This window comes from Monodon monoceros, unplaced genomic scaffold, assembly GCF_005190385.1.
Source record: "Monodon monoceros isolate NGI ecotype Baffin Bay Population unplaced genomic scaffold, NGI_Narwhal_1 Super_Scaffold_18, whole genome shotgun sequence".
Classification (NCBI taxonomy): Eukaryota; Metazoa; Chordata; class Mammalia; order Artiodactyla; family Monodontidae; genus Monodon; species Monodon monoceros.
Genome location: NW_021703774.1, coordinates 92,449,912 through 92,594,090, shown reverse-complemented (window position 1 = coordinate 92,594,090; position 144,179 = coordinate 92,449,912). Strand labels below are relative to the sequence as shown.

General features: G+C 36.6%; 2 protein-coding genes and 1 non-coding gene across 9 annotated transcripts; 1 reads left to right on the top strand and 2 right to left on the bottom strand.

Moving 5' to 3' along the window:
* Positions 1 to 48,792: 48,792 nt before the first annotated feature.
* Positions 48,793 to 64,514, bottom strand: EXTL2 (exostosin like glycosyltransferase 2). 5 transcript variants are annotated; one of them, XM_029230594.1, is made up of 6 exons: positions 64,338 to 64,464; positions 63,953 to 64,119; positions 61,666 to 61,745; positions 54,379 to 54,806; positions 53,442 to 53,512; positions 48,798 to 50,879 (listed from the first exon to the last, which is right to left on the bottom strand). In XM_029230594.1, exons 3-6 carry the CDS (start codon positions 61,668 to 61,670, stop codon positions 50,391 to 50,393), a joined length of 993 nt encoding a protein of 330 aa, XP_029086427.1. In that variant the 5' UTR covers positions 61,671 to 61,745; positions 63,953 to 64,119; positions 64,338 to 64,464; the 3' UTR covers positions 48,798 to 50,390. The 5 variants fall into 5 exon arrangements, with proteins under 5 accessions (XP_029086426.1, XP_029086427.1, XP_029086430.1 ...); XM_029230593.1 differs by having other exon boundaries at positions 48,793 to 50,879; positions 63,953 to 64,514; XM_029230597.1 differs by lacking the exons at positions 61,666 to 61,745; positions 64,338 to 64,464 and having other exon boundaries at positions 63,953 to 64,222.
* A 716-nt stretch (positions 64,515 to 65,230) lies between these two features.
* On the top strand, positions 65,231 to 142,301 carry SLC30A7 (solute carrier family 30 member 7). Of its 3 annotated transcripts, none has more exons than XM_029230739.1 (11): positions 65,231 to 65,485; positions 65,705 to 65,806; positions 78,693 to 78,806; positions 83,116 to 83,203; positions 83,854 to 83,980; positions 92,764 to 92,907; positions 96,901 to 96,951; positions 100,205 to 100,340; positions 125,620 to 125,710; positions 131,873 to 132,022; positions 140,972 to 142,301. In XM_029230739.1, exons 1-11 carry the CDS (start codon positions 65,406 to 65,408, stop codon positions 141,017 to 141,019), a joined length of 1,131 nt encoding a protein of 376 aa, XP_029086572.1. In that variant the 5' UTR covers positions 65,231 to 65,405; the 3' UTR covers positions 141,020 to 142,301. The 3 variants fall into 3 exon arrangements, 2 of the variants coding, with proteins under 2 accessions (XP_029086572.1, XP_029086573.1); XM_029230740.1 differs by lacking the exons at positions 65,231 to 65,485; positions 65,705 to 65,806 and adding exons at positions 76,574 to 77,161; positions 78,047 to 78,113; XR_003794641.1 differs by lacking the exon at positions 125,620 to 125,710 and having other exon boundaries at positions 65,253 to 65,485.
* On the bottom strand, positions 129,980 to 130,085 carry LOC114900088. Its single transcript, XR_003794714.1, has one exon. It is a non-coding gene; the product is annotated as a U6 spliceosomal RNA (small nuclear RNA).
* Positions 142,302 to 144,179: the final 1,878 nt, after the last annotated feature.

Here is a 144,179-nt window from a genome sequence, read left to right as displayed (position 1 = left end):
AAATTTTACTAGGTGATCAAGTGTTCCTGGGAAATATTCCAGGGGCATAAAAATTCTGTCAATGACTTCCTGTAGAAAAACTCTGAAGTCTTTGTCTTCTATCCTCTAGAGTGGCTGGCACACACCAAAAAAAAAAAAAAAAAAAAAAGAAGAAAATGTAAAACAGATAAAAAGAAACAAAATAAAAGTTGATGAATGATTATTCAAATTAGTGAGAGTTATTAGTATAATATTAAAAACACTAAAAAGGTTTTTTTGGGGCCTAGTATCCCCTCGTGACTGAGTGCAGAAGATCAAGTTTGCAATCGGGTGGCAGATATGTGATACAGTTTATGGATAAAAAAGTAAAGAGACATTCCATAAGTTTTATGTCATATCCTAAGATAAAATGGATATAATGTCTAACATGGCTGGGCAGGTAAAAATCAGTTTTAAAACAGCTATTTAAATATAGATAAGTAATAGTATACTGATATTTTCTGATAATTAAACAAATAAAGTGTAATTAGATTGAATGTTTTTAAAAAATTTTTCTTTTTATTTTATTTATTTTTTTATACAGCAGATCCTTTTTTTGTTTGTTTGTCTTGCGGTACGCGGGCCTCTCACTGTTGTGGCCTCTCCCGTTGCGGAGCACAGGCTCTGGACATGCAGGCTCAGTAGCCATGGCTCACAGGCCCAGCCGCTCTGCGGCATGTGGGATCTTCCCAGACTGGGGCACGAACCCGTGTCCCCTGCATCGGCAGGCGGACTCTCAACCACTGCGCTACAAGGGAAGCCCAGCATGTTCTTATTAGTTATCCATTTTATACATATTAGTGTATACATGTCAATCCCAATCTCCCAATTCATCACACCACCACCACCACCACCACTTTCCCCCCTTGGTGTCCATACGATTCTTCTCTATATCTGTGTCTCTATTCCTGCCCTGAAAACAAGTTCATCTGTACCATTTTTCTAGGTTCAACATATATGTGTCATACATATATGTATGACAGTCTCTAGATTCATCCACATCTCTACAAATGACCCAATTTCATTCCTTTTTATGGCCAACTAATATTCCATTGTATATATGTACCACAACTTCTTTATGCATTTGTCTGTCGATGGGCATTTAGGTTGCTTCCATGACCTGGCTATTGTAAATAGTGCTGCAGTGAACATTGGGGTGCATGTGTCTTGTTGAATTATGGTTTTCTCTGAGTATATGCCCAGTAGTGGGATTGCTGGGTCATATGGTAATTCTATTTTTAGTTTTTTAAGGAACCTCCGTACTGTTCTCCATAGTGGCTGTAGCAATTTACATTCCCACCAACAATGCAAGACGGTTCCATTTTCTCCACACCGACTCCAGCATTTGTTGTTTTTAGATTTCTGATGATAGCCATTCTAACTGGTGTCAGGTGATACCTCATTGTAGCTTTGATTTGCATTTCTCTAATAATTAGTGATGTTGAGCAGCTTTTCATGTGCTTCTTGGCCATCTGTACGTCTTTGGAGAAATATCTATTTAAGTCTTCTGCCCATTTCTGGTTTGAGTTGTTTGTTTTTTTAATATTGAGCTGCATGAGCTGTTTATATATTTTGGAGATTAATCCTTTGTCCGTTGATTCATTTGCAAATATTTTCTCCTATTCAGAGGGATGTCTTTTTGTTTTGTTTGTAGTTTCCTTTGCTTTGCAAAAGCTTTTAAGTTTCATTAGGTCCCATTTCTTTATTTTTGCTTTTATTTCCATTTCTCTAGGAGGTGGATCAAAAAATATCTTGCTGTGATTTATGTCACACACTGTTCTTCCTATGTTTTCCTCTAAGAGTTTTATAGTGTGCAGTCTTACATTTAGGTCTCTAATCCATTTTGAGTTTATTTTTGTGTATGGTGTTAGGGAGTGCTCTAATTTCATTCTTTACATGTAGCTGTCCGGTTTTCCCAGCACCACTTATTAAGGAGACTGCCTTTTCTCCATTGTATATCCTTGCCTCCTTTGTCATAAATTAGTTGACCATAGGTTCATGGGTTTATCCCTGGGATTTCCATTTTGTTCCACTGATCTATATTTCTGTGTTTGTGCCAGTACCATATTGTCTTGATTACTGTAGCTTTGTAGTATAGTCTGAAGTCAGGCAGTCTGATGCCTCCAGCTCCATTTTTTTTCCCTCAAGACTGCTTTGGCTATTTGGGGTCTTTTGTATCTCCATACAAATTTTAAGATTTTTGTTCTAGTTCTTTAAATAATGCCATTGGTAATTTGATAGGGATTGCATTGAATCTGTAGATTCCTTTGGGTGGTATAGTTATTTTCACAATGTTGATTTTTCCAATCCAAGAACATGGTATATCTCTCCATCTTTTTGTATCAACTTTCATTTCTTTCATCAGTATCTTATAGTTTTCTGCATACAGGTCTTTTGTCTCCCTAGTTAGGTTTATTCCTAGGTATTTTATTCTTTTTGTTGCATTGGTAAATGGGAGTGTTTCCTTAATTTCTCTTTCAGATTTTTCATCATTAGTATATAGGAATGAAAGAGATTTCTGTGCATTCATTTTGTATCCTGCAATTTTACCAAATTCATTGATTACCTCTACTAGTTTTCTGGTGGCATCCTTAAGATTCTCTATGTTTAGTATCATGTCATCTGCAAACAGTGACAGTTTCACTTCTTTTCCAATATGTATTCCTTTTATTTCTTTTCCTTCTCTGATTGCCATGGCTGGGACTTCCAAAACTATGTTGCATAATAGTGATGGGAGTGGAAACCCTTGTCCTGTTCTTGATCTTAGAGGAAATGCTTTCAGTTTTTCACCATTGAGACGATGTTTGCTGTGGGTGTGTCGTATATGGCCTTTATTATGTTGAAGTAGGTTCCCTCTATGTCCACTTTCTGTAGAGTTTTTATCATAAATGGGTGTTGAATTTTGTCAAAAGCTTTTTCTGCATCTATTAAGGTGATCATATGGTTTTTCTTCTTCAATTTGTTACTATGGTGTATCACATTGATTGATTTGTGTATATTGAAGAATCCTTGCATCCCTGAGATAAATCCCACTTGATCATGGTGTATGATCCTTTTAATGTGCTGTTGGATTCTGTTTGCTAGTATTTTGTTGAGGATTTTTACATCTATGTTCATCAGTGATATTGGTCTGTAATTTTCTTTTTTTGTAGTATCTTTGTCTGGTTTTGGTATCAGGGTGATGTGGTCTCATAGAATGAGTTTGGGATTTTTCCTTCCTCTGCAATGTTTTGGAAGAGTTTGAGAAGGATGGGTGTTAGCTGTTCTCTAAATGTTTTATAGAATTCACCTGTGAAGCCATCTGGTCCTTGACTTTTGTTTGTTGGAAGATTTTTAATCACAGTTTCAATTTCATTACTTGTGATTGGTCTGTTTATATTTTCTATTTCTTCCTGGTTCAGTCTTGGAAGGTTATACCTTTCTAAGAATTTGTCCATTTCTTCCAGGTTGTCCATTTTATTGGCATAGTGTTGCTTGTAGTAGTCTCTCAGGATGCTTTATATTTCTGCAGTGTCTGTTGTAACTTCTCCTTTTTCATTTCTACTTTTATTGATTTGAGTCCTCTCCCTCTTTTTCTTGATGCATCTGGCTAATGGTTTATCAATTTTGTTTGTCTTCTCAAAGAACCAGCTTTTAGTTTTATTGATCTATGCTATTGTTTTCTTTGTTTCTATTTAATTTATTTTTGCTCTGATCTTTGTGATTTCTTTCTTTCTGCTAACCTTGGGTTTTGTTTGTTCTTCTTTCTCTAGTTCCTTTAGGTGTAAGGTTAGATTGATTATTTGAGATTTTTCCTGTTTCTTGAGGTAGGCTTGTACTGCTAAGAACTTCCCTCTTAGAACTGCTTTTGCTGCATCCCATAGGTTTTGGATCATCTTGTTTTCATTGTCATTTGCCTCTAGGTATTTTTTGATTTCTTCAGTGATGTCTTGGTTATTTAGTAACGTATTGTTTAGCCTCCATGTGTTTGTGATTTTTACTTTTTTTTCCCTGTAAATGATTTCTAATCTCATAGAATTGTGGTCAGAAAAGATGCTTGATACGATTTCTATTTTCTTAAATTTACTGAGGCTTGATTTGTGACCCAGGATGTGATCTATCCTGGAGAATGTTCTGTGTGCACTTGAAAAGATAGTGTAATCTGCTGTTTTTGGATGGAATGTACTATTAATATCAATTAAATCTATCTTGTCTATTGTGTCATTTAAAGCTTCTCTTTCCTTACTACTTTTCTGTTCTATGATCTGTCCATTGGTGTAAATGAGGTGTTAAAGTCTCCCACTATTATTGTGTTACTGTTGATTTCCTCTTTTATAACTGTTAGCAGTCTCCTTATGTATTGAGGTGCTCCTATGTTGAGTGCATATATATTTATAATTGTTATATCTTCTTCCTGGATTGATCCCTTGATCATTATGTAGTGTCCTTCATTGTGTCTTGTAACATTCTTTATTTTAAAGTCTATTTTATCTGATATGAGTATTGTTACTCCAGCTTTCTTTTGATTGCCATTTTCATTTAATATTTTTTTCCATCCCCTCACTTTCAGTCTGTTGTGTCCCTAGGTCTGAAGTGGGTCTCTTGTACACAGCATATATATGGGTCTTGTTTTTGTGTCCATTCAGCGAGCCTGTGTCTTTTGGTTGGAACATTTAATCCATTCATGTTTAAGGTATTAATTGATATGTATGTTCCTATTACCATTTTTTTAATTGTTATGGGCTTGTTTTTATAGGTCCTTTACTTCTCTTGTGTTTCCCACTTAGAGGAATTCCTTCAGCCTTTGTTGTAGAGCTGGTTTGGTGATGCTGAGTTCTCTTAGCTTTTGCTTGTCTGTAAAGCTTTTGATTTCTCTGTCGAATCTGAATGAGATCCTTGCCTGGTAGAGTAATCTTGGTTTTAGGTTCTTCCCTTTCATCACTTTAAGTCTATCATGCCACTCCCTTCTGGCTTGTAGAGTTTCTGCTGAGAAATCAGCTGTTAACCTTATGGGAGTTCTCTTGTATGTTATTTGTTGTTTTTCCCTAGTTGCTTTCAATAATTTTTCTTTAATTTTTGCCAATTTGATTACTATGTGTCTCGGCATATTTCTCCTTAGGTTTATCCTGTATGGGACTCTCTGCACTTCCTGGACTTGGGTGGCTATTTCCGTTCCAACATTAGGTAAGTTTTCGACTATAATCTCTTCAAATATTTTCTCGGGACCTTTCTCTCTCTCTTCTCCTTCTGGGACCCTCTCTTCATTTCTTTTCATTCTTTTTTCTTTATTCTGTTCTGCAGCAGTGAATTCCACCATTCTGTCTTCCAGGTCACTTATCCGTTCTTCTGTCTCAGTTATTCTGCTATTGATTCCTTCTAGTGTAGTTTTCATTTCACTTATTGTATTGTTCATCTCTGTTTGTTTGTTGTTTAATTCTTCTAGGTCTTTGTTAAACGTTTCTTGCAGCTTTTGATCTTTGTCTCCATTCTTTTATAAAAGGTCCTGGATCATGTTCTCTATCGTTATTCTGAATTATTTTTCTGGAAGGTTGCCTATCTCCACTTCATTTAGTTATTTTTCTGGGCTTTTATCTTGTACCTTCATCTGCTACATAGCCCTCTGCCTTTTCATCTTCTCTATCTTTCTGTGAAGGTGGATTTTGTTCCACAGGCTGCAGGATTGTAGTTCTTTTTGCTTCTGCTGTCTGCCCTCTGGTCGATAAGGCTATCTAAGAGGCTTGTGCAAGCTTCCTGATGGGAGAGACTGGTGGTGGGTAGAGCTGGATGTTGCTCTGGTGGGCAGAGCTCAGTAAATCTTTAATCTGCTTTTCTGCTGATGGGTGGGGTTGGGTTCTCTCCTTGTTGGTTGTTTGGCCTGAGGTGACCCAACACTGGAACCTACCCGTGGTCTTTGGTGGTACTCGTGGTGGACTCTGGGAGGGCTCACACAAGGGGTACTTCCCAGAACTTCTGCTGCCAGTGTCCTTGTCCCCATGGTGAGACAAAGCCACACCTCTCCTCTGCAGGAGACCCTCCAACAGTAGGAGGTACACACTATTTTGTGTTTGCCCTCCAAGAGTTGAGTCTCTGTTTCCTCCAGTCCTGTCGAAGTCTTGTAATCAAATCCGCTAGCCTTCAAAGTCTGATTCTCTAGGAATTCCTCCTCCCTTTGCCGGACCCCCAGGTTGGGAAGCCTGACGTGGAGCTCAGAACCTTCACTCCAGTGGGTGGACTTCCGCGGTATAAGTGTTCTCCAGTTTGTGAGTCACCCACCAACAGTTATGGGATTTGACTTTATTGTGATTGTGCCCCTCCTACCATCTCATTGTGGCTTCCCTTTGTCTTTGGATGTGGGGTATTTTTTTTGCTGAGTTCCAGTGTTTTCCTGTTGTTGATTGTTCAGCAGTTAGATTCTGGTGCTCTCTCAAGAGGGAGAGCACATCTGTGTACTCCACCATCTTGAACCAATCTCCTAGTTTTAATTTTAAAAATCTGTTCCTTGAGGAAAAGTCACTGTAAATTGTGATAAGCAGATAAATAATTGTGGATATTCTGAAGGGGACATTTAGATGTTTTTAAGGCCTAAATATATTGTTTGCTGTTGTTTTTGTTTCGATTATGTTTAAGGTCATATCAAAACTTGTTACTTTCAATGTTTTTGATACAGGAAAGTACTTCTTAAATATCTGTGAGAAATACATAACCAATGCTGCATTCCCTGGGCTTCAAGCTCACATGAGTATCCTTTCCCTGACTGTGGATCTACCTACTCTAGAGACTGGATCCTTCCAGATGACATGGAGTTAATGCTGATGAGCATGAGGCTCTAGAGTCAGACAGACCTCTGTTTAATTCCCAACTCAACCAGTTACTAGTTGTATGACACCCAAATTACTTGGTTACACTAAATCTTTATTTTATTATCTGTAGAAAATAATCTGTGAATAATAATTTGACCTATCTAAGAGGATTATTGTGGAGATTAAATGAGATAACACAAATTATATGCCTTATATGCAGTAAGTCTCAATAAATAGGAGCAATCATTATTGACATGGTTGATGGCATCAGGCTCCTGATGTGTAGAGCTGAAGCCAACAGCTTGCTTCAAATATCAGAGAACTTTGTGTAACCAGTCTGGCCTTGAGCATTGATTATCAGGAAAGGGCATCATAAGCCCATTCCTACAGCCTGATTCCTCAGACCATACCCTCTACACAATTACACACACACACACACAAATGCATTCCAACAGCACTGAAATAGGAAATAGATAATTCTCCATGCAAAAGAATAGAGCCATGGATAAATAAATGGATAGACCTTGATGCAGTGTTAAGAAATAATGAGATGGTGACCCTGTTTTCTATCTTCCTGCTCACTCAGGAGAGCTGAGATCTTGCTCTCTCATTGATGATGTCAACCTGCCCCTCCATGGAGCAAAGGAGAAGAGCATGGATCTAGGTAGGTGCTAAGCCTCAATGGCACCTAGCTAGCAGGTCCAGCCACCAACCAAGTAGACATGAAAAAGTCTGGAAAAAGAAGATGAAGACAATATCACTAGATGCAGTGTTGGCAGGAAAGGAAGAGAAGTTGCAGCAGTTGTTGTTCAGGAAATTAAAATCCTGGCCCTAGTGGCATTTGTACATAAGAGGCAAGCCTGATTCCAATATTCATTAATTAGGAATTCTTGCAAGGACACACTGAAGCAATGTAGCACGTACTTAATGGGCTTATACCAGCAGAGGGATCCTAAGAGAAGAGTGGTCAAAGGAGTCAGTATTGGTTACTGGTGAGAAAGAGAAGATTTGAGCAGAGAATTTTCCTTCAAATCAATTTGTTGATGCTTCACTCATAAGCCTTTGGTAAAGGTCAAGGGCGTCTACCTTCCGAAAACCGCACATACACACACGTTATTTTGCTTGTCATTTCAGAGGATATATAGAATTTCAGACTCCCTCTCCACCAGTGGATCAGGGTCGGATGCTGAAACCCTGCTCTTCTGGGATATAAAATGACTTAGGTTTAGTAATTGCTCCCTGAAAACTCACTGTTTCTCATCTTTATTTACTTTATTTTTTCCCATCTCTATTCTCTGCTTAAGAGCTAAATTTTGCCCAAGGTTTCCTTAATTGTAGTAATAAACCAATAAGAGAACATAAGAAAAACCATTTTTCTGGCTTACTGTGCACGGTCTTCCAGCGGTACATTAGCCAGTGGTAATAATAGCTCAGTACTCTCCTAGTTGGGACTGGCTTTTATCTTAAAACTAATTACCACATTACAAAGGAATAGGTGAATATAAGAACCAAGACAGCAGACACGCTGAGAGCCATCAAACCGTGTGCAAGGAAGTGCACAGACGTGAACAGAGAGAATTGCTAAAGATAAAGCTTTAAATTTAACAATAAGATGTGGAAAAGGTTTTTACCATGTTCATTAAGGTAAAAGATTTAATACCAACTTGTTATGATTTCTCATATTAAAAATGTGATTCATCACCAGTCGTGATATGCGTTTGCTAAGAATAAACTAATAATTAAACTATTAAACTAAAAACATAATAATAACTCAAGCCAGTCACAGCATGACATGGCTAATCTTCCATGTGTTAGGGCTTGTGCTGTGTTTGTTTGGGTGGGCTAGCTGATTATTCAAAGAAATGTACGCTCATACATTACTGATAGCGGAAGGCTATAGATTAGATGTCAGATTACCTGGGAATAATATTTTAAACATACATAGTTGTTTGGGTTCCCCTACTCCAATTAAGTTAGAATGACTGCGGGGGTGGGGGTGGGGGTGCACCTGGCAATGTTTATTGACAGTTCCTCAGGCGATTCTAAAGAGTAGTCAGTTATCTACATACAAGTATCTATTCTTTTTCAAGATCTTTTCCCATTTAAGTTATTACAGGTATTGACCAGAGTTCCCTGTGCTATACAGTAGGTCCTTGTTGGTTATCCCTTTTAAATATAGCTGTGTGTACATGTCAATCCCAAACTCCCAACCTGTCCCTCCCTGATACCTTTCCGCGCTGGTAACCATAATAAGTTCGTTCTCTAAGTCTGTGAGTCTGTTTCTGTTTTGTAAATAAGTTCATTTGTATTATTTTTTTTAGATTCCACATATAGGCAATATCATATATTTGTCTTTTTCTGTCTGAGTTAATTCACTCTTTGCTGTACACCTGAAATTAACACAACATTGTTAATCAACTATACTCCAATGTAAAATAAAAATTAAAAAAATAAATTTTTAAAAAAGAAATAAAAAAGAAATAATTGTGATTAACTATGGCAGTAGTGGAAATTAGCCTGTAGTTTATTTATTTATTTAGTATCTTTATTGGAGTATAACTGCTTTAAAATGTGTCAGTTTCTGCTGTACAACAAAGCAAATCAGCTATATGTATACATATATCCCCCATCCCCTCCCTCTTGAGCCTCCCTCCCACCCTCCCTATCCCACCCTTCTAGATCGTCACAAAGCATCGAGCTGATCTTCCTGTGCTATGTAGCTGCTTCCCATTAGCTATTTTACATTTGGTAGTGTATATATGTCAGTGCTACTCTCTCACTTTGTCCCACCTTCCCCTTTTCCCCTGAGTCCTCAAGTTTGTTCTCTACGTCTACATCTTTATTCCTGTCCTGCCACTAGGTTCATCAGTATCGTTTTTTTAGATTCCATATATGTGCATTAGCATACGGTATTTGTTTTTCTCTTTCTGACTTACTTCACTCTGTATGACAGACTCTAGGTCCATCCACCTCATTACAAATAATTTTGTTCCTTTTTATTAGCTTGTAGTCTAAATGGTGTTATTTAACTGTAAAGTAATTATATTGAATTATAATGATTTTCAATTAAATGTAAACATAAACATCTCCAAAAATAGCATAGCCTTACTATTCAGCAAACATTTCATTTATTACAAAGTAGATAACTTCCTGGTTTTTTTTTTTTTACACTTATGATGACTTAGCTGCCAAGAAAATATTTTAAGTGGTAATAATTGGAAGTTTTAAAGTATAGATTAAAATTGACTGTACATAACTAAAAAAAAAAAAAAAAAAGAGTAGACAGAGTTGAGACCCTGCTGTAGACTCTCTGCATTAACTTTGGATTTAAAGGCAGTCATTTTAATGGTCTCTCTGACTGGAGCCAGTTGTTTGCCCTTTAGGGAAAATGGTGAAAGTTAAGTCTAAACACCCCTTGTTTTCACAATAATTTCAAGATAGATTAGTGTGGGTCATCTTATAAATATGTCCTGTTATTAAAGGCTATTTTTAAACAGAGTGTAGTTGAGAGCCCGTATGCAAAAATCAGTCTATTTACCAATAAACAAAGTTTAATCTACTTGAGACAGGTCTCAAACCCTATCTGCATAGGGCTGGATTTTGCAGTGAGAAATAACCTGTAAATTAGTTGATATGCAAACAACTCTTGACTTTCTCTAGTTTTCTCCTCCTGCTTTGATTCTATCTACACCCTAGTATATTCTCACTATAGGATTTCTTTCCTACCATTTTTCATGACACACATTTAGAAAAAAAAATTGTGCTCAATCTTTAGTCAGTATTTAGTATCTATTTCCCTTAATTTCTTTTTTCCTGTTAGTCTTTCACCTGTTTTCCATCTGAACTTATGTCAACTGACATTGTTTGAGTTTTTCTTTATAGATTCTGCCTTGAAAACATCCCATGGGTTAGGGTTAAGCATTCGTCTTGCATACTTGATGTCTAATACAATTAATGGAAAAGTTATTTTTGTTAAAAGTGTGAAGAACAAAGGAGTTTATGCTTTAGAGATGTTCAATGACATATTCAAATGAAAAATAAAGTTTTAAATTAGAAATAAGCTATTATTCTCCAGAGTAGCAGTCACTGAATGAGCCAGTAGTTTCCAGTGAACTAAGTTTTACAGCCTGAGATCGATGACATTGATAATAGGTATAAATGAAGTGTCTGCATCACTAAGGAGAGGCATTGTGATGCGAAAAGCATGAGACTGGCAGTTGTGTGATTTGATTTGAAATTCCAGTCTATTGCTTGCTAGTTGTGTGACCCTGGGCAAATTCTTAACCTTTCTGGGTGCAATTGTGAAAGAGTGAATGGAAATAGCTCTCCAGTTGAAGGCAGGAAATCTGGGCTTAAGCCATATCTCTTCTTGCAGGCTTTGTGACTTAGGTCAAATCATTTAACTTCTCTGAGCCAATTGAGGATAATACCAATCTAACCTCGCTGGGTTGTTGTAAAAAAAACTAAATGAGATAATGAAGAATGGAGCAGGAACTTAGTAAATGTTTGGGGTTATTTTAAAGCATATAGCTTTGTGGCAAACACGGAATCAAAAAAAACTAGTTTTGGAGTCAAGCAGAACTGAAACAGCTGTGTGACTTCTAGTAAGTCACGTAACCTCTGAATCTGTCATGAGGATTAAATAAAAGTATTATGTATATAGACTATTATCCTTGGTCTCACTGGTATGTGAGAATGAATGAGGTCAAATTAAGAGTATATTTCACAAGCTTTTGCCCTCACCTGTTTGTTTCTTACAGCATCCACCCTTTATGGTTCCCCAATATTGCCTACGTGCTGTTAGGCAAGGCTATAGGACTTCTTCTCAACGCTGGCTTGTAAACAGAAGTGACACATTTGTTATGACCATTTAGCCTTTCCTGGAATACACTCACTTTTTGGCCTCCAAACTTTCTGGAAATAATAGTGAATTTCCAGAAGTGCTACTGAATATATCCAGTCAGTTATCGTGGGACATCCATCAGATTCCACTGCCCTTCTTAAGCATTTGCTACCTCTCCCCAAAGGGCTCTATAGTCACCTGCTACACACTTCTCCCTCAATGTGCTAAAACTATTTGTTGGATTGTGATAAATAAGGGACATGTCTCTCTCCCTCATTTATGTTACACTGTATTAGAGGAGTACCAATACTTCAGGGTTTTAGTAGAAATGCTCTTTTAGAGCACATTCTCTCTCACTCTCACCTGACTCTCTCTCCCTGACCCAGACAGGGTCCATGAGCAAGGTGTAAATCCAAGTGACACAAAAGTCGCTTGAGAAATGGGTGAACTCTCCTCTCTCCTCTTTTCTGATGACTAAGACTTGATATTGGGTTAGGCATGTGATATCGGATTCTTTGTTTAAGGTTAGTCATTTTCCAGGGGGATCCTCAGCACCTTCATGAAAATAGATTTGCCCAAATCTATCAACGCAACTGAACTGCTTAAGTAGATGCACTTACCCTCAAGCTGAGCTATCCATCCATGCATGTAAAGTATAATGTACGTAAAATATTCAGTGGAATATTGGGAAACAGAAATTTAATAAATGATAGTGCCACTGGTGGCGAAGGTAGTCAAAAGCATCCTGCACAGTAAAACTACTTTTCTTGTTTCTAAGTTTTAGAAGCTTCTTTTCCTCTTCTTCACCTTCTTTACTTTTCATTCTTTTTTTTTTTCCTTTTCATTCTTTAGTTTCATTACTGTCAGAGAGTTTAATTAGCTTTCATTTTTATGCAGAGAAGTGCAGCCCTTCCTGTCTACTGGTTTGTTTTTATTTTTATGTCTGATAGCAATCAGGTCAAAGAAGATGATCTCAGAATGTCTCACATCCGGTCCAATTCACTCACTAAGATTTTAATTCTGTTCTTTTAAAATATTGCTAAACACAATTGTTAGGGGATTTTCTTTCAGTTTTCATCAGATCCAGTTCTTTAGACTTTTTGAATTTCAGGAATCAGGGGAACTTCCCAAGAAAATTGGGAGTTTTTGATGCTACAAGGATTTTGCAACAGTTTTAATCTTTCTTTCAAGGTGCTCATCAATGGGTGTGGTGTGTAGAACTTTCACTTAACTGATTTATTGCTATTAGAAATTAATTGTTTCATTTCCTTTAAACAGTATGAAAAGTATTTTTTTTCTGCCTCTTTTAAGTGATAAAAATCTAAAGACAATATGTCCAAATATAATAGGCATTTGGATGTTACTTTTTCCCTGGTTAAGAGAATAAACAACTCCATTAACAAGGTGCTATTAAATCAAACTATTAACACCAATGAAATTTGAAACTCAATAATAATAATAATTGAAATAATGTTACATTTCCTGGTACTTTTCTGGGCTTTTTTGGTGATTGGAAATTTTATTGCAGAATGAAAGCCTGAATAATAGAATTTTAAAATAGAATAAAATTTATTTGACCAAAACACATTATATACAAAAGAATAAGCTGAAACCCAGAGAGTTTACATTATTTACCCAAAGACACAAAGCTAGTTTATGAAAGACCTGATTTCATAGTTTCTTTTTAATAGAATAAAAATGGCTATTTACAGTCAGCATTGGCTTCTGTTGTAAATATTTATGTTCAGGCAAAACATAAGAAAGCATTTTGCAAACATTGCACCCATTACTATGAATAGGTACTAAGCCCAGTCTACTTTTTTTGTCACCATTTTGTTATAGCTCCCAAATCCTCTCCTGTTGCTAAAGATAAGTTAAGAAATGAAAAGAGAGGTGAGAATTATAAAGCAAATACAGTGTTAAATCCTGCATTTAAAAGACAAGTGCCGGGAATCTGTCCAGAAAACAAAACAGGCATCCTATTTGTAGAGACTCTAAAAGGTCCCATGCTGTTGATCTGATAGATTTGGTGTTTCACACTATCAAACGAGGAGCATTTGAATTCATTCCACCTTCACATCAACAAGTTGCACTTTTTATAGCAGCAGAAGCATTGGTCTCCTTACCAAAGATGGATATTCAATTAAAACCCAAAAGAATCCAAGACTAAGGTAAGTAACAAACTATGATGATAAAAATGGAATGTTACAATGACTATAACAAGCGTGATGACATTTATTGGAGGACATTGTTCTCCAGGGATAGAGATCCATGAATCCTTCCCTTGATATGCCCTCCCCCAATTGAATTGAGTAGTTCCCTAGCGTCCAATGCATTTTTTTTTTTTTTTTTTTTGCAGTACGCGGGCCTCTCACTGTTGTGGCCTCTCCCGTTGCAGAGCACAGGCTCCGGACGCGCAGGCTCAGCGGCCATGGCTCACGGGCCCAGCCACTCCCCGGCATGTGGGATCTTTCCGGACCGGGGCATGAACCCGTGTCCCCTGCATCAGCAGGCAGACTCTCAACCACTGCGCCACCAGGGAAGCTCCAATGCATATTTTTTGATTATAGAATGCGGTGTCAGACACCTCTTGTGTGCCACTTCAAATCCTTTCACAGCCGCACCTCTTACTCCTGCCGCTGCTGTCGCTACCTGTCCAATAGCTGCTTCAGCCAGTTTTGTACAGGAGGAAACAGTTTTTCTCTGTGTGCCTCTTACTTTCTGCCTTGCCTGGAGCTTCTCAGGTGAGGAAACTTGCTCAATACTTGTATCACTCAGAGTTCAGTCAGAGAAGCAGAGCCATTAGGAGGTTTTATAGATACTTATATTTGTTCCAAGGATTTGACCTTACATGATGGTAGACGCTGGTTGTGCCGTCATTGTAAGGCTGTTGTCCTCAAGTCAGTGGTGTTGTTCTACTGTTCTCTTTCTTCCTTACTAGGCTGTAGGCTCAACAAAGGCAAGATCTTCATCATACTTTTGATATATTCATTAATGTACCCCCCACCAAGAAAGGTGTCTGATAAATATACAGTTGTTAATTAAATACATTAAAATGTTTGAATTGATAAACTGTTCTAAAGATCACAACTTAGAGTAGAAATAAACTCTAACTTAAAAAGTGTATAAACAGTGGTTTTTACAAAGATAAAAGCTGGAAATGCTCTCCCTTGTCATTTTAGGATAAAAATGTTAAGGCTGTGTATGCAAGAAAATCAGCCCTGTTTTTCCACAGGGACAGATGCCAGATGGTGCAATAGAGAAAAATAGTCCAGATATAAAGGATCACTGACCATCAGGGAGGGACACAGAGTTGATCTAGACTGTCCAAACAGACATCATTCTAGTGTATTTTTCTTCCAGAAAGGCAAAATGAATGCTAAACTTGGTTAGGAAGGAAGTAGGAAACCATGATGTCCTTGATAGGTTACTTGAATTGTTCTGCTTTCTCTCCAGAACAAAAGCTTAGTCACTGAGTAGTGGGCTACTAGGTACAATTTTCCAGGCCTTGTGGTGCCCTCAGCAGAGAGGTGTGCTTGGCCAGAGAATATGTCTTCAGATATGGACAGACCTGATTATTGCAGTCTCTTCCATCATCTGTATGCTGGCTCAACCTCTCTGGGTGATGATCATATATAGTATCTCATTTATGATGTATTTGAAGCAACTTTACCTTGAATTAGGGTGGTCAGGAAAGAGCCTTACAGTTTTCTGTATCAGATATGAATTTGGCCTTTGGGCATAGACATGACCACTGGCTGAAAATTGCCTAGGTGATGACGAAGAAGAAAGAGAAAGAGAATATGGAGGAGGAAGAGGAGGGGGAGGGGAAGGAGAAATTTTACATTTATTCAGTTCTTTCTAGGTGCCAGGAACTATGCTAAAAACTTAACATTTATTATTTCATATTGTTCTCTATGAAGTGAATATGGTATTCTACCCAGTTTACAGATGCGGGAGGTAGAGCTTGGAGGGCTAAAGAAACTTGCCTAAGGTGACTCACTGATAATTAAGGATCAGAGATTCAAGCACAAGCAGTCTTATTCCAAAACCTCTTTTCTTCAACATTGATCTTTTTTAATATTAAAAGTTTAAAAATTAAATTAAAATATATATTGGTAAAGCAGATGCCTATATGCCACCCCCCACAGTGAATATGTATTAGTTCATCACATTTGGAAAATTTTAGGCTTCTCTTTCATCAGATATATTTTGTGTCCCTCCCTTTCTGGGACACCAATTACACACATGTAAGACCATCTGATATTAGCTCACAATTCCTGATACTTTGTTCATTTTCTAAAATCACTTTACCTCTCTTCTTCAGTCTAGATAATTTCTATTAACTTTTTTTTTAATTCACTAATTTTTTTCTGCAGTGATCTATTTGCTGTTAAACATGTCCAATGAAATTTTAATTTCAAATGTTACACTTTTCAGTTCTAGAAATTCCAGGGATTTGTTTTTGTTTTGAAGTTCACTTGTGATTAGTCCAACTTACATCCTCCCGTGCCTCTCTCTGTCTTTTTTTTTTTTTTTTGCGGCACGTGGGCCTCTCACTGTTGTGGTCTCTCCCGTTGCGGAGCACAGGCTCCGGACACGCAGGCTCAGCGGCCATGGCGCATGGGCCCAGCTGCTCCGCGGCATGTGGGATCCTCCCGGACCGGGGCATGAACCCATGTACCCTGCATCGGCAGGCGGACTCTCAACCACTGCGCCACCAGGGAAGCCCTGTCTTTTTTATTTTATTGGTAGTTGAGCTGGCAGTCAATGGTGCTGAATTTTAAGATATATTTGGTTCACTTTTTGGACATAATTGAGCAGATCCCTGGAATCTAATTACCACAAGAATGCCAAGGACTACACTTTCACCCCCTCAACACCCACTGTGTTCTCAGCCCAAATTCAGAGCGGGGTTATAGAGAACTGTAAGACCTAGCAATTTGCTTTGGATATGGGGCTTTTCCAGATGTCATTGTTTCATTAGTGCATTCATTTAAGGTAAAGGCTGAGCTGATTTATCCTTATTCATGCTGTTTCTCCACCTATGACAAGCCAGCTCTTCCATCCATCTGGACACAGAACAGGCACCTCCTCCACCACCCAGGTATGGAGGCAGCCACAGCTCCGTGACCACACAGGTGTGGCCCATATTGCTCTGTAACTTAGTTCTTAAAGGCTTCCTTATGCCCCTCTTTCTTGTCTAGCCCCATAAAAAAGTGTGAGTTTCTAATTTTGCTTGGGTTTTTTCCTTGTTGTTTCTGTAGGATTGGAGTTCTTTCACATCTACCTATAGTCTAACTGGAAGTGGAAATCTCCATAGAAAGTTTCCTAACACTACATTCTCAGCAGCTACTACAGATTGCTCTTGGCTGGAGCTTGAGATTAAATCCATTTGCCGTCTCAGACACCTGTGTGAGAATTGGGACTATAATTCAGAACACTTCCAAGGCACTGATATCAGTAGGTACTGAAAACTTCTCACATAAATTTTTTATCCTATGAACTAATTGAGGCATCTGACTGTTTATTTGTATATATTCAATCTTGTTTCAGAAAGTATATAAGATATTAACATAGTAATAATAATTGCTCCCATTTACTGAATGTGTCAGGCACTTCAACAAGTTTCTTTATAAATTTTTAAGTTTATGTAATCCTTATAACAATTGTTAGAAAAAAATATATAACTATAATATAAAATATATTATGTTATTTTATATTATTATAGTATTATTATAACCATTTTTTACAGATGAGAAAAAATTTTAATAGATTTCAATGAACTTCTGTAGGCCACACAGAACTCAGATTTTAACTTCCATCTGTTTTCATCACCATGATATTTTAACTCCTAAAACTTTGGAGATTACAGTTGTGTTTTTCCCAGATCACTTCTTCAGGGCTTAAACACCCATCCTCCAGCTGCTGGAACCATCAGCTACTGATGCCTCATAACTGCATCTCTCCCTGGATACTGTCTTGCTCAGGAGTATGTCCCTGAGGGAGCAACCAACAGCCAATGACTACCCCTTTGCCTTAGTTCACTATATCTCTGAAGGTCTATCCCAGCTCCACATCTCCTTGCCAGATAGGTTGAGGTCTCAGTTGCAACCTCACTCCTGGTCAGTTTCTGCTTCTGCCCAGTTCTGACTTTTCATTTTCTTATATCTTCTGAGAACATTCCTCAGTAAACCCTCTGCACAGAGTCTGATATAGATGGAATGTTTGTCTCTCCTCAAAATTCATATGTTGAAGCCCTAACCCCCAATGTGATAGTATTTGGAGATGGGGACTTTGGGAGATAATTAGGTTTAGACAAGGTCATGAAGGTGGGGCCCTCATAATGGGATTAGTGTCCTTATATAACAAGGCACCAGAGAGCTCACTCTCTCTCTCTCTCTCTCCGCCGTGTAGAAGGTGGCCATCTGCCAGCCAGGAAGAGAGCTCTCACCGGAAGCTAACATGCTGTCACCCTGATCTTGAACTGCTAGACTCCAGAACTGTGAGAAAATAAATTTCATGCCCTGCCCTCTTGGTCCTTTTTAAAAATCACTGACATCCTCTTTCTCCCTTCATTAAAAAAACCCCCAAAACTTTATGATGTAATATTCGATATGTACAAAAGAAATTATGTCACTCTTACTTATATTGTAAAGCAAAATAATGAAACAAGCATCTATCAATCCATTACCCAAGCTCATAAGCTCAATATCACTGATGTCATTGAAGCTACCTGTTTGTTCCTTCTTGATCCTATTGCTCTGACTCTTCCTTCCTTATAGTCAACCACCATGGTGAGGCTTCTGGTTACTTATAGGCTTTTTATGGTTTCGCCTCAAAATAAACAATGTCTATTTTTGTTTTTGAAGTTCATAAAAGTAAACTCTTGTTCACAGATTCGTATCACACTATATGAATCACTATCAGCATATCTTCACTAGAATGTTGTCTCTCCACAAGAGCAAGGACTTTCACCTGTCTTGTTCAACATTGTATCCGAAGTGGTGACAGCAGGGTCTGGCACCTGGGAGAAGCTCAGCAAATATGTGTAAACTGACTGAATGAAAATCTGAGACTTCTCAATAGTTTTTGTCCTTCTCTTCATATCTGAAGTTTGGCAGTTAAGTGTAGCTGCTTAATTGATTGAGGGCTGATTGTCAGGTGCTATTATTTGTAGCTTTCTAGCCTACCTGATATAGATATTTCATGGGCCTAGGCATGAACTAAGCTATTGTAAATAAACCCATTACAGTAAGTATGGATTTCCTTCCTGCTTATCTCCACTGTCTCCTTATAACCATCCCAGGCCAGAAATAATTCTGCAATACAATGACTTTTGCCCCAGTCATAAAAGTCCTAGGATAAGACAAAAAAGTGGATTTCCTTCCTTCTGCTGCTAAATCTCAGATTATTCTATGCAAGAATGCCTATTTAACCCAACATCTTAGTTGTTCACAGGTCTCACCAGTTACTAGAATTATTATGGTCTTGTAATATATATGCTGTTTTTCTCTGTACCATCATTGGTATACTTTATACATCTTTTATGTTTACACTGCATCATTTCCTTGAATCAAATGTTTTGCGTACACAGCGAGCTCCTTCAGAGATCATTTATTTATTTTTTACTAATGTGTGCTTTGTGTTTACTATTTCCTTAGTTGTTTATTATACATATATCTTTTCTTCTCTATTCTTGGCATAGAATCTTTGTTAGAGGTCCTGTGTGATTAAACTTCCAAGATAGGGAATGTTACTAACATTTGCTAAAATGTTTAGTTCTAAAGACATTTGGATGCAATGCAAAGTTTTTTCATGGGAGGAAGAGTTGTACAGTGGAGGAGAAAAAGCTGTTTTGTGATTACAGTGGTTTCTTGACTGAAATAGGAGAGAGAATCGCTGGTGTTTCTGCAGTGTTGCCATGGATTTCTATTCACTGACAAGGCATTCCTCCACATTCTGTTTTGCAAAACTGGAAATCCCCTGAGAAATCTCCAAGAAAGATGAGTGCCATATGAAAGAAAAGAAAACTGAAACCAGGGAGCATACTATATGGGGCAAGAACTCAACAAAGTAGAACTGTGCCATTTTCTAAAGGTTAGCATGAATTTGAGACATATCACAATGTTCACTGTGGACATATACATACATATTGTTTTTTTGTCCTCAGTGTTGCTTTTTCTTAGTCTATAATCAATGAGCAAGTATCTACTGAATACCCATATACACTTAGCATGGCTTAGGACACTGCTGGGTTTCTGAAGAATAATCTATAGAGTCCCTGCCCTTCAAGAGCCTACAGTTGAGTAGGAGGAATAATATTAACACACTTAAGCCACAAGGCAAAGCAAGATGGTATTTAATTACTATAAGCACTAAATTATGAGTTACAGACTATTAGTACTGTAAAATTGATTGAGAAGGGACACATAGGAGCAGGGGTGAGCCCCCAGGGTTCCAGAATGTTCTATGTCCCATCTGAGTGGTGGCAACCTGGGTGTTCTCTTTATAACCATGTGTAAAACTGTACACATAAGTTTATCTCCTTTTGTTTAGAGTTCACAATAAAAATAATAGAGGAGAGAGAGGGAAGGAGATGAATAAAGACTGAAATATTTAGGACAAAAATCTGTGGGGGAAATAGGACTTAAGGGTGGGCTACAGAACTGGCCCAGAGGAGAGAGGAGATCATACACATGCAAATGTAGCATGGTTGTGAGTGGGTGGGGATGCAGGTGGGCTTCAGGGAGAAAGGGTGCCGACAAGAGTGGACCTGGAGTTGGAAGGGAGGTGGGTAGATGGGGGGTGCAGCAGCTAAAATAAAGCTGGACAGTTTGAGGGATTAGAGGAATTGAAGAAGTACCTTGAAATGGAGGCACAATTTAGCTTCTGATGCAGTAGAACATCAACACATTGTAAGTTTTAAGCTAGGTGATATACTGATAACAGAGGATTTTAAGGAAGATTAGTATGGCTGTGGTCTACCTTTTGGATTAAAATGGGATAGAAGCTGGAGTAAGAAAGGGAAGCAGAAATCGAATCACGTGGCCAGTGAAGGCCATTTGTCAGCATCACTGGAGAGGAAGAAGTAGACGTGAGAAACACTACAGAGGAGAAATGTGCATGACTGGGTAGCTGACCAGATAGGGGGAATGAGCAGGATAAATTAAGCCCATATTTTATAAGCCTGTGGGAATAACGGTGTCAATGATAGAGCAATTGGTAGAAGAAGTTGGTTAAGAAAAGAAGGGAATTTTCATCTTTCAAATGTAGGATTTGAGGTGACAATGACAACTAAGCAGTAGCAATATGGGGACAGAGCAAAAGCACATAGAGAAATGTTAATGAACATTTTCTAATATAAGATCACAACCAGAAATGAATCGTCATCTCATGCTGTATGACATATATCATAAAGTACCTAAGCAATGCTTCTCTCACAACAAGGACAAGGCTAAAACTCGAGGCAATTTCCCATCCTTAAATGTAGTAGCAAAACCTACCACTATTCCTGCCCTATTCCATTTCTGACATTTCTGTGAATACGTTAGTTCTTAAGCAAGACCTGTGTATTTTATTAGAGGAAAAAGCAGACATTCCAGTTGATGGTGATTTCTGTGCAAGATAAACCATCTTACCACTTTTTAAATCTTTTTGATTTTGTGTCTTTTTAACAAATTTGGAGAATTATACTATAGAAATGCAAATCTATAAAACTCCAAAGGGCAGATGAAACCAAGGAGGTAGATTTTGATTCAGTTTAAAAAAGCACTTTCTAAAAATATGAACTACCCATAAATGGAAAAAGCTAATTATATTCCTTCTTTGGGAAATATTTTAGCAAAAGCTTGACTCTCTGTAGAGATTCTATATATAGGATTTTTACTTTGAGTCAGTGATTGGACTAAAAGACCTCTACAACACTTTTTATACTTATTCTCTTCCTGTCATGTAATGAGGGTAGGTGAGGAAAGGTTGGAATAATATCAGTGAATTTGTTCATTTATTCATTCAAGCAGTTTTTGTACTTTTCCAACGAGCTAGGTACTGGGTCAGGCACTGGGGACACAACAGTGAAATAGACACTGACCCTGACCTCAGTGAGCTTGTAGTCTAATAAGGGATATAGTGAACAGAGTGTTAAATGCTATCATAGAATAAGTACCTGGAATTCTGGAAAGGCAGGGCTCACTCTTAGGGGTCAAAGAAGACTTTAGGAAGTAAAGAACATATTATTTGAAGCATCGCATATTATACCAAACCAGATTATTGAAGATGGAAGAGGCTTATGTTACTTCGATGAGTTTACTTGCCCAATATTCACTGAACACAAAAATTTTATAGTAAAGTCTACTGACAGAAAATAAAGCCTAAAAGAATGAAATTCAATATGCCAGCATGAACTGCTGTCTCAGAAATGTACTTTGGGTTTCCAGAAAACCCAGATCCAATGGAGATTGAAGTATTTTAAAATATAAATAAAATCCCTGTCATGCAGTGAAGTATTCCCTCTACCTGAACCTCCCCTATCCAGGTCATTAGACTGGATTGTTCCATTGTCCCAAGAAACAGGGTGAGGAAGAAGGGAAGGGGAGGAAGTTGCAACACAAACCAAAAAATAAAGATATCAAGTTCTTGGCTTTGCAATTAAAAATGCCCAGTTATATGACACAAGGATTAAATCAAGTATTTCCTGGGCATTTTCCCTTTCCAGAGGAAACAGTTTAAATTTTTTTCTGAGGTAAGGAAAGAAAGTGTTTGAATGGGGGTGGGAAACAAGATTGTTAAGACCTTGGTGAAGATCTCTAGGAAGGGTTCCCGGACCCTACTTCCTCTTACCTTCCTCAAAATAATTAGCTCCTTAGGGAGGGAAAAGCAATCGAACCCTTAGATAGGTCAGGGTCCTGAGGGCAAGTTGAAACTCTGTCTTGTATCTCAGGGATGAGTGCTTTGCAAATTTTAATGTGTATATGAATCACCTGGAGATTTTGTGAAAATGAACTTCTGATTGAGTAGTTCTAGAATGGGGTCCAAGATTCTGCATTTCTAACAAGTTCCCAAGTGATCCCGATGCTACTGGTCTACAGTCCACACTTTGAGTAGCAAGATCATAGAGGATTCTTGAAGGTGACATTGTCCCCAGGAATCCTTTCTACTGTCATGGAGCATGTTCAGTAGCAGAGGTTGTTGTGGAAATGGATGGGGGCAGTTAGAGCCTGAGATGGTCCTATGGAGCTTCCTGAAGCCCAATAGCAATGTAGGAGAGGAGATAATTTTCTTATGCCCTAGAAAAGGGTGCAGAAACTAGCCAGGAAATTGGTGAGGAATTCACAGTCATAATGAAGAGGATTTGTAATGAGAGGAAAGCAGCTGGGATCACACCACTATGGTACAGGAGGGAGCAGTGACATCTCCGTGGATGCCAACATGGAGGGCTGTGCATGGCTCAAAGGGCTATTGCAACTCCATGGAAGCCAATATGAATGACAGCTGTCAATCATGGGCCAGATACCCTTCAACCATCCCCATCTGCTCCCACAATATCATGAGCCTCCGGAAATCAAATTCTACATCAGAGAAAAGATAATGGAGAAAAGACCCTAACTGGACTGGTTTACTCAGAATTGACAAGATTATTTTATTGGCTACTGAGAAAAAAGGGGATTTTTGAGACAGAAACTAAGTTGTTTCAGAAAAATATTTTCTTAAATTGTCAGATTTGTGACCTGAGAACTTCATAGCCACTACTTGATATATATAAGAAATGTGATGGTTAATGCTCCCAAATAGTAATTTACATGAAGGTTATAAATTACAGGTTTGTTTTGAGGGGAAAACTGATGTGTTGTAGAGTTTTATATTCTATTTAGGGCCTAGAACAGTCCTTAAAGGAAGCAGGAGAATTCAAAACTATATCAAGTTCTTTTGGAAAACAAAAATGCAAAATGCTGTGAAAAAAATGGGTCAAAGTCAATTAGAGTTTTCTTTCAATCCTTTAAAGAAATAAAGTAATGCAGAAAAATGCAAAATGAGGGAAATCAGTTCATGGAGAGAAGGAACTAGAGTAACATATTTTGATCACTTACTATGTGCCAGGCATTATAATGGGAACACAGCATATAACTTCCCTAATCCTCTCAACGACCCTGTAAGGTAGATTAAAGACCTTTTTGCAGATGAGCAAATAAAGCCTGAGGAGATCAAGTGGTAGAGCCAAGGTTTAAATTCAGGTTTATATGATTACAGAGTCAAGTTTTTCTTGTAAATGAACATGAAAGATCCAGAGAATAATAGATGTCTTGAGATCAAAGTTGTGGGGTTAGCAAATGCCAAAAAGTTATTCATAATACAATAACAAGAATAGCAGTTGTCAGAAAGAGACATGAGGCGAAGGACATGGTATAGGTCAGGGGAATTATTTATTTTGGACTTATTCAATATGATCTTATAAAAAGAATCATGCTAATTACAATAAATGGTTAAACGTTTACCCATACTTACAAGTAAACATATTAACAAATAGACACTTGAAAAATAATATTTTCTAAATATTATAAAATAATAGCAAAGAAAACAATGAGGATGTAACCAGATTCACCAGTCTAACTGCTCTTAATGATAATATATTAAGGGACTTTGGGTACATATAAACTAATCCATTTAAAATGAATTTTGAAGAATCTCTGAGAACTGGGGATAATGCAGATGACTAGAAAAAGTAGTACAGCTTCCTAAAAAAGAAAGAAGACATCCTTGGTTATTACTATTCTTCCATGGAAGATATTGTGTTTGGGATACATCATTGAAAACAAAAACAAATTTAAGCAGCTAACTGGGATGGAAAACATGAACAACACAAGCAAAGTATATCTCTTAAAGCACGGGTCAAAGGATGATCTAATGGCCTCAGTGTTTTCCCAAAAAAGAGAAAGGGAAATCCTTTTCTGTTACTGAGTGGAGAAGAAATAAACAGAAGGCTTGAGTAGAAAAATGAAGCTACTGGACAATTTCCAAAGAAAAAAAGAGTAAGACAGCTAATTCTAGCTTCAGTAAGAAATAATTTGGTAAGCAGTGCTGAGCAAGCTTACAAAACATAGACTTACAGAGGGGACGACTGTATGATTGGGAACATTTTTCCTTTAGAATTTAGCTGCCTGAATAGAATAGCAGCAGAAATATTTTTTAAGGTTTCCAAGTTTGGGGCTTTTTCAGGTAGGGTGGGTTTATGGTAAAGAGGCAGAGGAGTTGCATGAGCTATTAAGACTATATTTTAAATAATAATGATAGACTGAGTATGAGAGATCAAGAGAAAATGGGTAGAATGCAATAAAATTGGGGGAGCCTTAAAGACCTGGAAGATGCTAAGAAGTCAAACAATAATTCTCTTACCTTTTATTCTTTTCACAGATCAAACATAGAGGTCAAATGAGTTTCCTCTAGTACAAAAACTCACCAATGCTTTTCGATATCAAAGCAAATTCCTGCTACAAATTACCATAATTTGTAATGGATGCTAAATGAGCTTATCAAAATGGGAATTTATATACAATTAAATAAAACCTTTGATACATAGAGTATCCAGCAAAGTTACAGAAATGAGTTGTTTAAGGTTCCCATATAAAAAGTACCTGTGGGTTGGGGGGCGGGGGGGAAGTGGGAAAATAAAAAAAACTGTGAAAGAGAGAATTTCTCTAATTATGAATAAAAGTGTCTCAGTATGCCATTCCCTACCCTCTCACCCATATCTGGCAGAAAAAGGCTGATCCTTAAAGTCAAATAGAACTCATCTTAAGTTCCCATAACATTCTGTGCTGGAAGCTGTGACCATCAGCCAGTTTCTTCACTTCTTTAAGCATAAGTAACCTTAGAGGAGTATACAAAGCAATGTTTGTAGAGCATTTTATCTAGTGCCTGTCATATGTTAAGCTCAATAAATATTTTACTTGACTTTATTCCTACTTTAACCTGGTAAAGGAAACGATCATAAACTATTCTAGTCACTAAAAAATAAATAAATCACAAGTCCTTCTACACAATTAACAATTTTTTTATTTTAAAATTATGAATTACAAGATAAAAGAATGGAGGAGATGCTGATCACCAAACTTAGTAATAAAATAGTGCCTCTTAAGACTTCTCTTGCATAGTCTGCATGAATATGGATATAAGAAAATAAAGCCATTCCAGTGGCAGGCTTAGTAAATGGGATATTTTAAGGACAAAACTCAGATATTAAAGTCCAATTTTCTTTCTTTTTCAGTTCCTTCATTCTGCCAGGTGATAAAAGAATAGATTAGTCAGAGCCAAGCAAACTTAGACATTTTGGGTTTAAATTCAAACAACTTATTGTCATTTGCTTTTCCAAATATTCCTTGGGATAATATCAAATTTCTGAGAAAAAAAATGTAGAAGCTATACCTCCTTTAATCTATTCTTCTGATGACTAACATTCTAGAATTTTCTAAAGTTATGTATCTCAGCCTTTTATTCATGAGACAATCCAACTTAATCATGATGTATCTAAATCTACATTCATAAGTAAAATTGGCGAGTAATTTTTTTCCTCATATAATCCTTGTCTGGTTGTTATCATGGTTATTATTGGACTCACAGAATACGGTAGGGAACGTTCCCTCTTTTTTTCTATTTTTCTGAAAGAGTTTGCAAAAGATTAGAATAAACTTCTCCTTGCAAATTTTGTAGAACACATAAATAAAACCATCTGAGATTGGTGTTTTCTTTATAGGAAGATGTTTAACTACTTTGTCAGTGTTTTTAAGAGTTGTTGAACTCCTTTTAAAAGTTTGTATATTTTTTCCAAATTTATTGGCATAAAATTAACCAAAGTATTATTTTATTATGTTTTATAAATTTTGTTGGTTATGAAGTTATTTTCCTTTTCCACTGCTAATATTATTTATTTGTGCCATCTCTACCTTTCTTTCTTTCTTTTTTTTTTTTTTAACATCTTTATTGGGGTATAATTGCTTTACAATGGTGTGTTAGTCTCTGCTTTATAACAAAGTGAATCAGTTATGCATATACATATGTTCCCATATCTCTTCCCTCTTGCTTCTCCCTCCCTCCCACTCTCCCTATCCCACCCCTCCAGGCGGTCACAAAGCACCGAGCCGATATCCCTGTGCCATGCGGCTGCTTCCCACTAGCTATCTACCTGACGTTTGTTAGTGTGTATATGTCCATGACTCTCTCTCGCCCTGTCACAGCTCACCCTTCCCCCTCCCCATATCCTCAAGTCCATTCTCCAGTAGGTCTGTGTCTTTATTCCTGTCTTGCCCCTACGTTCTTCATGACATTTTTTTTTTCTTCTTAAATTCCATATATATGTGTTAGCATATGGTATTGTCTTTTTCTTTCTGACTTACTTCACTCTGTATGACAGACTCTAGGCCTATCCACCTCATTACAAATAGCTCAATTTCGTTTCTTTTTATGGCTGAGTAATATTCCATTGTATATATCTGCCACATCTTCTTTATCCATTCATCCAATGATGGGCACTTAGGTTGTTTCCATCTCTGGGCTATTGTAAATAGAGCTGCAATGAACATTTTGGTACATGACTCTTTTTGGATTTTGGTTTTCTCAGGGTATATGCCCAGTAGTGGGATTGCTGGGTCATATGGTAGTTCTATTTGTAGTTTTTTAAGGAACCTCCATACTGTTCTCCATAGTGGCTGAACCAATTCACATTCCCACCAGCAGTGCAAGAGTGTTCCCTTTTCTCCACACCCTCTCCAGCATTTATTGTTTCTAGATTTTTTGATGATGGCCATTCTGACTGGTGTGAGATGATATCTCATTGTAGTTTTGATTTGCATTTCTCTAATGATTAATGATGTTGAGCATTCTTTCATGTGTTTTTTGGCAGTCTGTATATCTTCTTTGGAGAAATGTCTATTTAGGTCTTCTGCCCATTTTTGGATTGGGTTGTTTGTTTTTTTGTTATTGAGCTGCATGAGCTGCTTGTAAGTTCTGGAGATTAATCCTTTGTCAGTTGCTTCATTTGCAAATATTTTCTCCCATTCTGAGGGTTGTCTTTTGGTCTTGTTTATGGTTTCCTTTGCTGTGCAAAAGCTTTGAAGTTTCATTAGGTCCCATTTGTTTATTTTTGTTTTTATTTCCATTACTCTAGGAGGTGGGTCAGAAAGGATCTTGCTGTGATTTATGTCATAGAGTGTTCTGCCTATGTTTTCCTCTAAGAGTTTGATAATTTCTGACCTTACATTTAGGTCTTTAATCCATTTTCAGCTTATTTTTGTGTATGGTGTTAGGGAGTGATCTAATCTCATACTTCTACATGTATCTGTCCAGTTTTCCCAGCACCACTTATTGAAGAGGCTGTCCTTTCTCCACTGTACATTCCTGCCACCTTTATCAAAGATAAGTCGTCCATATGTGCGTGGGTTTATCTCTGGGCTTTCTATCCTGTTCCATTGATCTATCTTTCTGTTTTTGTGCCAGTACCATACTGTCTTGATGACTGTAGCTTTGTAGTATAGTCTGAAGTCAAGGAGCCTGATTCCTCCAGCTCCTTTTTTCATTCTCAAGATTGCTTTGGCTATTTGGGGTCTTTTGTGTTTCCATACAAATTGTGAAATTTTTTGTTCTAGTTCTGTGAAAAATGCCAGTGGTAGTTTGATAGGGATTGCATTGAATCTATAGATTGCTTTGGGTAGTAGAGTCATTTTCACAATGTTGATTCTCCCAATCCAAGAACATGGTATATCTCTCCATCTATTTGTATCATCTTTAATTTCTTTCATCAGTGTCTTATAATATTCTGCATACAGGTCTTTTGTCTCCTTAGGTAGGTTTATTCCTAGATATTTTATTCTTTTTGTTGCAATGGTAAATGGGAGTGTTTTCTTGATTTCAATTTCAGATTTTTCATCATTAGTATATAGGAATGCCAGAGATTTCTGTGCATTAATTTTGTTTCCTGCTACTTTACCAAATTCATTGATTAGATCTAGTAATTTTCTGGTAGCATCTTTAGGATTCTCTATGTATAGTATCATGCCATCTGCAAACAGTGACAGCTTTACTTCTTCTTTTCCGATTTGGATTCCTTTTATTTCCTTTTCTTCTCTGATTGCTGTGGCTAAAAGTTCCAAAACTATGTTGAATAAGAGTGGTGAGAGTGGGCAACCTTGTCTTGTTCCTGATCTTAGTGGAAATGCTTTCAGTTTTTCACCATTGAGGATGATGTTGGCTGTGGGTTTGTCATATATGGCCTTTATTATGTTGAGGAAAGTTCCCTCTATGCCTACTTTCTTCAGGGTTTTTATCATAAATGGGTGTTGAATTTTGTCAAAAGCTTTCTCTGCATCTATTGAGATGATCATATGGTTTTTCTCCTTCAATTTGTTAATATGGTTTATCACATTGATAGATTTGCGTATATTGAAGAATCCTTGCATTCCTGGAATAAACCCCACTTAATCATGGTGTATGATCCTTTTAATGTGCTGTTGGACTCTGTTTGCTAGTATTTTGTTGAGGATTTTTGCATCTATGTACATCAGTGATATTGGCCTGTAGTTTTCTTTCTTTGTGACATCCTTGTCTGGTTTTGGTATCAAGGTGATGGTGGCCTTGTAGAAGGAATTTGGGAGTGTTCCTCCCTCTGCTATATTTTGGAAGAGTTTCAGAAGGATAGGTGTTAACTCTTCTCTAAATGTTTGATAGAATTCACCTGTGAAGCCACCTGGTCCTGAGCTTTTGTTTGTTGGAAGATTTTTAATCACAGTTTCAATTTCAGTGCTTGTGATTGGTCTGTTCATATTTTCTATTTCTTCCTGATTCAGTCTTGGCAGGTTGTGCATTTCTAAGAATTTGTCTATTTCTTCCAGATTGTCCATTTTATTGGCATAGAGTTGCTTGTAGTAATCTCTCATGATCTTTTTTATTTCTGCAGTGTCCGTTGTTACTTCTCCTTTTTCATTTCTAATTCTATTGATTTGAGTCTTCTCCCTTTTTTTCTTGTTGAGTCTGGCTAGTGGTTTATCTATTTTGTTTATCTTCTCAAAGAACCAGCTTTTAGTTTTAGTGATCTTTGCTATTGTTTCCTTCATTTCTTTTTCATTTATTTCTGATCTGATTTTTATGATGTCTTTCCTTCTGCTAGTTTTGGGGTATTTTTGTTCTTCTTTCTCTAATTGCTTGAGGTGCAAGGTTAGGTTGTTTATTCGAGATGTTTCCTGCTTCTTAAGGTGGGCTTGTATTGCTATAAACTTCCCCCTTAGAACTGCTTTTGTTGCATCCCATAAGTTTTGGTTCGTTGTGTCTCCATTGTCATTTGTTTCTAGGTATTTTTTTATTTCCTCTTTGATTTCTTCAGTGATCACTTCATTATTAAGTAGTGTATTGTTTAGCCTCCACGTGTTTGTATTTTTTACAGATCTTTTCCTGTAATTGATATCTTGTCTCATGGCGTTGTGGTTGGAAAAGATACTTGATACAATTTCAATTTTCTTAAATTTACCAAGGCTTGATTTGTGACCCAAGATATGATCTATCCTGGAGAATGTTCCATGAGCACTTGAGAAAAATGTGTATTCTGTTGTTTTTGGATGGAGTGTCCTATAAATATCAATTAAGTCCATCTTGTTTAATGTATAATTTAAAGCTTGTGTTTCCTTATTTATTTTCATTTTGGATGATGTGTCCATGGGTGAAAGTGGGGTGTTAAAGTCCCCTACTATGAATGTGTTACTGTCAATTTCCCCTTTTATGGCTGTTAGTATTTGCCTTATGTATTGAGGTGCTCCTATGTTGGGTGCATAAATATTTACAATTGTTATATCTTCTTCTTGGATTGATCCCTTGATCATTATGCAGTGTCCTTCTTTGTCTCTTCTAATAGTCCTTATTTTAAAGTCTATTTTGTCTGATACGAGAATTGCTACTCCAGCTTTCTTTTGGTTTCCATTTGCATGGAATATCTTTTTCCATCCCCTTACTTTCAGTCTGTATGTGTCCCTAGGTCTGAAGTGGGTCTCTTGTAGACAGCATATATAAGGGTCTTGTTTTTGTATCCATTCAGCCAATCTGTGTCTTTTGGTGGGAGCATTTAGTCCATTTACATTTAAGGTAATTATCGATATATATGTTCCTATTCCCATTTTCTAAATTGTTTTGGGTTCGTTATTATAGGTCTTTTCCTTCTCTTGTGTTTCTTGCATAGAGAAGTTCCTTTAGCAGTTGTTGTAGAGCTGGTTTGGTGATGCTGAACTCTCTCAGCTTTTGCTTGTCTGTAAAGGTTTTAATTTCTCTGTCAAATCTGAATGAGATCCTTGCTGGGTAGAGTAATCTTGGTTGCAGGTTTTTCTCCTTCATCACTTTCAATATGTCCTGCCACTCCCTTCTGGCTTGCAGAGTTTCTGCTGAAAGATCAGCTGTTAACCTTATGGGGATTCCCTTGTGTGTTATTTGTTGTTTTTCCCTTGCTGCTTTTAATATGCTTTCTTTGTATTTAATTTTTGACAGTTTGATTAATATGTGTCTTGGCGTATTTCTCCTTGGATTTATCCTGTATGGGACTCTCTGTGCTTCCTGGACTTGATTAACTATTTCCTTTCCCATATTAGGGAAGTTTTCAACTATAATCTCTTCAAATATTTTCTCGGTCCCTTTCTTTTTCTCTTCTTCTTCTGGAACCCCTGTAATTCGAATGTTGGCGCATTTAGTGTTGTCCCAGAGGTCTCTGAGACTGTCCTCAGTTCTTTTCATTCTTTTTTCTTTATTCTGCTCTGCAGTAGTTATTTCCACTACTTTATCTTCCAGGTCACTTATCCGTTCTTCTGCCTCAGTTATTCTGCTATTGATCCTATCTAGAGTACTTTTAATTTCATTTACTGTGTTGTTCATAGTTGCTTGTTTCATCTTTATTTCTTCTGGGTCCTTGTTAACTGTTTCTTGCATTTTGTCCATTCTATTTCCACAATTTCAGATCATCCTTACTATCATTATTCTGAATTCTTTTTCAGGTAGACTGCCTATTTCCTCTTCATCTGTTAGGTCTGGTGCATTTTTATCTTGCTCCTTTATCTGCTGTGTGTTTTTCTGTCTTTTCATTTTGCTTATCTTACTGTGTTTGGGGTCTCCTTTTTGCAGGCTGCAGGTTCATAGTTCCCACTGTTTTTGATGTCTGTCTCCAGTGGCTAAGGTTTGTTCAGTGGGTTATGTAGGCTTCCTGGTGGAGGGGACTAGTGCCTGTGTTGTGGTGGATGAGGCTGGATGTTGTCTCTCTAGTGGGCAGGTTCACATCTGGTGGTGTGTTTTGGGGTGTCTGTGGCCTTATTATGATTTTAGGCAGCCTCTCTGCTAATGGGTGGGGTTGTGTTCCTGTTTTGCTAGTTGTTTGGCATAGGTTGTCCAGCACTGTGGCTTGCTGGTCGTTGAGTGAAGCTGGGTGCTGGTGTTAAGAAGGAGGTCTCTGGGAGATTTTTGCAGTTTGATATTATGTGGAGCTGGGAGGCCTCTTTTTGACCAGTGTCCTGAAGTTGGCTCTCCTACCTCAGAGGCAGAGCCCTGACTCCTGGCTGGAGCACCAAGAGCCTTTCATCCACACGGCTCAGAATAAAAGGGAGAAAAAGTAGAGAGAATTAGTAGAATTATGAAGAAAGAAAGAAAGGAGGGAAGGAAGGAAGAAAGAAAGAAAGAAAGAAAAAAGGTAAAGTATAATAAAGTTATTAAAATTAATTATTAAGAAAAAAATTTAAAAATAAAACCATGGATGGATAGAACCCTAGGACAAATGGTGGAAGCAAAACTATACAGACAAGATCTCATACAGAAGCATACACATTCACAAAAAGAGGAAAAGGGGAAAAAATCATAGATCTTGCTCTCAAAGCCCACCTCCTCAATTTGGGATGACTCGTTGTCTATTCATGTATTCCACAGATGCAGGGTACATCAAGTTGATTGTGGAGCTTTAATCCGCTGCTTTTGAGGCTGCTGGGAGAGATTTCCCTTTCTCTTCTTTGTTCTCACAGCTCACAGGGGCTCAGCTTTGGATTTGGCCCTGCCTCTGCGTGTAGGTCGCTGGAGGGCGTCTGTTTTTTGCTCAGACAGGACGGGGTTAAAGGAGCCACTGATTCGGGGGCTCTGGCGCACTCAGGCCGGGGGGGAGGGAGGGGCACTGCGTGCGGGGCGGACCTGTGGCGGCAGAGGCCGGCGTGACGTTGCACCAACCTGAGGCGCGCCGTGCGTTCTCCCGGGGAAGTTGTCCCTGGATCCCGGGAACCTGGCAGTGGCGGGCTGCACAGGCTCCGCGGAAGAGGGGTGTGGAGAGTGACCTGTGCTCGCACACAGGCCTCTTGGTGGTGGCAGCAGCAGCCTTAGCGTCTCCCGCCCGTCCCTGGGGTCCGTGCTTTTAGCCGCGGCTCGCGCCGTCTCTGGGGTTCACGCTTTTAGCCACGGCTCACGCCCGTCTCTGGAGTTCCTTTAAGCAGTGCTCTTAAACCCTCTCCTCGCGCACCAGGAAACAAAGAGGGAAGAAAAAGTCTCTTGCCTCTTCGGCAGGTGCAGACTTTTCCCCGGACTCCCTCCCAGCTTGCCGTGGTGCACTAACCCCTTCAGGCTATGTTCAAGCTGCCAACCCCAGTCTCTCTCTGCGCTCCGACTGAAACCGAAACCCGAGCCTCAGCTCGCAGCCCTGCCCGCCCCGGCGTGCGAGCAGACAAGCCTCTCGGGCTGGTGAGTGCTGGTCGGCACTGATCCTCTATGCGGGAATCTCCCTGTTTTATCCTCCGCACCCCTGTTGCTGTGCACTCCTCCGCGGCCCCGAAGCTCCCCCCTCCACCTCCCGCGGTCTCCGCCCGCGAAGGGGCTTCCTAGTGTGTGGAAACCTTTCCTCCTTCACAGCTCCCTCCCACTGGTGCAGGTGCCGTCCCTATTCTTTTGTCTCTGTTTTTCTTTTGCCCTACCCAGGTACGTGGGGAGTTTCTTGCCTTTTGGGAGGTCTGAGGTCTTCTGCCAGCCTTCAGTAGGTGTTCTGTAGGAGTTGTTCCACGTGTAGATGTATTTCTGGTGTATCTGTGGGGAGGAAGGTGATCTCCGCGTCTTACTCTTCCGCAATCTTCAAGGTCCCCCCCATCTCTACCTTTCTTTATCAATCTTGCTAGTGGTTTGTCTCTTAATAGTCTTTTCAAAGAACCAACTTTTGATTTTATAGATCCTATTTATTATATTTTCTATTTTCTAAACCATTAATTTTGCTTTTAACTTATTCTTAATTTTTTTCTGTTTTTCTAATTTTTTAGGTCGCAGGTACAGCTCATTTATTCTTTTCTAAAACAAGCATTGAAGGCTATATACTTTTTTCTAAAAACTCCTTTTGCTGGTCCCCTCACGTTTCGATATGTAATATTTTAAATATTTTTGGTTATAAATATTTGTACTATACAATTTAATTTCTCCTTTCCAAGTATATAAGAAGTTTTCTGCTTGTCTTTTATTGTTGACTTTTAATTTTAAGTTGTGTTTAGAGAACATGTTTTGTGTGAGAACAGTTGGAAATTTGTCAAGCTTTGTTTCAAGGCCCAGATTGTAGTCAGTTTTTGTAAATAAGCATTGATAAGTATTTAAACAGATATGTTCAGCAAAGTATAGACTTTTTATATAAAAGTTAATGTTACTTAACCTTCTAGTGAAGGAAGACAGAGCTAGATAAAATAGACAGGTAAAATATATGGTATAGCAGATACCAGTGTCCTAAGCAGAAATATAAAGCAGAGTAAGGGAACAGCAGGATGAAGGATAGCTTCACTGGTAAGATAAACTGAGCAAAGAAAGGATGCCAGCTGTGCCAGTATCTGGGGGAAGAAGGGCCTTCCAGGGAGAGGAAAGAGCCAGGGTCGGAGATAAGAGTCTGCTTGGTGTGTTCAAAGGACAGCCCAGATCCTGTGTGGCTGCAGCAGGGTGAGTGAGGCATGGAGGGGTAGGCCATGAGGTCAGGGAGGGAGGGTGGGATCAGGTTATTTTTGGACTTGTAGGTTGCTCTGAGGACTTTGCCTTTTATTTTGAGTGAGCCAGGAAACCACTGGAGAGCTGTGAGAAGAATTGTGATATGACTGATTTAACTTTTTAAAAGCTCCCTCTGTTAAGGTCATGGTCAGAGATTTGATGAAACAAAAGTGAGAATGCTGCATTTAGTTCATTTAGTTTCATTTGTTGAATTTAGTAAGTGATTATTAGGTGTTAGGAACTGTGCTAGCTATTGTGCACTCATTATTTCATTTAACTTTCAACTGGCTCTATAAGGCGGATATAATAATAATAATAATGATAGTTAACATTTATTGACCAGTTACAATGTACCAGGCACTATTCTATGCTCTTTAATCATTTAATCCACTCCAAAACCAATGAGATACAAGATATTATTGTCCCCATTTTACAAGTGAAGGAAACTGAAAGAGTTTGCAGAAGATTAAGATAATCTTTTCCTTGTAAATCTGAGAGATTAAATAATTTGCCCAAGGTCACCTGGTTGAATCCAGGCAGCCTAGCTGCAAACCTTCACCTCTTAGGCACTTCACAACATTGCCTCCCTTGCAATAAGCTTTATTTTGAGGATAAAGAAATTTGGGTTCAATGAGGTTAAAAAACTTGCCAAGTTCACATCTTACTCAGTGATAGATATGTAATGTGAACGAGATCTATCTGACTCCAGAGCCCAGGTCTTCTGGTGGCTGATGGTACCAGCCGATATTCTCTCTCCAGAGCCCTGTTGGTCATGAGGGGTCAGAGTGAGAAATGGCCAGTGGCTTCATCTTAGGACAGAAAGGCCAGAACCTTATGTAGGTTGTGTGCTTCTTCCCTTTGTTCCACTCTACCCTTCAGATGAAGCTATTTTACCCTCTGTAACCCTTGATATACTTGTCCCTTTCCGTTCCTTGAGAATAAGGACCATTTCTTACCCTTCTTTGTATCTCAAGCACCTAACATGGTGCTAGGTAGTAGGTGATTAATCAATGTTTGTGGAATGCTAAATGATTGCTTAAACTCTTTCCTGGAGAGGAAGAACCAAATACATCAGGGCTTAACCTAGTGCATGTATAAGAGAGATGTTAACTCGCCTAGTGTCATGTAGGGTGCTCCGTCCTAGCCGACATGTTTCATCATGACTGATAAAGTGAGAAAGTATGTGATCAAAATATACCAATTGCTTGAAACAAGGCTAAGAGAAAAAATAAATAAATGCTGAGTTTTAACTGATCTTTCATAAGTATTTAAACAAAAGTGTCAAAAATGTTATTTTTTAGAAACAACTTTTTGATAATAGGGCAACGTTAGCATGGTTAATGGCAAGTGGTAGGTAAATATGACTGAAACAGAGAGAATAAACCCAACTTTTCATTGGATATACATTTATATCAATAATGCTATATGCAAATTCATCAGATCTAGCAACTGTCCAGTTCTGTCCTCGTCCCCTCTTCATCCACTGCAGAAAAAGACAAAAAACAAAAGAAAACCACAGGCCCTAAAATATTTTAATTGTTGGAGGGAGGGAAATAAAGAGTATGGTTGACAGCTTTTTAAAATGAGGGAAACAATGGGGCATTTTGCGTTGGTGGTTCTGACTGAAAGGACCTGTCATATTTTGCATTTAATCTGTTAACTGCAGTCATGTCAGGAGCCACATCACTGCTAAGAATGTGTAGTGAGTTGGGTGTGCAGCAGGAGTCAAATTACAAAGGAAAATCTCCATTCTCTTCAGAGAATCTCTTGAGGTTTCAGATAACCTCTTTCTCAACCCTCATGTCTCCATTTCAACCAAAGGTGGAGGCACGGGGGAACATGGGATGTTTCCTTGGTAGAAGTCAGTTTAGTCCCTTTTCAGAACTCAAGACTGTCCCACGGGGGGTTGGAGGCTGAGGGCAAATCACACCCTGTGCCCTGTTCCCTCTCCAGTTTCTTGTTCCCTCTCCACAGGCTGTCCTGAGCCCATTTGGATAAACAGGACAATTGGATTTAAGTAAGCCTTAAGAAGAATCCTGAAAGAGAAAAATCACAGCAGAGTTTATAATTAGAGCATCAATTATATGCATTTTTAATGAACATCAGGTGATTTTTTTCAGCACTACCTCCATTTAGCCCCATCCTTCCTCTTTGAGTTCCTAGCATCTTTGGCCTTCTCAAAACGTAGGGAAGTTACAAAGCCCTGCTCAGGGCAGTGGTTTTCATTAACCATAGCCTGAGTAGGATATAAAATACTAGTGAAGAATGTGAGCTTTGGAGTCGATGGACCCAGTTTTCAATCCTGTTCTTATACTGTGTGGCCTTGAACAAATCACTTAATCTCCCTGAGCTATAGTTTCTTTATCAGTAAATTAAATGGCCTATCTCACAGGGTTGTTTGAGAGTATTAAATAAAAGTATTCTGGGACTTCCCTGGTGGCACAGTGGTTAAGAATCCGCCTGCCAGTGCAGGGGACACGGGTTGAAGCCCTGGTCCAGGAAGATCCCACATGCCACAGAGCAGCTAAGCCCGTGCGCCACAACTACTGAGCCTGTGCTCTAGATCCCATGAGCCACAACTACTGAGCTCACGTGCCACAACTACTGAAGCCCGCTCGCCTAGAACCCATGCTCTGCAACAAGAGATGCCACCGCAATGAGAAGTCCGCACACTGCAACGAAGAGTAGCCCCCGCTCGCTGCAACTAGAGAAAGCCCACTCCCAGCAACAAAGACCCAATGTAGCCATAAATAAATAAATAAATAAAAGAGTATTCTGCAAAGGCTGATCCATGCTACATTATAAACGATCAAGAAATTGTAGATGTTGATGTTATTATTACTATGACACTTTATTCATTCAATAAAAGTTATTAATTATTTTAATCCAGAAGCTATACTGACTAGACTCATTTTAAATTTGTAACTACAAATCTCAGATGGCTCATAACACTATCTGAGAATTCTATCTCATTTCCGTGGTGACTTCAATCTCCCTCTCTGCAAGTTAGCTGTCTCATAACATCCTCCCTTCTCAAATCTCCAGTATCTCTCTCTCCCCCGCCCCCCGCACACATTCACACTCACACTCAGACCTCAGTTCATAAAGATGATAAATTCAGTCAGATGGGAGCTACTCTTCTTCCCGCTACCAAATCCACTCAGCTGCCTATATACCTATCCATGAACTTTACCTCCCCTCCTTTTCCAGTGGAAGAAGTATTGCTACTCCTCAGCTGACCCTCCCCTCAGTTTGGAGCACATCCTCTCTGGCCTTCCCAAAGACCTCATTCTTGTCTCATGTGTTGGCTACTTTTCCTCTAACAGGACTTCCAATGCTGGAGTGTCCAAGGGCTCCGCCTGGCCCTCTTTTCTTCTCTATATTACCCACCTGAATGATTTCTTCCAGTCTTATGGCTTTAAATGTCATCTATGCTCTAATAACTAATCCCCAGTCTTCTTCATCTCAGTAAATATTACCAACATCCACCTCATTGCACAGGCCCCATACTTAAAGAGCCCACATCCAATCTGTCTACAAATCCTGTACAGCTTACTGCCTACCTCCAAATATATCTTAAGTCTAAGTACTTCTTAAAACCTCCATTGCTACCACCTGGGTCAAACCACCACCATTTCTAAATCAGAGTTTCTCAACCTTGACACTACTGACATTTTGCCCCCAAAATTCTTTGTCATGGGGACTGTCCTGTGCATTGTAGGCTGTTTAACAGCATCCCTGACCTCTACCCACTACATGCCAGTAGCACTCCCACTCCGCAGTTGTGAGAAACCAAAAATCTCTCCAGACATTGCCAGATGTCCTCTGGGGGTTTAGGGAGTACAAAATCACCCCCCACTGAGACCTTTGGTCTATAATTGACATCAATCTCTTCTTTAGTCTTCCAGTTCCACCAGTGTCCTTCTAAAATCTACACCCCACACAGCAGCCAGAGTGATATTATTAAGGACATAAATCATATCATCTCCAGCCCTGGTTTAAAACATTTCAGTGACTTCCTTTGCACTTAGAAATCAGCTCAAGCTCCTGACATCATTTCCTTCTGCTCTCACCATCAGTCACTGCCTTATAGTCACTCTGGCATTCTTATTGCCCCTCAAACTTGCCAAGTTAATTCCCATCTCAGGGTCTTTGCCTTTGATATTTCCTGCTTGAAACTCTCTTCTTATAGATCATACATTGGTTACATCTCATCATTCAAGCCACATCTCATATGTCTCCTCCAGCTTTCCCTGAACCCCCCAGCCAAAGAAGTCCCCTAAAGCTGCTCTCCACAAAATTACTCCACTTTATCTTCTTTATCAGTACCAAAATTATACTATTTATTTTTACCTATTTATTGACTTCCTGCTAAAATGTCAATTACATGAGAGAAGAAACTTTCTTTGGTCTTGTTCACCACTGTGTCCTTAATTTCTTGAAAAGTGACTGATCAAAATAAGCTTTCGGAAAATATTAACTAACAAATTGTTAACTGACTAATTGGCTGATTAAATACATATGTGATCCAGGTACTGGGTTTTGGGCTGTGGCTAGAAAAATGAATAATGAGTCACAGTTCCTGCCCTCAAGGAGCTTGGTCCAATGGAGGTGTCAGAGAAGCAAAAAAGTAATTGCAATACAAAATGTAAATGCTATAACAGGAAGAAGCTCAAAGGCTGTAATAGTATTAATGTCAAAGACCTTTAACTCAGAACTGGGGCAGCCAGAGAAGACTTTTCAGAGAGGGTGGCATGAAAAAATGAGTTGAAAGGGGTGAGTCAAAATTAGCTCTGTGAGTGGGTGTTATGGACTGAATTGTGTCCTCCCTGAAATTCATATGGTGAAACCTTAACCCCTAGTAGCTCTGAATGTGATTGTATTTGGAGTTAGGGCCTTTAAAGAGGTAATCAAGTTAAAATGAGGCCACTTGGTTAAGCCTTAATCCAATCTGACTGATGTCCTTGCAAGAAAGAAGAGAAAATTTGGACACTCAGAGAGACACCAGGGAGGCACTTGCACAGAGGGAAGATCATGTGAGAACACAGTGAGAAGATGGCCATCTGCAAGCCAAGGAGAGAAGCTTCAGAAGAAACAACCCTGCCAACACCTTGACCTCTGACTTCTAGCCTCTGGAACTGTGATAAAATATATTTCTGTTGTTCAAGCCACCCGGTCTGCAGTACTTTGTTATGGCTGCCTAAACAAACTGTTACTATGAGGTGGAAGAGTGAAGTGCGCCTATATGGGAAGAAAAACATCTGAGTGTGGAGCGCAAGCTGGGTGGCCACAAGAGAAGAGGCTGGAGACATAAGCTGGGGTGAGCTCCTGGAACCCAGCTGAGGATTTTGAGCTTTATGGGGAAGGGTCCTGGGAACACTGAACAGTATAGGCAGCAGAATAAGGTGATCAAATTTGCTTCTGAGAGAGAGAACTTTGGCGATACCATAATGGAGTTTCGAAGGGCAATCATGAAGACCCTAAGAGCAACAAGAAGGCATATGGCTTTGGAGTCCAACAGACCAATGCTCTGATCCTGGGTCTGCCATTGAAAAGCCTTGTGACCTTGGGCAAGTTCGTCCTCTCCCTTTGCTTCTATTTCCTCGTTTGTAATTTTAGGCATAATCATTCTTACCCTGAGGGGCGATACGAGGATTAACTAAAACAGCTATGTAAAACACTTGACAGAGTACCTGATCCATCATAAACAATGAATAGTTGGTAGCTATTAAAATGTCTAAGGCAATAATAGTAAAACTGGGAAAAAGTGATGAGCTTGAGCAATCTTAAAGATAGATACTCTGGAAAATTCAGCAGTTATTGATATTTTTATGTCTGGGGATAAGGGAGAAGACGAAATCAAAAAGAGCTTCCAGACCTTTGATTCGGGAAGCTTTGGATTGTAGTGTCATTCACCCAAATGGGGAACATAAGAGAAGAAGCAGAGAGGGGAAGAGAATAAATTTAATTTGGGATATATTGAGTTTGCGGGATCCCTGGCATATTTAAGAAGAGTTGTGGCATAGATAGTTGAATATAGGGACTTAAGATCAGGAAAGAGTCTTGGGCTAGAGACGTAAACTAGATTGACAAGAGACTATCCAGAGAAAGCATGCAGAGTGAGAGAAAAGTATAGGGTAGGTAGAACTCCAGGGACCCATCCAAAGGCAGAAGAGGAAATAGGATAGGAGGCCGAAAAGGAACCAAAGAGATATAAGAAAAAGAAAGAGACCAAGGAGGAAAGAAGTTTTAAAAAGAGAGTAGTCAACAGTACAAAAGCCAAAGAGAAATCAAACAAGGTAAGGACCGAGACACACTCATTGGTTAATGTCCTGCCTGGACAGAAGGCACGACTTGGGAAAGGATGGTTTCATGGAATGACAGGGGTAAAAACACTACTGTAATGAGGCAAAGAACAGATGAGAGGCTAGGGAGTGAATAATATGAGCTTTCTTAAGGAAAAGAGAGAGAGAAGACTACCTGTAGAAGGAAACTCCTTTTGCTCCCTCTTCCTGTATAATTACCTATCTTCCATTATGCCAACTTCCCTTTTATCCAGAGGTTCTCAACCTTGGGTCCATAGACCCTGTCAAGTGGTTCATGAATAGAATTTAAGGGGTCTATGAATTTAGAAAGGAGAAAAAAATTACAGCTCGAATTTTACTAGCCTGAAATTTAGCATTTTCATCAACTTTGCCTACTTTATGAATGTAGGTAAAAACTGCAAAAGAATAGCAGTGCCTGTGACTGTCAAAAATATATTTTCATATCGTATTACAGTTGTCACAGATTTCTCAAAACATCATTTACACTCATCGCTTTTATGAAATTATGGTAGTTATCAAACTGACTGCTAAATCTTAATAAATTGTTTAAACCTATTTTGAAAACTGTATTTATATGTAATTAATTTTCTTTGTAATCATATGTATTTTATTTTATGTTCTTTAAAAACACTTTTCTAAGAAGGGATCTGTAGGCTTCCCCAGATGTCAAAGAATTTTTGGTACTAAACAGTTAGGACTTCCTGCTAGTCCATTACATAAGCCATGTACTACTCTATTATCCCCAATTTTTGTTTTTTATATGCTGCTGCCCTTATTTCAATAAGCCACAATTGTCCTAAACATTCCTCCAGGGAAAATAGCCATGTGCTTTTCTATTGATCTGACTGCATATTGGTCCTTTCACTTTTCACCTGGTTGTTGAAAAACCACATGCCTGGAAATGGCAAAATCCATTCAAGTATTCGTTCACTTATTTGCTTACCATCAACAAACGTTATTGAGCACAAGGTTCTATGTTACAACTTGGAGATGCAGCCCTGGTACCTCCTAGGAATTTATAATTTGGGGAGTGGTCAAAAGAGAAGAGAGACAGACATACACAAACAGTTATAAGACAATGTGGAGGCTGCTTTACATAGAACATAGAACATTTTATGGTATATGAGATACCAGAGGAAGGCTTCATGCAAGAGGTGCCATTGAGAATAAACAGAATGCCATTAAAGGACTGAGTTTGCCGAAACTAGGCAAGTAATGTTCATGAAGCTGTTACTCTGTTTTCTAAAAACCTTTGAAACGTTAAACATAATGGAATAAGAGAGATTTCTATCTTGATATATAGATTTAATTACCATCCTTGATTAGAACTAAGAAAAAAAATGAGGAAAAGATTGAATATTTCAAACATCCTCCTGCCTTTAAGCATTTATATAGAGAAACAATGTTCATAATCATTACAGATGAAAATATTAGGCAAATATTAAGAAAGCATTTTGATAGAAAGAGTTGTCAGTTTTTCATAGATGAGTGCATGACACCTGCTGGCCAAATTATATAATTTCCCTCTCCAATGGAATGGTGAGTAAATAAAGCTGATGTTATTAATACTGTTCTCCTACCTAGGAATTATATATTAGATTTCCTTTAATCACCTTTAATCAGCAGGAGGGAGATTTTTTGGAATGGTAAATCTGGTCCTTTTTTTTGTTTTTGTTTTTTTGGCTTGAGAAGTTCAAGAAGGTTTAAATAATTTAGATATTTAATGCAATTTCTTTAACAGTACCTTAACTGAGATTTGGAGAGAAGTAATTCTCATTCAGGATCACACACAAGTGGGTTGGCCAGCTAACACTAGTACCCTGGTTTCTCCTACATTCCCAGACGAGGCTAAGTATTCCAAGGCAAGATTCAGGCTGTTAACTTCTCTATCGCTTGTTATTTGACTCAACAATTCATAAATTTTTATGGAATTATTAATACTTTGTGTCCAATGTCTTTCAATTTTTTAAAAAGTCTGGTTTACTGAGGTAAAATTTACATAAAATAAAAGTCACCAATTTTAACTTTGTAGTTTTATGAGTTTTGATAAACGTATATAGTCACATTAACACCACCACAATCAAGATCTAGAATATTTTTATCATCCCCCAAATTTCCTTCAGGCTCTTTTGTAGAAAGAGCCACTGATTTGTTTTGTCTCTATGGTTTTGCCTTTTCCAGAATGTTATACACATGGAATCATATGGTATGTAGCCTTGTGTCTGTCTTCTTTTACTTGGCTTAATGATTTGACATTCTGCCATGGTGTTGCATGTATCAGTGGTTGGTTCCCATTTATTGCTGAGTAGCATTCTATTGCATGGATAAACCACAATATATTTATCCTTTAACTAGATGATGGAAATTTGAGTTGTTTTCGGTTTTTGATGATTATGAATAAAGTTTTGATAAACATTTTTTATGCATGTCTTCGTGTGGATATATATATTTTCACATTTCTTGGGTAAATGTCCAGGCATGAAATTGCTAGGTTAGATGGTAAGTGCACATTTAATTTTATTTAAAAAACTGGCTTTTGCTTTTTAAAAGTGGTTTTACACATATCTCTTTATTTTTCCTTATTTTAGCCTAATTCTAGTTGTGTCCCATACCATTGTTGTAGAAATCTTTTGTACAAAATATAGCTTGAACTCCAAGTGTGACAAAAAAAATGCAACAAGAGGCCTCTTTAATACAGGGTCATGAAATAGCAGTTTTAGAGGAGCAGAATATTGCATAAAGGAAAGAATATAGCCTTGGAACCATCTGAGTTCTGTCACTTTGACTTTCTGCATAACTTTTCTTTATTAGGCAAATTACCTAACCTCTCTGAACATCAGTTATTGAATCCTCAAAGGTGGGTGATACAAGTATCTACGTTGTAGGCTGTTACAAATTCCCCACATCATAGACGTTGCTGTTACTGCCATCAGATTAACAACTTTTGCTACAAGCAAAGGCTACATTCTAGAAGACAGATGGTATCACACTCTAGATATTTTAGGGATTCATTAGGAATTATTGTGTTTCTTCAGGGACTGTAAATATGTCACCCAGAGACAAATGAGTTTCCTTTGGCTCTAGTGTCTATGATGTGTGAGTTTTTAAAATACTGTTATTCTTACACTTTACCCCAGATTAGCATTTTGTACTTAATTAAGGTCATGTCTTTTATATGTCACTGAGAAATGCTATTGTCACATAAATTATGACGATAATAACAATGTGTTATAACTTATGTAATATGATTTACCTAGGCAAGGGCCCGTTTTAACTTAATAACTTCTGAAGGATTGATTTTTTTCTATAGCTCCACTTAAGAAGATATTCTTAATCAAACACATTGACAGTAGATTTTTTAACTGCTATTTTAAGACTGTTTTCACTCAGTTTACTGGCAGGTATTTAATCTGCTTTAAAAAAAAAAAAAGTGTTACTCAGTTAATTAGGTTGCACTGACATCTGCTGGTAAGATAGAAAATTCCATTAAAATCATGTTTTATAAATTTCAATAGAATCAAATAGTTTAGTTCAGTCTTTAAAACTTGTACTTGCATTCTGGGTTTAACAAATTAGTGGCTTTACCTAATGATTTCTGATTCATAGTTCAATTTGATTCAAGTGGTTTGTTAGCCTGTTGCAACTTTTTTGGGGATCTTCCTAAAGGCCAGTGGCAACAGATGCTTGGTTAAGAAGTAAAACATCTTTTATTTTTTAATTAAAAAAATTTTTTTTATGTTGGAGAATAACTGATTAACAATGTTGTGATAGTTTCAGGTACACAGCAAAGTGACTCAGCCATACATACACATATATCCATTCTCCCCCAGACTCCCCTCCCATCCAGGCTGCCACATAACACTGAGCAGAGTTCCCTGTACTATATAGTAGGTCCTTGTTGGTTATCCTTTTTAAATTTAGCAATGTGTACATGTCAATCCCAAACTCCCTAACTATCCCTTTCCTTCACCCTTCCCTCCCTGGTAACCATAAGTTCATTCTCTAAGTCTGTGAGTCTGTTTCTGTAAAACATCTTTTAAATCATAACCTCTTCTAGTCAGTTTAACACTGAACGATGACATCATCAACTTCTTTTTTATCCCATCATCATGATTATGTCTTTTGGTCCTAAAGCAGTACAACGGTAGTGATGTTTATTAAGTTAGTTTTCACTTTGAGAAAGGATTCCTGGAAAGATAGGCTTAGGGTGTAGGGAAGGTTGTAAGCTCCAGCAGAGCTAAACTCTAGGGAATATTTTTTTTCTTGTCAGGAAGTATAACATGGCTCCTTTAAAACCTACCAATTCAACACTGATTTAGGGTCACAGAATTTTACAAATGGAAAGAAAGTTACTAATCATTTAGTTTACCCCTGTCCTTTGTAGATGTGGAAACTGAGACCTAGATAAACTTACAGAACTCATTGCCTAGCTGATACAAGAAAAATGTCTCTTAATTCTCTCATTCCAGGATTCTTTCCTATATAAATTGTCTTCACTAGCTGTTTATTAAGTTTATTGTTTAAACCAAAAATACTTGACCATACATAAATATGATTATTTGAAAATTTGTACTTAGTTTACTTTAACTTAACCATCCTGACTTTCTCTAACTAGAGATGTGTTATGAAAATACACACTATATTATGTAATATTGCTCTGTAGTTCTTCAGAAATATATGTTTATTCATAGGTCCTTCCCAGAAACTGAAGCTCTATTGTCTATTTCTTCAGATGTGAAAACAGAAAAAGACAAGTGGATCAGAAAAAAAAAAAGTCAGAAATAAACCTTAACCAGGGAAATTTCTGGCTCCTTGATCAGATTTTGGGTCACAGAATTATGCACCAGATGTCTTAATAGTAATATAAACATGTTTCCCCCCCCCAACTTAATTTTGTTCCAATAGGCACTGTTATATAAGATAAAACTTTAGGAATGCAACTGGCAGTGTCATAAAGTGTTAGTTATATAGGTAAATTACCAATCAAATATTCTATAATATATCATGCACGTTTTTTCTCAGCTTCAGCACTATTGACATTTTGGGACAGTTAATTGGGAGCGGCAGTGCTGCAGCATCCTCCCTGTATGCCAGTAGACTGCTCCCATTTGTAACAACCAAATGTGTCTTCAGACATTGCTAATGACCCCTGGGAGGAAAATCAGCCCAAGTGAAGAACCACTGCTGTAAATTAAAGCTGCTTCCTTCAGATTTATTTATTTATTTATTTTGTGGTACGCAGGCCTCTCACTGTTGTGGCCTCTTCCGTTGCAGAGCACAGGCTCAGGACGCGCAGGCTCAGTGGCCATGGCTCACGGGCCTAGCTGCTCTGCGGCACGTGGGATCTTCCCGGACTGGGGCACGAACCCGTGTCCCCTGCATCGGCAGGTGGACTCTCTACCACTGCGCCACCAGGGAAGCCCCAGATTTATTTTTTTTAATCTACTTAAGTATTCTGACCAAAAATTTTGTCCTTTTTCTTTTTAAATAAAATAAATATTGACATATGAAAAGAGAAAGAGCCTTGAGTCATCTCTAGTTTAAATACTTCATTTAAATATTTCATTCTGAGCCAGAGCTAATAAAGTGGGTTCCTTAAATTGTTTTCGGTACTTGCATATTTATTTTCACTTCTTTTTATGTGCTAAGGTATAATTTTGACACAGCTACTAATTCACAACCAAGTTTTTCTCACTCTCAGCTGAGCTGCTCTTTATTTGTAATGGCTTTTAAAAAATTCTTTCATTTTCCTGATACTGTAAAGTTCTTCCTACACATTGTGCCCTTTGAAACCAAAAACAACCAGTGAAATTTTAGGGCAGGTATTTTCAACCCCACTCAGCAGATGAGGAAATTTAGTGGAGCCAGGACTCAGTGCATGTTTCCAATGAATCAAATGCTCTTTGCGTTTCATCCACAATAAGTATATTTTTGAAAATATTTGGGTTTTATATTGAGAGAGCCTTCATGAATGGAGAGGAGGTGGAAGGGGAGAGAGAGAGAAAGTTGGAGGAAACTAGCAGAAAAATAAATACTGGCTTATGAAATAGCATGCGGTAGAGGATGATCAGATCTCACCATTTATGTCCTCGTAGCTACCAATGAGATTAGCACCTCTGTCTTCCTCTTCCATCACAGCATTGTCCTCCACTCCATCCTCTTCCTTCCCACTCCCTCTACCTCCTACCCTCCCCACTGTCACCACACGTGCACGTAGGTGTGCACATACACACACACATTCACTAATCCACTCCTGACTTTGTGGTTAAAGCCCTAGGTCTTTTTCAGGGGAACCATTGTGAGCATTTTTTGTTGCTTCCAAGTTCTTTTTTCCTGGGACCAGCAAAGAGCCAACAATTCATTGCCTATACTCAAGCCTGGGAGCAAAGAATTTCTGGAAGCATTTCAGGATTCCTGAAGCTTACACTGTCCTGGAATCTTTCATTTGACAGTTGATTGCCTGCTTTTTCAGTCTTCTCAACATGGAGCTCTTAACACAGCCATAGTCCTTCCAAATTCTGCAGCGTTTGTGTATGGCAAAAGAAATTAAGAAAATTTAAAATAATACGCAATGTTGGGAATCTGATGAGAAACAGGTGCTCTCAGATGTGGTAATACTATAGCTATGGCAATGTTTCTTGGGGATATATAGCAATATGTATTAAAACCCCTAAAAATACGAAGACTAGATAGATCCAGGCATTAGACTTGCTGGACTTGATTTTAAAGAAATCATTATAGGTAGGCTCAAAGAGATCTGTTCATGGCAAGGACACTTACCCAAATGTTGTTACAATAATAAGAAATTATCAAACAGAATAGCAATATGATTGATTATATAAACTATGGTTTACCCATCCAATGAAATACCAAACAAATCATGCTTTTAAAATATATGCCTAGAAAAGTCAGGAGGAATAGACACAAAAATGTTTAGCCATCATTAATGCGGTTGGGGGCTTTTCATTTCTTCTTTATACTGGTCTGAATATGCCAAAATTGCTAGAATGAATATGTACTGTTTTAACTAGAAAAAGGGCATTTGAAATAAAGAAAATGAGATGAAAATTGCCACGATTATGCAGAAACACTGTTACGTAGAAACATTTGTTACGTAGAAACAATTTCCCAAATATCGCACCTGGTGGGTCCGGGGGCCTTTCTGATGCTTGAGAGGTGAGTTGAGTAGAATGAACTGCCTTTACTGTCAATGACACACCCCAACATCTTTCCTTTACTGACCATTTAAAATGGGCAAGGCACTGTTCATACTTACACAAGCTATCTCCTTTATTCCTTAAAACAAACCCCTACGTAGATATTATTCTCATTTTTGCAGACGAGGAAGTTGAAGCTCCAAGAGGTGAAGTATACATGAGATGCAGGAAGGATTTGAGCCCAAGGACTCCACTGGCACATTTAACCCCTAAACTATATTGCTTTTCTGATGTAGCTTTAAGCCTGAGCATCCTCTCTTCTCCAGATCATTTGGAGCAAGAATAAGAGGGTGCAGGGAAAAAGAGTTTTAGTATATGTCTAGCCTCAATCAATGCAAGAGTTTTTGTAACACAGACTGAACTTCACTTTGCTTTCATATTTGCTCTATAAGGTCTGAAAAATATATGAGCAACTTAAGTGATGCTGAAGATAAGTTTGAGAATGCAAGATGAGAAATAAAACCTGAGAATATTTTCCCACTGGAAAATTTTCCCACAGGCAATGTAGCTAATACCTCTAATCTTACTCGGAACAAAATATGAGAATATTTGAAAATCTGTGTAAATACCGACCACGAAAGCATGAGTCTGCTTAATTAACATAGAACATCTGGATGGTAAAAGTTTATTTTATTTATCTGCCAATCTCAAGAGGCAAAATGTCACTACCAAGGTTGGACAAAGCAGATAATTAACACTATAAATTTTTAGTGAGGCTGCGAGTTCTACTGGCTTTCTCTGATGGCATTAAGATACATACACATGCCCACGTAAAGGAACAATATACACTGAGCTAATTGCACAGAGACCTCATTGTTGGAACATTAACCATGATTATTTTCATAGCTTTGCAATTTTGAGAATATAACAGCATAATGGGAGCAGGAGGGGGCATAGGAAGAGGAGGAGGTGGCAGAAAGAGGCCTGAGTATTCCTTTCCACCAATAGTGAACGAGGACCAAACACAGACACCGTGTGGAAAAGATACTAATTCACATAACAGGAAGTGGGCAACTTAACAATCAGCTGGTGCAGACTCCCTGTGGAATTCCTCTACTATGACTCAGGTCTCTTATTTTTTCCTGTATCTACGTAATTGAAATGATCTCTGGATCTTTTGCTGTGTGGAGGGAAGAAGTTCTGAATGCAAGAGTTTGACTTAGTGCGTAATACACACGTTTTAGTATCCAGGAGATAAACCTACGCTTTTATAACAATAAAGATCATTTGATAGTAAGGGTTGTAATTTCTGCCAGTTCCTACTTAAACATTCTTTCAAAAGAGTTATTTTATACATGTTTCTTAAACAATACATACTTTGTGTAAAATCTAAGAGTTAATGTGCAATCTCAAAGTCAGATTCAGTGACAAAATGCACGACCTGAATCTAGTAACACATTTACTCCTCACTGCATATAAGTTGCATGTAAGAAACAGAGGCTGCACTTGTGATCCATGCAGTAAATGTTCACAAAAATCAAGTGAACAACTAGACATCCTTTAGCTACTAAAATTAACCCTCCCAGTCACAACAGATATCCACAGAAATAAAAGCACTGATGGTTACACCAAAATCATGCTGGGATAAGTTAGTCCTGGAAAGGGCTGGTTGGAAGGACCACAAGGGAAGTACTGATAGTCACAAAATTTCCACTCGTTTTTGTATGGGATTGAGACTATTCTCTCCTCACATGGCTTTTCCCTATACCACAGGCTTTTGTTGAAGAGGCATTTCAGGCTTCAAATGAAAATAATCATCCTTTAATGAAAAAGCTAAGAAATACTTGTCCTGAGTTTTTGATCCTGGAAACAGCTTGCTAAAGGTCCTTAAGGCAAGTGCCAGGAGTCAAAAAAATTGTAGAACATTATCACAACGCTGTAAATCAACTATACTTCAATTAAAAAAATTTTTTTTAATTGTAGAACGGTCTCAGGATGTAAACAATAAAATTGTTGACCAAGGAATCATATCTGTGGATGAAAACTTCTCATAGGAAGACCTATCTGGGTAATAGCAGCTTCTTGGGTTTTGAAGTGCCTGTAAATTTTATATGCTAGAAGCCCTAAGCACTTTTTCCCCCTTGTAGAGACTTCTGGAGTAGAAAAAAGTTCATGATGTGCTTAAAAATAAATAAATAAACTGACCATAGCATGAAGAAGCTACTCAAATACCAAGCAGTTTTGAGGTTTGTTTTTGTTTGTTTTACTTTCACATTTTACTTTTGTGGTTGGCATATGGAAAACCAAACTGAGAAATCATAATGTTGGAGTATTTTAAGGGCATGCTGTCATAGATGTTAACAAGCTTATTTATACAATAAGACCTCTGCAGAAAGTGCTCAGCTCGATGCCACATTCCAGAATAGCCACCATTGGTTTCTTTTTCTAAATTGTCTATGTTTACAGGTTTCACAAATACCCCCGAAGTCTTCCCAGTGTGCTTGGCAATGATAAAATTCATGGCAATATCATCACAGTTTTGCGTTTCATCTAACAAAGCATGGACAGCTGCAGGTTGCCTCTGAAAGAGTTCAAGGTATTTGCTATGGAAGAATGAGGCTCCAATCAGCACCAGAGAGTAATGGTCACCATTTCCAAACCCTGGTGTTTGCAGTTCAAAACCTCCGTAACTGTAGACACCAGAGGAAGTAGACACATGCTTTCTTGGGACAAATCCTACAATTTGATCAGGAAATTGCTGAAAAGATGGAAAAAGAACAATTAAGTGTGGCATTTCTTTAAAGCTGACATGGTGAAAGGCAATGATTTACTACAGAAAGAATTAAACTGATTTGTCAATGTTATTTTATTCCTGGCTTCTACATCTCAATTTCCTTTAACTCCAGACAAATTCATAAATCTATGTACTGATAAGTTTAAAGGTCAATTCATCATAACCAAATCTCTAACAAAATTTCTAACCTCACAAATATTCTCCTAATTTACACATTATCCAATATTAATAAATTCGAGTTACCAAAGAGTCTGGTTTTTCAGAGTTTGCTATAAGAGAAGTTGACTGTATGAATGATATTTATTACAGGAGATAAGAAGATATAATGTGATTATTTTGAAAAATTGTTTTAATCTCTTAGGCGTATATAAAATTATGGATTTACATGTATCATTTTACTGTTTTTCCATGTTGATTTCAATGTTTTTGAAAGTCGCCATTGATTTTAAACGATGTTTATTTTTATCTCTTTTCAGCTTGGGTGTCTCTTTTTTAAAAACATAAGAAAAAATATATATATACACACATATATACACAACACACACATATACAGTTGAGCCTTAAACAATGCAGGGGTTAGGGGCACTGACCCCCCGAGCGTAGTAGAAAACTCGTCTATAACTTTACAGTCAGCCCTCCGTATCCACAGATTTGCATCTCTAGATTCAGCCAACCACCGATCATGTAGTACTGTGGTTTGTATTTATTGAAAAAATCTGAGTATAAATGTACCTGTACAGTTCAAATCCATGTTGCTCAAAGATATATATATATATAGATAGATAGATGGAGAGATAGATAGATATAGACATATATATATATATATGAGATGTGTCAGGATCTTTGAAGGATAGTATTGAAACAATAATAGTAGGATGAGAGTGACTAAAAATAAAACAAAAATCAGCAAAGAAAAGCAGAGAATCATGGAAAAGAAACATGAACTTACAGAATTAAAAGGTTTAGTTCAATCTCACAAATAACTTGAGTTTCATTCATTTACAGAACAGACACTAAACTAGGGACACACGCACACAAGTCAGGGTGGGTTAAATCCCGTTTCAAAGAACGCATAGTCTAGAGAGGGTATGATACAGATATGTGAACCAGGAATTACCACACTGTGAAAAAGCTGTAAATGCAGCTGTGCAATTCTCAGGGGGGCACCGAGGACAGCATGACAACTGTGCTGCTGGGAAGCAAAGGGGAATGTCAAGGGTTGGGTGTAAAGGCTGGGAGACTTCAGAGAAGATGTGCCACTTAATCTATGCGATGAAAGAGATTTCACGGATGAACGGAGGTGGAAAAGGTAAAGCACTGCAAGTGGAGGTGATGGGTGAGTGCAAAGGCACAGATACCTGTCTGCTCTAATCTTGCTTCTCTCTAGGCCCCAAGTCACTACACTATGCAGGGCACTGATGGGACAGAACTTTAGGAGTCAAATTATCTTGTGCAATGGATTGAAACTGTTCTTGATGGTTTTATGAATAAAACCTAAAGTCATATTTATCCATCTTTAATTATGATTTACTTGTTCTAATTAACTGCAGTTCTCATATTTCCCCCCACCCTGATATTTTCAGGAAATTGATTTTTTACCTGAAATAGAAATCTCACAGCTGGAGTATTACATTAGAACTTTTCGCCTAGGGAGCTTTTATTTATAGGGCTGGAAAAACTGCTGATATGGAAAAAATCTGTTGATCAGTACACTAGGCATGAAGCTGAAAACTGAAGTTTTGAGAATGATGATATCTGCAGAGTACTGTGACCCCTTACCATTAATACCTAATGTTCTTACATCCCAAGTCGCTAATTAAGGAGAGTTACTATAGTGCAAATTAGACCATTTATTGGGTAGCACAGTGTTTAATTATTGGACAGGGCTTCAAAGTATTTGTATGCAGTTCTGGTTTCAGGTACTTGTAGTGCAACTTGTAAAAGCTGTCTACTATTAACACATATTCAGTAGGAAAAAGGAGTTTTTATAGATACCAGGTAATTTATGCCTGTTTACCCCAGCTTGGAATTTAAGGGGGTGGGGGTGGGGGAAACTGCCACCACAGTGGTCCATGCAGAATTATTATCAGTATTATTAGTTTTTAAACAATGGTCTCAGAATCAGACTTAAATTTTATGGATATAATAAATTGTCTCTTTCAAAGGAAGTTCTGTGCAATATTAATACAGAAATACACTTCTCATTTGAGATACAGGCGAAACTGCCTCTGGATTTTAGTCTTTGCTCTATCATATACCAGATCGTTTCCTCATTGTTCTTTGGAAGTCAGTTCTAGCTCTGCTTTCCAATATACCAAATATAAATCAAATACAGATAAAAGATACTGTAACTTTCAGATTAGCTTAACTGAGCTCAGGAAATCTGATTATGACAAATTCATCTATCTTTTAGATAAATACTGTCTACGCTGGTTTGGGTGACTCTCACATTAAACCATGCTGCTCTGGTTAAACACTAGATCAGACTTTATACTGATGATTTCATAAAGGATGTAGCAACATTACCTGCCACACGGAGAAAGCAAAAACAAGGTCTTGGGTGCTAATTAGCATGTCATCATCTACCATTAACACCGCTGAAATGAAAGGAAAAAAATTTAAATCAAACAGTTTGGAAATGAAAAAAAAGTTATAAGATACAGTGGGTTTTTTTTGTTTATTTTTTTGTGGTACGCGGGCCTCTCACTGTTGTGGCCTCTCCCGTTGCGGAGCACAGGCTCCGGACGCGCAGGCTCAGCGGCCATGGCGCACGGGCACAGCCGCTCCGTGGCATGTGGGATCTTCCCGGACCGGGGCACGAACCCATGTCCCCTGCATCGGCAGGCGGACTCTCAACCACTGCGCCACCAGGGAAGCCCCAGTGGTGTTTTTATAAGTCATTCAAATGAAGTATTTTCTGAATGAAATTCAGTAAATAAAAAATGTATTCTTGGAGAGATTTGTCTAGCAGAAAAAGTTTTTACTTGAAATGTAATTGATTTTTATAATTTCCTGAGGGGGAAATTATCATGTATTTATCATCCATTATCCTAGAAACTAATGAACCTATAAATAAATAAAACCAAGGTTCTTTTAAGCAAATTACAATCTCATGTAACTGCTGAGTGGGAGGAAAAGGAGGCGGCAAAAAATACATTAAGCATAAGTTAAATGGCATTTTACTAACTTCTGTGATGCAGTAATATGTAATCATAGCATATCTTCTTTCACAATATTAACCTCTTTGTCATTGTTGCAAGATAATATGCGATTTCTTCCCCAGGAGACTGCTTCTTGACATCTTGGAAACTGCCCCTTAAGTTTTCCAAAATGCTTTCTTATGATTAAATTTCTCTATTTTCTCCAGACAATTAAGACAAGTAGAAGGCCCAAAAGCCACTTACCCACCCCCAGCTCTGGTTAGCTGCAGCCCTGCCAGACTAAGAACCCAGCTGCAACTCACCATTGGTTTCTAGTTCAGGAAAGACCTGGAGTCGATTTCTCATCCTGTTTGTTGTCTGTACTTTGAAGATCACAGGGACAGGGTGAGGCCCTAGAGAGTTCCATAACTCATCTGGTCCCTTCTCCCCAACATTGTTCCACACCACAATCACTTTGTGCAGATATGGTACTGCCTGATAATGATTTAAAAGTCTCAGCAAGAGATCTGTTCTGTTGTACGTCTGCATTATGAGAGTAAAGGAATCCTGGGTGGACTTGCCCTGGGATTTTATTTCCCTACGCAAAGGGAGCATCTTATCTTCTTTGATATTAGGAAGTAAAGCGGTCAAAGCCCCAGCTACCAGCAGTAACACAAGGATTACCACCAAAGAGAAACGAAGTACTCGAATCCCCATCACTCTTCCAGGGAGTTTGCAGATGTGGCAACACCTGGAGTAGAAATGGAAATAAAATGCAGAATCTTAGCATTCTTACTAGTTACCATGTTTTTGTTTTTGCTTTTTTGAGGAGAAAGGTTAATCATCTTTTAGCTGACTCAAGTTCAGTTCACCCTGCCTCTTTGATAAGGTGATTTGGCCTTAGATGAAAAGTACAGTGAATAAACCTTTCCTTCTGGGCCTGCTCACTTTGCAGCTGCAGACAAAGGGTTATATACACACCGAACAGGAAGAATTAAGCAGTGCATTTTAAAATTTGCCCTCATTTCACTACTAAACATTTGGAACTGAGATTATTTTTTTCAGATGGGATTATATTTTTCTTGGTAGTATACTAATTCCTTAAGCAGCTTTATTGAGATATCGTTGACACATAAAAGTTGTATATATGTAAGGTGTACAACTTGATGTTCTGATATATGTATATTTCAGTACACTAACTTTAAACTTACATTTTGGTAGCAAACTTCTTTCCAAGTGAAATCATATGCAGAACCCTAATATATGAAATAATAGTAATAGCAGCAGAAGCAAACAATTATAGTGGGTTTATTACATTCTAGGCCCTGTACTATGTGCTTTGTGTGTCATAGTACGTGCTTACTCAGTAAATTAAACAAATAACCACTGAGCACTTACTGTACCATGCACTGTTTTAGATTCTGTGACTATAGCAATGAATAAGATAGACAAAGTCTCTGCTGCTAGTAGCAGAGGAAATAGTAGGGCCAAACAGGTAACAAAGTAAATAAACTCAAAGCTAATTCAGCATGATGGTAACGAAGAGAATAAATCAGAATGACATGATAAGCAAGGGCCAGATTATGGGGGATCTTGTTGGCCTGAGTAAGGAGTATGGATTTTATTCTAAGTGAGATGGGAAGCCATTGGAGGGTTTTGATCAGGGGAGCAACAGAATCCTGTTTATATCTTACTATTATTATTATTCCCATTTAACAGTATTTGGATGCTTACAGAGGTTAAATAACTTTCTCAAGGTTACTAAACAACTGAAGTAATGGATCTAGGACTTTTATCCAGGAAAAAAACTCCTGCCAGAGCCCAGGCTTTTTCATCATCGTGGGCTGGGGAGTGTACTGCCAGTTTCAAATGTGGGATGTGCTGAGGTAGGGCTCTTGAGCTTCCAAAGCAACCTCTGTCACAGAACATGAGGATCACCAGGTATTGTCATCAGCTCTGGACTCTCGTATTCCTCACTATACCTACAGGATCTGCCTGAGATGGCTACAGAAGAGTAGGTGAACAAAAACCAAGGGATGTGGCCTGGAGATTTATTGGTCAAAATTTTTTGTCTGATCAAAACTCAGTCACAAATGTAAGGAAAGGTTAAATCTCATACTGTTTTACAGATACCCAGAACTCTGATTTCTTGGCTTCCAATACAGTTTCATTATCACCCCTACTGCCTCGTTTTGGAGCACTGCTGGCTTTCAATTGCTGCTGTTGTTTGATTCTTCTGCTCTTTATGCTTTTGATTTACTTACTTTACTTACTCCTCCACAAGCCTCCACAAGGTTTTGAGGGATGGCCTCATTTTCTATGCTGGCAGCTGAGCCTTCAAATACATCTCAGCACTTTTCCTAGATCTATTCTACTACTCTACTCAAGTACAAAAGCCTGAAATGAGGAAAAAGAAAGCTTAAAGAAATTTACTTATAAAAAGACTGAAAACAAAAATCAACCAGGAGTTTCTAGACATATAAAACATATCTTTAAGAAAAAAAAAAAAATAGATCTCTCAGAACCAGAAAGAATGAGGTATTATTATTCTTGATGACTTTAATTGACCCATGGTCTATCCACTCTTACTACTTTTAATACCATTTTTCCTCTCAGTCTATACAATAAACAGATACCCTTATCTATTCCTTATTACAAATAAATAATATCAAGTTGGAAAAGACTTCTCACTGCTAACTCACACCTGTGGTGTGCTAACTGTACAAGCCATTGTCACTGTTCTTCCTTGTATAACACTGCTTCTGTACAGTTTATTTTGGTTTCCTTCATGAAAAAGTGCACTGTGTCTGTATGTAAGCTCTTGATTTTGCACCTTGTGGTTTCAGTTGGGCATCTGCAGCTAGGCCACCATTCTACAGACAATCCTAAGACTAGTCTAAATCTTCCTGTCTAACAGATTAGGTTCCAAACGAAATCTCACTTGGCTATCCAAATGATGTCCGATCAGTCTTCTGTTTTTCATCGAGGAAACTTGGCAGTGGTGGAGCTAAAGTGACAGTCACGTTCCCCTGATGTTGTTTCACATTGTGAGGTGTGTTTTCTAACTGTAGCAACAGTTTTTCTCTATACAGGTCAGCAAGGACATAGAGAGGCCATATAGACCATGCCTTTAACATCTCTCTTTAAAGTTCACAGAAGTGGGGACTGGAGAATTGCAAGGCTTACAGGGGAACACACCCCATGATGTGATAATGCGCTGAGGCCTGTGCAAGCAAAGGAAGAACTTATTCATAAGGACAAGGGAATGGTCATTGTCATTCAGCAACTCTCACTTTTCAAAAGTCCAGATTTGAAAAGAAATGTTCCCTTGCAGTAATCTTTTTGGAGAGTTTTCAAGGATATTCTCTCCTGGACTTTCTCTGCAGCCTGTTCTGTTAAGAAAAGAAATTTTTTGTTTCTCCTTTTATCATAGCTTCACTCTAAGATACGAACAAAATGAATTATTTTTGAAGTAACTTCAGCTTTACCATGATTACTTTTCAAGGATGGTGATTTAAGGTTTGAGAGCACAAATTTTTTCACTGTATACACCCTTTTACTAAAACAACATATACTGTTAATGTGGTAAACCAAAGAGAAACCATTATGAATTAATAATCTTGGTTCAAAGGCCTTGATAATCCTTCTAATACTGACTCAAAAGCAGGTCTCATAAAACATATTTTCAGTTCTGCATAAAAATGGCTGGTTATAAGCACTCAGAGTTAAGAATCCTGACAACTGCATTAAAGTATACCCTGATTAAGATCTTTATATTCATTTTCTTCAGCTGAGTAGGAGTAACATACTATAAAACTTACATAGCAGTGTCTCTAGTCTCTAAAACAGACATTAATAGCTACCTGGCAGTTTTAGTGGAGAAAAAGTAATGAAGATTCATCTCTATAGCCTACTATAAATATACATTGTCAAAGATAATCGTGAACGACTGTTTCACTTTTATCTATACTTTAAAGTGGGAGTTACCCCACTTTATCTGTCATAGAAATTTCCTCTTTCAGATAGCTTCTAATCCCCTATTTTACTTGTATCAAAAATGTTTTGAGAGATATAATTTATATCTTTGGAAAGACAATGTAAATATTTCATGTAGTGTTTATTAAATGATATCGCCTGATAAAATTATGTTACATTTGTAGTCTACATAGAAAAGGAAGAACAAAGACTTTATAGACTGCAGTGCAAGTGGCATCTCTGTACTTTGAGAATAGCTGAAGTCTGGAACTTTATTGTAGGCCTACTGGAAACAGCCTTAGAACAGTATGGAGAGTGATGATGACTTCATAGCTATCTGGATTTCAGTTTATAGCTTTCTTCTGTCCTTTGTCCAGAGAAGAATCTATCACCTAAATCACAGCTTTGAGTTTTGAATGGGGGGGGATATGAAAATGAATACATCTGGATAACCTATGTCTTACTTAGAAAGAACCAAGAATTAAAATTATTTAATTTAAAATTATATCTATTGATATATATATTTCCTGGCACCCTGCCTCATTCCAAAAGGGATCTGACAGTTCTTAGTCTATCCCCTTTCTGCCCTTCTTCCATCTATGCCTATAGTAAACTAAATGTGACTTTGATAAACACAGTAAATGTCAGCAAAACAAACATCCTTCTTTTTCTCCTAATCATGTGCAAAATCAAAGATCCCCAGATGATATCTTTTGCACATATGTTAACTTATTTAGTTCCTCATGAGTAGAGAGCACATCCTTTTAGTTATTTTGATATGGTTACATAGCATCTCCTAGACCAGCAGTTTTCAACCAGGGACGATTTTGCTCTCTAGGGGACATGGGGCAAAGTCGGGAGACATTTTTGATTGCTGTGACCGGGACTAGGAGATGCTATTGCTCTCTGGTGGGCAGATGGCAGTGCTGCTGCTAAACATCCTACAATGGACAGGACAGGCCCCACAGCAAGGAATTATCCAGGCCTAACATGCCAGTGATGCCAAGGTGGAGAAGCCCTGCTCTACATATATTTTACCTTGCACACGAACACTGCTAGCCAGGTGGCCCCTGAAATCCCTACTGCTATGTATTACGCTCAATGAAGGATAAAGCAATGTCTCCAAAACTGCCCCAGTATCTATATGCCTTATGATACAAACACATCATAAACTCAGAAAACTGAAAGAGACCTCAGAGCCCTCCTAAGCCAGCTTCCTTGTTTCATAGATAAAGAACCCAAGGTCCAGGCATAAGGAATTTGCCTGAACTGATGCAGATGCACATATACTGTCAATAGAAAATCACTTTAACAACATATACATGATCATCAGTAGCCAATCTAAGTCCTGTCATTTAGAAAGCTTAGGACTATAGACTACATTTTGAGTCTATAGTTCTGAAACAGAGGTGCTAAAACATATTGATAAATAGCTGAATTTCCTACAGTATCGCATTTGAAAAACAGAAGTTGCTGCAACAGGTCATTTCTCACTTCAAGCTGTTAAAGAAAGAATTTCTGCACTGGTCGCATTAAATTAGAGCAAGTTCTTCTCCTGGCAGCAAGACTGAGTGAGCCATTCCCTTACAGGTAAATCAGGTTCAAATAAACACCGAAGACACCATTTAAAACAGACGGCAGACACTAAGTACCTGTGTCTCCACCTCCCTCCCTAATCTCACCCTGTTATCAGTAGCAAAGGCTGCCTGTCAGTCCTGGCGTTTTGTTTTTCCCTCCTAAGCATCCTGTACAAAGCATCAAATTGCTTCTCAATACTTCTTCAGGCAGCTACTACCAATTAATTAGATTTGCTTTCTCATCATTGATTTAAGAGGAAATAACATAAATATTATGTATAAAGGCTTCTTAAAGCACTGTGTCCTTCAATCCAGCTATTTGTTACTGAGGCAGTGAGGCCTTCTCTACCCTCAAAGTGCACAGGTCTGAATTATGCTAGATGAAAGTTCCTTCTCGTCTTGCATCTTTCTCCAGGAATTGACAATTCATTGTATGATAATGATGATGGTGGTGTTTGGAGATGACCAAACTTATGGGCATATATCAGGGCAGGAGAAGGAGTGGCCTTATTCTTAAGAGGAACATCCACGACTTATAAGGATCCAAGGAGTCAATGCATCCTAAGAAGAAAGCCTAGAAATAGAAAAACATTTTTAGCTCAGTACAGTGCCATGCAAAATCAGTTCCAGAAATGGGTCAAAAAGAAGCCAAGTACATCTGCAAATACATTACTTTTACCATTCCAGGACACTGAAGCTTTTCACTTGAACTTCTCTCTGTTTTAGTCACAGGAAGATGGAGGGGAGGCAAGATTGTTGGGCAACAGAAACCTGGAATATTCTATGGAACCCTCTTCCTTTTATACAACACTGGTTTTCAGCAATAAACTCACACTGCAAAATCGTTTCTCTAAGAGAAACAGATTTCATACACATGAATTATGATTTGTAAATAGCTTTAGATATTAAACCTAACAAAGACGTAATCTTAATTCATATGAGCTTCCTAACTTTATTAGAGGAAGGTCAGAATATCCATAGTAGTTATGTCAGTCCATAAACATTCCTAGGTGCTTACCATGCACGAGCCCAGCACTGTCAGGCACTAGGGATGGTAATGAGCAAGGCCATCAATTCCTGCCCTCACAGAGCTTAGCAATAGTAATGGAAGTTGTCAGACCTCTTCCCTCTTTACGTTACCTAACAACTCAAATCAGTAATGTTTCAAACCTTCAGAGACACGGGAATTAAAATATATCCACCCCATCTTGTAGATGGGCTAGCTGAGACTGAGAATATTAAATGATGTTTCCTGAGCCACAGAAAGAGTGGTGGGTCCAAACAAACTCCCGACTCTCACACTTGACCTACATTGTATTTTTAGTGTCTTTCAAGTAGTCTCTGTTTTCAGCTTTGTTCTAGTCCACAAGAATATTTCAACTTTGTAGGTATTGACTTTATACTATAACCTGGAATACTATTTCAACGGATAAGATCTAAAACAGGCAATACAGTATTTTCTAACAGACCCTGGCTCAAGTAAAAACTCTTATTTCCAAGGAAACAAAAAACCTCTATAGGAAACAATTTTTCTCAGATAAAATTACTGGTATTTCACTTATGTCCATAGCAGCATTATTCACAATAGTCAAAAAATGGAAGCAACCCAAATGTCCATTGACAGATGAATGGATAAACAAAACGTGGTATAGACATACAATGGAATATTATTCAGGCTTTAAAAGGAAGGAAATTCTGACACATGCTACAACATGGATGAACCTTCAGGACATCATGCTCAGTGAAATAAGCCAGCACAAAAGGACAAATACTCTATGATTTCACTTACATGAGGAATATAGAGTAGTCAAATTCATAGAAACAGAAAGTAGAATGGTGGTTGCAATGGGCCCGGGGAACAGAGAAATGGAGAGTTGTTGTTTAATGGTTATAGAATTTCAGTTTTGCAGGCTAAAAAAGTTCTTGAGATTGGCTGCTCAACAATGTCAATACACTTAACACTATTGAGCTGTACACTTAAAAATGGTTAAGATGGCAAATATTATGTGTATTTTACCACAATTTTTAAAAAGTAAAAAAAAAAATATTGGTACTTACCTCATTATGGTAAAGTTTTAATTTTTAAAAAAAATTTTCCTTATGGCTTCAGTAATTGATAGGAACAGGCTCTCTTGGCACTATTAAGGGAAATCAAAGAATTTTCTGTGATGTTTTTGTCAATCACCAGGAAATTAAAAAAAAATGCTTTTTAATGCTATCGTCCATAGGCTTTGAATTATTTTTAGAAATTAAAATTTGCTATACTGTGTTCTAAAAACTACATTTAGGCAATTAGGTAGGTGCTACCTCTCAGGTTGGTGCTAACATTGCTATATTTTTTGTTTTCATCTTTCTCTTAGGTATCCAGAAGCAGAATAAACTCACATCATGCTGATGATCTAATGTGTTTACACTTTTGAAACCAGAACATATATGCCATGGAACAAGACCTCTGAATGCATTAGCAACCTGCACTTGTATTCAATTTCTAGATTTTTAAGTATCTGTAGCTTTATCTACCATCAAAACTCCTTTTTTCACTAAAGGTTCATAAGGCATTCAATTTGAAGTACTAAAAAAACTCAGGGTCTAAAATAGGGTTGCAGGTAAATGTCAGCGTTGATTACTGAGGAATGACAGATGGCATCCTTCCTATTCCTTACTATTGCCCAAAAGGAGCTGGAACCTTGGCTGGAGATGAGCTTCTGCCCCTTAATCTTCTTGGCTTTCATTTCTCACAGTCCTTAATCACATGTCTAAGAAGTTAGGGATTTTTCCCCCATATAGTCTGCACAGTTAACCTAATGCAATTAATTAGTAGATGATCTAAACAAATATTTAAAAGTTCAGGGTAGAAATCCATTTATTGGTTTAAAATGTTCATTAATATATCTACCTATTTTATCATCTTATAAATCCATAACATATGAAGGAATTCAGAACTGATTGGAGACCAGCAAGATACTGCATCTGTAATGACCACCTAAATAGACCTGAAGAATCATTTTTGATTTTCCAAACTTATATTCTTTCACGATTCAAGTTACTGAAGGGGTAAAGGGATGGCTTAGCATGTATCTGGACTCATCAGGTGACAGTTGTTCCTCCTCACTACACCAAAAGCACCTCTTGTGCACATCTTAAATATCATTTAGTTCTAAAATCCTGAACTGATTTGCCCTCTCCTCACATCCCGCTTCTTCGTCCCATAAAATTCCTCCAGGGAAAGAACTTTATCAGGCTTTTTAACCTACCTCCCTTCCCCCACCCCGTGCCCAGCACAGAGCTTAGCACATAGTAGACACTCATTAAATGATTGTTGAATGAATGAAACTAACTTTAATTTTGATATGACAACATATACTGGTTAACATATATGGGACAAACATTATTTCAAGATGACAAATCACGTGAGACATGTCAAACATTTTCCACTCATAGCACTTTTCCTGATTTAGTGTCCAATTTATATTTCTAATAAAATATTTAGTATTGAAGTTGGTAATTATGTCGTCTACGAATGAAAGATGTGAAGTGGCATTGCCACTTTTTGAAAGAAGGCCCTCACCGGAATAGCTATCTTATATTCTGGGGAGTGAGCAGTGGGGAATTTAGGAGTTCCAGGACCACTGTAACTGAAATTAAACTTCAATTTCTCCAACTTATTTCAAAACTATTTGAAAAAGGGTATTGCAGATTTCTCCATAACCCAGGTGAACAATTTCTCATCTGCAGCAATATAGGGCAAAATGTAGAATTTATTTTCAAAGGCAGAATACAAAAACACAGGCTCAGATTGCAGCTGACCTGGATGAGTTAAGAGAACGCTGGAAACCAGTTGCTGAAATTTAGTTATTTCCATATATACACACCCCACCCCCACTCCCAGTTACATCATACTGAAATAAAGCAGCTTTGGAGAAACACTCAATCACTGTGGAAATATTTATCTTCAACCTAGTTTGTACCCACTTAACGTTTCCCCAGCAGTGCAGTACAGTAAAACTCAGTCTATGGCTAATATAAAAGCTTCCTAAAAATATAAGTAAATGTTACGAATTGAAAATATTTCTATGTTCAAATTAAAGTAATGAAATATACGCCAAGAAAGACAAAGACAAAATACTCTTTCCAGAACTTAATTTCTGAAATCTAGCTGTTTTTACACAGCAGTTTAATTAACACGAACATTTAAAAAAAAATTGTAGAATAAATTTTATTTTCAAAAATAAAACCACAGAATCACTACCCCACACACTCACAAAGTTCCAAGAAGGAGTGCAAAACACATATATTCTCACTGCAAAAAGATTTTTAACACGAGAGCATTTTCCTATTTCCTTACCTCGAGTGCAGAAGACTGCAGTGGGACCTAGCCGATTTATTTGCTTCCAGCTTGGTTACGATGAAGCGAAAGGGGGGTCTCGCTTGCTCATTTTTCATTTTTTTTCCAAACCCATCAGCGTGCATTCACCCGGCATTACTCGCTGGATTGATAACCTGGATGAAACGCTGCCCACAAAGAGAGAGCCTGAAGAAGAGGGCAGTCCCGGGTGGCCGCCCCTCCCTTTCGGTGACGCTCCACTTCCTGTTAGACTAAAAAGCCGTTCCCAAGAAGCTCGGTTTTGTAGTTTCTAGCCCACCTCCAAAAGCCGGTCCTCCTTTGCCCCATTTCTCCCCCACAGGGTAACAACTTTTAATCATTCAGGTGATGGACCACCTGACCTTACCCAAACAATTTCCCAGAGAGGCGCTGGAAGAGGAGTTCCAACCACCGTGGGCGCCCAGCACTGGCCCGCCGGGCTCGCCTTTGGCGCTCCGCAAGCCCTCACGTCCCACCAACGAGTCAGTTTTCCCTGCACTTCCCTGAAACTGGTTATGGGGTTCTCACGAGAATTAGAGCCACGGCGGCGGCCTCCGGGATGACCTGGAAGTGAAGGGGACGTGTAGGAACTCGAGTTTTGGGTTCTGAACGGATTGAGATTGTCGGGGACGCAATGCCTTAACCAAACCTCAATTTCAACACGGTCTCGTAGGATCTCCTTTTAAAAGGCTCTTTTAAATACCTTTAACATTCTTTCGGAAGACATTTATTGATTGCCTCCTGCGTGGCAGTACAGAAAGGTCAGGCACTGTTTTCGGGGGCGGGACGGGGTGGATTACTAGGATTTGGGCGCCTATGGAGTTCATCCAGCAAAACCATTCTTTGCGCTTCCTGCGGACTGGCGGCGAGAGAATATGTCGCCGCCTGGATTCTTAAGCACTGCTCTCTAATGCACCAGGATTTAATGCTAATAGGGGCAATGGCGAAAGGGCAGGCGCTGGACGCCAGCGCATCCGGGAACAAGAATGGTAGGCAGTCGGAGTGGGCGTGAGTGGGCTCACAACCTCCCAGCCAGCCTGGTCTGTGGGTGGCCATCTCAGGATTTTCTTCCTGAGTCCAGGTGGCGGGACTCCACTCCAAGTCGGCCCTTTAGACCACTTAATAGTTGCCAACTCTTTTTGCCCCCAGCAAAACTCGCGCAACCCGACCCTTGTCATAAGCCCCGCCCCACTGCGCACGCCCCGCCCTCGGCCCCGCCTTCCCCCTTTCCCGTCCCAGGACGCGTTGCGCGGCTCGGGCCGGAAGTCGGCGGGTTCTCTGGTGTGTGTCTGAGTCTGTCTGTCTCGAAGCCGCGCGCGGCCCGGGGCAAGCGGGATTCCCAGATTCCCATCTGAGGCGTCACCACTGTCACTACCATCACCCACGGAGCCACTACTAGAGGGGAGTAGACCCGGCCCTTCGCCGGGCAGAGAAGATGTTGCCCCTGTCCATCAAGGACGATGAATACAAACCACCTAAGTTCAATCTGTTCGGCAAGATCTCAGGCTGGTTTAGGTGCGGGGTGCCGTATTTGCGGGAATGGGGTGTCCGGCAGAAGGGGAAAAGGCCCAGACTTAAGGATGGCCTGAGGTCCAGGGAGGGAGCGTCAGGGACACCATCGTTCGTGTGAGGACAGGAACGGGTGGACTGGGAGGGTCCTGAAAGGGGAACCCAACCTCCTGGTCCGGCACTCCTCTGACTTTCCCGGCTATTCCCTACTTGTGTCATGCTTAGGTCTATCCTGTCGGACAAGACGTCTCGGAACCTGTTTTTCTTCCTGTGCCTGAACCTCTCTTTCGCTTTTGTTGAACTACTGTACGGCATCTGGAGCAACTGGTAACCAAAGGGGAAAAGGGTTGGGGCGGAAGCAGCGGGTGGGGGAGACGAAGCACTGTTTGCTTAATGCCACGTAGCTCCTCACCAGGAGGTTCAGCTCTTGCCTTTGCCACCACCTCTGCTGCTGAGTTGCTTTCTCATATCCACACCAATCTGGCACGGTTACATTTATTAAGAGCCGAGGCCATCACGTGCAGCAGTTAAGATTTAGGTCCCCTCTTCCTTTTCCCACTTCCCCCCACTCCGTCAAACCGGAGTGACAAGTCCCCTCCTCATTTTGACAGATGGAGAGAGTCTTTTGTCCTTACACACCTTAGCTTTGTCCACTTTCTTGGAATTGGGAGAAACGCGTTTCCTGCCACTCTGTGGGGGAGTGGCATTTGGGATTCACCCATAAAATTCCGAGAGGGAATATCTGAGATGTTCTACTTAATTTGTTATTAGGTCTTGAAACCAGGAAGAGGTTTATAAAGGGGATATCCAAAGAAACATGTTTTCATTCTCTTTTAATTTTATGCTGAAACTGTATCATGATTTTCCTTTGGTCTTGACTGCGGTAGAAGATCCCATATAGTTTTCTAAAAGCCTTACATCTCTTGAGTTGATGGTTTTTGGTGTCACCTTTGGTTGTTTTTGTTTTTGTTTTTAACTGCAATGGAAAGAGGTCTATCCAGTGTAACTGTGAAGATGCAGTACTGTTATCCAGGTGTTTGCTGTTGAATAACTTAAGGTCTTATAAAATTGTTCAGCAACGATAAGATCATCTCACTTGTAGGTGTACTGATTCCTCTTTAAATATCATACTCATTTGAGAATCTCATAATAGCCAACACTTCAAAATTTTATATAAAACTTAAGTTTTTTCTTGGGTTTCTTGAAATAGGTCTTGGACCCCAAAATAAGAACCTATACCATCTATGCTTTATTTCCTATTAATTAAATAGACTTAGTCTCTGTCCTTTAAGGTCCATTTTCAGAGAGAATTGCTGTTCTTGATTTTTATCTCTATTGAGATTGAACAATGACGTTAGGTGATACCACCAGTTTTTGTGACATGTATACTTTCATATGAAAACGTGGACTTTTAAATTCAAATTTAAATTAAATTCAGTTTTATCAAAAATACTCAGCAGATTATGACGGTTATTGGTTTAGTCACCACTTAAGTGTAAAAGGCATACTGAAACATAATAAAATGTCAATATATGTAATAACCATTTTTAATCCTCTGGGAATCCGATATATGTGTCCTGTAATATTAACACCCTTCAATATATTACATGTTAATATACATGTTAATATACATGTTAAAAGCACTCTACTGTCTTAACTTGTATTGAAATAATCATACTTTATTATAAATATGCGATATTTATATTATATTTTATATTTTCTTCTTCCTAAATTATGCCATATTGTGGTATATGTGCTGGCTGTATCTTGGTTTGCCTACATACAGTTTTGCTACAATTACTTTATATTACAATACATTATATTTCACTATGGCTTTCCATTGCATAAATTACTATGTGAAATGTCTTGTTCAAGGGATTCATATTTGAAGTGCCTAAACCATCTCTTTATGGAAAGTAATTCTTTTGATCTGTAGAGATCCCTTGAGGAAATTACTAAAACCATTGTTTTCTAAGCCATTAGTCAATATTCATCAGTACGTAAGGAAAACATCAGTGATGCATGACTTGTTCTGCCCTCAGGTAGCTTGTTCTTTTAATTTTAGGCCTTTTCTCCTCCAGTTTACTCCCTTTGTGTTATATCTTACAGATTTGCAGTCTAGCTCTGAACCACTGTCTGTCATGCCTAGATTAATTAGCAGGTATACATTTTTATGTTAACCTCCACATCCACAGTCACTTTTCCCCCAATATTAATTTTTATCAGCTAATTGGGAGTACAAATGTGTTCTCGTTGAAGCCTTGGCAGACTTGGAAATTGCTTGGGCCTTTTCATAATCTGGCTTTTTGTCTTATTTAGACACAACAAATTTTGAGCCCCTTTGTTGACTGATCAACGATTTCTTTATATGACTAGATTATCTCTGTTCCTGAAGGTTCAATTAGATTTTAAGTTCCTTGAGTAATTTTGTTACCAAAACTTGCTTTTTGTTTTTGTCATAGTCATTTCTGTGTTCTTTTGCATTATGTAAAAGTTAAGGTTCAAGATGTTATGAAATGTCAAGAGTTTTTTTCCATTATGGAATTAAAAGATAGATAAAACATTCTTTCTCTTCATGAATGAAGGTTCTTAGAAACATTTGATCTAGTTGCAACAAATGTTAAATAGTTTTGGTTCTTATTCAACACCTTCATTTTAAATAAGAGCTTAATTATACTTGGTTTATATTTTTGTTGGTGAAAATGTGTCATCAGTGGAGAATAGCTAAGCTCTTTGTATATTTTCCCTCATTAAATATCCAGTGCCTTTTACCTTTCTACTAGAATGTAAACTTTATTAAAATGGGATCTCTTCTGTCTTATTCAGGCACCTTAGTACTTGGTGCATAGTATGCTTAATACATGTTTACAGAATGAAATAATGAAGGAATAATGAATATATGGAATTAACCTCCCTAAACTAACCATGCTAACTACCCCATTTGGGGCAGGGTGAGGGGGACATTAAACCCTTCCTATTCTTAGTAGGAAAATGGTAGGAATACCATATGTGATCTTTCCTTCTAGGGTTCTTTTCCTTCTAGCATTTATTTTCATTTGCTTATTTATCATTGAGTAACTAATCTCATGGTAGAATGGTATATGTAAACAATGTGTTTTGTACCATCTAGGATTAAGTTCTTTCTCAAGTTTTAGAAAAACCCCAAATTAGTGATTGCCTAAACAAGATAAAACTTTATTTCCAAAGTGGCTATTAGAGTTCCAGCCATCCCTAGCAGCAGAATGTCCAGAATGAAAAAGTATGTAAAGTGTCTTTTAAGAAGATTTATCTGGACGCTAACACACAACAGTTTTCACTGATATTTCAGTGGCTCAACCTTTGTCACATGTTCATGTCCAGTTGCAAATGCCATATTTGCTCCAGTCAACCAGGTATTCTGCTGAAAGTCAAGGATTTTTCACTAATGAAGAAAGGGAATATGTAGGCTCATGAAGTGGGACTAGAAAGAGAAATAAGCCAGTCGGACCTCTTCTACAGGTGGAAAAGTATAGGAGGCCCAGGGAGTTTTTTACTTTCCAGAGTAGCAGAAGAGCCTAGAAGTACCTGTTATCCAAGTATTTTCTACTACACGGTGATTCTTTCCCTAGTATCTTAATATAGTTTGCTTTCTTTGTTTTTATGCTCTTCTATTTTATGTTTACTTCACTGTCTTAAAATTCTTAATTTCAGTGATACTTTCTACCAAAGCTGTTACAACCATTTTCCCCCTTAGACATAGAGGAAACTCATTTAACTCTAAAGGCAAATGTCTTTGTATTAGCAAAGTAATTATGTGTTAAAGAAATGTTTTAGGCCATACCAGTCACTCATTTGGTCCTACTTCTTATAAAGTATGTCATAGCATATGTTTGTAAAGTACTTCCTTGGTTAAGAAAAAGGCTTCCATTAGTTACGTATTTTTCTATAGCATTAAAAATTTTCAATGTCTTAGACTTTTATCAACTTTTCCCTTCTCTTCCCAAAAGACATTACTTACCAGGTTATGGTGATGACTTTTGCTTTTCTATAGTGTTTTTTTCTACTTTAAAAATGTAGATTTCGATTCCATTGTGCTGAGAGTTTTTCTTTACAGTAAAGGGTTATATGGAATGTAGTGGAGTTGTGGGTTTTTCACTGTAACTCTCATTAGTTTAACAACTTATACAAATATCAGGATTCTAAGGATTTTCTAATTCTTGCTAATTAATCGATAGTTGATAGTTTCTTTTCCCCTTTCTATCTCATGGAACTCAAGTTGATGATTCCCTTTCTTTGATTTTGAATTAATGTCTAACAACCACTGTAAATATGCTGTTAGCTTAGTTACCAGTAGACCTTTAAAAATTTTTTTATTGTGGAAAATGTATATAAAAGTAGAGAGTTTAGTGGACTTCATGTATCCATCACCCAGCTTTAATGTTTATTAACATGTGGCCTATTTTGTTTCATCTGTTACACTTGTCACCATTGAATTGTTTTAATGCAGATACCAGATATAGTATAATTTCTTCCATAACTACTTCAGTTGAGTCTAAAACATAAAAGCCCCCCTTTTCAACATAATCTGATGTCATTGTGACCTATAAAAATAAATAATTTATTAATATCAAATGTCCAGTGAGTGTTCACATGTCCCTTATTAAATAAATTCTTTTTAAAGTTGGTTTTACAAATCAGAATTTAAACAAGATCAATGGTATTTGGTTGATATGTCTCATACCTCTTAATTTACAGGTTCTTTCTCCCTTTCTTTGTTTTTTCCTTCAATAGACCTTAAATAAAATCCATTTCATAAGTTTCTTTTGCCAAATGTTCTGTTCACATTTATTATATTTTGCTTCAGTGATCAGGTTTCTTTTTTATATCCTAAGAAGTTTTCTTTATAAAAATGTCCTTAGAAAGTGGTCACTTAAAAAAAAATGTTTAAAAATACATTTTAGTATTTAGTGTTTAAAGATAGGAGCCTAAAACGAGGAGGCTGCTTTTAGCAACTAATTTTTTTAATCAAGTCACATTTGATGTGTAAATCATATAACCTTAAATATTCTCTATGCTACCTTTATTTTCTAAGGAATTTTATGCCATGTAGTTTAAGTGATAATTCATAATCAGAAACATTTACTGATATTGAAGATGAGCAGCAAAATTGACATTCCTCATGAACACTATTTTGACATATAATAGGTGAGCAGAGAACTAGAAGTAGACTTTTTTCACGTGAGTTTGCCTACATAGTTGTAACTAAGTAATTTTCCAATTGTGATACCAGGTTTAGGTGAAAAGATCTCATATCACAATGCTTTAAGAGAACATGATGTTCTACCGCCTCAGAAGAGGAAGTATTATTTCAGGTAGAATCATGTTTTATGTTATGCTAAAAATAAAATAACACTTTAATGACAATTAAATTTACTTAAAGTTTAAATGAAATCAAAATCTCATTTTGATGAGTATTAAAATTGCCATGCTATATCTAAGCCTCTTTAAAAGGGAACTTGATTGCTCTAGTATACAGTAGAGGTTTACCCTTTTCTTGCACTAATATATGTAGATCAATAAATCAGTAAATTTTAAAATTTATATTTATTTAGCATGAATACTTGCCTTCTTCTACAACTAATTTACAGTTATTTAGAATAAAAGTCATATATATAATAAAACCCTCCAATTAAGAAATAAAAACTTTAAAAACCACATATACAGAGAAAAAAATAAACCTATTAAATATGTAGCCTAATGTCGTTCCTGAAATTGACTTTTAAATTCGGTTATAAAATCTCATGAAATCAAGGCAGGGTGGGTAAAGATTCTCATTGTCAGGTTTTACTGCAACACCACAACAATATTTTATCAGAATAGAGACAGAGTTTTCTGAAACAAAATTTTAAAAATAGCTTACCATATCAGTCCTTTATCAGAGCATAGAAAAAATCATAAACAATGTTTTTATTGGTTTTATAACACCTTACAGAGATATTCTTCAAATGGGTCTTTCATACCTCAAAATATAATTAAATTATTATTTTCAGTGTTACAAAACTATTAAGGTCCAAGTGTGTAGTTTTACGGTGATCTAACTATCCAAGGAAAATCTTAAAATAACTAAATCTGAGAGGATTGCTTGGATAGCAAGAACCTTACCTTGTTCTCAGGTTTTGATTTTCTCACTCAGCCTTTTCATTTATTCACTATTTCTTATTCTGCTTTGAGTTGGGTATCAGATAAGTATAGACGATACTTAAACTATCTTATGCATCTATATATAGTTGAATAAATTATACAAGGTTCATGATAAAACTTAAGACATTTTCAAAATACTTTATAATGATTTTTGAGAAATTTATAAATTTTTGTTCCTTTATGTGTGGGTGAGTAATGTGCTTTACTTGTTTCTAATTTTATAATTATCCTAAATTATAAGGAAATGTAAAAACTGCTTTTTCAACTTCTATGAAGAATGTTTTTGACTTTTAGTTTGTAGCACTTACAGTTGAAGAAAGCTGTAGCATATAACCAAATATTGAGAGCTATAGATCATACTGGGAATACTAGATATTATAAGGTATTCATATTAATAATAATAGTAATAATGGGAATATCAATGTGGCTTTAATGTGACAAGCACTGTGATAAGTGTTTCACGTATATTAATTCAGTTATAACGTTTATGACATTTTTTACTGTTACCTGTTTAAATGATGGCTAAAAAATTGAGGTCCAAAGTAGTTAAACAACTTCACAGTCACAGAATTAGTAAATGGTAGAGCTGGGGTTTGAACCCAGATACTCTGACTTCAGAAGTAGTGCTCTTAACCATTCTGATGCTTCTTGCTTTTTAAAGATTGAGCTGCCGATATGCTTGCTTTCAGAAGTTGACCTAGCCTAAAGTTTCCTGATTTCTTTCCTCAGCTCTGTCCAGTCTGCTGATAAGCCAAGTGGAAGAATTCTTCATCTCTGATGCCTTTTTTGTTTCTAGCATTTCCATTTAATCTTTTTTTTTTTTGTACTTCCCATTTCTCTGCTGAAATTTCGCATTGATTCATGCATTTTTCCCCACCTTTTCCATAGATCCTTTAATGTATTAATTATAGTTCTGATAGTTCCAGTATCTGGGCCAGCATCTTGGTCTGGTTCTGTTGACTGCTTTATCTCTTCACAATGAGTTATTTTGCTTGCTATTTTTTGTGTTTCTTGAAATTTTTGATCAAAGCCTTGACATTGTGAGTAGAGATCAGTAGATATTGAGGTAGTAGTATTTATGACTAGGGATAGGCATGACAGGCGATTAGGCCTTTTGTTTCCAGTATTCTTCATATGCATGTGTCACAGAAGTTCTCTCTTCATGCTCAATGCACCCTCCCCCTGCCGAGCTATAGACTGCTGTTGATTGTTACTCAGTGTGAGGTTTGTGGTGAGGGCAGAGGGGCATTCATTAACTTGACCAAGCCTCAGTCTTAGGCAGGCCCTGTGAGTCTGGGCCTCAAGGGTATGTTTTTTGGTTTGTTTTTCTTTTGTTTGTTTGTTTGTTTTTAACATTTTTTCCTTCCTTTGGTGACAGCTAAAGTCTGTCACATTTATGTAGATGGTCTTGGGTGAGAGTGAGTTTCCTGCTCCTTCTTTGGTCAGAGCAAAACATCTGCTTTGTGTTGGTACAGGATCCTCTGCCCAATAGGATTTCTGGCCCCACCCCCCCAGTAGCTTTTTTTTAAAGCATGTATAATACAAATCTTTAACATCACAAATAATATGTTGCTTCATGTATCTTGTAAGAACTTTATAATAATACACTTCCATTTCCTTCTATCCTGTATGCTATTATTATTATTAATTTTTTTTTTTTTTTTTTTGGCTGTGTTGGGTCTTCGTTGCTGTGCGTGGGCTTCTTATTGCAGTGGCTTCTCCCGTTGCGGAACACGGGCTCTAGGTGTGTGAGCTTCAGTAGTTGTGGCGCACGGGCTTAGTTGCTCTGCGGCATGTGGGATCCTCCCGGACCAGGGATCAAACCCATGTCCCCTGCATTGGCAGGTGGACTCCCAACCACTGTGCCACCAGCGAAGTCCCTGCGTGCTATTATTGTCATACACTTCACGTTTACGTAAACCCTACAATACAGTGTTCCTATTTTGGCTTTATACTGGAGGTTAGCAAACCTTTTCTGTTGACAGCAGATAATAAATATTTTAGGCTTTAAGGGTCATAAGATCTCTGTTACAGTTTCTCCATTCTACTGTTACAGCACAGAAGCAGCCATAGACAGTGTATAAGCAGATGAGCATAACTGTGTTTCAGTAAAACTTTATTTACAAAAATGAATGGTGGTCCAGATTTGGCTTGTGGGCCATAGATTGCTCACCCTGCCTTAGACTGTCAGATATGGTTTTTTAAAACAGCTTTATTGAGATATAATTCAGATACCTTAAAATTCTTCCATTTATAGTCTACTATTGAATGGCTTTTAGTATAGTATTCACAGAGTTGTAAAACCATCACAACAGTCCATATTGGAACACTTTTATTACTACAAAAGGAAACCTTGCACCCCTAGCCATCACCCTCCAATTCTCTCATCTCCTGATCTGCCCCAGTTCTAGGCAATCACTAATCTATTTTATATCTCTATATATTTGCCTATTCTGAACATTTCATATAAATGGAATCATTTGCATATGATCTTAATGGTTTCAAGGGTTATCCATGTTCTACATGTATCAGTAGTTCATTTATTTTTATTACCAAATACTATTCCAGCAGTGTGTGAGGGTTCCAGTTTCTCCACCAACACTTGGGATTATTGGGCTTTTTTATTGTAGTCATCATAGTGCATGTGAAGTTGTTTCTCATTGTTTTGATTTGCATTTCCCTGCATTGTAGTTAATGATGCTGAGTAACTTTTCTAGTGCTGATTGGGCATTTGTATGTTTCTTTGGAGAAATGTCTATTCAGATCCTTTGTTCATTTAAAAAATTGGATAATTTCTCTTTCTGAAGATTTTTAAGAATTCTTCATATATTCTGGATACAAGCCCCTTGTCAGATATATGATTGGCAGATATTTCCTCCCACTTGTGTACTGTCATTTCACTTTGTTTATATGTCCTTTGAAGCATGGAAGTTTTAAAATTTCAATGATGTCCAGTCTGTTACTTTTTTTCTTTTGTTGCTTGTGCTTTTGATATCATATATAAGAAACCATTGCCCAATCCAAGGTTGTGAATACGTTAGCGTTTATGTTTAGGTCTTTGATCCATTTTAGGTTAACCCTTGTGTATAATATGAAGTAAGGGTCAAAAATCATTTCCTGCATGTGGATATCCAGTTGTGTCAGTGTTGCAAACACTATTCTTGCCACCATTGAACTATTTTGGCATCCTTGTCAACAAACAGTTGACCATAAATGTGTGAGGGTTTATTTCTGAACTCTAAATTCCATTCTACTGATCTATACGTTTATTCTTATTCCAGTACCACATTGTTTTGATTTCTGTAGCTTTATAGTAAGTTTTGAAATTAGTAAGTGTGAGTCCTCCAACTTTGCTTTTCTTTTTCAATATTGTTTTGGCTATTCTATATCTCTTGCTTTTCCATATGAGTTTTAAGATCAGCTTGTCAATTTCTCCAAAGGGGTCAGCTGGGATTTTGATGGAGAGTGAGTTGAATCTGTAGATCAATTGAGGAAGTATTGCCATCTTAACAGTATTGTCTTCTGATCCATAAACATGGACGTCTTTCCATTTATTTAGGTCTTCTTTAATTTTTTTCCAACAATATTTTATAGTTTCCAGAGTATAGCTTTTATACTTTTTTTTTGTTAAATTTATTCCTAATTATTTTATTCTTTTTGATGCTATTGTAAATGGAAATTTTTTAAATTTCATTTTTGTGCATCACATTATATAGGAATATAATTCATTTTTGTATGTTGATCTTGTATCCTGCAACCTTGCCAGACTCATTTATTAGTTCTAATAGTTTTTTAGTAGAGTCTTTAAGATTTTGTATATACAAGATCATGCCATTTGCAAATAGAGATAGTTTTACTCCTTCCCTTCCAGTCTGGGTGCCTTTTATTTCAGTTCCTGCCTAATTGCCCTTGTTACACCCTCTAGTACAATGTTAAATAGAAGTGGTAAGGGGACGTTTTTATCTTGTACCTGATCTTAGGGGAAAGCATTCAGTCTTTGGCCACTAGTGATGCTGATGTTAGCTGTGGGGTTTTCATAGATGCCATTTATCAGTCCAGGAAGTTCCCTCTATAGCAAGTTTGTTGAGTGTTTTCATCATAAAAGTGTTGGATTTTGTGAAATGCTTTTCTGCATCTATTAAGATGATTATGTGGGTTTTGTCCTTCATTCCATTGATATGATGTAGTATATTGATTGATTTTCATGTAGTTAACCAACCTTGCATTGTTGGGATAAATCCCACTTGGTTGTGGTGTATACTCTTTTATATATTGCTGAATTTAATTTGCTAGTATTTTGTTGAAGATTCTTGTGTGTGTATTTGCAAAAAATACTTGTCTGTAGTTTCTTCTCTTGTGGTGTCTTTTGTCTGATTTTGGTATCAGGGTAATGCTTATACAATGAGTTGGGAAGTATTCCTTCATCTTTTGTTTTTTGGAAGAGTTTGTAAGGGATTGAATTTTTTTTTTTTTTTGCGGAACGCAGGCCTCTCACTGCTGTGGCCTCTCCTGTTGTGGAGCACAGGCTCCGGACGTGCAGGCTCAGCGGCCACGGCTCACGGGCCCAGCCGCTCCGCGACACCTGGGATCCTCTCAGACCATGGCACGAACCCGCGTCCCCTGCATCAGCAGATGGACTCTCAACCACTGCGCCACCAGGGAAGCCCAGGGATTGATATTTATTGTTCTTTAAATGTTTGGTAGGATTTACCAGTGAAGCCATCTGGGCCTGGGCTTTTCTTTGTTGAAAGTTTTAAAATTATTAATTTAATGTTTCCTTGTTATAAATCTATTTAGATTTTTTTTTGACCCAGTTTTGCTAGATTGTTTCTAGGAATTTGTTTATTTCATCTAAGTTATCTAATTTATTGGTTTATATTTAGTTATTCATAGTATTTTCTTATAATCCTTCTTATTTCTATAAAGTCAGTAGTAGTATCTCACTTTCATTGCTGATTTTAGTACTTTGAGCCCTTTCTCTTTTTTCTTGGTCAGTTTATTTAAAGGTTGTGAATTTTACTGATATTTCCAAAGAACCAATTTTTGGGTTATTGTTTTTTCCTCTTTTTTTCTATTCTCAATTATCTTTTAAAGATACTAAAATAAAGTTATTTTTAATATTTTTACACCTATTTATCATTTTCAGTGATCATCATACAAGGCTAAGTTTCCATCTGGTATCATATTGGACTTAAAGAACTTTTTATTCTTGTAGTTCAGATCTGCTGGCAGTGAATTCTCTCAGTTTTGGTTGTATTAAAAATCTATTTTATCTTCATTTTTGAAAGATATTTTGCTAGATATAGAATTTTAGGTTGACGCTTTTTTTTTCTTTCAATACTTTAAAGACATTGCTTCATTGCCTTCTGCCTTGAGTAGTTTCTGATGCAAAATATGCTATTAATCTTATCTTTGTTTTTCTGTATCCAATTTTTCTTTCTTTCTTTTTTTTGGTTGTTTTCAAGATTTTCTCTTTCTGTTGGGTGTTCAGCAATTTGTGAGGTATGTAGGGTTTTTCCCTTGCTAGTACTTCATTAAGCTTCTTGGATATGTAATTTGTTTTTGTTTTTCATTAATTTTGGGAAACTCTTCAAGCATTTTCTCTTTAAATGCTCTTTCTACCCTATTCTTTCTTCTCTATTACTGAGAATCCAAATACATGTATTTTAGTCTGTTTGATGCTTTGATAGGTTTTGAATGTTCTTTTTTATTTTTTTTTCTTTTTCATTCCTTTTCTTCTTTGTGTTTTACTTTGGATAATTTGTTTTGACCTGATGCTTTCTCTCTGTGTCCTGTCTGCTCAGAAGCCCATGTATGTTATTTTTAATCTTTAATACTATGATATTTTAAAAGTTTTTATCACTTCCATTTGATTATTTTATAGTTTCTATCTCTGTGGAAAGTCCCTGTTCGTTCATAAATTTTCTCCAGCTTTGTACCGCATCCTTTAACATATTAATCATATTTGTTTTAAAGCCCCTATTACAATCTAATCTCTGGGACTTTTCTGCTTCTGATTCTGTTGACTGTTTCAGCTCTTAACAATGGGTCTTATTATTTTGTTTCCTTGATCTTGTTATATGCCTTATAAATATTTATTGAGTGCTGCATATTATGTTTAAAAGAGTAATAGAGACTGAGGTTAGTAGTATTTATGCCCAGAAACGTGCACGCCCTTTTTGTTTTGTTTTGTTTTGTTTTGTCAGCATGGGGGTTTTGAACTTATCTGATCAATAGTTGAGCTGGGCTTTTCGTGTTGTGGTATATTGCTAGTTAATGTCAACAAGCCACAGATGTCACATTTTTCCAGAGGCTTCTACCACTTTGTGCTTAGTGTAGGATTTTGAGTACTGGAGGGTTTTCTCAGTGTTCTTGTTTCACTCTCAGTTTTCAGCAAGCCCTGCATACCTGTGCCACAAGGGAGTCTCTACGTGCTCTTGCTTTACTCTCAGAGGTAGATTGCTGTTGTCTTTTACTTTAGGCAAGGCTTTGGGTGGGGAAGTGGGGGGATGAATATTTCATTCTCCTGTTGCAGCCTCAACATTAGGTAGGCCCTTTCCCCCTGAGTGTCAGAGTGGGTGTTATTAATGTTCCTGCCCCTTTCCCCCCCCCTCCCCGCAGCCATGTATCAAGAAAAGGAGCAAGGGTCCTGCACCTCTTCCAACAGCGGACCTTTTCTTTGTATCAGTGTAAGATCCCGGGCCCAAGCTGGCTTTAGCCTTGCCCCCGGTAGCAGATGGCTTTTTTTTCTGTTTCTCTTTCAGTGACAGCTGACCTTAGCTAGTCATCAGAGGGCTGACAGATGCCTATCCTTCTTTCAGTAGCAGCTGGGCTTTTCCTTTGGCAAGGGGTATGAGGGTTTCTTCTTAGATGCTTAAAAATTATCTTTAATGTTTTCAATATATCATATTTTAATGTTGTCTTTTTAGAAGATTAGTTCCTGATGAGCAGAGGCTGGATCTTAGATTTTTATAAAAGGATGACTACTATTTGGTTATTATTATAATATGCCAATGTGTTTGTTCTTTTCCAGCTTAGGTTTGATTTCCGACTCTTTTCACATGTTTTTCGATAGCACTGCCATTTTGGCTGGATTGGCAGCGTCCGTTATTTCAAAATGGAGAGATAATGATGCTTTCTCTTATGGGTAAGACTTTTTAAAAACATTTTTATTGAAGTATAAGAAATACAGAAAATAATATATAAAACTCAAGCTCAATGAATTTTCACAATTGAATACATTGTCTAACTTGAACCCTTGAAAACCCCTCATGCCTCCTTCTAGTTCTTTTAACACTCACCTTCCCGCTTTCCTAACTCCATAGGTGACTTTTGCCTGTTTTTGGACAATATATAATTGGAATCTACAATGTGTACTTTTTTTTTTTTTGCATCTGAGTTCTCTTGCATCTTGATTTTGCCAAAAATTTTCAGGTGAGATTGTTACTAGATAGGGAAATTTCTCAACTCTTAATCTATTTTTTTTGGTTTTGTTTTTTTTTGAAGAAAGAGGAAAAAGAGAAAGTTTCAGTATATGAAAATCGTCGTTTCTTTAGTTTTCTTTTTTGGTTGATATTTTGTTTACTTATTGTCTTCAGCTCTGCTTTTATGTAAAGTACTTCCCCTACTTTTGCTGAATATGTACAATTAACTAAATATTTGGAAAGTGTTTTTATGCCCAAGGGGCTGGTCTCACTTCTGAGCCTAGTAACGTTAGAGGCAGAGTTTGCTTTTTGCCATCTCTGATTGGGGGCAGCAATGGAGTTTCCACTATTTGATTTACTCTGCCTGAGTGTTTTCTCTTTTTTTGAGCTCATAGACTGTTTTACAATGTAATTATATTTATGTGTAAATAAGTAGCGCTCAGAACTAATATCCTCTTTCTCTCTCTCCCCCACCCACTTTCTCGTTCCTGCTCCCCCCTCTCACCTGCTTGCTTATTGACTATTGCCCTGTCTTTTCCCCTCCCCTCGCTTTCCCTTGTGAGTGCTGTCTTGCACTCCCTCCTTTCTTTGCTGTCTTTCCTGTTTTCACTCCATCTCTCATTTGTCTCCCCATACTCATACTCATTCTCTCCCTTTTACTTCTAAACTCCCTTCTCTCCTTTCCTGTTCTTTCTTTCTAGTTACTTGGGTCTGTGCTCATGGTCTTTTTCTCTCCCTCTCTCTTCTACTCTCCATTCTCCCTTTCTCCCTCCCTCTCTTCTTTTCTCTTATTCTTTGCTTTCTCCTACTCTTCCTCTATGCTGTAGCACTGTATCACTAAGACTCTTTCTCATCCCATCTTCCCCACCCCTTAACCTCTTCAGCTGTAGTTGTTCGTTTTTTTTTCCTCTCCCTTTCCCAGGCTTTCTTTCTTTCTTTCCCTGATTCTCCTTCCCTGTGCACTTTCTTTCCCGTGCAGTTCCTCTCATTCTCTCTCTTCCGTTCACATCCACCCTCTAACATGCACTGTTTCTTGTGCCCCTGGTTCTCTCTTCTACTGGTGCTCCCGCACTACTTCCTCTTTCTTTCTAGCTTTGCTTTTGTTCTTGAGTAATTACACACTCTCTGCTTCTTGCACGTGCTCTTGTTCTCTTCAGATGTTTATCGAGGGCCCAATATGATTTGAATACTTTGCTACTTGTAATGATATAAAAATGAATAAGATATGACGTCTGCCTCGGAGGAACTTGTGGTCTGATGGGGAAACAGTTCTGTAAAAATCCTGTGATAACTATACATTGTGTGACAAGTGCTAAAAGAGAGATATGTGAAATTCTGTGACAGGACTTGCTGATTTGGGGTATAACCCAAGTGATATGATTACTTGTAACATTATAAAAAGTGAGACAAAAAATAGTATTATGTTATATTTATAGAGCAAGAGATCCTGTTTATTTATAAATCCAAACAGCTCAAAAGCTCAGAAGAGAACCTATTCCATGGCATTGTATAATCAAAAGACTCTTAAGTATATTTTGAATTACTAAAGGTTGTATGTGAAGTTATAATTTTGTGTTGGAAAATTAGTAATTCATATATATTTTACATAAAAATATCTAATTAGAGTATCTTATTAAGCAATCTTCCTGGATAGACAGTAACTAACTATAAGAATTCTCCTCAATTCCTTAATTCTTAGGGTATCTATTGTTTTCTATTTAGAATGCATAATCTCCTGGTATAAGATAGTTTTTAGAAATAGCTTTGAATACCTTCAGTACCATAGCAGGTTTTACTGATTCAACTTTAACTAAAATATACGAGAGTAATATTCTTGACATTTTTAAATTTGTTTATCCTGTCTTCTTATTTGCTTTTTTTTCTTTTGAGAAGGGAAAAATTAGGGGAAAAAAGCTGATGTAACATTTGAAACTATTAGTAATTGCTATAGTAGTAAGTAGCAGCAGTAAATGTAGATGCCAGTATAACAGAATTACACTGAGTAGGCTAAGCCAGTGATGAATCCCCAAACCCCTAATTCAGTATGATCAGAATAGCAGGCTGACTGCAATAGTAGAAACCATAGGCAGAATCTGAAAGGCAGCAAAAACTTTTCAGTAATTTTTTTATGTAAAGTCATCTCTGTGTATTGTCACACTCCTAATTTTGAAATAGCAAAGCTAGAATAAAAGTAATACATATCTGGGGCTTCCCTGGTGGCGCAGTGGTTGGGAGTCCGCCTGCCGATGCAGGGGACGCGGGTTCGTGCCCCGGTCCGGGAGGATCCCACATGCCGCGGAGTGGCTGGGCGCGTGAGCCATGGCTGCTGATCCTGCGCGTCCGGAGCCTGTGCTCCGCAACGGGAGTGGCCACAACAGTGAGAGGCCCGAGTACCGCAAAAAAAAAAAAAAAAAAAAAAGTAATACATATCTGATAGGTAGATAGATGCATATGTGCATGCTTATATACATATGTACATATTTGTATCTTTTTCTCCCTGGCTAAAGAATCCACATACCATCATACTAAATAGGCAATAGCACATTCATGGATTGTATATTTTAATTCCAAGACCCAGTCTGTTCAGGTAAACACAGTGTGTTTGGAAAAGCAAGTGTGTCTAGATTTCACAAGTTTTTCATTTTAATCCTGCAGTCAACTTTAGCAAATATATTAAACCTAATTAAAATCACTTTAGCCCAACAATTTATCAGAATTTATGGAGCACCTACTAAGCTAAGCATTAGGGACAAAAAGATGCCTGAAAAACACTCCTGCCTTTGATCTTGAAATCTAATGGAACTCAAGGACAAAAGGCTTTCCATCAAGCATTAGCTATGGGATTAGAAGGGTGGGTTAAAAGAAAGTGTTTTTTATTTCTTGGACAGTAACACTGTTGATATATTAGATAAATTCCTAAGTGTGGATTGTGGAAAGCAGGCAGTGAATTCTTTGAATTTAATGAAAAAAAAGTGTTTGCTTTGATAAATAAATTATTAATTTAATTCACATATATGTATTAGAAGGTAGACATATGCAGTATTTCTGAGTGTAGAAATATACACTATGTTGGAATGTACTTAACAGACAAGCTTCAACATAACCATATGGAGTATATTTTAAAGAGTTTTTTCTCTTTAAAAATATTTTTTGCAGTGAAAATTGTATTATCTAGAAATTAACATAGAAAGCCAGGAAGTCTAGCTTTTTGATGCTCCTGTTACATTGTTCAAGAACCAGAGTCATTAATTGCTGTCAGCACCCTTTAAATAATGTCTGAACATGTAAAACTGCCAAGTTAAAGTTGTTTTAATGACTTTAACTAAGCCAAATATACCTCATGGAAAAATAAAATCTTTCCCCAATGCTTCACACAGGTAGGAAGCAGAAAGCTTCAGAAGCCCATGGAGAAAAAGAGAGGTATTTTAAAAATAGTTTAATTAGAATTATGTGAAGCTAGAATTGAAAAGTTTTTGTTAAATTTATTAATCTTAGAAGAAGAGTGATAGAAATATAAATCTGAAGTTGTCTCTGGGATAATTCAGAAATAATTATGTTTTCCTTCAGTCAAAGCTCCCCTTGCCAAAGATTTGAAAGCTGAAAGGCACAAAGCATAAGGAGTTCTTAGAAAAGAAGGAATTAACAAGTTATAAAAACCCCTTTTTCAAGGTCTCTTCTTCTACTTTTTATCTTTGTATCCTTCCTTCTTTGCCCACTTATCTGGTCCTGTCCTTCCTTCTCCACTGGCAGCTTGAGATTTACATTTCTGTGAAAGGTCTGTCTAAACCTACTTACTCTAAAAAGGTCTTTTGTAGAAATCTATATATTTTATGGCATTCTGCTGTTAAATATAACTCATAATAAATTTATTTTCTCAATTTTATGCTATATGTACAATAAAACATACTATAAACACTGGGACTTTGTTGGCTGCTTATAACCATGTAGTATGGTTTAGGACCTCTGAATATATGTGAATTTGTGATTTGATTTTTAAGAAATAACTTAATTCAGTTGTTTGCTCTTCTTTAGGTATGTTAGAGCGGAAGTTCTGGCTGGTTTTGTCAACGGCCTGTTTTTGATCTTCACTGCTTTTTTTATTTTCTCAGAAGGAGTTGAGGTATAGTAGATAATAATTAGAGTCAGTAAATTATGTTTCTATAATGAAAATGTTTACTAACTAAAGATACTTGTAATAGAGCTATTTTTCACACTATCATTATTTATTGAGGCCAGTCTTGGATTAGATAAAATATTATGTGTGTACAGGAGGAACTTATAAAGTAATTGAAAAAATTATATGTGAAACTACTTCAAATTGAAAACAAATAATAGTGCTTTACAAGCTGTGAATGAAGTGTTGACACTTTATGAAAAGTAAACACACAGTCCCTGTAGTGAGGTCTGTTGGAAGAGTTCTTAAGATAGAATGTGAGGATTTTGCCAATGAATCTTGAATGTTTTGTATATTAAAACAAGTAAAGAGAAAATTTAAAGATTAATCAACTGAAAATTAATGACAGTATTTTAAGATTCTGAAGAAGGATGGTTTTAGTCCAAATGTTCATGCTTTTAAATGTATTTATTTAAGAATAGTAACTGTTACCTTTTCTACAGTATGTGAGCAATGGTTTTATTTTTATTAACTGTTTTGGCAGATAATTTTGGAGTGATTTTAATTCTGAAAATAACTAAAAATTTTAAAAAATTTACCAGTTGATCAGTCAGAAATTATATCAATGCAATTTGTTTGTATTCTGTATTTTCTAGAGAGCATTAGCCCCTCCAGATGTACACCATGAGAGACTGCTTCTTGTTTCAATTCTTGGGTTTTTGGTAAATCTAGTAGGAATATTTGTTTTCAAGCATGGAGGTCATGGACATTCTCATGGCTCTGGTATGATGGTTAGAACCCTTTGTTTCTTCATTTCTGGTTTCTGTCATAGTCACTTTTGAAAATTGATAATTTTTAAAATTTAACTTACTATACTGACTTTTAATAAAGAAAGTAATATGTTAATAGACTCATATTAATGTCTTCCTGAACAATCCTTCCTGCTTCTCCATGTCCCTCCCTCTTAGTGGCTTCTCAGAGTTGTACATGTTATCAGCTTGGTGTGGATACTTCCAGACCTCTGTAGCTCATCTGTTTAGTATGATATCATTTATATAAAACAAACAAATATCAAAACCACAGTACAAATCTAGTTACTAAAAAGTTACAGTGTATGGGGGTATGAAATTTATCATACAATCTGTCTTTGAGATCCTTCCACCTGGTATCCATCAGTGTACCTTCTCTTGTTAACAGAAACACAAAACTCCATGGTGTGGGTTACCATGGTTTATTTAACCAGTCTTCTATGGATTTAAGTCGTTTCTTGTTTTTCACAGTTCCATATGAAGCATATCCTTGTGAACACATGCAAGTGTTTTTCCAAAGCTGTGCTATCCTATACAGTAGTCATTAGTCACATGTGACTATTTAAGTTTACATTATGGTTAATTAAATTTAATAAAATTAAGAATTCAGTTCCTCAGTTATACTAATTACATTTCAAGTGCTCAGTAGTCACATAGGGCTACCATTTGGACAGCAAATGTAGAAGATTTCCATCATCACAGAAAGTTCTTTGAATTGCAGTCTGCTGGAATATGAGTAGAATTGCTGGAACACAGGATATCTAGTTTTTAGTTTCAATAGATGTTAGCAATTTGCCCTCCAAATGACTCATTCCCTTTTACCCCAGCAAAAAATTCAAGTACTAGTATTCTCTCACCCATATCAAAACTTAATATTATGGGTTTAAAACCATTTTGGTGATATTTTGATAAAAATGGTATCATTTTATTTGGTATTTCTTTGCCTAGTAGTGTGGTTGAAAATCTTTCTGTATGTTTTTAGGCCATTCAGATTTTTTCCTTTTCTGGAATTGTCACCTTTTTTTTTTTTTTGCCTGTTTTTCTTATTGTTAATCCCCTTACAAGCATTTTTAATATATTTTGTATATTAATTCTTTGTTTTATGTGTTGCAAATATCTTTTCCCAGTCTATGGCTTGTCTATTTAAGCTTTTATATAGGGGTTTTTAATTTGGGTATAGTCTAGTTTTTCTGTCATATATTTTGTGGTATGTTTTCTGCTTTGTTTAAGGAATTTTCTGTCCCTGGGTCATAAACGTATTCTCTTATTATTTAATACTGTGAAAACTTTGGTTTTATGGTTTTTTCCCATCTACTTTGGTCCTTCATCTGTATGTAATTTATTTTTGTGATGGGGTGAGTTAGGACTTTTTTTTCTCGGTGTGAATGAATAAGCAGTTTTCTAAGCACCATTTATTAATCTGCTCTTTACATCATTGATATAAAAGGACACTTTTACCCTATATTAAATTGCTTTATGTATCAGATCTGGCCTGTTTATTTTTGGCCACCCCACTGTCACACTGGAATAATTGCTGTAAACTTTATGTTTTAATATCTGGTAGGGTTAATCCCATCTCTCTCTCTCTCTCTTTTTTTTCCCTCCAAAGTTGTTTGGGCCTGTCTTGCTCATTTGGTATTTTTCATCAGCTAGTCAAGTTTTATGAAAAATCTTTTTGGGATTTGATTGGGAATGCATTGTTTTTATGTTTATTGCGGAGAATTAACATCTTATATTTTGAGTCCTTTATTAAATTGTCTTAGGCACTTTAATAAAGATCTTTATATTTTTCATTTGGTTCATTTTTAGGTATTTGAAAAGTTTTTCTCACTATTAAGAATGAAAACAGTTATTCCTACTTGTCTTAATTACATAGCCAGGACCTCTAGAACAATGTTCATTAGAAATACTTATAGCTTATATCATTGTGTCAACCTGGATAATCACCTGGGTAGCTTTTAAAGAAACGTTGATGCCCAGGTTTAATCCCAGAATATTTACATCAGAATCTCTGGAGGAAGAGACCCAAACATCAGCATGTTTTGAAGCTCTCCAGTCAACTTTAGTGTGCAGTAAAGGTTCAGAACCATTGCTTTAATAAAAGAACGCTGCTAAAGTTTTACCATTGGGTCTGATGTTTGTGGTCTGTTTCTGATAAAACTGGTTTATCAAGTTAAGGATATTTCTTTTTTTTTTTTTTTGCGGTACGCGGGCCTCTCACTGTTGTGGCCTCTCCCGTTGTGGAGCACAGGCTCCGGATGCGCAGGCTCAGCGGCCGTGGCTCACGGGCCCAGCCGCTCCGCGGCATGTGGGATCTTCCCGGACCTGAGCACGAACCCATGTCCTCTGCATCGGCAGGCGGACTCTCAACCACTGCGCCACCAGGGAAGCCCTATTTCTTTTTTTTCTGCATCTATTGAAGTAATCATTTTTTTTCCTGCTTTAGTTAATTTAAAATTAGTAATTACATTGATAGATTTTCTCATGAGGAACCATCCTTAAATTTGGGGGTTAAAATTTAGGTCTACGATCCATTTTGTGTCAATTTTGTGTATGGTGTGACGTCTGGGTCCAATGTCATTTTCTTGTATATAAATGTCTGCTTTTCTCAATAGAATTTGCTAAAAGATTGTTTTTCTTTGTTGAATTGTCTTGGCACCCTTGTCAACAATCAATTGAGAGTTTACTTCTGGACTCTCAATTCTGTTTCATGGATCTATATGTCTGTCCTTAGGGCTAGAACCACACAGTCTTGATTAAGGTAGCTTTTGGGTACATTTTGAAATTGGAACATGTGAATTGTCCAACTTTATTCTTTTTTAAGGTTGTTTTGGCTACTCTGGGTCTCTTCTTGCATTTCCATATAAATTTTAGGATCAGTTTGTCAATTTCTGCCCAAAAAAAAGGCAGCTGGGGTTTTGATAGGAATTGTACTGAATCTGTAGGTCATTTTGGGAATTATTGTCATCTTAACGATGTTAAGTCTCCTGATCCATGAACATGGGATGCCTTTCCACTTATTTGTAGCTTATTTGGTTTCTTGCAACAGTGTTTTGTAGTTGTTAGGGTACAAGTCTCACACTTCTTTTGTTAACTTTACTTGTAGGGCTTCTTTTTTTTTGCCTGCCATTATCAGTGGGGTTGTTTTCTTTGGATTGCAAAATGGGATAAGGGATACAGCTCATTTTTGTATATTGATATTGTGTCCTGCCACATTGCTGAAATAGCTCATTATTCTAACAGGTTTTTGGTGGATTCTTTAGAATTTTCTAAATACAAGCATACCTTATTTTATTAAGCTTTGCAGATTTTGCATTTTTTTACAAATTGAAGGTTTGTGGCAACCTTGCATCAAACCTATCAGCACTATTTTTCCAACACCATTTGCTTACTTCATGTCTCTGTGTCTCATTTTGGTAATTCTTGCAATATATCAACCTTTTTCATTATTATTATGTTTGTTATGATGATCTGTGATCAGTGATCTTTGATGTTACTACTGTGACTTGCTGAAGGCCCAGATGAATGCCAATCTGAATGCCTTTTTTTATAACTTGTCTAAATGCCCTGGCCAGATCCTACAGTGTTAAATAGAAGTAGTGAGAATGGACATTCTTTTTTTTTTCCTGATTTTAGGGTGAAAGCATTCAATCTTTCTTTATTAAAGATGATTTTAGCTGTGTTAGCTATGGGTTTTTCAGAAATGCCCTTTAGATTGAGGAGGTTTTCTTTTTATTCCTAGTTTACTGGGCGTTTTCATCATGAAAGGGTATTGGATTTTATTGGTGATTTTTTTCTTTATTTTTGAAGATGATCAGTTGGGCTTTACCCTTTATTCTATTAATATGGTATATTACATTGCTTGATTTTCAGATATTAAAGCACCTTTGCATTCTTAGGATAAATCCCATTTGGCCATGGTTTATAATCCTTTTGACATATTGCTAGATTTGATTTGTTAGCATTTTGTTGAGGACTTTCGTGTTTATATTCTTAAGGGATGTTTGTCTGTAGTTTTCTTTTGATATCTTTGGCTGGTGTTGGTATCAGGGTAATACTGGCCTTATATAATGAGTTGGGAAATGTTCCTTTCTCTTCTGTTATTTGGAGGACATAGGTAGGGGAGAGTTTGTGAAGTAGCGGTACTTTTTAAATGTTTGGCAGAATTCACTTGTGAATCCTGGGCTTTTCTTTGTTGGCAGTTCTAAAATTATTCAGTTTTTTTGCTTGTTACAGGTCTATTATGATTTCTGTTTCCTATTGAGTCAGTTTCAGCAGTTTGTGTGTTTCCAGGAATTTGTCCATTTCATCTAAATAACTTATTATTGTTTATAGATATGTATTTAAAAGTGTGCCTTTTTTTTCTCATAAGATCAGCAGTGAGTTTAGCAATTTATGCCTTCTCTCTTTTTTTTTCTTGGTCAGTCTAGTTATTTTTCCCTTTGGTTTTGTTGGTTTTTCTCCATTGATTTTCTTGTCTTCATTTCATTTTATTTCTGCTGTAATATTTATTACGCACTTTCTTCTCCTTGCTTTTGGGTTTAATTTTTTTCTTCTTTTTCTAATTTTTTTAAGGTGGAAGATTAGATTATTGATTTGATTTTTTTTTTTTTTTAGCACAGGCATAATAACTAAACATTTTTTTCTAAGCATTGCTATAATGTAAGTTTGGGTATGTCATGTTTTCATTTTTGTTCATCTCAAAGTATTTTTAAATTTCCCTTCTGATTTCTTCTTTGATCCATTAGTTATTCAGGGGTGTGTTTTTTGATTTTTTTCATATTTGTGAATTTCCCTAATTTTCTTCTGTTGTTGATTTTTGATTTAATTTCATTGTGATCAGATGACATACTTTTTATCATTTCAAATTTTAAAAGTTTTGTTGAGTCTTGTTTTATGACCTAGCACTTGGTCTCTCCTGGAGACTCTTCCTTGTGCATGTGAGAAGAGTATGTATTCTGCTGTTAGGTGGGGTGTTCTGTAGCTGTCTGTTAAGTCTGATTTGTTCATAGTTGCTCAATCTTCCGTTTCCTTGTTGAGCTTCTGCCTAGTTATCTACCCATTATTGAAAGTAGGGTATTGAAGTCTTCAACTATTATTGTTGTTTATTTTCCCAGTTAATTTTTTTAGTTTTTGCTTTATGTATTTTGGAGGTATGTTGTTCAGTTCATATATTTCTATAACCGTGGGATATCTTCCTGAGGGGTTGAACTTGTTATATAAGATGTTCTTTTTCTCTCACAATAAATTCTAGCTTATTGTATTATGATAGCCATTATGGCACACGCACGCCATAATGCATGGTATTGGTATACTTTTCTTTCTGTCCTTTTTTTTTTTTTTTTTGCGGTACGAGGGCCTCTCACTGTTGCAGCCTCTCCCGTTGCGGAGCACAGGCTCTGGACGCGCAGGCTCAGTGGCCATGGCTCACGGGCCCAGCCGCTCCACGGCATGTGGGATCTTCCCGGACCGGGGCACAAACCCGCGTCCCCTGCATCGGTAGGCGGACTCTCAACCACTGCGCCACCAGGGAAGCCCCTTTCTGTCCTTTTACTTGCAACTTATTTGTGTCTTTGAATCTAGAATTTGCTGACAGAATACAGCTGGATCATTTTTTTTTTAATCCATTCTGACAACCTCTGCCTTTTGATTGGGGTTTTTTAAAAATTTACATTTCATGTAATTACTACTAAGGTAGGATTTACATCTGCCATTTTAATATTTGTTGTCTGTATCTTTTGTCCTTTTTGTTACTCTGTTCCTCGATTCTTGTCTTTTAAATTAAATAGATATTTTTTAGTGTACCTTTTTAATTCTCTTCTTTCTTTTACTGTATATTTTTTAGTTATTTTCTTAACTGTTGCCCTGGGGATTACAAGTATCATCTTAACTTAAAACAGATTAATAGTAACTTAATAATTCAGATTAATAGTAACTTAATAATACACAAAAACTTTGATATACCTTGATTCCCACCTCTCTTCTTTGTACTATTATTGTCAGATGAATTACACGTTTTATGTTTTAAGCCCATCGATACAGTTTTATAATTATTGCTTTATGCAGTTGTCTTTTATTGGGTTGGCCAAAAAGTTCGTTCAGGTTTGTCCATAACATCTTACAGAAAAACCCGAATAGACTTTTTGGCCAACCCAATAAAATGTATAGGAGAAGAAACAAGTTACAAATAAAAAAATATGTTTATCCTGTCTTTCGTAATTACCTTTACTGGTGTTCTTTATTTTTTTGAGTGGATTTGAGTTACTTTTTAAGTGTCCTTTCATTTCATTTGTAGGGAATACTTCAGTTTATGTGGAAATGTCTAATTTTTCCTTTATATTTAAAGGAGACTTTAGTTGAATTTAGAATTCTTGGTTGAGTCTTTTTTTATTTTAGTTTTGTCATCCTATTGTCTTTTGGCCTCCATGATTTTGTGGTGAAGTCAGCATTTCATCTTGTTCAAGTTCCCTTGTATGTGATAAGTCATTTTTATCTTGCTATTCAAGTTTCAAGATTTCTTTTTGATGTTCATCCATTTGACTGCAATGTCTTTAGATATGGCTCTATTTGAGTTTATTCTACTTGGAGTTTCCTGAGCTTCTTGAATGTGTAGATAATATTTTTCATCAAATTTGGGGAGTTTCCAGCCATTATTTCTTCAGATACTTTTTCTCTTTTTCTTTCTCTTCTCTCTTTGAGACTCCCTTTATACTTAATTGGTACACTTGATGTTTTCACAGGTCTCTAAGGTTCATTTTTCTTGATTTTCTTTTCTTTCCCTGCTTTTCAGAGTGGATAATCTCTATTGATCCATCTTCAAGTTTGCTGTTGTTGCAGCCCAGATCTGTGGTTGAGCCCTTCTAAAGTGGATATTTTATTTTAGTTATTATTTTTTTTAACTCCAGGGTTTCTGTTTGGTTTTCTTTTCTTTTCTTTTTTTTTAAATTTATTTTATTTATTTACTTTTGGCTGTGTTGGGTCTTCGTTGCTGCACACGGGCTTTCTCTAGTTGTGGCGAGTGGGGGCTACTCTTAGTTGCGGTGCGCGGGCTTCTCATGGTGGTGGCTTCTCTTGTTGCGAAGTACGGGCTCTAGGCATGCCGGCTTCAATAGTTGTGGCACGTGGGCTTAGTTGCTCCGTGGCATCTTCCTGGACCAGGGCTCGAACCTGTGTCCCCTGCATCAGCTGGTGGATTCTTAACCACTGCACCACCAGGGAAGTCCTCTGTTTGGTTTTCTAATAGATAATTTCTGTTTCTTTGTTAATTTTCTCTACTTGATGAGTCATCATTATTATACTTTCATCCTTTAGACATGGTTTCCTTTAGTTCTTTAATCATATTTATAAGAGCTGATCTAAAGTTTTTGTTTATTAAGTTCAAAATCTGAGTACCCTTCAGGAATATTTTCTCTTGGCTGGTTTTTCTCCTGTATATATGGCATACTTGCTTCTTTTTTTCCATGTCTTATAATTTTTTTGTTGAAAACTGGACCTTTTATATTAAAATGACACTGATATCAGATTACTTCACCCTCTCAGAGTTTGTTGTTGCTGATATTATTGTAGTTTTTTTTTTCTGTTGTATGACATCCTTGGATTAATTCATTTCCTGCGGTGTATGGCTATTGAATTCTCAAAGCTGAACTCTGAGTCTGATAGTTATCACATTGAGAATAGAGACTTTTTTCAGGGAACTGCAAGTTTGGACAAAATATTGACTGTGCTCTGGACATGGTGCTTTTAACAGTGCTTCAGAAGAAATCAGATCTCTCCACTGTCTGCACAGCTGCTGGCTTTTGGCTATTCTCAACTGAGCTGAGGCAGGAAGTGGAATGGCATAGCCCTAAGTTAAAACATCAAGACCCTACTATCTTACTGAGGTTTGGTAGTTTCTTGGGTAGATGATTTTCAGTTTCTTTTGTGGTTTTGGTTAATTGTCAGAGTTCTGAAATTTTTTAGTTGTGTTCCACATATTTTTGTTGTTTTAGGAGAGCTAGTTTGCCCACATCCTCTGTCCACCATTCTGGAAGTTGATTTCTCCATTATTCATGATTTTTCATGAAATGCAATGCTGAATTTGATTTTCTGGCATTTAGGATTTTTGTAAATATAAGTGATATTTTTGAATTAGGTAACATCCAGTCTTTTTCTATGCTTTGGAATAGTTTGTAGAAGATGTTTCTATGATGGTTTAGTAGTTTTTAGGTCTGCTATGGAGAAATGATTCCCCACTATTTTGTGCTTTTTTTCCCCTAAGGATTCTACCTGCTTTAATTTTACTGATCCTTTTACCAAATGCAGCTGCTTCCCTGCCTCTGTCTTAATGTGACCATATGCATGCATTGTTTTATCTTTGTTAGTATGTATAATAGTACTTGGCAAAGTTTTGGCCAAGATTTTGTCTGTATTATTCACTGCTTTATCCCTAGTGCCTAGAATGATGCTGTAACATAATGTGTTCCAAATGAATGAATGAACAACATTGTCTAATCTCTTAAAATATTTCTGTGTACTTCTCACTTATTTTCATCTCCAGTAAAGTCTACTGGAGATGAAAATCTACTTCCTTCCATGCTTTTATTTCCTTCCTGTACTTTATACTAGAAACTCAGTATTGTTTTAGTGAATCTGTAGCACTTTCTACAAGTAAATCGAATCTGGTTTTAGAGATAATTCTTTTCACTAATGTCAGTATTATTGTAACCATTAAATAATATATTTTTACATAACTTTTGTTCTAACACTCTTTGTTTTTAGGCCATGGACACAGTCATTCCCTCTTTAACGGTGCTCTGGATCAGGCACATGGCCATGGAGATCATTGCCATAGTCATGAATTGAAACATGGTGCTGCACATAGCCATGATCACGCTCATGGACATGGACGCTTTCATTCTTATGGTGAGTACAGCCTAAATACTTTCAAGTGGACAGTTTTTTAAATAAACAGAAATTGCGTAGATTAATTTTTGTAGTTGAAATAATCTGTTAAAAATATTGCAATCAAGTTCCTTTCTAATGAGTCAGACTGAATGGTTTCCTGGACTAGTTTATTTTTAGTATATAATGAAATTAACTTGGCATAGGCAGTGAATGTAGCTTTTTTCAGTGAGTTTATTATAATAAAATGCCACTATTTTAAATGAGTGTCAGTGAATGAGGAACTATTGCATTTTAGCAAATGATTTTTTTGAAGTATACTGAGGCCTTTTGTGCCATATATAGGCTTATAAAAATATGACAGTTTTCAATTTTTCACATTTTTCTTGTAATTTTGATAGCTATCACCTGATATTTACCTCCATGTTTCCTTAGACATCTTTATATGCTAACTTATATTGTACTGGGTACTAAATTATAAGGTATTTATCAACTTAATTAACATTGTATTTTAAAATTATATTTAAATAGTTTATTCACGAAATTTTAGAATATAGATTAATAGATAGAAGCTGCTTAGGTGATACCGTTTGATTAATCTTTAAATAAATTATATGCTTAAAAATTGTCTATACTTGGCACACAGACCAAATCCTAAAGCTTTCAGTTTGACAATATGAAATGGGCCTTATAGATTGAATACTAAGCCCCTAATTTTTTCAGTCTCTAACATTTGCTATATTTTTGTAACTATTACACTGATATGCTTTAAAACCTGCGTTTCTAAGTTTTTTGCTCACATGCATCCCAAAATAATTTTGAAAAACTGTATATTGCTCACATTTTTAAGATGATTTCTAAAAAAATTTGTTTAAATAATTGCAAAGAATGTAATTTCTGATACCTTATAGATTATATTTTAGAATGAAACTTCCATATTACTCTTGAATATAGTCAGTCAGTGGACTCTAAATACCTTAGTGATTTGAGACCCACTGTCACCCATTCAAAAATGCATAAACAGTTATAAATTTTACAGCATCCTGTTTCTCCTCGTATTCTTATTTCTATTCCACTTCCTTTCCAGAATTTTATAAAATGGAGTATATTTAAGTCCTTAGTTGACCATCTGTTATATTTCTTGGCAATAAAATATGTATATAAATTAAAATATTTTATTTCTTAGGAACACAAGACAACATTTAAACATTTCTTTTGGTTGGAGTTATTGTAGCGTTTACTAGTATAAAGTCAATGAAAATAATTCTATTTTGATTTTTGATATGTATATAAACATAAAGCAACATTTTATTTGAAATACATATCTTATTTTATATGGCTGTGTTGGGTCTTCATTGCTGCACACGGGCTTTCTCTAGTTGTGGCAAGCAGGGGCTACTCTTCGTTGCAGTGCGCGGACTTCTCATTGCGGTGGCTTCTCTTGTTGTGGAGCACGGGCTCTCGGCACATGGGCTTCAGTAGTTGTGGCACGTGGGCTTAGTAGTTGTGGCCTGCAGGCTCTAGAGTGCAGGCTTCGTAGTTGTGGCGCACGAGCTTAGTTGCTCCATGGCATATGGGATCTTCCCAGACCAGGAAGATCCCAAGATATTGATAAGATATATTCAATATCTTATCGAACCCATGTCCCCTGCATTGGCAGGTGGATTCTTAACCACTGCATCACCAGGGAAGTCCCTGAAATGCATATCTTAATGTTATGACTGGAAGTCTTTTTTTCCTCAATTAGTTTATGGATAAATAACACTTATTAGCATAAAACAGGTTTGGCATCAATTCTGTTCCTATTTTCCATCCTTATAATGTAAGTATCAGTACTAAGAAACTTTAAGGAATTCTGTTATAGCAGTTTCAGTTAATTCTTTGAACACCTTCAGAATTACATTCTAAAAATTACATAACCTATCACCAAATGTTATTTTTATGACTTAAATATAAGACATGACACTATAAAACTCCTAGAAGAGAACACAGGCAAAACATTCTCTGACATAAATCGTACCAATGTTTTCTTAGGTCAGACTCCCAAGGCAATAGAAATAAAGGCAAAAGTAAACAAATGGGACCTAATCAAATTTATAAGCTTTTGCACAGCAAAGGAAACCATAAACAAAATGAAAAAACAACCTACAGACTGGAAGAAAATATTTGCAAACAATGAGACCGACAAGGGTTTAATTTCCAAAATATACAAACAGCTCATACAACTCAATAACAAAAAAACAAACAACCCAATTTAAAAAAAGGGCAGAAAACCTAAATAGACATTTCTCCAAAGACATACAGGTAGCCAATAGGCACATGAAAAGATGCTCAACATCGCTAACTATTGGAGAAATGAAAATCAGAACTACAATGAGGTATCACCTCACACCACTCAGAATGACCATCATTAAAAAGTCTACAGATAACAAATGCTGGAGAGGGTTTGGAGAAAAGGGAACCCTCCTGCATTGTTGGCAGGAATGTCAATTGGTACAGCCACTGTGGAAAACAGTATGGAGGTTCCTTAAAAAACTAGAAATAGAGTTGCCGTATGATCAGCAGTCCCACTCCTGGGCATATATCTGGAGAAAACTCTAATTCAAAAAGATACATGCACCCCAATGTTCATAGCAGCACTGTTTACAATAGCCAAGACATGGAAGCACCCTAAATGTCCGTCAAAAGATGAATAGATAAGAAAGATGTGGTATATATACACAACGGAATACTACTCAGCCATAAGAAAGAATGAAATAATGCCATTTGCAGCAATGTGGACGGACCTAGAGATTATCATACTAAGTGAAGTAAGTCAGAAAGAGAAAGACAAATACCATATGATTTCACTTATATGTGGAATCTAAAATATGACACAAATGAACTTATTTACAAAACAGAAATAGACTCACAGACATAGAAAACAGACTTATGGTCCAAAGGGGAAAGGGGGTGGGAGAGGGATAAATTAGGAGTTTGGGATTAGCAGATACAAACTACTATATATAAAATAGATAAACAATAAAGTCTTACTGTATAGCACAGGAAACTGTATTCAATATCTTATAATAAACCATAATGGAAAAGGAAAAAAAAAAGACTGTCTTTATCTCGACCAACTATGTATAGACAAATCTCATGCTCTGATTAGGAGCTGCATTTTTAGAAGAGTTACACTTTTGACTATCAGGATTTTCAAGGTAGCTCCATCTTTCTCCCCACGCAGCAGTGCCATATTAAGACAGAAGTCATTGTGTAGCCTTATGCTTTTATACTTCTTCTGGCATTGTTACAGTGTTCCACCAAAGATGTAGTAACAAGGGTGTGTCCACTCTTTGGTGCTGTGGGCCAAGAACCATGACTGTTAGTCATGATCAGAAAGCTCGTCAGTCCACTTGATGATCCCATAACAAACATTGCTGATCTTTTACATTGTTTACCTGTATTTTCTGCTTTGATGTTAATACTGATTAGTAATCTTCCAAGTATAAAAATTGCAGTATTTTTTCATTTCGTCATTATAAAGGCAATATGAAAAAGTATTTTTATCTCTTCTGTATGAAAAGCTTGCCGCGTTCATCTAGAAGCTATTGGGAAACTGCCATAGTCCAGTTTTCCTGGATGCTGTCCTGGCTTCATTTCTTAGTCTTCTTATAATATCAAGCAATAGTTTTATTTTTTCTGGATTTTCCAATTGTAAAATTGGTACAGCAGGCTCTGTAAGGTATGTTATGAATATTAGAAGACTCAATGTTTTTATTTACTGTTTTTTTTACTAGATTGCTTAATATAATAATTTCCTAAATACTCTGTACTGTTGATGCAGTTTGAAATTTCCTATGTCTATCTTCATTTAATTACCATATTAAATTTTAAAAATAATTTTGTAGGTCTGATGTGGCTATATAGTCATGCATCCTTCACGATACATTTGAATGAAAAGTACTCTGAGTTGCAAAAATTGAATCAGGAATGAAGACATGTTTTAAAATAATTTAACTTAACTCTCTACAGATGGCCCCTCCTTAAAAGAAACAACAGGACCCAGTAGACAGATTTTACAAGGTATGACAAGCAATTTGTATATTTCTGTTTTATGAAACTGGTTTCGTAGTTTTGAGCTATCTGAAGTTTTCCTTTAAGAAAAATGTATAACACAGTATTTGTGTTTAAAATGTTAGCCTTCCTAGTCGATTTTTTAATATATACTATTAGGTATATTAGCAGATGTTCTTTTAACTGTCACTAGGCTGTTTTCTCAGATTTAATAAGAAGATTAAAATCTTCAGAAACTATACTGCTTAAATCTAAATAAATACTCATGCCAGTGACTCTAGTAACACCGTAATATTTAGTAATAAATATATTAGTAATAAATAATAGTATGTTTGCCTTTGTAGAATTATTAAATAATTTTTCCAAGAATAACATTCAATGTGTATTTATGTTGTGGAAAAATTTAATGCTAAAAATGTAATGCATCCAAACTCAAATAATGTACAGAGCTAAGAGTGAATCCTAATGTAAACTGTGAACTTGGGTCATAATGATGTGTCATTTGTAACAAATATACTACTCTGGTGGGGGAGGTTGACAATGAGGGAGGTTATGCCTGAGTTGGAACAGTGGGCGTAAGGGAAATCTCTATCTTCCACTTAGTTTTGCTGTGAACCTAAAACTGCTCTCAAAAGTAAAGTCCTTTATATTTTTTAAAAAAATAATGCAAAGGGAGATCTTTCTCGTATCCATAGGCATCAAATGATGACACCTAAAGAGGACTTACATATTATGTAAAATGATATATTACAGAATTTTACAAGCTAGAGAAAATCAGTCTTGTCTACGAACTATGGTAGTTTCTTTTTTGGGATGTGAACCAACCTTTGGCTCTGGATTTCCATATAAACTTCACTGTCACAGTTCCTAATTTGCAGCTCCCCATTTTCCTGCCCTTATTAACTTTTGACTGCAGTCTGACTTTCTCAGTAGCTTGTGATCCAACTTCAACTGGACTTATTTTTATTTTCTTCTCTATTCTTTGATATAGTTCTTGCTTTTTACTTTTTCACTGTGAATATGTTCCTCCATACTGAAGAGCTTATTTCAGGAGGCTTAAATGTGTCTTGTAGTGACTAGTTTTCCATTTGTGAAATACACAGAATTGTTTTAGGACAGCATTTGCTGAAATAGCTTGTAATCATGCATATGTAATGCATCTGTATCCAATGCTACAAATTTAGCCTTGATAATAAGAATTTAGTTTTAGTCTTGGAAATCATCACAAGTTGAGGGAAGGGAGGTCAGATTTGCATTCCTAATTATCTTTTATACAAGCTGTTGTGAAAATTAGCTTGTATTTTCAGAGTATCCATTAATTTATGGTGGCTGAAACAGCCCAGTAGAAAGCTGAAGGTTAGGATAACTTCCAGGTACTAAAACTTTTCCATATAGATACTCACACATGAAAAACTGACTTTACTGAATTTTTCAGTTATTTGCTGCATTTTCAATATGACCCCTGGCTTTGTAGGTTCTTGGGCAGTTAAAATATCAGTATCCTACCAAGTCTTTTAAGGGTTTTAATTTTTATATAAGTTAAACATGTTAGTTTAGATTTCTCTCTGTAGTGATTTTCTTCTTGAAAGAGTTACTGGAAAGTAAGAAGGGCTTAGTTAGTTAACGACATTTGCTAGTAAACAGTTTTCAGGTCAGCAAATAAGATGTAGCCAGGGACTTGCCAGTCAAAGGAAAATCAAGAACCTTTGTTCTTTTCTTTTTCCCTTTCAGTGTTTAGAGCTGCTTTCAATTCTGGTCCTACCAAAACATTGATTAAAGAATGTATAAAAATTTAAAATCACATATCACTTAAGAGTTTTGAAGGTTAGGGACCCTCAATCCACTTCCATGTGTATCTCCCTCCAGTTTTAATTTTAAAACTTAAAGTGGTCCCAAAATTTATTAACCTATTTAATTCTTTGTTATATGAAACACCATAGAGAAATAGAATATTTTTTAAATAAGTGTGCTTGTAACATATTTTTTGTTATAGAAAAAAGAGCTGTTAACTTTTTGAAGAGTTGTTGTAAAGGTCAATGCTGTGTACAAATGAAAAAGCATATTAGGTACTGAGGAATCAGTTACATTTGATATTAATACATGATATAAAATTCCACATTAGCAGATCGATTGAAGCATATTTTCATAGAGTGTGTTAAGATTCAATTCAAGTGTATTAAGATTCAATTAACAACTTGTTAATAGTCCATTTTTAAATTATTAGAAAGTGTTTTCAAGTTTAAATAAATCTGTTTTATACCTAAAACATAATTGGGTTACCTTTAATTGCTTATTGAATAATAAAAAAGAAAAATATTTCTAAAGTAGACACATGGTTTCACACTTAGATATTTCTTTTCAGATAGAGTAGTTGATGCTGTTGAAGAATGTTCTATTTCTAGCAACATGTGGTTGAGGTTTGTTTAAGATACAGTGTTTTGCTATACAGTAAATTTTACCTCTTACAGATCTAAATGTTGAATAATTTGTTTTAATTAAAATTTTTTTAAATAATGTATACTTAACTTAATTTTTGACATTTTTTTAATGGTTTTCCAGTCAAGTATCAATTATTAAATGTTAATATATCTAGGTTATTGGGCAGAGTATCAGTATCCTACTAATGTAATATTTAATTATTAAAAGTTCAAAATATATTTACGTCCACTTTAAAATATTCAAATCTCTACTTTCTTTCATATCAGGTTTGAGTTTAGTGTGTAACTAGGTAACAATACCTTCAGGATAATTACCAGGATTAGCAGTATGGTCCATAGGAAATTCTAGTCTCAAATGGTAATAATTTTAATTAACAGCAGAGGGCTCTGTGTGTACATATATTTGTAGTTATAAACAATGTTTTCTTGACTGATTCTTTCAGCCTAATGCAGTTTTCTTCTAACAAAGTATTAATTAACTTCTGGACTCTTAACCAGAGATGAATGTGCACAAAAAATTTTTTAAATCAGTTATTTCTCTACTTCTTCATTTATATTATAGCAAAATACTAAGGATCATTAAGAGCAAGCATAACTTAATGAGTCAAATATTTTAACCCCTGCTGTTTTTTAAAAGGAAAGATTATTTCAATTCCCAAAGGTACTATCAATATTACTTCTTTACTAAACAGTGAATCTGCATTCTTACTGATTTTCAAATTGCTAGTTTTTTATATATATTCAAGAATATAGTTTTAAGAAATATTTGCATTTTCAGTTGATCAGAAAATGTTATTTTGATTTTCATTATGTTTTATTTCTAGGTGTATTTTTACACATTCTAGCAGATACACTTGGGAGTATTGGTGTAATTGTCTCTGCCATCATGATGCAGAATTTTGGTCTAATGATAGCAGATCCTATTTGTTCAATCCTGATAGCCATGCTCATAGTTGTAAGGTAAGTGTTGGTATGTTACTTTCAGGTATTAAAATGAGAGGTGATAAATATACTACTTAAATTACAGATCTAAATTATTATTATGTTGGGGGTTTTTTGGTCTTTAACAAATTTCTACATAGATTATTTCTCTTTTCATCTTACTGTTTTTTTCTGTGTTTACCTAGGGTTTGATATTTCTTTTTGGTGTTTAGTAATTGATCTTCTGTAAATCAAATCAGTAGTAATTTTCTTAAATCCAACACTATATCTGTAGAGTAGAACATTGGAAATATAAAATGTATTAATGTTAGAATGTTATTCCTTTGACATCTGTCTTTTGCACTATCAAATGCAAAAGAATATTAAAATCTCTTCTAGAACAATTTTTAATTTATAAAGTTATATTATCATTGCAGAAGTCTTATAAAATTGCTTACTGAAGCATATTTATGTCCTTCTCCCTATCTAGATTATAAATTCTTGAGGAAGAATCTATCTTTTAGCTCTTTGGCTGTTGCCTGTCATAGTACCAATGTGTATGTAAAAGTGTGTGTGAGTGTGTATAAATTCTCAATAAATATTTTCTGAATTAGTGTATCGTTACTATCTCTTAAATTTCTGTCAAGTTATTATTATTTTAATTTTTATCAGAATAATGGAACATTATGTGCCTTTATTTCACAATCTGAATTATTTATATAGATATGTCTTGACTGGACTGTTTTTGTCTAATTTATCCATATGATTTTACTGTTAGTAAAGCTATCTTTGTAATGATAGAAGAGCTATTACAGGGCAGACTGTGATGATTTTTATAGCTTGCAGTTGAATAGAATAGACTTTAAAAATTACAATGAAATTATAATCTTATAAATTAGTCATAAACGTAGGTTTTCAAGTTTTTGCTTAAAAAATAGGATACAGTATACATTTTAAACATGCAGATTATTTAAAATTTTTCTTTAAATTATTTGTACTAGTAATCATCTCTGCTATGTAAAAATCTTTTATAAACTTGGAATCTCCTTTCTTCATCTTTGGAAATCTTACATATTTCCTTGAAAGTTCAGCTTGGGTCCACATATTCTATGAAACTTAACTCCTGATAGATTTGGTAACTTACATCTGTACCTCTTTATTTGCATGTTCAGTGTTTATTTTATTTTGTGTTATAATTTGTGGCTGCTTCTAATACTTCTTAGAGTAGGATCTTAATCTTTATTTTACTTTGTCTCCACTCTTATTATCCTAATTCTCCTATCATTTGTTGCTTGGAAGAGATTGACCTTTCTGTCTCCCTCTAATTTCTTTCCCACATTGTGACCAAAGTGATCTTTCTTTAATGAAGATTATGGTACATGGAAAAATAATCTTGCTTTAAATCCTGCCATGGCTTTCTTGCCCTCAGGATAAAGTCTGAATTCCTCAGTAGGCCTTCACATTGGTACCCATTTATCTCTTCAGTCTTTCTCTCACCCTGTCTCAATTTCTATTCTGCTCTCCAGCCACAGTAAATAACTCAGTTCCCTGAAAACATGTTATGAGCTTTCTGGATTCTGAGCTTTGCTCTTGTTTCCTCTCTCCAAAATAAAATACTCTTACACTGAGTGTCCTTCTCCTTTCCCCTTCACCCCCACAAGTACATAGATAACAATTCTCATCCTTGAGATTAGATTTCAGTCTAAATGGCACTTCCTTGAGGAAGCGTTTCCTGATCATCTGCCTCCCAGGAGGGGTTAAGTATACCTGTAGCAGCGCCTGCTACTCCTCTTGTGGCATTTACTAACTATGTTGAAATAGCCTGTCTTATTGTCTTCCTTAAGCTCCATAAGGGCAAACTGTTTTTTCATTGTTGTAAAGTCAGCACCTAACTCTGCCAGGCAAAAGTTGGTACATTTTCAATTAGAATCAAAATAAATTTGTGTTTTTTCAGCCTCAGAGAATTATTTTCTCTAATCCTAAATTGGGAATTCTTACTTAGCTCTAGTCCCATTCACTTGTTCCACAAATATGAATAAATAAATAAACACACACAGAGGACAAGAGAACTTTTTTTTTCTGAAATATAACACATTAAAAAGCTACACAAATTATTTTCAGCAAATATTTATTAAGTAGACCCTCTCACCAGGGTGGTGAAAGGACAAGATAACTTACTGTTTTGATCTTACATTATAGTAAAAGAGAGAGACACAAACAAATTAATCAATAAACCACTCAAGTATCTAGCAGTTAATTGTGCAGAGAGTTAAGATGGGATGTTAGTGACTGAGGTGCCATTTTAGATTGAGTCATAAGAGAAGACTTCTGAAGAGGGAGGATTTAAATTGAGATCAGAGTGTTGAAGAGAGCATTCTAGTCTAAGGAACAGCTAGTGTAAAAGCCCTGTAGTGGAAAGAACATTAGCACTGAAAGTTGGTCATTATGGCAGAAGTATAGGGAGTAAGGGGAGAGTGCTTTGAAATAAAGCCGGAGGGATAGGCCTGGGAAAATTAGCCAGGGTTAGGAGTTTGGATTTTATTTTAGGTGGAGGAGGAAACCATAGGGGGTGACATTATTTGATTTGTATCGTTAAAAATAATTTTGGCTGCTTTGTAGTTAATAAGATTAAAAGGGGGTAAGAGGGCACACAGGCAGACCAACTAGAAAGCTATTAAAGTGGACCAAATAAGAGGCCAGGGTCCCTTGGTCTAAGGTACTAATAATCTAGGAGGTAGAAAGATGTAGCTAAAGTTAGAAAATGCGTTGGGCCTAGAATTAATAAGATTTGCTCCTAGATATGAATGTTTAGGTGAAGGGTTGAGTGAAAGGGGGGAAATTAAGGATAATTCCTAGAGTTTTTACATGAGCAACTGAGTGAATGAAGGTTCCTCTACTGAAAGAGGGAAGACTAGGGGAAGAGTTGTTTTATCTGATTCAAAGGGCATTGCTGATCAGAAGTTCTGTTTTGGTTGTTGCTAGGTTTGAGGTCTCTCATAGACATTTATATGGTGATCTCAAGTAGGTGGTGCAAGTACAAGTACAGAATTCTTGTGAGCACTCAGCTGAATATAAAGGATTGGAAATAGTTCACATATAGATTTAAAGTCATGGAGTATCATTTATCTGTCATGAATTCCACAATTCCTACCCCTTCCATTTTCCTGGAAAGCAACCCTCTTTTCTGCTGAACCCAATTTAGCTAAAGGGAATAATGCTTCAGGCAGCCACAACCAACTACAGTTGGCTTTCAAGATAAACCTATAAAACTTAGGTGTTATCCTTGTCTAAGTCCTACTGACCTGTTTATAAAACTTTTTCTCAGTAGTTTACATAAATATATATTCTCAAATTCATATAATTTGATTATTTTTCATTTTTGTTAAGCTTAACATTTTTACTTGTTCTTTTCCTTTGTTCTCATATCAAAAGTAATACATGTTGATTGTAAAAAACTCAAACATTATTGAAATGTGCAACTTGTCTATTGAAATGTCCTTTCAATCCCACCACTTGGAGATAAAGCAGAAAACTTTAACGAATCTTTAAATCATTTAACAAATGTTTTAGCGCCCACTCTGTGCTAGTCAGTAAACAATATAGCAAATACCCTACCCTCATGGAGCTTATATTCTAATAGGGGTTATAGTCAATAAAGCAGATGGACATGCAAATAGATAATGTATGTCATATAGTGATAAATGCTATGAAGTAGGGGAAGGGGCTGTATTTTAGAAGGGCTTGGAAAGTCCTCTGCATCGTTTGAGGAATGACGAGAGGGGAGTGCAGTGATTAGGGCAGAGAGGTGGCAGGTATATGTATCTAGAATTTGGGGAAGGGGTTGAGGGGAAAGATAGAAATTTGGGTGTCATCAAGCTGCATGGTATTTAAAGCCATGAGATTGGATGAGTTTGCCCAGAGAATGAGCACTGATAGAGAGAAGTGGCTGGAGGACTGAACCCTAGGGGAGATGGGGAACAGAGACAACTCCAGCAGAGAGGAAAGCGAAGTGGCCAGTGAGGAGCGAGGAGACACATGGGCGTGCCTTGTTTTAGGAGCCGTGTAAAGCAAGTGTTTTAAACAAGAAGGAATAATTAAGCCTATTAAATGCTTTTGGGCTGATAATTGGTAACTTAGATAACATGCCCAGAGGAATGATGAGAATGAAAGCCTGATCAGAGTAGCTTCAAGAGAGAATGGGAGGGGAGGAAATGGAAGTAACTGTAGTCAACTCCTTTTCAAGGCCCTTTGCTGTAAAGGGGAGCAGTGACCGCTGGCGACACTGAGGGCTCACTTTGAGGTTTGTGGTCATGAATTTAAAGTGAAAGCAACCAGCACAGTTGTGTTTTTTTTTTCTTTTTCTTTTTTTCTAGTCTTGTTCAGCTACTTGGTAAAAGGTATGGAATAGGCAGAGAGCTGGATTTAAAAGGTCTGAGGTTTTGTTGGGTGAGTGTTTTGCTGGGTGAGTTTTGGGTGGTGTTAGTGTCCCATGTCTATAATCCCTGCCTTGCTCCTTTCTCACTGGCAGAGTGAGAAAGGAGCAAGGCAGGGATTTTAGACATAGGAAACTAAGATTTAAAGGTAATAATAGATTCTGAAAATGAAAGTGATGGGAGTGGATTGGATTGGAATTCTGGGAAAAGTGTTAAAGATGGATTGGGGGAAGAAATCAGAAGTAGGAAGGTTTATTGAGATGCTTGAAACTGAGATCTTAAGGTCTAAGGTCTGATCATAGGGGTGGATCCAGGAAAAGAGCATCATATAGAGGCCAAATGTTGGATGGATTGTTCATGTGGATATTTCAATTAAGAGTAATGAAAAACGTAGAGATGGAAAGAGAATAAGCCTGTTGCTAAACTATTCAGTGACTGAAGGGGAGCTATCAAGAATTGTATCACTAGTAATTAGGGTGGGTAGAAGGTGGCATAATCTGATGGCATGGGCCTTAAAGGAGCTGTGTTGGGGAGAAGTAGGAACAGTAGTAGTGATAAGTGAGGAGGACATTTACCTCCCGGTAAGTCCCAGTAGTACAGGGAGTGTGGGAGAGAAAGTGCTGTAAGGAAAAGTGTCCTCAGGTGATAGCCAGTTTTCAGGTAGAGCATGAACATGCTGTGGCTATTTAGAGGGGAGGCTAAAGATTTAGTGAAAATTACATATTTAAAAGTAGTTTTTTAAAATTATGGAAATAGTTATGTTGATAAAGAAACTTGGTAAAATATAAAAAAGAATAAGGAAAAAAATTACCCATAGTTCCACCAGCCAAGAGAGCTATGTTAATATTTTTATGGGTTTGGCTTTTTTATTCTGAGTCTCTTTTTATTTATATATATATATATATATATATATAATATATAGTATTTTTATCTGTATCATGTATACAAGATTATATTCTGAGTAAGAAAAATTTTTTAGCTTTTTCTAATAATAAATATGTAGTCATTATAGAAAACTTGGGAAATGATGAAAATATAAAGAAGTCAAGAAAGATCAGTCGGGATCACAACATGCAGGGGTCACGTTATCACTTTAACAGTATTTCTTTAGTCATTTTTAGGCCTTTTCTTTTTTTCCATTATTGAGTTTCTACTACATGTGCTGATTTATTAAGTTTGGTCAGTAGTAGAGCATTCGCAGGTTCTAGATGAAAGATAATAGTACAGTTATTGTTTTAAGGCAATAAAGTTTGGGGATGATTTATTAGGTAGCAAGGTCTTAATTCAGTGACAATAAATGACAAGATACAGGGCAATGCATAAGTATGAGTCATTATTGTAAACAGTCCATATCTGAAGTTATATATTTCTCTTTACATGTAGGATGGGGGAAAAAAATATATATATATCCCTAAATGTTAATTGGATCTCTCTGGGTGATGTAATTTTAAAATTCTTCTTTCCTAGTTTTTCTAAAGTAAATCAATAATTGTGACTTTGCCTTTTAAAAGCATATATATATATATATGCATATATATATATATATATATTTTTTTTTTTAATGGCAGGCAGTAAAAACCAAGGTAGCTCCAAAGTACAAAATTAAGACATTCCAGTTCAGTCTGTTTTTCTGTTAAGAAAGCAAACTTATTTTACTTAAATATTTACATGATAATGAAATATTTGCAAGCAGATAACTTTGAGACACTTCTCAAATTGATTAAGAGTTTGTCTAATTAGTCAAAGCTAATTTTAGGAAGTAGATTAAAATTTTTAAGCACTCAACAAAATGGAGTATTAGAGAAGTAATTTTCCTTACCGTTAATTTTTTCATATATTCTCAGTTCACTAAAAACAAGAGAAATAATGGTACTCTTTATATATTCTCTAGATCTAAATGTTCCTCAATTGAGAATGTGCCATGAAATAGATATCTGTCCCTTCTAGGCTGCCCAGTGTTGCAGTATCACTTGCAAGTGAAAGTGATTTCCTAGAAAAAGACATTTTTTCTCTAAACATTTCCTAACATGCAAAGGGTAATTTAAACTTCTGTGTGAAACTCGGTTGTACTGTGATGGATTTTTTTTTTCCCAGTGAAAAGCAGGAGATTGAGTATAAGAGCAAGAGTATAATCTTTTATCATCTGAAAATATAGGAGATTTCAGTGTGATTTCACTTTTTTCCCCCCCTTAGTAAGTTGAATTGGAATGGAAAGTGGGTTCATAACTTAGAGAACAGAAATCTGAACAATTAGTTGTAGCTTTGAATTGCACTGTGATTTAAAAGCTACATAAATCTGTAGCTTGATTTTTGATTCACTTAAATAAAAAGGGTACCTGTGCATGATGGGAAAAAATACATAAACAGGATGCAGAAAAAAGCTTTGTTACTGGTGTGGTATTTCTGAAGCCTTTTTTTTTTCTTTAATCAGTTTTCTGCAACTCAAAAGATACTATCTTGTGCTGCTCTGTGACTTTCACTAATCATTTGTAAATACAAAGAAAACTTTTCTTAAAAAAAGAAATTGTCTTTTTGTTAGGGGCAAAAGTATTTCAAATAATATATTTATTTATTATCATATAGAAGGAAAAAATAGCCCAACTTTTAGAAGCAAACCAAGGTACAGGCTTTAGAAATAACAGGTAGTGGTCATAAGCTGCAGTATGAAATGGAAAGAATATACAGTAATGAAACAAAATTTATAAAGTTGAAATTCTAAATGATTATCTAGATGGTTATCATTGTTCAAGAATACAGGATTTGGATCAGATACTGATTTTGATAAACCTTGTTGATTTTGTGGTTAAATAGATAATTATTTGTAGCCTATATTAAGTCAAAAAAGCATTTTTTTAAACAAGTAATATGCTACCATATCTTCAAATAATTATATATATATGAGAAATTACAGATTTTTTTTTTCGAGAATGGTTTTGGGTGTTGCCTAACAATTTCCTTTGTGGTTTGTCTTTCAAGTGGTTATAATTTGTGTACTATACTTTTGGGACTAAGATAAAAATAAATAGTTTCCCAAGATTTTAACTTGCTGTTGGTACTCATATTGTAAAATCAAACATATGGGAATATTATTGTATGGTAATTGTATTTTTTAATCACATGTAAAACCATCATAGTTAGTAAGAGCATTTATAAATACTGAATAGTCTAACAGCTTTTCTCAACCAGCATTCTGGGAGAGAATACCCTAATGCCGTAAAGTATCCATTTGTATGCAGTTATTAACTTCACCTCTGCATCTGGAAAAGTACTGGTTATGTACTATTCTTGCGGGCATTGAGAAATAGTCACTGAAATCATTTTGTGTTCAATGGTTCAGAAGAGGGATCCCAATTAAGAAAGGCTGGCAGACAGCCTTAGAAATATTAGAAGGAACAGAGCAAGTGTGGTAATGTATTAGTGATCATAAGCCAATAACATTAGATAAGAGAAAGTATTTGAGACTTAAAAATTGGAAAGAAGAGATTATTCTTTTATGTAAAATATATGACTATATTTCTTTAAACCCTCTAAGATTCAATGGAAAAACTATGACAAACAGGTAATTTAGTAAAGTTACAGTTGCAAAACTAATGTATAAAATTAGTACCCTTTATATATAAGCAAAATCCAGTTGAATGTTACAATTAAAGAGAAGACACCTTTTCAGTAGCAATAACAAAGACAATCTAGAGACACAGTGTGTAAAACTTGTAGGAGAAAAGATTTAAACACTTCTAAAAAACAAAAATAGACTTGAACAGAGCCTTTTTTTGGTCAATTATGGTGTTTTTAAAGAATCAACATTATAAACATGTTAACTCTTATTTATAAATTTTAAACTATTCTAATAAAAATACCAACAGGTTTTTTTCTAGAGGGGAGGTAATAAAAGTTGAATTTAAAGTTTATAAGGAAAAACAAAGAAGCAGGAGGAATAGCCAAGAAAACCTTGAAAAAGAAGATGTAAAGTGTAAAGCCTTCACAGTTTTTTTTTTAAAAAATATTTATTTATTTGGCTGCACTGGGTCTTAGTTGTGGCACGTGGATCTTTGTTGCCATGTGCGGGATCTTCCATTTGGCATGCAGGATCTTTAGTTGCAACATGCGGGATCTAGTTCCCTGACCAGGGATTGAACCCAGGCCCCCTGCATTAGTAGCATGGAGGCTTAACCGCTGGACCACCAGGGAAACCCCAAGCCTTTACAATTAAAATAGTGAGATGCCTAAAAAAGCAAACAGACTAATGGAGCAGATTAGAAATTCCAGAAATAGATTTATATGCAAATAGAAATTTTATAGGGATAAAGGCAGCATTTTGAGTCAGTGGGGCAAAGATGAGCTTTCTACTAACTGGATAACCAACCATGTGGAGAAAGATAAATTTGGAACTGTACCTCATACTGTTACCTGGATAAATTCTAAATGGATTGGAGCTCTAAAAGTAAAACTCGAACCCATGCTAATACTAGAAAAAAAGCATGTCTGAATTATTTTTACAACATGGGAATATTAGGGGAACAGCTATGGCTCAAAACCTAGAATCAGTGAGAGAAAAGATTGATGAATTAAGTTACATTTAAAAAAAAAAAAACTTTGGCATAGAAAAAAAGAGCACCATAAGGGAAGTCAAAATGCATAATCAATTGGGATAAATATTTGCCACTTAGATCATAAAGGGCTAACCTCCCTAATATAGAGAGCACTCTTAAAAATAAAAATTAAATTAAAAGCCTGATAGAAAAATGGGCAAAAGTATAAGGTCATTTAGTTCAAAGGAAAAGAAATACAGATGACTTTTAAACATGTAAAAGTAGTTAAGCCTCACTTATAAAAAAGAAATGCAAATTAAAACTATATTGTAACACCACTTCTCACCAATCAGGTGGATAAATATCCAAAAATTTGCATAATCTTTTGGCAAGGCTGTAGGTAAAATAAGTACTCTCATACATTGCTGATAGAAATGAGAGTGGTACTATCTCTGTGGAGAGAACTTTGACAAACATCTAGCATAATTAAATGTATGTTTACCTTTGATTAAGTAGTCCCACTTCTAGGAATGTATCCTAAAGATAAATTGGCAAAAATACATAAAGATATATTTTAAGGCCATTCTTTGTGATTTTATGTGTTTGTGCCAAAGATTGGAAAGAACACATATGTCAGTAAGGGACTTCTATGTATCCCTAAAAATAAAGAATAAAGGGAGACAGGAAGTATAATCAGCAAGATGGCATAATAGGAAGCCCTAGACTCTCTTTCCTCCATGGAGACAGATTTAACACAACAAACTGACAAAATACCTCTGTGAGAAATCCAGAAACTAGTTAAAAGTTTCCTGCACACCAGGCTAATGGAAAGCCAACCACATGGAAGCTTGACAGGAAATTCATGACACTCCCCACTTTCTCTCCTCATAACCACTCCCACCACCCAAGCCTGCACATGGTGGACTGTTTGGGAGGAAACCTCCAATTCCCATATTCCTGCGGGGGAAAGGAGTTTAACATTAACTGACTTTTAGGGTGGTGCTGCCTGAGAGATTTGTCTTGCTTGTATCCAAGTATTGACAAAAATCGGTGCCTTGGTTGGGCATCCCTGGGAACAGACGTCAGTTGTGCATTACAGTCTGCAGTATCACAGACAGACACTAGGTGGAACTCCAGGACTGTGATTTACTACAGCTCCAGGAGGCAGCAGTATTACAGATAGACACCAGGAGGAGCTCTTGAATAGGAGCCAGCATCCTTTTTCAAATAGGAGGTTACATACGCAAGCTCAGAGAGGGCATGTACCAGAAAAGACTTGAGAGGTCTCCTGAATCTCCAGCCAGGCTATATAGAGTAAGTCCTCCCTGCATGAAACCAGACCACAAAATCTGGAAAGTTGACTGATTCTTAAGGTGCTGAAATCCCAACAATGAAAAATAAGACATACAAAGAAACAGCCAACCATGGAAACAATTAGATATCCAGAAACCAAACCTGAAAAAAGGTGACATATGAATTGCCAGATGAAGAATTCAAAATTAGCATCATAAAGATTCCCAATTAATTAAAAGAAAGCGCAGGTAGACACTAAACAAAATCAGGAAAATGGTGCATGAACAAAATGGGAATATCATCGAAGAGATAGAAACTGTGGAGAAGAGCCAAACAAAAGAACAACAATAACTGAATTGAAAATTTCACTGGAGGGCCTCAACAGCAGATTTGACTAGGCAGAAGAAAGAATCAGTGAGATTGAAGGCAGGACTTAACAAAAATTATTGAGGCAGAGGAGTAAAAGAAAAGAAGAAAAAAAATGAGGAGAGCCTGAGGGATTTATGGACAAGCAGAACAATAAATGCATTATGGGAGTCTCAGAAAGTAAAGAAAGAGAGAAAGGTGCAGAATACCTAGCTAAAGAAACTTTCCCAGATCTAAGAAGAAAAACAGATATACAAATTCAAGAAATGTAAAGAACTTCAACTTGGATAAATATAATATAAAGAAACCTACACTGAGGCACATCATAATCAAGCTGTCAAAAGTTACATATAATATGAGAATCTTGAAAGCAGCAAAAGAAGAGCAACTTGTCACATGCAGTGATAACCACAAGGGAAATATTAATAGAATATACACAAAGGGGAAATGAGAAGGGAACCAGAACATGTCACTACAAAAAATCAATGAAACACAAATGAAGAAGTAAAAGAGGGAAAAAAGGGAAAGAGAGATGAAAAAGCTACAAGATAGACAGAAAACTGAACAAAATGGTAATAGTAAGTCCTTCCATGCCAGTAATTATATGTAAAGGGATTAAACATACCATTTCAAAAACATTGACTGGCTGAATGGATTTTAAGAAAAAAAGATTCATCTTTATTCTGCCTACAAGATATTCACTTTAGCTATAAGGACTCACATAGACTAAAAGTGAAAGGGTAGCAAAAGATACTTCATACAAACAGGAACCTGAAGAGAGCAGTGGTAGCCATACTTAGCCAAAATAGACAACAAAAACTGTCACAAGAGACAAAGAAGAAACATTGTAAGGATAAAAGGGTCAATTCACCAGGAAGATATAACAATTGTAAATACATATGCTGCTAACATGAGAGCACCCAAATATATAAAGCAAACATTGACAAAAAGGGAGAAATAGACAGCAACATAGTAATAGTAGGAGACTTCAGTACCTTAGAGGAACTAGGAAATCAATCTGTCATTCATTAGAGACTCAATAGGGAAAGAGAAGACTTGAACACTATAGACCAGTTGGGCCTAACAGGTTGTTGTTGAGCCTGACCCAACTACAGCAGAATACACATTCTTCTCAAGCGCACATGGAACATTCTCCCAGAAAGAAGATATGTCATGTCACAAAAGAGGTCCTAACAAAATTTAGAACATTGAAATTATATAAAATATTTTCTCTGACCACAGTGGAATGAAACTAGAAATCAATAGCAGAAGGAAAACTTGAAAATCCAAAAATATGTGGAAATTAAACAACAGGCTCTTTAACAACCAATGGATCAAGGAAGAAATCACAAGAGAATTTAGAAAATATATGGAGACAAATGAAAACAAATAAAAACACAACATACCAAAACATATGGGATTCAGCAAAAGCAGTACAAAGAGGGAAGTTCATAGCTATAAACACATACATTTTTTAAAAAGGAAAGAAAGATCTCAGGTCAACAACCTAACCTTACAACTCAAGGAGCTAGAAAAAGAACAAACTAAACTCGAAGTCAGCAGAAGGAAGGAAATACTAAAGGTTAGAGCAGAGATAAATGAAATAGAGAATAGAAAAACAATAGAAAAAAGTCAACAAAACCTAGAGTTGGGTTTTTGAAAAGATCAACAAAATTGATAAAACTTTGCTAGACCACCTAAGAAAAAAAAAGACTCAAATATCTAAAATAGGAAATGAAATAGGAGATATTACAACTGATATCACAGAAATAAAAAGAACTATAGGGGACTACTATGAACAGTTGTATGCCAACAAATTGGATAACCTAGAAGAAATTGATAAATTTCTAGAAACATACAACCTACCACTGCTGAATCATGAAGAAATTTTAAAGATGTGAACAAACCTATTACTAGTGAGGAGATTGAAGCAGTAATCGAAAAACTCTCAACAAAGAAAAGCCCAGGATCAGACGGTTTCACTGGTGAATCTTACCAAAAATTTAAAGAAGTGTTAGTACCAGTTCTTTTCAAACTATTCTAGAGAATTGAAGAGGAGAGGAGAATCCCAAACTCATGAGGCCAGCATTAACTGGATATCAAAACCAGACAAAGACACAACAGGAAAACTATACACCCAGTATCCCTGATGAGTGTTGATTTAAGAATCCTAAGCAAAACAGTAGCAAACCAAGTTCAATAGCACATTAAAAGCATCATACACCATGACTAGGGGAGATTTATACTTGGAACGTAAGGATGGTTCAACATAATGAAAATCAATCAGTATTATACACCATATGAACAAAATGAAGGAAGAAAAGATGTGGTCATCTCAAACAATGCAGAAAAGTGACAAAATTCAACACCCTTTCATGATTAAAAACACTAACAAACCAAGACTAGAAGGAAACTACTTCAACATAATAAAAGCCATATGTGAAAAACCCACACCTGGGGAGGAATGAAAACATTTCCTCCAAGATCAAGAACAAGGCAAGGATGCCCAATTTTCCCACTACCATTTGCCATAGTACTGAAAGTTCTAGCCAGAGCAATCAGACAAGAAAAAGAAAAGGCATACAAATTGGAAAAGAAATATTACAATTACCCCTGTTCACACATGACATGATCTTATATGTAGAAAATCCTAGATTACACATACACACAAAAACTGTTAGAACTAATAAAAGAATTCAGCAAAGTTGCAGAATACAAAATCAGCACTCAAAACCCAGTTGCATTCTTATATAATAACAATGACCAATCAGAAAAGGAAAATTTAAAAACAATCCCATTTACCATAGCACCAAAAAGGATAAAATACTTAAGAATAAATTCCACCAAGGAGGTGAAACATGTGTACATTGTAAACCATAAAGCATTGCTAAAAGAAATCAAAGAAGATATAAATAAATGGAAAGACATCTCATGCATGGATCAGAAGACTTCAATATTGTTGAAATGTGTATGCTGCCCAAAGTCATCTACAGATTCAGTGCAATCCCTATCAAAATCCTAATGACATTTTTTTTTTTCAGAAATAGATTTTTAAAAAATACTAAAACTTGTATGGAATGTGAAGAGACTATGATAGCCAAAACAATCTTAAGAAAGAAGAACAAAGTTGGAGGCCTTACACTCCCTGATTTCAAAACATAACAACAAAGAAACAGTAATTTAGATGGTGTGGTCCTGGCATAAAGACAGATATATAGACCAGTAAACTGGATAAAGAGCCCAGAAGTAAACATTTGCATATATATAGCCAAATGATTTTTGACAGGGGTGCCTGGACTACACAATGGGGATAAAGCAGTCTCCTCAACAAATGGTTTTGAGAAAATGGATATCCACATGCAAAATAATGAAGTTGGCCCCTTACTTTACACCACATAAAAAAATTAACTCAAAATGGATTAAAGACCTTAAACATATGATCTAAAACTATTAAACTCCTAGACAAAAACTTTTCTCCTAGGAGAAAAGTTTCAGAATATTGGTTTTAGGAATGATTTCTTGAATACTAACCAAAGAAGACAGGCAAAAAATAGACAAATTGGACTTTACCAAGCTTAAGAACTTCAGCTCATCAAAAGGAACAATCAGCAGAGTGAAAAGGCAACCTATGGAATTGGAGCAAATAATTGCAAGTCATATATATCTTGTAAGATGTTAATATTCAGAATATACAAGGAAAGTCTACAACTCAACAACAACAACAAAATAAACCAATTTAAAAATAAGCAAAGGATTTTAATAAACATTTCTCCAAAGAAGATTTACACCTGGCCAATAGGCACGTAAAAAGATGCTCAGTGTTACTAATCACTAGGGAAATGCAAATCAAAATGATAAGACATCACCTCACACCCATCAGGATGTCTACTATCAAAAGAATAGATAATAAGTGTTGGCAAGGATGTGGAGAATTTGGAGCCTTTGTGCACTGTTAATAGGAATGTAAAATGATGCCACCGTTATGGAAAGTTAAAAATAGAGTACCATATGATCTAGCAATTCCACTTCTGGGTACATGTCCAAAAGAACTCAGAGCAGGATCACAAAAAGATATTCATATATCCATGTTCATTGCAGCATTATTCACAATAGCCAAGAGGTAGAAGTAACCCAGATATCTGTCAACAAATGAATGGATAAAGAAAATGTACATACATACAATGGAATATTATGTAGCCTTTAAAAAGAAGGAAGGTCTGTCACACACTACATTATGGATGAAACTCGGGGACATTATGCTAAGCTAAATAATCCAATCCCAAAGAGCAAATATTGTATGAGTCTACTCATATGAAATATATAAAGTAGTTAAAATTGTGGAAACAAAGTAGAAAGGTGGTTGCCAAGGGCTGGGGCAGGAGGGATGGGAATTATAGTGTTTAATGGGTAAAGAGTTTCAGTGTTGCAGTGTGAAAAAGTTCTAGAGATCTTTTGCACAACAATGTTACTTAACACTACTGAACTATATATTTAAAAATGGTTAAGATGATAAATTTAGTGTTACATGTTTTTTACCGTAATAATAATAATAAAAAAGAATAAGGAATATCTCTATATGGTAATGTGGTGTTATTTTCAAGATGTATTGTTAAGAAAACAAAATAGCACTTGATATATAGCAAATGATATATAGGAGTATAGCATAAGATAGGCAAAAAGTAGCACTATTACCTTTTCCATAAGGAGAAGAGAACACATATAATCTGCATGTTTTCTTATAATTTTGAAAAGAAACACAAAGAATAAACCAAAAACAAATATGATAAATATAGTTACCTCTAGGCAGAGGGAAGGGATTAGAAGTGAGACTTTGAAGTATATTTTAAATATACTTTTGACTTCGGAATCATAGACATTTTTAGCCTTTAAAAAAATAAAAGTAAAATTTAAAAGCTTGAAAGCATATTAAGTTTTTTCTACTCTTAATTTACTCCTGCCAAAAGAAAAACTATTCGTCCCTTTGATTATTCATTGTTCATTGTTAATTTGTGTGTAATTAATTTGAAATTCTCCACCACTAGGTATAGTCTGCACTTGTTACTCTGTTCTCTTGCTTAGTTTATCCTTTGAAAACATGATTTCTATTCCTACCTCAGTAACTAAATATTTTAATGTAGTCAGCATCCAATATAGCACTGTAGCAATTAGAAACCTACTTTGAGATATTTAATAAAAATTATACTCTCACAGTGGTATTTTAAGCTTAATTTGGGTAAGCAAATAAGAGTACTTTTTCCTTTGCTTTTCATTTCCTATGTTAGGTTTGCTTCTCAGACATGTGACTTTGGAAGTTATCATTGAGGATGGGTCCAGAACAGAAACTAGGTGTCAGGGGTTTGCTTCTGTTCAACTTTTGACTTTACCAGTCAGCTCTCAGATGGCAGAAAACTTTCATATTGTTATTACTGATCATCTTTTCCAGAGCTTTTAAATTTCTTTTTGTGGTCCAGGCCTCCTATACACTTTGAAGGTCAGCATTTCCTAATGTCAGAATTCTCCTTTGGGTAAAGGTGTTTTGGGAGCACTCGCAAAGCCACCCTGATGACTTAGTTGGAAGGAGTCTTGCAGAGAAGTTAAGAGCATTTACTGTGGAGCAAAACTGCCTGGGTTCAAATCCTGTTTCTACTTTTTATCTGTGTGACCTTGGACAAGCCACTTAGCCTCAATTTTTCATCTTTAAAGTGGCAATGATAGTTGTATCTTCCTCATAATTTGCTATATGTGGATTAAATAGGTTAAGGTATACCAAGCCTAGAACAGACCTGCCACTTGGCAAGCATTGTGTGTTAATTGCTTAACCTAAAACCAGATAGACACTGTTTAGCTCAGATTCCTAATAGCCTTGTAGAACCTAGGTATTTGATCAGCACTCTGGTCCCATTCCTCTTGGATTTTTCGTGCTGATCTTAAGGCCTTTTTGTTCTGAGTTAAAACTTGTGATCACTGAAGTGATTAATAAATATTTCTTGCCCTCTTATCTGGTTTTCCTAAATAAAATCCTGTTTCTTCAATGCTGTACTTTTTAAAATGCAGATTTCCTTAAAGAGCGTCATCTCCTGCCTTTGTCCATCTTAGCCTCGCCACTGCTTTCAGTGAGTTGCAGAGGTAATGGGGTGGTACCTCCAAGTCTCATGATCTTTTCAATACAAACGTTACCATATTTAATAAGAATAAGAAGATTTATTCCAGTCTTCTCTCAAAACTATGTATATCTTGTGGTGCTCTTTGTCCTCGTCTTTTTCTTTTTTTTTTTAATCCTTTCACCTTTTTCTCTGCTTTTCCTTTTTTTTTTTTTTTTTTTTTTTTTTTTGCGGTACTTGGGCCTCTCACTGTTGTGGCCTCTCGCGTTGCGGAGCACAGGCTCCGGACGCGCAGGCTCCGGACGCGCAGGCTCAGCAGCCATGGCTCACGGTCCTAGCCGCTCCGCAGCATGTGGGATCTTCCCGGACCGGGGCACGAACCCGTGTCCCCTGCATCGGCAGGCGTACTCTCAACCACTGCGCCACCAGGGAAGCCCCTGCTTTTCCTTTTTTTAAAAAAATTATTTATTTATTTTTGGCTGCCTTGGGTCTTCGTTGCTGTGCGCGGGCTTTCTCTAGTTGCAGTGAGCGGGGGCTATTCTTCATTGCAGTGCATGGACTTCTCGTTGCAGTGGCTTCTCTTGTTGCAGAGCACAGGCTCTAGGCACGCAGGCTTCAGTAATTGTGGCACATGGTTTCAGTAGTTGTGGCTCATGGGCTCTAGAGTGCAAGCTCAGTAGTTGTGGCACACGGGCTTAGTTGCTCCGCGGCATGTAGAATCTTCCCGGACCAGGGCTCGAACCCATGTCCCCTGCATTGGCAGGTGGATTCTTAACCACTGCGCCACCAGGGAAGTCCTCTCTTCTTACTTCTTTTATTCCATTGTTTTTCCCCATTTCCCTCCCTCTTGACAGGGTATTATGAATTTTCATTCATTTTTCTTATTTATTTGCACCTTTGCTCTTCATGGATACATATGTGTCACTTAGTAATTTTTTTTTTACTTTATATTGTTGGTGTGATTTTAGTTTCTTATTTATGAGAATATTCTTATTCATTAGAATAAAGAGACTTTATTAAGATAACAAATTGCACATCAAGAGCTGGGAATGTTGATTGCTTCTGCCTAAGTGTAATTAACTCTTTCTCACCTATACTTGAATAGAGAATAAGATACTTTTGCTTCTATTTATTGGAGATTCTTTTGGGGAAATGACTAAATTGAGGGGCTCTTTTCTTGTTTTGTTATTTAGCTGTTATTGTGAAGGGTTGAAAGTCATGTCAAACAAGGGATGTTTTACATTTTAATAATCTTCCTCTAGTGTTTGAAATTTTAAAATAGACTATGCATTCAGCAGACATATGTCAAGCACTTATTATATTCCATACACTGTGCTGGGCACTGGGAATTAAAAGAATATAATATGGTCTCTGACTCCAGAGGACTCAATCATGATGAGACTCTGCAGTGTAGTGCAGAGAGCTTTAGTCTTGGAGTTATCCCACCCAACTCTGCCACTTACCAGTGTGTAACAAAGAACAAGTTGTCTTAATCTCTCTGAGATGGTTTTCTTTTCTGTAAAATGAGGGGGTTGGCCTAAATGATCTCTTATGATCTTGCTTACATCTGTGATTCCAGCATTTTCTGAAAGTTACTTAAGGTTGTTGTGAGGATCAAATTGGAAAAAATTTATTAAATACTTTAAAAACTATTAAGTGTTGTCTAAACAAAGACATTACTATTTACTAACGACATTATTTACTAATGGTTTCAGTCCAAAGACCAAATGCATTAAGTGTTATAACTAAGTTCCAGAAGTTTAAGGAAAAGAGTGACCTTTTCATGACTTTGGCTCTAAGTTCTAGGGGTATTTTAGGATATCTTACTGTCTCCATTATTGAGTAAAGTAGGTACTCTGTAAATATGCGTTGATTTAAACCATAGGTTTCAGAAACTCAGAATAATTATAAGGCGAACCACAATTCCTGTGGTTCTGGGTTATCTGTTCTATATTAGGCTCATGAAATTCTGGGTTAATGGGTAATTGTTTTTTACTACGGAATCATTGTATTTGTGTAAATATGACTGCATATTTACAGCTTGTCATAGGACCACCATGTCTGAATGCAGAATACATTGCTTTGGGGGGGCCAATTTTCTTTGGTTTTTTTTGTCCACTAAACATTTTCGAGTATATGATATATACTAGACCTTTAAATTTACGGGTTCTTTTATAAAGTACAGCTACCTATACGCTTGTAGATTATAAGAACCACTGGTAATATGCAGGAGGACTTAAGCCCATTAGCCAATTCAAAAAAGTTGAATCAGTAATTATTTTTTAATTATTATTAATATTTATTCTCAGATCTAAGTAATAGTTTCAACTCTCTGAAATTTTTTATTGTTAATGATTATGATTGTCACCAGTCTGTTCTTCAAAAGTTTTCATAATGTATACCCTTTTCTTTGGTTTGGTTTGTTTATAATTATTGCTAGATAATTTTATGTACTGTTGAAATGGTGAGACTCACTAAATATGCTGCTTTTGAAGTAAGATTTAGTATTATTTCATTTACAAAGTTACTGGCAATAAAGAGTAATAACTGTTGCTTATTTAATCTGCTAACATTTAAGCTTTCATATTAATTTTAAGTGTATGATTGTAAATTTGATTTATCTTCAGGTTTTGAGGAATAAAACTATTACCATGTTTTACTGGTGAACTCATGTACCTAATGACTCATTCTTTTTATATATGCTAGGAAAATGCTATTTCACTGTTAAAGCTAGAATTGAGTTAGTCAACCAGAAGTGAACCTCTAATTGTTTCCAAATGCTTACTTTCTGGGTTTGGATGCAGCTCTAAGTCTTAGCTCAGTCAGGAATTTGCTGAGTTTGTCTTTTTCCCCATATCCTTTCATTATGGCTAGATAGATCCATGCTAAAATCTATTTTATGATTCCCTATTACAATAGTTAATCAGAAAAATATGGGCGTAAACTCCTGAGCTAAACACAATTTTTAAAGAGCAAAAATAGAGTTTCTACAGGTTTCTTTTACATTTTTATGACCTCTGAGATTGTTATAGAAATTGGCTTTGGTTCTAAATTGCTTATCACCATGTAATTTAGCAAGCACCTTTTTCTCTCCACCCCAGTTTCATAACCTAGTTATATAGCTCCTACATCTGAAATTCTTAACAATATTTTAAAATTATTATTGGAGAAAATTAGTGTGATGCTTCCATGTGCTTTGGTGAAATGCTTGCTGCTGTTGAATGTAAATATTTTATTAAAATTCTACCTAAGTAGGCAACCATTCCAAATTTTATAGTATAACAAAATCAGTAAGAACCTGTTGGTACACTCTCTATATATTATTTCCTTATACATATCAGTTATATCTTTTATTTAGTTATTTTAAAATAGATGCTTGCTTCTAACATTAATTTTATTATTAAAATATTTATCTGCATTATGGTTCTTGAATTGTGTTAAAATGAGTGATCTCTAAATTCTCTGTTAATTCTTTTTTTATAAATTTATTTATTTATTTTTGGCTGTGTTGGGTCTTCTTTGCTGCTCGTGGGCTTTCTCCAGTTGCGGCGAGCGGGGGCTACTCTTCGTTGTGGTGTGCGGGCTTCTCGTTGTGGTGGCTTCTCTTGTTGAGGAGCATGGGCTCTAGGCGCACGGGCTTCAGTAGTTGTGGCACGTGGGCTCAGTAGTTGTGGCTCGCAGGCTCTAGAGCGCAGGCTCAGTAGTTGTGGTGCATGGGCTTAGTTGCTCTGCGGCATGTGGGATCTTCCCAGACCAGGGCTTGAACCTGTGTCCCCTGTGTTGGCAGGCGGATTCTTAACCACTGTGCCACCAGGGAAGTCCCCTCTGTTAACTCTAATAGTGTGTAATCTGTGATCATGGAACTTCACCAGTTCTAGAATCCTCAAACTAAGTGCCACAGGTGAAAGTAAACTTTAGGAGAAAAAGGGCCATACTAGTTGTTGTTATTGTTGTTGTTCTTACAAGAGCGTAGCAGTCTTTGAAAGGCAACACACATGGGTTAACACAAAAATTTGAACAAAGGTTTGGATAAATTTGTAGATGGTTATTTTGGGTGACTTATTAAGAGACTGTATTAAGGGAATGTCTTTAATGTTTTAAAGCTGATCTCCTTAAGGATTATTTTAGATTGGACTCAACTCTTTTATATTAATTGTGTTTTAGCTCTTTGCAGGGAAAGCTAGACTAGCCCTAGGTATTCTAAGACAATAAATATTTTAAAAGTTGTTTGCAAGGTGATATTTTACAACTATTGCTTAAGTAATATCATTGCTCATATTGCATGCCTTCTGTTACAGTAGAGTCCATGTTCTCTTCTATTCCTTTTTCCCCCACTTTATTTTGAAAGTTATACTTTTTATTTTTAAAGGTATGTTTAAAAGTAAGTTGTCAACATACTAATAAAAAAACCGTTCACCAAAAGTTCATGGGAAGTGAAATTGGATACAGGCTTTTAATCTACAGTTGTTTTGAATTCATATGTGCCTTCCTGCAAATGGTGGGTCCTAAATAAGTGTTTGTTGCCTGATTTCCATTGATCTCTACAGGCTTTTTCAATAGTTGTGAATTTCTTTGAGGTAAGGCATTGTGTATTATTTATCTTTTTATTTCTGGTGCCTAGCACATGTCTGGCACATGGTAGGCATATAGTAAATGTTGACTTGAACTTTTCAAAATTGAGTTTGGAGTCAAAAGACCTGTTCTTATTATTCTAGCTCTCCCATTCACTAGCTATGTCCTTGGGCAAGTTACTTTGGTGCACTAGGTCTCCATTTCCACAACTCTAGAGTAAGATTCCATCTGATTCGAGAAAATCTGATGCCAAGCAAAGCATGTAGTGCTTAATTATTGCTTATTTGTATTGATTGTGTAATAAAATCCATTTGCAGGATTACCTAATTAGTAATAGATTAAATTCATTTGCAAAGTGTATCTTATTTGATGATGCTGTTGTGCATTGTTGTTGTTGCTATTTAGAATATAAAGGCAACTTATATTTTCTTTCATTTCCAAATATATTCTCTCTTAGTATTCCTTGTAGATTGACCTTTTTTTTCTTATTGAATGAAAATAAATTAAAGATGGAAGAAACTGCCTAGATATTTAATCTACTTCCTCATTCTATAGATGAGAAAACTGATGCTCTGGAATGTTATACTATTTGCCTGAAGCTATTTAATGGCAGAATTAGAACCCCAAGTCTCATGATTTACATTTGAGTGATTTTTCCACCTCAGATATCTCCAGATTATTAGGAGTTTCTTGAGATAAAGATTGGAGAAGAAATGATCAAAATAGCTAAATTTAGTGGGCACATGGAAAAACTTTTCTTATTGTCGGGGGGGTGGTGATGTGATGATTTGGGATATTGGGATTGACATATATACACTAATATGTATAAAATAAATAACTAATAAGAACCTGCTGTATAAAAAATTTTTTAAAACTTATTCTCAAACAGTTATTCTAGGGGAACCATTTTTGTGCCTCATTTTCTGAGAAGTACAATAAGGAAAGTAGGAAAACATAAAAATTGTGTAAATTAGATATATAGAAACATTTAGTGACTGATCCTTTCTTTTTCCTGAGAAATGAGGATGGAGAGAGGAAAGAAAAAATGTAATGGTTGAATTATGCCTTATTATTCTACTGTGTTGTTTTTCTTTGCCTTTTTGGTAAATCCAGGGTGTCCTCACCTATTTAATAACAGCACAGTAGATAGAAACAGACACTACTCTTCAGGTTAGATGAAGGAATAACCGATGTTCTTTCACTGTCAAAATCCTTAACCCCGATTCCAGTTGCTTCCCACCCATTTTTCCTCCAGTGTTAACACAGGTATCACAGATTTTTTACAGGAGCACAGAGAGGACATTTATACAGTTTGGAGGACAGTTTGGGATCAGGGAATATACCCTAAAAGGGGTGACACTTGAGATTTTAAAGAAGGAATAGAAGCCAGATTACAGGGCAGTTTAGGGACATTCTAGAGAGGTTACAGCATGAGCTAGAGCATGAAAGGAAAAACAGCAGAAAGTGAAGTACAAACATGCTTACATTTTAGAGAGCTTAAAATGTGAAGCAAAAATGATAGGAAGTGAAGCCCGAGGAGGGCAGATCAAAAAAATATACCATGTGAAAGAGCTTACACTTAATCCCCTAGGCAGTAGGGAGCTCTTAATGGATTTTTTTTAAATGGGGAAGGAATAGAGTCAGATACTGATTTTAGGTAGATTAGTCTAATGGCTTTTGTAAAGAATGGTTATATTAGTTATCTATGAATGCATAAGAACTTAACACAAAAACCTCGTAGCTGAAATAACACACATTATTATCTTTGCCTTGGTTCCGGAACCTAAGCGTGGCTAACTGGGCTCTGGCTCAGGGTCTCTAACAAGTTAACGGTCAAGGTGTCAGCCGGCTACAGTCATTCCAGTACTCATCTGGAGGAGAATCCACTTCCAAGCTCACTGAAGTGGTTGTTGACGGTACTGAGTTTCTTTTGGGCTGTTGGACTGAGGGTCTTAGTTCCTCTCCAGAGGCATCTCTCAGTTCCTTGCCCTGGGCCTCTCCATGGGACAGCTCATAGCGTGGCAGCTTTGAGCAAGCAAGTGAGAGAGCGAGAGAGGAGGGTGAACAAGATGGAAGCCAGAGTACTTTAATTTAGAATTGACATCTTGTCACTTTTGCCATACTTTACTCATTAGGAGCAAGTCACTAGATCCAGCCCACACTCGAGGGGAAGGGATTACACGAGAGCATGAACGCTAGGGAGGCAGGGGTCATTGGGATCCATCTTTAAAGCTGCCTATCACAGCAGACTTAAGGAAATAAGACTAGAGGTAAAGGGACCATTTAGGAGGCTGTTGTAATAATCCAAGTGAAGTGATATGGAGATTATTGTAGACATACGTAATAGAATGACAGGGAGGGGATGGAGTTTAGAAGTGTTTAGAATGTTAAGTCATGTGAGAACTCGGTGATTTAGAGCATGAGAGTTTTAAGGGAGAAGAAGCAATTAAAGGTGGCATCCAATTATTCTTGGCTCGTAAATCACTGTCTGACTGAAGAATAATTTCATTTGAATGTGACTTAAACTCCTGTCTACATTGAGCTTTTATATTCATTACTGCTATTCTCTCCACACTTTTAGTTTTCTAAGCTTGCCCTTGGTGTTGCTTCCCTGGACACCAGTTTCTAAATATCTCAATCTCTCTCAGTATCTGTTTAATTTTCCTATTTGTTTCTCTTCCTGTTTTTACCCTCCCTATCCAAATACTTATCACTGTACACAAAGTATGGAACAGTCTCCTAATTTCTTCCCTGGGGCCTTTCCTTTCTTTAATCTAGATTCTAAAACATCTAATATCTATGCATTTATCATTCATTTAACCAACAAGTATTTATTGTGGGCCCACTTTGTGACCAGCACTTTACTAGGCCTCCTTGGGAATATAAGAGTGAACAAGACAAGCAATGTCCCTGTTCCTTTGTGTCTTCATTAATATCTTCTCTTTCTTTTCTGTCTGTCAGAAGTACTACTAATCTTTTAAGGTACACTTCACCTTCTACCTTCCTTAAAAGGTATATGTTTTGTTTTGTTTTGTTTTTATCTCTATCTCCTATAGCTATAATCAGGAGGGGTTTTACTGTAGAAATATTGAGATACTACAAGTTTAAAAGAAAGAACTGGCTTAAGCTATTAAGTGTAATGAAGCTATTCTTGACCTTCCCTCTCAGTCTGCTTCAAGCAATAGAGCAGTGCCTCACCCCCTGACTCATTGGACTCCCCCTGGAGAGCTTTTTAAAAACATAGATGCCTCAACTCTCCCTCAGAGATTCTCATTCAATATGTTAGAAATGACAACAAACAAGACTCTAAGGTGAATTTGATATGTAGCTGGTTTAGAAAACTACTGCATTAGAGTCAGCCTCACCATTACACTATTAATTGCTTTGTGTGCATTTAACCATCCAAGTAGCCTAAAGCCATAATTTCCAAATACTGGTTGAGGACTAATTACATCAGTTCATACAGATTTTGGGGCCCTATCACAAGAGGTGCTGATTCACTAGATCTGTGATTATATCCAGGCTTCTATTTTTTTTAATAATCAATGAAGACTGTTATATAATCGGGTTGGAAAAACACTGGATGAATGAACTTAATATGCTGTATTAATTTTTTTTGTATTTTCCTTAACAGTACTCTTCAGATAAATGAATGTAAATATTTGATAAACGTTAAGGACCAGTTGGCCATGATATGCTTTATAGATTATCCTTGAAGATTCTAGCCATTTGAAGTCATATTATAAATGACAGTTGAACGACTGCTGTGTTTAAATTTTAGATGCTCCAGTACTATTCAGCGTGTTTATTGTTTCATACATTGATACATTTCATTTAGCTCTTTTACTTTAAAGAATAACTTATTTGTCCCATGAAAAATTTGGAGCAACGGCTGGATTCTTTTTCCTCATATTATTCTGACAAATCTTTGTTATATTCTATTGGGAGGTATATTATTACTTTCTTGCAGGATGGGATTGTCAGAATGTGGCTTTAATAAGTTTGATGTCTTCCTTTTCTATAGTGTTATTCCTCTTTTAAGAGAGTCTGTTGGAATATTAATGCAGCGAACTCCTCCCCTTTTGGAAAATACTCTCCCTCAGTGCTATCAGAGGGTAAGTTTCAAAGCTTCCAAACCATTGGGTTTTGGTTGTTTCCAAGCTGTTAGGGGTTATAACTTTTATAAATATGGGTAGCATGTGTGTATAATTTAGTATTTCTGCCAAGACTAAATGCTGACCATGAATGCCATTTATATGAACCAGAATAAAATCATTGGAAAATATTGAGCTTCACTAAAGAAAATGTGGTAGAAGTTGTCCTCATCTAGAAATCAAGCAGCTCTTTTAAAATATAAATATAAATAGCAGATGATATAAGCATTTCTTCAGCATAGATTTTGTGAGCTCCCCTTTTATGCCATATATTCTTCTAAGGTATTAGGGGTGTAATGGTAAATAAGGTAGTCAGGGTCTATCAAAGAATTTATGGTGTGGTGGGAAAACACAGGCACTAAACAATAAATAAATAAGAAAATATCAGTGATGATTACTATAATAGAAATAAAACAAAGTCATGTGAGACATGGATGGCTATGTCAGATTTATCCAGGAAGTCATATTCAAGGAAATTGAAATCTTGTTGACAAGAAGGAGCCAGACATGAACATCTTGGAGAAGAGTGTTCCAAGCAAAGGAAAATGCTAATGCGAAAAGTTCTATGACTGGAACTAATTTAGTGTGTTTGAAAAACAGGAAAAAAAAAAGCCATTGTGGCTGAAGCATAATAAAGGGAAGAGTGGCTGGAAAGGCTGGGGAGAATGGCAGAGGACAGATCATATAGAGGTTTTGGTCTTACTAAGAGGTTTAGATTTAATTCTGTTCACTGGGAAGCATTAGTAAGCTTTTAGGCAGATAGAGTGTCACAAAATGTAAGTTTTTAAAAGCTTATTCTGCTTGCTATTAGAGAATAAACTCTAGGGAGAATGAAAGCAAAGAAAACCAGTTAAGAGGCTGTTCTAATCTGAAAAATCATGGCCTGGACTACAGTGGTAGAAGTGAAAATGGAGCTAAGTAGATATTTTGGATAAGTTTTTGGAGATGGATTATATTAGCAGAGGGGAGAAAAAGTGTTGAATCGCAGCTAGGTAGATGCTAATACCATTTGTTGAGGTTGATGCAGGTGTGAGGGTGGAAAATCCTCCCAAATCAAGAGTTCTATTCTGGATCTGTTAAAAATGAAATGCCTACTGTACATCTAGGGGAAATGTCACTCAAGTGGTTGGATATGCAAATCTGGAGTTTTAGGGACTGATGAGAACTAGGGGGAGTTTGAGTCATCAGTATATGACTAGCATTTAAAACATTAGGATTATGTAAGGTTACCTTGGGAGGATTAAGCTCTAATCTTTAGGTCAAGCTTCCACTCCAGATTTAGAGCACAGGCAGGAAAGCCAGGAATGGGAGCTGGAAAACCCAGAAGAAGTTGAAGGAGGAAGTAATCAACGGTGCCAAATATTTCTGTGAGGCAATTACAGTAGGAACAGAGAAGTGACCATTGATTGGGATCATGAACAGCATTAATGGCCTTGATAAAAGCATTTTCAGTAGAGTTTGGAGAAAGCATGATAATAGTAGATTAAGGAGAAAATGAATTGGGGAGGTAGAGATAGTGGTTACAGTCAACTTTTTTTAAGAAGTGTTGTTAAAGGGAACAAAGAAATGAGCTGATAGCTTGGCTGTAGATATAGTAACAGTGGTGAGGGAATTTGTTTTTAAAATAAGATGTTTTAAAACAGCATCCCATAGAACTTTCCCCAGTAATGGAGATGTTCAATAATCTACATTTCCCAGTATGGAAGTCACAAGGAACATGTGGCTATTGAGCACTTGAAGCTTAATAATTTGAGCTATAGCGCAACTAATTTTTTTTTTTTTTTTTTTTTTTTTTTTTTCCTTGGCTGTACGCGGGCCCCTCACTGTCGTGGCCTCTCCCATTGTGGAGCACAGGCTCCGGACGCGCAGGCTCAGCGGCCATGGCTCACGGGCCCAGCTGCTCCGCGGCACGTGGGATCCTCCCAGACCGGGGCACGAACCCGTGTCCCCTGCATCGGCAGGCGGACTCTCAACCACTGCGCCACCAGGGAAGCCCCGCGCAACTAATTTTTAAACTTCATTTCATTTTCATATATTTAGTCACATGTGTTTAGTGACTTCTGTATTGCACAGTGCAGTTCTGGAGCCTGTGTGTTACAGGAAGAAATTGATGGTATGGTAGTGAAGCAGGTTACTTCACTACCTGCTGAAGGAATGAAGGTCTTGAGAAGGTGAAAAAGGAGAGAACCCAAAGCACTATGGAGGAATTAATTGTAGATAGGAGCCAGGGGTACTGTATCCCCCAAGGGAAGACAGAAAGTGCTGAAAGAGATGAGGGCTGACTGGTGGATTTGGTGGTGCAGGATAAGGGATTTTCTGTGTGCTTCTATTTTCTCTTTGATTTACAGGGCAGAGTAATCATGCAGAGAAATTAGAAGACCAGAGGAGAAAAGAGAAGGTATAGAATAGTCCTTTTTGAGACAGGGAAAGTGAAGTGCTGCCCATTTGACATTTGTGGTTTTATGATTTTAAGGTAGGACCAGTCAGCATAGTTGTGGAAGAGAAAGGGGCAATTTATTGAACGCCTACTCTAAGCTGGTCCCTATATTAAGTGATTTACATATATTGTTTCTTTTCTTCACATTAACCATACAGGGTAAGTTTCATCTTCCTTTCCCTAGGAAAATTGAGTAAAATTGATGTTTGAGGATTTAAGTAACTCATCTAAAGTCACAGATGGTAGTGGCTGAATCTGGATTCGAATCCATATCATTCTGCCTTTAAAAGCTCATGCTCTTTCTGTTAAACCACACTGTCCGAGCAGGAAGAGCAACACAGATTTTCATCTGTAGCTACACTTTCCCCACTTTTTTTAATTCGAGTAAAGTTAATGCCAGTTTCTATAAGACTCATTCCTTAACTTATGCTTTAGGATAACTACAGGAATGTGCTTGTACTGCTATATCTGTGGAGGTAGAAGAAATCTGTTCAGTCAGGGTGCTGTTTCCCTAGCAGTATACCATTTCCATTTAGAAAAGTGTGGAGGGATATCAGGTTCAAACCACTGTGTCATCAGAGTCCTGAAAGAGGAAGAGGAAGTGCACCTTGACTTCTTTCCCTAGTAAAAGCAGTTTTTTTAAAGGGCACAATGGTTATTGTCTCACATTTCCCACCAAGTGTCTTGGAGCTTATAGAAAGTGATCCTACAACAAATTCTGATAAAAATAAATATTTTTGATAAATATAAGTTCAACTTTTTCTTAATTGACAGCCCAAATAGATTACTTAAGAATCAGGGAATCTCAGAATTCAAAAAGATCTTATTATTCATTTGGCCCAGACTTCTATCTGTTGGAAGAATCTCCTTCGCGACATTCAGTTGGTCATTCGGCTTCTTGACTATTTCCAGGAATCGGTAGTTAGCCCCTTCACTGAGTAACCTCTTTCTCTTTTAAATTGGTGTAATTGTTATAAAGATCTTTTTAACTTCTGGGTTCTGATCTTAGTTCATCTCCTCTAGATCTATACAGAGATATTGAACAATAGCGGTGATTTGGACATCTTTGTAAAGATTTTCCTCATCTTCAAGGGAATACATCTAACGTTTTTTCCTTAAGCGTTTTCTGTACGTTTTGGGTAGATAGCTTTTATTAAGTTAAGGAAGTGTCCTTCCAATCATAAATAGGGGTTGAATTTTATTAAATAATTGTAATGCTTTTATTGAAATGATTATGTGATTTTTCTCCTTTGCTTCACTAATTGAAGAATAACAGTAATAGAGTTTCTGATGTTTAATCTTTCCCTCTTGGGATAAACCTAACGTAGTCATGATATGTTATTTTTTAATATACTGTTGGAGTTAGCTTATTTAATTCATAAGAGAAATTAGCTTATGATTTATTGTCTTTATCTGGTTGGGGATCAAGATTATTTCTTATATGAGATAGCACCTCTTTTTTATTTTCTGGCAAAACTAAGAGGTTATTTAAGTTTCTTGAAAGTCTGCCCTCTGGGACTGGGGGTTGGGGGGGCTTTATGAAAGAGAACTTTTATTACCTTTTCAGTTTTTAATGGCCCTTTTATATCTTCTGTTTTTTTCTTATATTACAGCATTTTCTGTATTTCCAGAAATTTATTCATTTTTGTCTAGATTTTTGAAATTGTGTTTTTTGTTGTTGCTTTTCTGATTTTATTATTTTTTCCAGCTTCAGTGAGGTAAAATTGATAAATGAAAATTATGTATATTTAAAGTGTGCAATATGTTGTTTTGATATACATGTACATTGTGAAATGACCATGGAACCCTTCATGAATTTGCATGTCATTCTTGCACAAGGGCCATGTTAATCTTCTCTGATCGTTCTCATTTTAGTATATGTGTTACCAAAGCAAACACCAAAATTGAATTTATATTCATTTTATATACATACGTGTACTACTTACTGAGCAATTACTTGGGCCAGGCTTAGGTCCTTACAGTTTTAGGTGCTGAGGATACAAAACATAAAAATCGAAAATAAATCCCTGCCTTTATTGAGCTTGAGTTCTGCCAGAGGAGACAGGCAAGAAACAATATAAATAACATAGTAATGTAGTGTGCGACATTATATGCCGAAAAGTAAAACAAACCAGAGAAATGTAAAAATAAAAGCATTGTAGTTTTACATAGAATAACAGTAGAATGGCCTCCTGAGAAGATGGCATTTGAGTCAAGACCCAAACAAAGTAGGCGAGGCAGAAATCTGGAAGGAAAGACACTCCAGGCAGAGGGAATAGCAAATGCCCTGGGGCAGGAGTGTGCCTGACTTTTCAGAGTGGTGAGGAGGCTTCTGTAGCTGAGGAAGAGGGAGCAAGGGGAGGAGTAGTAGGAGATGAGGTAAATAAGGTAAATAACAAGGGGCCACATGATGTGGGTCCATGTAAGTTATTGTGAAAGCACTGGTTTTTGTTCAGAGTAAGATGGGAATCTATTGGAGGATTCTGAACAGAGTGAAAGCATCTGATCTAAAGTAACAGATTCTTACTTGGGCTACTGTTTTGAGAATAGATGAAGAGGTACAAGGCTAGAAATAGAGAGACCAGTTAATAAGGTATTATAATAATCCAAACTAAAGTGGCTTCAACTAACCTGACAGCAGTAGAGGTGGTGAGAAGTGTTTGGATTCTACTCAGCTGTAGTATTTTGTACACTCACATATTGATACATTCATATAGTATTCTGTTTTATGGTTTTTAAAATCTGTTGTTTGTAGTTCTTTTCCTTTTTCATTTTGTACTTTGTTTAATTGCATGTTCATTTATTTTATTTTTTTACCACCATCAGAGTTTGTCTTGCCAGTGGTTGTCAACCTAAGGGTGTGGAACACTTAAGGAGCCACTGGAAAAACTTTGAGACATCCCTCCCTTTTCTGGTTGTCACATGAGTTGGGGAAGGGTATATGTTGGCATGTAGTTCCCTGGGTCCTGGGGATGCAAAGATCCTGTAGTTCCTGACACTTGTACACGATGAAGAATCATCCTGTCTAAAACATGCCCCCATTACGTACGAAACACTGACTCTCTAGCTCGTTAATCTTTTCATAGAACTAGTTTTTTGATATTGTGAACTCTGTCATTTCTAAATTTGTGGATCATTGATTTCCATCCTTTATTTCCTTCCTTTTTATTTCTTAAGTTGACTTTGTTGTTTTTTTGCTAATTTCTTAGCTCATTTGTATTTGTATTTGTCTTCTGATCGATGTACAGTTGACCCTTGAACAACACAGGTTTGAACTGCACGTTCTACTTATACATGGATATTTTTCAGTAGTAAATAACCACAGTACTGCATGATCCATGGTTGGTTGCATCCTCAGATTTTTGACTGAGAAGAGGGCTGGCGTCCCTAACCCCTGTGCTGTTCTCGGGTCAACTGTATTTGGAAATGTAAATTTCACTTAGGCGCTCTCTCAGCTGTGCCCCACAAATTTTGATATGTGCTCATTTATATTTCCCAAACACCTGTCATGGTACCAGCACATAGTAAGTACCCAGTAGGTATTTGTTAATCAATGCAAGCCACCCCCCCCACCAGGCCACTTTTTTCATTAGAGAGTAGAATCCATGTTTACTGACGTGTTGCATGATTTAAGTTGGGTGTACTTATACTTGAGTTCATGTTAATATGTGCTCTTTATATTTTAGGTGCAGCAGTTGCAAGGAGTTTACAGTTTACAGGAACAGCATTTCTGGACCTTGTGTTCTGATGTTTATGTTGGGACCTTGAAATTAGTAGTAGCACCTGATGCTGATGCCAGGTGGATTTTAAGCCAAACACATAATATTTTTACTCAGGTATGATTTTTTTACTAACTTCTTTTAAGGGTCTAGGAATTTATTGTATCTACTAGTCTTAAAAAGATTTACTATTTAACATATTGAATATATATATACTACACTGTGAGGTAAGTGTGAAAGTTTTTTATCAACCACAGAGTCAAATTTGGGAGATCCTTACTTTAGTGAATACTGTTAATGAAGATAGTCCTGTTTACTCATTGTTGTACTGATTTGAGCTCCTTTAAGAAAAAGTAGATTCTCCCTTACTGTACTCTCCTTATAAGACATGTTATATGATATTTGAAGCTAGGAATTCTAAGGTAGCATTTGGAATAAGAATAATGTCTGGTCAGTGGCGTTGGCTAAAAGCAAACTATGTTAACATTTTTGTTGATAGCAAAGCCATCTCTACTTCTGTGTCATTTAATGGCTTAATATGCTGTTGAGTTTTTCTTAATTCTGTATATGGAATCATGAATTAGTCAGTGCATGACTGCAACCAAATTATATCAGGTAATGTTTATGCCATCATGAGTTGACATAGTCAGTGACTGATAAAGTAAAAGTGATTACTAGGTTATTCTGTATATACTGGGAGAATAAGAACATCATGTCAAGAATATCTGAAGAGAGAGACCACAGATTTTTTTTTTTTTTTTTTTGGTCTAACTTGCTGGAAATATTTGGCAAAAAATCTAGATGTTGACACTGCTTCCAAAATTATCTAACACATAAATCTAATGAGGAAACTGATTCCATGCCTTAAAAATCTGTGCTTCAGTGTTCATTGAAGCACTATTTCCAATAGCCAGGACATGCAAGCAACCTAAGTGCCCATCGACAGATGAATGGGTAAAGAAGATGTGGCACATATATACAATGGAATATTCCTCAGCCATAAAAAGAAACGAAATTGAGTTATTTGTAGTGAGGTGGGTGGACCTAGAATCTGTCATACAGAGTGAAGCAAGTCAGAAAGAGAAAAACAAATACTGTATGCTAACACAAATACTGTATGCTAATACTGTATGCATATTTATGGAATCTAAAAAAAAAATGGTTCTGAAGAACCTAGGGGCAGGACAGGAATAAAGACGCAGACATAGAGAATGGACTTGAGGACACGGGGAGGGGGAAGGGTAAGCTGGGACGAAGTGAGAGAGTAGCATTGACATATATACACTACCAAATGTAAAACAGATAGCTAGTGGGAAGCAGCCGCATTGCACAGGGAGATCAGCTCAGTGCTTTGTAACCACCTAGAGGGGTTGGATAGGGAGGGTGGGAGGGAGACGCAAGAGGGAGGGGATTTGGGGATATATGTATACGTATAGCTGATTCACTTTGTTATACAGCAGAAACTAACACAACATTGTAAAGCAATTATACTCCAATAAAGATGTTAAAAAAAAAAAATCTGTGCTTAAAAACTGACCCAGCCCTCCTGATGTGATGCAGTGGGAAGCACACAGCATGACCTGTGTGGCACTCTTGCCAGAAATGGTTAATGTGAATCCCGTCACCTTGTGGACTGTTACCCTGGATTCTTAAGAAGTGTCAGTGTCATGAAAGGAAAAAAAGGAACAGTGGGGGATTCTTCTAGATTAGAGGAGACTTCACAATTAAATGCAATGTGTGGCCCTTGATTGGATCTTGGACTGGGGAGAAACAGCCACAGAGGAAACTATTGGGTAATTAGAATATGGACCACACAATAGCTCATATAATTGTGTAGGTGTTAAACTTCTTGGGTACGATAATGGTATTGTGGTTATAGAAGAATGCTCGTATTCTTAGGAGATACATGCTGAAGGCTTTAGTGGCAAAGTATCAGGATGTCTAACTAATTTTCAAATGTTTCAGCAAAAGTAAAAAGGATTATAAATAAATACATATATAGAGAAATAAGGCAAATGTGGCAAAATGTTTGCGATTGGTTTATACAGGTGATGGGTAGATATGCATTTATTGTGCTATTCTTTTGACTTTAAGCCTTTTCAAAATAAAAAGTTAAAAAATAAAAGTTTGGTGGCTCCTCATTGCCACCAGGATAAAGCCCAAACTTTCTAGCGTGACACAATTAACTTTTCAAGCCTCTCTCCTACTATTATTCATTGCCATGTACTTCATACGCCAGCCCCACCAGACTATTTACTTACCTGTGTGAGACAAAAATCCTACTCTAATGTAAAGGTCCAATTCAATTGTTACTTTCTCTCTGAAGCCTTAAAGACCCTTCTAAGCATCATATAGATAGAGAAAGAGAGAGGGACAGACTGACAGTTTAAATTCAGGACCTTAGCATAAATTAAACGATCTCTCTTCTCTAATAGAGGTATATGGTTATGTTCCTTTGGAATAATTAATGAAATAATCTTATAATGTAGGCAACAGCCAGACGTCCTCTACTACAAAACAATATGCTGGTACCACTTATTTACTCTAGACATTTAAGAACTGTCTTTTCTTAACAGACATTATAAGAAGTCTGTACCACCATGAGTTTCATAATGCAGCATGCAAAACCTTCACAACATGTCTGAATCCTTCTCACACCTCCTCCCTTTTTCAGAGGCAAAAAGGAGAACATGACTAGCAACAACCTTGCTTTTCACTGCCATTTCTAGGTCATTATTCTCTCCTTCAGTCTCGATTTTCTCCTAGTTATACCATGTCCTTCCACCCTCACAGTCTGAGCTTCTGTCCACCTCTAGGATACCTCATACTGTCCGAATACTTTGGCACTTAAGTCACTTAATTTTCCCTCTGAGAAGGAATGCAATTTATAGGTTTAGAAATGTGTGAGCAGCTGTGTCTGTGCTTAGAACTGCTGAAGTTGTAATTGAAGTAGGTGGAGGGAGGTTCTTCTGGTAACCTTAGAAATCTTGGCTTTTAAAATGGCTGAAGTTGAAAGTTTACTCAGCTGCCTCTTTGGTTTTGGAAACTGTATTTGGGTTTTGAAAATTTTAAGCTCTAAAACATATTTTAAGCCTTTTTATCAGCTAAGGTCAAGCCCACTTGATTTCATTCCTTGCAGAGACTAGGGACTCTCTTAGGCTTGCAGTGAAAATGGTTCAACACATTTTTCCCAGCAGGCAGAGAGAAGTCATCCTTCTCATGATTTTCATTCCATACATTTAATGATTGTAAAGTTGTTTTGTGATAGTTGTTTTGGTTCTGACGTATGCAAAACTGAAGTTTTTTATTAATTTATTTTCCTTTACTGCTTATGCCCTAGTCATGCATATTCATTATGCTATGAGTATATCCAATACCTTGCAGTAACATTTGCAATTCATGAAATGAAATTTAAATTTTTTTACGTTTTTTAAAAATTTTAAATTATATCTTAATCATAGATTTTACTTATCAAAAGTAGTAAAGATCAAATTGCTCCATTTTTAAGAAAAAAATTAGACTAATCCTTTAAGTACATTTCTTGTAGAAAGACTTGAAATACTGGTGGCCTTAGTTCCAAAAGACCAAAAGAAGGATTTTCTCAATACTTTGTGGTTCTATGACATTATAATGTATTTTTCTTATAGCTGATCTTAAATTGGAATTAAATTTTTTTTTTTTTGGTTAAAAAGTTCTTGTTAAAATTTATATGGGGTTAGCTTTGAAAAGGTTAACATAAGTTTGAGAATTATAACATTTTGTTTTTAAAACTATAAGCTTTGCGACTGTTTTGGAACTGTACATTAAGCATGTCTTTTTATTCTCATGTTCCATAGTTATCACTTAATCATGAATGGCTAAGGCAGTTGGCTTGCTATCACGAATATAGAGCAATACTAGTGAATTGGTAGAAGTCTCTTCAATACTTTGATTCCTTTGGGATTATTAGTTAAGTGATAATCCAGTTTTTAAACTACAGGATTTTTTGTTGACATAGAAAAAGTCCCTCTCCTTTCCACCACGTGCACTAACTTTTTAAAAATGATTTATCATTTGGGAACAGATGAAATAGAAAACTTATTATTTATGTTTAGTATATGAACAGGAAGTGGATGTGGGATACTGGATGAGGAAGGCAATTTATCATTTATGTTTCTTGTTTTAAACTGGCTGATATCATCTGTTAATTTTTTTAATACACTTTGGTTAGAAATAAAGTTTGAAGAAAAACCTAGAATATGCTTGGGTTCATTACCCTCCTCAGTTCCACACAGCAGAAAAGACAATCAAGGCTAATGTATATTATTTGCTCCTTGATAGAAATTGTACCTTGATATCTTCCATCTTCTCTTCTGCCTGTTTCTGTTATACCTATTAAGTCCTGAACCCCTGGCTTCCTGCTTCAGCTTTCTGTGCTCTATTTTCTTGCCTCAAAATAGAAGTTAACACTGATCGCCAGGAAGGAACCAAAAAGCCTCCTCACTAACCCAGATGGGAGTTCCCCGAGATTCAGGACCTCCCACCTGCACTGCTGTCCTGCCTGTGTGATCCCTTCCTGTCTCTGACAGTAGGGAATAGGAGAAGCTCTCTGTGCCTTTCCGGGTGGCTAGCTAGTTTTCCACCCTTCCTGTTTGTAGGGAGTTTTAATCTTTTATAATGATTGATTAGTTTTAATTAATCCACAGGGGTTAAGTGTCCATTGGTTGATGGCGGTGGAAATAATAACAGCAGCAGCAGCTAGCCTTATTGAGAGCCCACCACATGCCAGGCACTGCGATAGACACCTAACATATTAATCTACCTGCAGCACAGGTGGGGTATTCTCCCCAGTTTACAGAAAAAGGAACCCAGACCCAAGTTATTGTTCATGACTTGTAATTTCATCATATTAAGTCACTATTTCACGAATTCTGAGATGATTCAGTTTTCACATGGAAGAGTAAGGCAGTTTTTCAAGAATTCATTTTTAAGGGATAAAGACTAATATTCTACACTGAGTCAAAAATTAAAGTAGAGGGCTTCCCTGGTGGCGCAGTGGTTGAGGGTCCGCCTGCCGATGCAGGGGATGCAGGTTCGTGCCCCGGTCCAGGAAGATCCCACATGCCGCGGAGCGGCTGGGCCCGTGAGCCATGGCTGCTGAGCCTGCGCGTCCGGAGCCTGTGCTCCGCAATGGGAGAGGCCACAGCAGTGAGAGGCCCGTGTACAGCAAAAAAAAAAAAAATTAAAGTAGAAAGTTTCTGCAGTTTTTGAGAATTGGTAGAGAAATGCAAACAACCCAGTAATTTTCTTTAGCCGTATTCTTGTTTATTTTTCTAAATTTTTACTGCTCATTTGTCTTCCTTTCCACAACAATGAGTATTTATGGAGAGTATTCTAAGTCTATGATTTCAGGTTAACACTTATTTTCTTAGAAGCATGGATGTTAAAAATAACTAGCTGTCTTTCCAACTTAAAAAAGTGTTAACTGAATTACGGTTTATACATGATTCTCAGGATATAAGACACAACAAGTATTCTATGGTTTTCACTTTTTTTGAGGACAACCCTCAGCCAGCTTTAGTGTCATCCCAGCGGCAGGTAGAATATTTAATGGCACTGGGCACTGTTTTGATCTGCTGGAGTATTTGTCATGTCTTTGTTGTGTGGATAAACTGTAAAGAAAACCTAGTTTGCATTCAGGAAGTAGGTGACTTCCTAAAGGAGTCTTTGGAAATTCCACTTTTTCTCTCTACATTGAAGGCAATTGAGAAAGGAAAATGGGAAGCTGGAAGACTTAAAGGTGTTCCCATCCAGCCAGATGGATGAAACAAAATGACTTTTTCTGTTAGACTGGGCTTTTGTGTAAAGCCGTAGGCCCTCTGGGGAAAGATATCAGCTTGAGTAATTAACTTGTGATTATGCAAAGATCAATTTACCTAGCCTCTTTGTTTTTCCTCTTTCTTTTTTATTGCCTTGGGCTACCTCATTTCTTATTACTATCTTCACTGTATATGGTGGGGTGGGGGCGGTGGGGAGGGTGGATGTTAGGAAAGTGGCAGATAATAATGGGAGCCCAACTTATCTTGTCCATTTTTCTTTCATTAACAATTTTGTTAAAGAGAAAAGAAATTAAGCCAGTTTATTTGGGTAATAGTTGTTTTCTCCTAAGGTTAGATACACAAGAATTTTTCAGAAGGGCTCCTAAGTACAGTTATTACGGGGCCCATCTGAGTTGAGTAAATCAAATATAATCAATCATAATAATTTGTTTTTTATAGCATGTAAGAATCCTTTCTTGTATATTCACATATGATCCTTGCAATAGTGCCTGATATGTAGCAAGGATTTATTAAATGTTTGTCAAATACTGGATGAATATATAACATTTTTTGTGAGATAAGTAGGATTGGTATTTATCAACACTTTTAAAATTAGGAAAACTGAGATTCTGTTTCAGTTTTTAGCTTAAAATCATACAGATGTTAAGTTCTTTTTTCTGCCACAGAACTCTTTGAGTGCGTGCAATTCAATGTATTTTCAGAGAACTTTAACTTTACCACAGCAAGGATTTTTCTTTTCTTTCTTTCTTTCTTTTTTTTAATGAGGCAAAAACGCTAGCATGTTTTCTGTGCTGGAAAGCTACTGGGGTCTTTTCCAGCTTTTTATTCCACTAGAGAAGCTCCTGACTCCTTAGACATTCATTAGTGCTGGGCAGAGCCCTCCAACTGGAATGCTAGAAGAAAAGCCATGGTAGAAAGTAATGCTTTCAGGAGCCCAGAAATTCCTGGGAGAAGGTAGCGTTATTATTTTATCCCCCGCTCCGGCTTTTCTTTCTCTTAGATGTTCCACTTTACTCTTCATTCTATGTTGCTGACAAGAAAGTGCTTAATTGTAACCGATTGTATGCTTTAATCTTTAAAAATTATTTTTTTATTTGAAAGAAGGAAATTAATAGAATTTCAGTTCATCCAACAGGTATTTATTGATCATTTACTGTGTGCTGGGCACTACTTGAGGTTCTGGGAGTCAGCAGCAAAAGACAGGACAAAGTCCTTTTATCTTGGACATTATCATTGGAGAGTAACAATCAACAGCATCACAGCAAATAAGTTTTATGATATATTAGAAAGTGATAAGTGTTATAGATAGGGAGAGCAGGGTAGGGAGACTGGGGGTGCTGAGGCATTTACCATCTCTTGCACCAAGCTTTGTTTTTGTTTTTTGTTCTTTTGATAGATAGATAGAGATAGATAGATAGATAATATCTATCTCATCATCTCATCTGACATACTATATTTACTTGCTTGTTTATCATCTCCCCTCCTTCCTAGTTCCCAACAGCTTATAAATTCCATGAGGGCAAGGGTATTTTTTACCTATTTTGTTGGCTGTTATATTCCCGGGGGACAGAAGAGTGCCTGGATTCCAATAGATGCACAAAATGTATTTGTTGGATGAATGAATTGAATGCATTTTTTAATAGGGTGGTCAGGATAAGCCTCACTGACATCTGAGTAGAGATATGACAGGAAAGGGAGTATGTCATGTGGCAATCTCGAGGAACATTGTACCAGGCAGAGGGCCCAGTGTGGCTGGAACAGAGTCAACAAAGGGAGAGAAGTAAGAGATGAGATCAGAGAGGTAATAGGGGCCAGATCATGGGAAAGCTTTGAAGGCCATTGTAGGACTCTGGGCTAAGGACTGAGGAAGGTAAGCTGTTGTAGGGTTTGAGTGATGGAGTGACATCACTATAGTTGCTCTACTGGAAACAGACCAAAGGAGGGCAAAGGTAAAAGAGTGAAAACGAGATCAGAGGCCGTTACAAAATGTAGGCAAGAGATGATAGTGACTTGGGCCAGGGGATAGCAATGGAGGTGATGTAAATTGATCAGATTCTGTATTTGCATTATTTTGAAGGTAAGGCAAACAGGTTTTGCTAATGGGTTGGGTATGAGAGAAAGAAAGGTTTTTAAGTTGCAGCATTGAGGAAGGAATTGAGCCCAAGAAGATATAGGATCAACAGTTTAGAGGGGAGGAAATAGGGATTAATTTGGCTGTGTTTCGATGCTTGTCAGACATCCAAGTAGAACTGTCAGGTAGATGGTAGGTAGGTTCCAGTCTACAAAAGGTGTGAGCATGTAGACGGTACTGAAAGTCTGGATACTGGGTGAGACCATCTAGGGGACAAGTGTCAAAAAAGAAGGGGTCTGAGGACTAAGCCTTTGGGTATTTGAGTGTTTAGTATTCAAAGACAGGAGGAAAAACCCACAAAGGAGACTGAGAAAGATTGATAAGTGAGGTAAAAGGGCAACCAGTGGGTATTCTCTGGAAGCCAAGAGCAGGAAAAGTGTTTCAGTAGGAGGAAGTGATTGTCCGTGTCCTTTTTGCTGCTAGATTAATTACTAAGATGAGGACTGAGAATTGAGCACTGGGCTAAACAATTTAGAGGTGACCTTGACAGTTTTGGGAAGTGGTTGGCAGCAAAAGTTTGGTTGAAATGAGTTCAAGAGAGAAGAGAGTAAAGGAATTATAGATAGCAAATATAGAAAAATTGATAAAACAGGAGAGATGGGGGCAATTTTGAGATCAGTGTCCTTGAATAGCAAGTTTATATCCAAAATTGAAAAGAGGAGTTGGAGTGTAAAGTAAATAACCAGTAGATGGTTATGCTTATTTCAGTGTTTAAAATCATTTATCATAGGAAGATTTAGACTGGATAGATTTATGATTTTAGTAGCCAACTAGTCAAGCACTGTGGTGTTTTCTAGCAGAATAATGGTAGCTGGGTAACCTCATTTTTCCAGAATTCACTTGGGCAGGGCATGTAATTAGTGGCATAGCTTTCTTTTGTAGGGCTAAATGGAGAATCTTTTTTGCAACTTATTAACATACTTGTTTCTAAAATAAAATTATTGGCACTTTATGATGAAAAATGGAGAATTCTTTCCCAAAGACAGAAAAGAAAAATAATTCTTCCCTTTTTCAAAAAAAAAGAAAAGAAAAGAAATTTTTACTACTTTTCTGAAATTTATAGTCTATTATTGGTTTGTTTGATTTTCTAATTTTTTTTTTTTTTTAACTTTTCAGGCCGGAGTGAGACAGCTTTATGTACAGATTGACTTTGCGGCCATGTAAATGAATGAAAAGAAATTATGCTTTTTGGGGGACCTAATTTTTTCTGGTACTGTAAAATCCTAATCATGGTACCTAGCTTTTTAAAAAGAGAAATCATCACTACAACTCCCCAGCACCAAGTAGACCAGGCAGAGTCAGCCGATTGTGCTCTGCCAGGAGTTTACAACTAAGGGATCAGAATTAAGAGGATCTCTCCTGGACTTTTGGTCTTCTGTGCTTCTTCCCTCCAAACCATTTTGATTTCTGAGGTTTCTAGTTTTGTTCCAGGGTATTGTTTTCTGTTTGTTTGTTTCCTTTTTTTTTTCATTTCAAATGCCCTCACTCCCACCTCTCATCCTAGCCAGTAAGAAATTCAGACAGTGGGCCTCTAATCATCTGGAATGTCTTCACTGAAGCTGCTGGAAACCACTGCTTTCATTCCCAGAAAACCAGTGTTATTTAAAAAAAAAAAAAAGAAAAAGGAAAATGGAAATCTGCTTTATATGTAATGTCACAGTTGTTGACGTTCTTCAATATAACCATGTTTGTAAAATTGTTTGTACCTTGCAAACTTATGAACCAAACCATATTGGGTTTTCAAAGTGCCTTTGTATCAGAAAATGTATTTGCCAGCATAGAAATGTACCATCAAAGGTCATGTATATGTTTTTTTTTGTAATGGGTATTCTGTATTCTGTACAAAATAAGACTCTTGTTAGTAATGTATACAGATGTCTTTTTGTGTACTTGCAGCATAGGTTTAGATATATAAAAATCTCCCTTTTATTGCTTTATCCCATCAAAAAATAAAAGGTGTTATTTTGCTTTTTAAATCAAATTCAGTTATTACATTAAATTATTTTGTGTACTGTGTTTTCAAAACTTTGCAAATGCTTCTGTTATACAGACGGGTGTTTTAACTTACTTAAAACATCTGCTAAATTCCAAATTTCTATAAAAGCTACTGTGTCTGTGATAAACTTTCGTATATCTTTCCTTGCTGTTTTTATAGATTCTATTAATGAAAGGAAAAGGCATGTAGAGTGAAGGCAGAAATGGTTGTGACAATGTTATTTTGCTTTTTCATTCTTCAAATGCCAAGTCATACGTTTTCCTGTGCAAATGTTACACAAATACAGTTGCTTTCAGGAATCCTAAAGCAGCATTTTATTGACTTTGAAGTATTGAAGGTACTGAGTAAATGTGGTAACATAGAACTCTTCCTAACACAGGTATCTTGGAAGTTAATAAATAAGTTGATTTCTAGGCTCTTGTGTGTTTGAAAAATAAAATTGCAATTTGAGATAAGTGCTTGAATGTTCTACTTAAATATTCTCTGTGTTTTATGAAGAAATTGTTCTGAATAGACATTTTCCCATTGTACTTCATTTTATCACAATGTATATTCCCTTTTAACTGAAAGGGAAAAATTTAAATTGCTGGGGGGAAAACCCTGCAGGATGGAAATGAATGTTTAGAATGTAGATCAGTAATAAGCACTTTTTCACTGATGTGGCAGAAATCACTGTTGATTTTGTCTAAGTTTCAAGGTATCTGTTTCCCTATTTCTGACCTACAATTTATGAAATATACTGTGTTAGGAAAACTATAGACTGCTTTCTTCATGCTTTTCTAAACCGCTGCAGATTGCCATGAACTGTTGATAGTCCCCTTTTTGCAGATTAAGTAGTATTTTCAAAACATTTTTACTTACTACTGCCAGGCAGTTCTAAAGCTAAGAATTCCTGCAATAGAATGCATTTAACTGAAACAATTGTTAAGATGTTTCAGGATGGAAATATAAAAGGAAATGTCCTGATAATGGTACTGCTTTTTCATTATAAGTAGTCACTTGGAAGTTTGCATCCACTACCGAGCCTGATAGAAGCCTGCGATATTCTATAGGTTTTGGCATATTGTGTAAAATGACAGATCTAGAGGAAGGTGGGGATTTTAGATGTGTGCCTTTAAAAACTAATTATGTGAAATTTTACTGATATTTCACATACAGAGATAATTTTTGCACTGGCCTGTAAAATTTACAGTGCACATTGAAGATCCAATTCTGCCTTTCACTGAGGCCTCCATTCCAAGTGAAGTTTCTTGTCAAAATATGCATCACTTTATTTAACTACGCTCTCAATACACAAGTGCATGAGTATGGTTTTTTTCTTTGATAAGGAATAGAGTATATATATATAGGACATTTGACTGAGATGAAACTCTTAGTTTTGCACCTGTTACAAGAGATCTCCAGTTCATATCATTTAGCAGGTTGGCCTTAACATTTATGCTTTAATGAAATGTTCTTAAACCTGTGTGTGCAGCAGGACAAAAAGGAATTTTTTTCTCCCTTTTAGGAAATACTTTGTCTTCTCAATGTTCTTGGCACAGATGTATTGCTAAAGTAGATAATTTCACTGAGAAATACTCCTTGATTATTATTATAAATTTAGAATGTCCCTATTGTTGGCCTAATTCTTGGGGAAAAAAATCTGAGTATAACTTTGCTGATATTTTAAAAACCAAATATTCTCTGGAGAAAACATTTGTATTGCTCAGGGAATGTTTACCTTGCCAAGTAAACTTCCCCAAAGAGAAATATACCTATACTAGTTTTGTGTTTTTAAATCTAGATTATATTGATCGAGATGAAGGGCTTAACCTATGTATGGCTCCCTTATCTTGCTTACTCTTTGTGCACTTTGTGAAGGACAGTATCTAGTTTATCTGTAGCTCAGTGTTCCTCACACATCCCCACAGCATCTTCTGCAGAGGCATAAGGAAGTGGTAACAGATGTTACTGGCATTTCCCATGTACCTGGAATGCTCCAGCGTTCTTCAAAGCCTACTGGTAAACACCAATAACCAAAATACTGTGAGTTTTGTGCACCTTTGTAAAGCAGCCAAATCGCTGACTCCAGATGCAGATGATCAGAGTTCTGTAATGTTTTTACCTACCATGGTATAGTCTGTTCTACAGAATTATTAATATGGTAGCATCCTCTTATATAATGCTGGGATTTAAGAACAAAAATAATTCATTGCTTACATTTTACATCCAAGGAGACTGTCCTTAGAAGCAGTCTCTCATTCTACCTCTCACTTTACAGATGAGAAAATTGAAGCCCAGAAATGCTGTCATTTATTCAAGGTCACAGAGATAATTAGTGGCAAAGCC

What these genes read in the sequence shown, in the direction of transcription:
- EXTL2 (XM_029230597.1), bottom strand. Translation starts at nt 64,077, where the DNA reads ATGCACGCTGATGGGTTTGGAAAAAAAATGAAAAATGAGCAAGCGAGA. An exon ending in TGCAGTCTTCTGCACTCGAG is followed by an intron (nt 54,807 to 63,952) that starts GTAAGGAAATAG and finishes TTTCTACTCCAG; the next exon opens with GTGTTGCCACATCTGCAAAC. An exon ending in TTGCTTTCTCCGTGTGGCAG is followed by an intron (nt 50,880 to 53,441) that starts GTAATGTTGCTA and finishes CCATCTTTTCAG; the next exon opens with CAATTTCCTGATCAAATTGT.
- SLC30A7 (XM_029230739.1), top strand. Translation starts at nt 65,406, where the DNA reads ATGTTGCCCCTGTCCATCAAGGACGATGAATACAAACCACCTAAGTTC. An exon ending in AATGATGCTTTCTCTTATGG is followed by an intron (nt 78,807 to 83,115) that starts GTAAGACTTTTT and finishes GCTCTTCTTTAG; the next exon opens with GTATGTTAGAGCGGAAGTTC. An exon ending in TTTTCTCAGAAGGAGTTGAG is followed by an intron (nt 83,204 to 83,853) that starts GTATAGTAGATA and finishes TGTATTTTCTAG; the next exon opens with AGAGCATTAGCCCCTCCAGA.